This window comes from Cucumis melo, chromosome 3 (assembly GCF_025177605.1).
Source record: "Cucumis melo cultivar AY chromosome 3, USDA_Cmelo_AY_1.0, whole genome shotgun sequence".
Lineage (NCBI taxonomy): Eukaryota > Viridiplantae > Streptophyta > Magnoliopsida > Cucurbitales > Cucurbitaceae > Cucumis > Cucumis melo.
In genome coordinates, this window is record NC_066859.1 from 1,262,710 (window position 1) to 1,405,884 (window position 143,175).

General features: G+C 32.7%; 13 protein-coding genes, 1 non-coding gene and 1 pseudogene across 47 annotated transcripts in view; 7 read left to right on the top strand and 8 right to left on the bottom strand.

The window, feature by feature from the left end:
* The window catches only part of LOC103485446 (putative glutamine amidotransferase GAT1_2.1), a 2,109-nt gene extending 1,389 nt beyond the window's left edge, over positions 1-720 (bottom strand). The window contains exons 1-2 of the mRNA XM_008443042.3: positions 407-720; positions 1-296 (exon numbers count right to left, since the gene is read on the bottom strand). The exon at positions 1-296 is cut by the window's left edge and continues 435 nt beyond it. Coding sequence (XP_008441264.1) covers positions 1-296; positions 407-497 — 387 coding nt within the window. The 5' untranslated portion in view covers positions 498-720. The remainder of the gene's footprint in view (positions 297-406) is intronic.
* A 37,913-nt stretch (positions 721-38,633) lies between these two features.
* Positions 38,634-42,260, bottom strand: LOC103485453 (uncharacterized). Its single transcript, XM_051082672.1, has 8 exons — positions 42,135-42,260; positions 41,991-42,050; positions 41,902-41,932; positions 41,720-41,816; positions 40,972-41,014; positions 40,341-40,497; positions 40,116-40,246; positions 38,634-38,858 (listed from the first exon to the last, which is right to left on the bottom strand). The coding sequence occupies exons 1-8, from the start codon at positions 42,258-42,260 to the stop codon at positions 38,634-38,636; spliced, it is 870 nt and encodes a 289-aa protein (XP_050938629.1).
* Positions 42,261-52,537: 10,277 nt separating this feature from the next.
* Positions 52,538-54,514, bottom strand: LOC103485451 (serine/threonine-protein kinase SAPK1-like; annotated as a pseudogene).
* Positions 53,394-65,259, bottom strand: LOC103485450 (uncharacterized). 16 transcript variants are annotated; one of them, XR_007819412.1, is made up of 14 exons: positions 59,166-59,499; positions 58,145-58,235; positions 57,853-57,998; positions 57,713-57,769; positions 57,434-57,526; positions 56,484-56,562; positions 56,259-56,383; positions 55,270-55,751; positions 54,761-54,799; positions 54,371-54,472; positions 54,196-54,249; positions 53,997-54,088; positions 53,793-53,885; positions 53,394-53,644 (listed from the first exon to the last, which is right to left on the bottom strand). XR_007819412.1 is itself a non-coding variant. In XM_008443047.3 (8 exons), the coding sequence occupies exons 3-8, from the start codon at positions 57,976-57,978 to the stop codon at positions 55,371-55,373; spliced, it is 861 nt and encodes a 286-aa protein (XP_008441269.2). In that variant the 5' UTR covers positions 57,979-57,998; positions 58,145-58,235; positions 64,945-65,259; the 3' UTR covers positions 55,054-55,370. The 16 variants fall into 16 exon arrangements, 11 of the variants coding, with proteins under 11 accessions (XP_008441269.2, XP_050937956.1, XP_050937958.1 ...); XR_007819410.1 differs by having other exon boundaries at positions 54,371-54,581; XR_007819413.1 differs by lacking the exon at positions 54,761-54,799.
* Positions 65,260-65,533: 274 nt separating this feature from the next.
* On the bottom strand, positions 65,534-70,979 carry LOC103485448 (L-Ala-D/L-amino acid epimerase-like). The gene is made up of 7 exons (XM_008443044.3): positions 70,404-70,979; positions 68,788-68,898; positions 68,469-68,685; positions 68,065-68,395; positions 67,897-67,958; positions 67,718-67,790; positions 65,534-66,124 (listed from the first exon to the last, which is right to left on the bottom strand). The coding sequence occupies exons 1-7, from the start codon at positions 70,896-70,898 to the stop codon at positions 66,103-66,105; spliced, it is 1,311 nt and encodes a 436-aa protein (XP_008441266.1). The 5' UTR covers positions 70,899-70,979; the 3' UTR covers positions 65,534-66,102.
* A 1,882-nt stretch (positions 70,980-72,861) lies between these two features.
* Positions 72,862-82,852, bottom strand: LOC103485447 (uncharacterized). Its single transcript, XM_051082002.1, has 20 exons — positions 82,654-82,852; positions 81,517-81,669; positions 80,993-81,168; positions 79,962-80,069; positions 78,102-78,272; positions 77,459-78,022; positions 77,183-77,257; positions 76,977-77,105; positions 76,797-76,871; positions 76,498-76,707; positions 76,116-76,268; positions 75,815-76,029; positions 75,562-75,679; positions 75,310-75,442; positions 74,591-74,792; positions 74,399-74,504; positions 74,176-74,316; positions 73,958-74,083; positions 73,708-73,822; positions 72,862-73,601 (listed from the first exon to the last, which is right to left on the bottom strand). Exons 1-20 carry the CDS (start codon positions 82,850-82,852, stop codon positions 73,216-73,218), a joined length of 3,555 nt encoding a protein of 1,184 aa, XP_050937959.1. The 3' UTR covers positions 72,862-73,215.
* Positions 82,853-82,894: 42 nt separating this feature from the next.
* LOC103485454 (DNA-directed RNA polymerases II, IV and V subunit 12) lies at positions 82,895-85,274 on the top strand. Of its 4 annotated transcripts, none has more exons than XM_051082003.1 (4): positions 82,895-83,044; positions 83,608-83,669; positions 83,902-83,994; positions 85,048-85,274. In XM_051082003.1, exons 1-4 carry the CDS (start codon positions 82,926-82,928, stop codon positions 85,068-85,070), a joined length of 297 nt encoding a protein of 98 aa, XP_050937960.1. In that variant the 5' UTR covers positions 82,895-82,925; the 3' UTR covers positions 85,071-85,274. The 4 variants fall into 4 exon arrangements, with proteins under 4 accessions (XP_050937960.1, XP_016899390.1, XP_050937961.1 ...); XM_017043901.2 differs by lacking the exon at positions 82,895-83,044 and adding an exon at positions 83,297-83,460; XM_051082004.1 differs by lacking the exon at positions 82,895-83,044 and adding an exon at positions 83,336-83,464.
* A 10,895-nt stretch (positions 85,275-96,169) lies between these two features.
* LOC103485459 (protein PLASTID MOVEMENT IMPAIRED 2) lies at positions 96,170-99,336 on the top strand. The gene is made up of 3 exons (XM_008443069.3): positions 96,170-96,369; positions 96,625-96,898; positions 97,351-99,336. The coding sequence occupies exons 2-3, from the start codon at positions 96,773-96,775 to the stop codon at positions 99,121-99,123; spliced, it is 1,899 nt and encodes a 632-aa protein (XP_008441291.2). The 5' UTR covers positions 96,170-96,369; positions 96,625-96,772; the 3' UTR covers positions 99,124-99,336.
* Positions 99,337-100,200: 864 nt separating this feature from the next.
* LOC103485458 (receptor protein kinase-like protein ZAR1) lies at positions 100,201-103,196 on the top strand. The gene is made up of 2 exons (XM_008443067.3): positions 100,201-101,812; positions 101,940-103,196. The coding sequence occupies exons 1-2, from the start codon at positions 100,201-100,203 to the stop codon at positions 102,587-102,589; spliced, it is 2,262 nt and encodes a 753-aa protein (XP_008441289.1). The 3' UTR covers positions 102,590-103,196.
* On the top strand, positions 102,628-108,493 carry LOC103485457 (uncharacterized). Of its 7 annotated transcripts, none has more exons than XM_051082008.1 (6): positions 102,768-102,862; positions 102,940-102,994; positions 106,529-106,673; positions 106,756-106,947; positions 107,795-107,930; positions 108,006-108,493. In XM_051082008.1, the coding sequence occupies exons 4-6, from the start codon at positions 106,787-106,789 to the stop codon at positions 108,060-108,062; spliced, it is 354 nt and encodes a 117-aa protein (XP_050937965.1). In that variant the 5' UTR covers positions 102,768-102,862; positions 102,940-102,994; positions 106,529-106,673; positions 106,756-106,786; the 3' UTR covers positions 108,063-108,493. The 7 variants fall into 7 exon arrangements, with proteins under 7 accessions (XP_008441276.2, XP_008441275.2, XP_050937965.1 ...); XM_051082009.1 differs by having other exon boundaries at positions 106,767-106,947; XM_051082006.1 differs by having other exon boundaries at positions 106,529-106,669.
* Positions 107,729-110,075, bottom strand: LOC103485456 (uncharacterized). 2 transcript variants are annotated; one of them, XM_017043930.2, is made up of 7 exons: positions 109,806-110,075; positions 109,485-109,648; positions 109,292-109,394; positions 108,946-109,062; positions 108,681-108,851; positions 108,326-108,449; positions 107,729-108,253 (listed from the first exon to the last, which is right to left on the bottom strand). In XM_017043930.2, exons 1-7 carry the CDS (start codon positions 110,073-110,075, stop codon positions 108,117-108,119), a joined length of 1,086 nt encoding a protein of 361 aa, XP_016899419.2. In that variant the 3' UTR covers positions 107,729-108,116. The 2 variants fall into 2 exon arrangements, 1 of the variants encoding a protein (XP_016899419.2); XR_007819414.1 differs by having other exon boundaries at positions 108,235-108,253; positions 108,760-108,851.
* Positions 110,076-110,348: 273 nt separating this feature from the next.
* Positions 110,349-112,578, top strand: LOC103485455 (uncharacterized). The gene is made up of 2 exons (XM_008443051.3): positions 110,349-111,130; positions 111,563-112,578. The coding sequence occupies exons 1-2, from the start codon at positions 110,427-110,429 to the stop codon at positions 112,350-112,352; spliced, it is 1,494 nt and encodes a 497-aa protein (XP_008441273.2). The 5' UTR covers positions 110,349-110,426; the 3' UTR covers positions 112,353-112,578.
* Positions 112,579-116,094: 3,516 nt separating this feature from the next.
* LOC103485460 (putative lipid phosphate phosphatase 3, chloroplastic) lies at positions 116,095-120,152 on the top strand. 8 transcript variants are annotated; one of them, XM_008443078.3, is made up of 9 exons: positions 116,095-116,382; positions 117,064-117,188; positions 118,433-118,657; positions 118,764-118,851; positions 118,936-119,045; positions 119,143-119,233; positions 119,354-119,542; positions 119,627-119,686; positions 119,821-120,152. In XM_008443078.3, exons 3-9 carry the CDS (start codon positions 118,442-118,444, stop codon positions 120,030-120,032), a joined length of 966 nt encoding a protein of 321 aa, XP_008441300.1. In that variant the 5' UTR covers positions 116,095-116,382; positions 117,064-117,188; positions 118,433-118,441; the 3' UTR covers positions 120,033-120,152. The 8 variants fall into 8 exon arrangements, with proteins under 8 accessions (XP_008441300.1, XP_008441294.1, XP_008441296.1 ...); XM_008443072.3 differs by having other exon boundaries at positions 117,084-117,188; XM_008443071.3 differs by having other exon boundaries at positions 116,367-116,552; positions 117,084-117,188.
* Positions 120,153-131,891: 11,739 nt separating this feature from the next.
* Positions 131,892-135,629, top strand: LOC103485461 (zinc finger CCCH domain-containing protein 14). 2 transcript variants are annotated; one of them, XM_008443080.3, is made up of 3 exons: positions 131,892-131,970; positions 132,848-133,517; positions 135,001-135,629. In XM_008443080.3, the coding sequence occupies exons 2-3, from the start codon at positions 132,870-132,872 to the stop codon at positions 135,292-135,294; spliced, it is 942 nt and encodes a 313-aa protein (XP_008441302.1). In that variant the 5' UTR covers positions 131,892-131,970; positions 132,848-132,869; the 3' UTR covers positions 135,295-135,629. The 2 variants fall into 2 exon arrangements, with proteins under 2 accessions (XP_008441302.1, XP_050937969.1); XM_051082012.1 differs by lacking the exon at positions 131,892-131,970 and having other exon boundaries at positions 132,625-133,517.
* A 2,660-nt stretch (positions 135,630-138,289) lies between these two features.
* MIR156E (microRNA MIR156e) lies at positions 138,290-138,390 on the bottom strand. The gene is given in 1 exon segment (NR_120772.1): positions 138,290-138,390. It is a non-coding gene; the product is annotated as a microRNA MIR156e (primary transcript).
* Positions 138,391-143,175: the final 4,785 nt, after the last annotated feature.

Below are 143,175 nucleotides of genomic sequence, written 5' to 3' on the forward strand. Positions count from 1 at the left end.
CCCTAGATATGGAATGTTTCTCTCCAAGCAGAGTTTTGCCAATCGAAACTCGATTGTATCTTTTTCTTTATCAATGGCGGTATCGCTTGTATGTAAGCGCCTGATTTCCTCAAGCTCCTCTTGAGATAGACCGGATGTATCGGTTTCGTAAAGAGAGGGATCAATATCCTCGCCTTCGCAGAGGAGAACTCCATGGATCGGTTCGAAACTGTCTAAAAGCATATGAACACCGGCGACTCTTGGAACTATAACCGGTACCGCGCCATAGGCAACGATGAGATCAAGATGATACTCCCCTGGTGGAGAAAAAAAAAAGAAAAAAAAAAGAAAAATCAAGATGAAGGAATGGATAGGAGGGATGGATTGGTTGATTGATGAATGCATGAGAATGAATTAAAAAAGATACCAACGAAATCGACGAATTTGTTCTTGCGAACGCAACGGCGAGAGACGACGAGAACGCGGGGGAGAATAACGGAGAGATCAGAGGCGGCCATGAAAAGGGAAAACTGTGGAGAAAAACGGCGTCGTGCTTTGTGAGTGTTTATTAAAAATACATATAGTAGTAATAATATTTGTGTTGAGAGAAAATGGTGGTGAGGGAAAGTGGGTTTATATAGAGGAAGATTTTGGATGATAGTTTAGGGGGAAAGGAAGGAAGGAAGAAGAAGAAGAGAAATTAGATTGGGATCCCATTAAAGATTTGGATTATGATGAATTAATTAGTTTAATTACAGAGAGGAAAATATAATAAAAAGAAATCTAAAAAGGGAAAATGGATAGGGCCGTAGTCGTTGCGCCGCGTAGGTTTTCAAAGTTCCCCAGGTTTGTGGTTTGGTTGGCACGCGCGGCTGCCGCTGCCTCTGCCTCTTGTCTTTTTCTTTTTTTCTTTTTTTTTTTCTTAAAACGTTTTTACTGTTCTGTATTTTGTATTTATCATTCTACTTTCTCCCTTCTTTTCTTTTTTCTTTTATTTAATTTTACTCTCTTTATATATATATATATATATATATATATATATATATTATTTTATTGTTCTTAAACATCTGATTTTCGTTTCATTAAATTTAAGTTAAAATTTACCAGAAAGTAACAGCCCAAAAACTCAATATGGAAAAATATAATATTAAAAATGATAAATAAATTACAAGAAATTTAGATATTAGAAAATTCTCAAAAAAAAAACACCATTATCTTCTGTTTAATTAAAAAGTCCTCTCATATGAGGGTTTTAATGTAATCTATCAAATAATTACATAACCCTCAAATAATGATGTCTTCAAGACACATGTTAGGGATGTTTGATGGTTAAGGGACGATGGTTATAGACATCAAACGTACCGATGGACATCTACACATTAATAGTATTTATAATAATCTTTGCATTCATTCAATTTCTGTACTTTAATTTTGTTATAGCTTCATTACTCTACTAATTTAGTATTTATACTAATTAATGATATAAATAAATTAGATACTTCATACAATATCAACTCCATGACAATTTATGTCTAATTATTTTTATGAGGTGTTTTATGTTCAGAGGCTGAGACCAAATTAATTATTATGAAACTAGATTTATAGGTTCAATGGTTACAAAATTAAAATGAGACAAAATTATGAAAGTTTAAGAATCTATAATAACCTTTAACTTTAATTAATTTAGTTTATATTTGTTTTCAAAGTTGTTATTATTAATTAGTAAGTAAGATTTTGAATATTAAGAAATTTGGAAATAAAAAGTGATTATTTTGTTTTGGAGTCTTTTTTTGACTAATTATGTGGTTGAAAAGTGAGGAAGAGAAGTATCATTTTATGAATTTGTTGAATCTTTGGAAAGAGATCTTTGGAGTAAATGGTGTGTGGTTTTTCTTTTGTGTGATATTTATAAAATGTATTTAGTTTCTTCTTTTTTTTTTTTTTTAAGAGTCATAATTAAAATTGAATGTTTCCACTACAAATAATTTTGAATTAATAAAAATAAATTAGGAAAGTGAAGGCATAATAATATAATAATGAATTATTAAAGGGAAGAAGTGAGGGAGGTGAAGAGTAAGGAAGGGGATACATGAGAATACGAGAAGTGGTTTTTTAAGTGCAAGTAAAGTTTTTAGTTCTTACTTTTTCTCCACCGTCACACCGTCTAGTGAAGTTCTTATCTCACTCCATTAATTTTCAAAGCAAAACATATGATTCCTCCTCTAAACCCTAATTCAACAAATAATAACACACTCTCTCTCCTTCTATTCTTTTCCTATTTCTTATTTCAAAATTAGTAAATGTGCTATTGTCAATAACTTTGTATTTATTTTAAAATATAGGGTGGTTATGAGGTAGAGTTTTTTTCATAAATACCTATATAAAAGAAGAAGAAGTAGAAGTTATTTGATTAAATGTTTGAAAAGAAAAAATAATGAAAAAAAATAAAGTTAATCGATAAATTCGAAGCTTTAACAATATTTATTATTGAAGTTGAGTTGGTGAACCAAATACGTCTAAATATATATGTTTGATGCTTCTAAGAGTGAAGACTATTTCCTAAAAATCAAAGAGATTAGTCCTTTCAAGATGATTTGTATCTTCCCTAAATTTTTGTCTAAGACCATTTAATATATAGAATTGTTCTATTTTAAGCCATGCTTAAGTTTTGGAGTTTCCTACAAGTTGGGCAATAAAAATGGGGATGCACACATTGTTGATAATAGGTTAAGTGAAGATATTAATCTCTTTGTCTTTTTCATCTTTTTTAACCATACTTTCTATATCCTTTATCATCGTGATTATTCATTATTTATGTGTTTCCTAAATTTGAACTTTACATAACTTGCCAACTTTTAACTTGGTTTACCCTGCGCTACATATTCTCTACTAAATATGGGTGAAAAACATGCCAAGATTATAATTTTATTTTTACGTGTAATAGTAATAGACTATTTATTTGCTAAAATCTTATGAATGTTTTCTAATCAAGTAGTGTCTAATGAGATATATTTCACTTAATTCATATCATTACAATTTGGCAGCTATTTATTTTTAGAAAAAAGAACAATAATATTTTGTTGTTTTTATTTATTTATTTATTTATTTTTTTTGGAAAGTTCACTTTTTGTGGTAAAAGAATATAATGAATAATTAGCGAGAAAGAAAAAGAAATTAAATAAATAATAGTGGAATATAATGTTGTTGAATTAGGAGACACATGTGTTATCGTTTCTTTAAGAATGGATACTTGAAATGGAAACCAATAATTCATTAATTATCTAAAAAGGCATTCAAAATGAGAGATCTAAAGTTTATAAAAGAAAAACTGCTTCATATTTAATGAAAGTGAAAGGAAGCCAAAGTTGAGATGGGTTTTGACTAATTATATATCAGCTGGGAATGGGGTGGCCACTGGCCATGAGCTGCTGTACCCAATTGCACCTTAATTATATATTCAATATGTTGTGTAATTAAACATAGCTATAGCTACCTCTAGTTGATACATGTGCATGAATCTTGTTTTCAATTTCTCTTCTCTTTTCTTTCTTTTCTTTAAATTTCAAAACTACTTCTATTCTTTTACGAGAGTTGATGTTTTAGGATGTTGGACGACAATTTCGATCTAATAATTGAGTCATATCGTGATTTCTTAAACTGAATAGAGATTCTAATTATGTAGTTATTATCAAATATTTATTCAAAGAATACTAACTGTATCAAAATCGATATTGGTAGTGTATATTAGTAGTATATATATCGAGCGTATCAAATATATATTAATGATAAAGTGAGTTGTGTTTGTCTTTTTTATCTGTTTTGCAAAAGTAAATAAGTTTGTACTTACTTTGTTCTGATATCGTAACAAGTTTTTCCTACTTGACACATGTGTGATTTGTTATTAAAAAAAAAATCGGTGATTGATTTGAAACCGGACGAAATACCATCAAAGTCTTTTTTTAAGGTTGACTTACAAATAGTTTGGGGATAAGTTTGATTTTTAAAAATCATAACAGGTTGATCTATATTTTTAGAAAAATCATAGTACGTTGATATATATTTTTAATGGAAAACCATTGTTATAACCTATAAAATATTTTGTTTCTTCTTGAATGAGTTTCAGTTTCGTATAGTTGGGTTTTTCGTCTCTATAATTGTATATAAAAAAATAGTAATTATTTTTTTTATCAAAATAAATTAGAAACTTAATTAGTGTATACGTTTTGGATTTATTACAGATTTATTATTTTCTTAATTTACTTTTATTAATAAAAACTACTTTCAATAAGCTTTAAAATTATTATTTCAAAATGGCTTACTTTCCAAAGTTAGACACGTGAAAAGTTCAATCAAATACGGCTAAATCTCCAACTATTAGTTCTATAAAAAAAATTAATACTATTAATTAAGATCATATATTAAGGTTTTGAATTTTTTAGGGATAAATACCAATTTATATCCTAAATTGAAGATGTATCAATTTAAGTCCTCTATTTAAATACACAATTTATATCTTAAGTTCTATCGATTAAACCCCTAAGCTTTTATAAAATTATCAATTTCTTATTAAAAAATTTCTCTAACCTTTTCTCATGTATTTATACTTTAATGGTCTATTTTGTAAAATCAACAGCAGAAGACAAGTCTATTATATTTAAAAATTAACGCATGGATGATTTTTAAAGTAATCATAATTAGAATCTAAATCGAATGAATTATGAAAAATTAGAAGTTTAATTTACTAAAATTATAAATTAAGTTATACACGAAATTGTTCAAACAAAACCTAAAGAAATTACCTTGATACACTAACAAACGTTTAAGACTTAAATTGATACTGTAATTAGTTTAAAGTTTTAATTAATACAACTTCTGAGAGTATAATTAAATTAATATACTTACCTTTTTATTTAGGTTATAATAATATTACTTTACTCTTTCTATTTTAATTTTCGTTTTAGCTTGCTTAATATACTTTCAAATGTTTAATTTAATTTAATTTTTTACTTTTAATATATCTTAAAATTCATCCAGGAAATTAAAAAAATAGTGTCATGCATTTTTTTAATAAATTGTTATTATATTAGTATTGTAATCTTATAGGGAAATTATTATTATTATTATTATTATTATTATTATTATTATTATTATTATTATTATTTGATTTTAATAAAAATTTAGGACTTACCCCCTTCTTATAAAGGAAATTTAGGAATATTAAGTTTTCCTAGGATAATTATTTGATTTTTTATTTTTAATTTTCTAAAAACTTAAGTTTATAATTAAACACTCTTTAAAGTTCTTGTTAAAATCAAGTTAAGTTCTGGAGGAAAAAAACTAGTTTTTGTTTTCTTAAATTTGACTAATAATTTAATTATTTTACTAATAAACATGAAAAAAAAAAAATTAAAGAAATAACCATTATATGTATAGTAAAACATCATATTTATTTATGGAAATTGAAATAGACTACTATTTGTTTCTAGTTTATCATAACACATGTAGACATAAATAATAATGTATGATGGTATATTATGATACAAATCATAAATATATACAATACAAATAAATATAGATAATTGTCTGTCGTAGTTTATTAATGTTTCGGTTGATGATCACATATATTTTGTAAGGTAGATAAATGCATGTGATTATGTATATGAAAAAAACGCCAACGGGAAGGCGTCCATATAAAATTGTAAGATTAAAAAATATGATTACTTCATTAGGTGGCCTCTACTCATTACTCAAGTCCCTATCCCTAATCCAAAATTTGGTCAACTATGTGTGTCATGTCTCTTTCTTTCTATATCTATATTCTATCTTATCGACCTAATTTTTTCTTTACAAAAAACATGAAAAATAAAAGTTTTTCTTTCTTTCTTTGTTGTTATAACATAAATTTTTTTTTTTATTGAATGTTTGATTTTAAAGAAAGAATTGCATATCATCTCATTTACCACCTAACTTTAGTTGAGAACTAATTCTCTTTATTCATGTGCATCGAAATCGTAAGAAAGGAAAATAAGACAGCTTTATATTTACATGAAAATATTTACAAATATAGTAAAATATATGTGATAAACTACGATAAATCAAGATAGACTATTATCTATATTTATCATGGTATAAAATATGGTGTGATCATTGGTTGGTCGGAGTCGAATATTTTACAAAATCAATCCCGAACCGACCATAGTCGGTTTAGTAAGTATTCAAAATGATCTTACCATCGATGAGTGAGGGTTGGTCGATTTTTGTTGGGTTGGGTCAGTTTAAAACTTAGAAATACTTTTTGAAAATTTTCGACTTGAAACTTTTTGAAATTGACTCCGACCGACCCCTCTTGTTTTTTGACTGACTAACTTTAGTTTGATCAGTTGGCTTGATTTTTGGTCCATCATGCTCATCCCCAATACAGATAGACATAAACAGTACTCTATAGAAAAATTATTAAAATAATAAAGTTTCTAAAAATATTTACAAATATAGAAATAGTAGTCATAATTTATCTGTAATAGATAACGATAATATCTTGGTCTATTATAATACTGTCAAATATATTCTATCTTGATCTATCGCAATCATCAACCATAGGTGAAATTTTGTTATATATTTTATAAATATTTTAGTTTATTTATATGTATTTGAAACAATAGTCCTATAAAATATATTAAAAAAATAGAAAAATAAAGCAGTTTCAAATATTAAATGAATTTATGGACATGCAATGCGACTTAGTTGTAATTTAGAATTAATATATTGGATGAAGTTATTATTAACATTATCCAAGAAAGGAAGGTCTAAAATTACGAAATGCACAACTTTAGAAAATTAATGTTACATATAATATTTGACTTCATTTTGTGGAATATCCCTATCTCCATTTGGAATTAATATCTCTATCCCCATTTGGAATATACGCTCATTATCCCATAATATATATATGGTCAACAAACTATATATACATACATAGTCATCTTATCTGTACAATAAATAAATAGAAAATTTAAAAAAAAAATACATAAATAAATAATGATATCTCGAGCTAGCTATATTTAACCTATCATTGTACATCCTACAAAATTGTCCAACCATAGTTTACCACGTAACATATTATTTTTACCTCTTTCTAAAGTTTTTTATTTTTATTTGTGTATACCTGAAAAGACAATAAGATAAATGAGAATAAATAGATTAGATTGATGTATCTTGAAATATATCTAAATATTGTTGGTTAAATTATTAAGTATAGTAATTAGCTTGATTCTCTTTCATCTAATAAGATATATATATCCAAACACACGCGTAGGTACGCGCGCGCACACACACTTTTAGGCATATGTGCTAAATTAATAAATTAATTAGTACTTCTAGTTAACTAATTTATTATCACATGCACAGGCATGTGAGCAAAAACAATATTTACGGTCCGTGTAATAAAGTCATAAAGTTAGTCATTTTTTAAATATTCCAGGTTTGTCCTTCCATCTTTCTTCTCTTCCTCGCAATTCGTCTTTCTACTGCGATTTCTTTCATCATCTTTCTTGTTTTCCTCTTCTTTTTTTCTGCGATTTCTTTCCATCATTTTTCTTATTTTTCAATTCCTTTTTTACGTCGTTTAATCTTTCCATTGCATTTCTTTTTTTTCTTTTTTTTTTTCGCTGCGATTTATTTCCATCATCTTTCTACTTTTCCTCTTTTTTTTTTCGCTGCGATTTATTTCCATCATCTTTCTTCTTTTCCTCTTCTTTTTTTTATGTTGTTTAAATTTGGGTAACCAAATCTAAAAATCATATACAAAAATAGAAAAATATAAAAGATTGTGTATAAAGAATCTTAAAAAAAAATCATTTAGATTGAAGTAGTCAAATGTAAACGACCATGTAAAAAAAAGTAAACAATCGTGTATAAAAAATCATTGTGTAGTCAAATCTAAACAATCTACCAAAAGAATTAAAAAAATTATTTAGCCAAATTTAAACGATCGTGTAAACAAATCTAAACGATTGTGTAAAAAAATAAACGATCGTGTACCAAATTTTTTTAGAAAAAACCGTTTAGATTCGGGTCCAAATTTAAACGATCATGTAACCAAATTAAACAATCGTGTAATAAAATTAAATGATAGAATTGAAACAATAAATTGTAGTCATATCTAAAACGATCATGTACCAAACAATAGCCAAATCTAAACGATCTGTAGCAAGTATATTACGTTATTGACAACGTTGGTTGACGAGACATTTTTGGTATTTTACACGGTGGGCCTGTGAGCTTTTCCATTTTCGAAATTGTTCTATATAATGTAAATATTTTACCGTTTTGTTATATTTTTTAAAAGACCCCTATTATCAATACGCAATTATATATTCACTATATATATATATATATATTAGTGATAGACTAATATATTTGCAACATGATTTGTATATCATTAATAGACTTTGACAAATTTTATTATATTTGCATTTTTTTAAAATAATGTTGTTATATATGTTAATATTTTGAATCTTATTACTATATTTGTAATTATCTCTTATTTTTAACTGCATTTGTTAAAAATTACTTCTCTTCCACAAACTTTTATGAAAGTAATAATTTAGTCCATGGACTTTGGTTTGCTACGATGTAGTCCATGGCAATTTGATATGTTTTTTTACATAAATAAACCGATAAACTAATTAGAGTTTTAATATTTTTATAAAAATACAAAGTCTACATCATAAAATAATAAAAAGTGAGACATCTAATGGACTAAACTCTGAAGTATAAAAACTAAATTATTACGTGTTAAAGTTCAATAACTAAATTGTTACAAAATTGAAAATACAAAAACTAAATCATTACAAATTAAAGTTGAAGGATTAAAATTGTTACTTTGTTTTATATTATAATGGACAAATATTTAACAATTTATATCGATGAGGCCGATCAAATACCATAATGCAATAATCACTTTCATATGTTATTTAATTTATAACAAAGATATAATCAATATCATACATCGTCTAATTTATAGGATATAGTTGGAATATTATTTGATGTCAATATATTCTCTATGAATTTTTGTAGAGTACTTCTACTCTCTAAGTTAATAAGAAAAGCTCAAAATTAGAAAGACTTCTTTAACCAAACAATATAACAATAAATTGAAATTTTCCCACATGAACGAAGGAATTTGATTCATATCTTTTAACATTATAATGTACATCATAAATTTTCTAATATTTTATCCAATTTCCATTGCATTGGAATGGATATAGCTTAAAAGGGTTTATGTTCATATAATTCCAACAAATTAAAGTTTGTCCTCTACTCCTTCAAGAGTTGGCAATTTGCAAGAGTGAGATTGCATCATCAATTAATTGTTTGGAGAAATGGAGAAAACCATATTAAGAGCTGACAAAGGTTGCTTGATTCAAGGTAACCCACCAGCATCTGCCAGAATATCAGCCATATAATTAGTAAACAGTTCCAAACAAAGTTTGATTCTTATCATCAAATCATTTTAAAAAATTCTCATGACACCAAAAATCCTATCACCAAATTAGTTGTAAAGTCATCTAGTCACCTACACAGCTTCAAGAAATTTAGAAATTGACCTATACTACTTTTTTTCACTGTCACAGACTCACAACTTGGAGGGACTAGATAAAAATTAAATATGGTAGTATGTCAAAAGTGTAATTTACCCTCGTAAAAGTTTAAATATTTAATTGACACCTATGAATTTTTTGATATTTCTGTAAGCTAAACCATTTGAATAGTGCTTTTATGATTAACGACATGTCTAGCTTTCACAAACATAATAAAATCTAGCCAACCTTTTGCTTACGTCAAAGCACATTTGTAACGTACCACGGTAGGGATAACTATGTCTATAGTAACCTTAACATAATGGTCATCTCTATCGAGATCTTCATTTTTCTCACATCGCATGAGAGATGGCCACGACTATTGTAACCCTAACAAGATGGTCTGGTCATCTCTCCGGTGATTTTCATTTTTCTCGCAGTTTCTTGTGTTTTTCCCATGAAAATAGAGTGAGAAAAATAAATATTGTGTTATATATATATGTCCATCACATTAGAACTACAATAGAAATGATCATATCTCTAATACACTATGTTATAAAATACAGGAGTGAGCTCTGATATAAACAGAAGACTATATTTCATATGTTTGTAGGGGGCAGGTCATGAATAATAAAGACACCCGTAAAAGAGTCATCTGTGCATTGTTCTTGTCAAAGTTTATGAGAACATTTATCTCTTAAAGTTGCTCGTTAAGAAGTAATCACACAAAATTGTATTTCCTCTATAACAAGCTGTTAGCAAAGGAGAATGGTAGAGGTTTATTTTAGGCAACCAACCAGCATCCATGGTCTGTGATCATTTAAGTCTCACAAATCATTCCTCATGGTCATATTAACATTTGGGTTAAATCATTAGTTGATTGCAATTCAGTTTAAGGACTAAGTAAAATATAGAAGAAAATAAATGGGATCTTCAAGTACGTAGCTAGGTAAGAGACAATTTAGAGATGCTTTATGAGGTTTAATCAAACCATAAGGATTAATACAAAACTTTAAAAGTCAAATGAACTAAATTGAAAGGACTAAATTGATTTAAAACATATAAACTATGCTGAAACTATGGAACCGATTTGGTAATTTAATGTTATTCAGCAATGATATTATCAAACGAGAATACTGATGTCAATTCGGACTGTGATCGAATAGAGTAAAATTGCAACTAAAGGAGATTGAGAACAATAATAATGAAGAAGAAGAAGGGAGAGGATAGAACACAAGGACTTTACATGGAAAACCCCTAAACAAGTTAGGGTAAAAACCACGGGCAAGGATAGAAGAATTCACTATATAAAATAGGAGTTACAAAAACTTTCTTTCTAATTGAGGGATACAAAGCTCTCTAAGAAGAAATTCTCTCTATTTTATATTTCACTCAACTTGTTGGAGATTTTGGGATGGATTGGCAACCATGGGTTCTTACCTATTTATAGCCAAAAGATACTTGGCCATCAAGCAAATCCAATAGCTCTAATTTGTCCTTGATATATGTGTATGATCTAATGGCTCCAAATATTTTAGAGAGATGTGAAAGATCCAATGGCTATAAATTATTCTTGGAGAAAGTGTGAGATCCAATGGTCCAAAAATTTGTCTTCAAGAAACTTCTTGATAATTCAAGATAATTCAAGATAATTATTCAACAATCTTCCACTTGGAGATTTGATTGATGATCAATCACATTTCCACACCATTCTTTCTTCCTTGCCGTCTTCATGTTGCTTATGTTTCAACTAGGCCATTTGAGGATCGACACCAGATAAACTTGTCAGTGTTGACTACCTTGGTTAAGTAATCTGCTAGGTTTTCTTTTGTATGAATTTTATGCATATCTATTATTCCTTCTTCTACTTTCTCACGAACGAAGTGGTACTGCACTCGAATATGTTTGGTCTTGGCATGAAAAGCTGGATTTCTTGCAAGATACAAGGCACTCTGATTGTCACAAAACAAAGAGATTTTCTTATGTTCATGTCTGAGCTCTTCCAATAGCATTTTTAACCATACTACTTCTTTACTAGTTTGTGTAGCAGCAACGTATTCTACTTCTGTTGTTGACATTGCCACAATCGACTGTAGTTTAGAAACCCAGCTTACAGCACTGCTAGCAAGAGTAAACACATATCCAGTGGTAGATTTGCTTTTATCAAGATCTCCCGCATAATCGGAGTCAACATATCCTCTGATAGTAAAGTTTGTTTCTCCAAAATACAATGCAACATCTATGGATCCTTTGATGTATCTAAGGATCCTTTTAACAATATTCCAAAGCTCTCAACCAGGATTCACCATATACCGACTAACTACTCCCACTGCATGTGTACAATGTCTGGTCTGGTACATATCATGGCGAACATTAAGCTTTCCACTGTCGATGTATACGGTACTCGAGACATCTCCATCCTCTCTGCTTCACTGCTAGGGCTTTATATTGGAGGATATCTAAAAATTAACAGGAAGATGGGTAGAAATTGGCTTACAATCTTGCATGTTGAAGCGTCGCAAGACTTTCTTCAAGTAATTTTTCTGAGATAGCCAAATCTTCCTATTATTTCTGTCTCGGTGAATTTGCATCCCTAGAATCTTGTTTGCTGGTCCCAAGTCCTTCATTTCAAATTCCCTAGCCAAATGAGCCTTCAATTCTTCAATACGATCTTTGTTAAGGCTTTCTACCAACATGTCATCTACGTACAACAGTAAGACAATGAAGTCTTTTTCTCCAAACCTCTTAAAATATGCACAAGGGTCTGCATTTAGCCTGTTGTATCCAAGGCTCACAATGAAGGAATCAAATCTCTTGTACCAACACCTCGGCGTCTTTTTGAGACCGTACAGAGACTTGTTTAACCTGCAAACCAAGTTCTCTTTTCCTTTTACTTCAAAGCCTTCTGGTTGGAGCATATATATTTCTTCTTCAAGATCTCCATGGAGAAATGCAGTTTTTACATCTTACTGCTCCAAGTGTAAGTCAAATGTAGCACATATTGCTAAAACTATTCTAATAGTAGTAAGTCGAACTACTGGAGAAAATATCTCATTGAAGTCAATACCTTCTTTCTGAGCATATCTCTTTACCACCAATCTTGCACGGTATCGCTCTACTTGGTTATCATTATTGCACTTTATCTTATAAACCCACTTGTTTCCAATGGGCTTTCTCCCTTGTGGTAGTGTTACGAGTTCCCAAGTCTTGTTCTTATGAAGAGCCTCTATTTCTTCCTACATTGTTGTCATCCACTGAGCAGCACCTGAACTGGTCATTGCCTCTTTTAGAGTTAATGGCTCTCTATCCTCGGTTAGAAGATAGTATGCAACATTACTTTCCATAATATACTCAGATTACTAATTTGGTGGTCTTGTTGTTCGACCAGATCAACGAATTTCTAGTACTTGTTGCTCAACTGGTTCTTGGATCTCGTGCATTGGCTCAACTTCAAAAGAGTCATCTACAGATTCTTTCTCCACATGTACTGTTGCAGTCTCTAAGCTTTCATCTACGGTGCTATCATCTGCTACTTGTTTCTTATCTTCCATAAAGATTACATCCCTGCTGATGATGACCTTATGGGCAGTGGGATCCCACAGGCGATACCCCTTCACCCCATTAGCATATCCCAAGAATAGACATCTTCTGGATTTTGGATCCAACTTTGTAGTTTCTTGCGTATTGTACATTACATATACTCTACTTCCAAATATATGGAGGTCTAAATAATCAGCTGGCTTGCCAGTCCACATCTGCATTGGTGTCTTTAACTCAATTGCAGTTGATGGAGAATGATTCACTATATAACAGGCGGTATTAACAGCTTCTGCCCAGAAAGCTTTCTTTAAGCCTGCAGCTCCCAACATTGCTCTTGTTCTTTCTAGCAAGGTTCTGTTCATCCACTCTGCCACTCCATTTTGTTGAGGAGTGTAAGTAATAGTGAATTGTCTTTTAATGTCTTCCTGATTACAAAATTCTGCAAACTCATTACTTATAAATTCTCCTCCATTATCTATTCGTAATGATGCGCTTTGAATACTTTGAAGATGGAACATACATCTACCTTCTTCTTAATAGAATACACCCAACACCTTCTGGAGTAATCATCTATAAAGGACACAAAGTACCTTGCTACTCCTAGAGATGTAACCGGTGATTGCCATACATCAGAATGAACCAGTTCTAGAATCACTTTACTTCTAGAACTTGATGTATTGAACTTCAATCTGTGCTGCTTACTTGTAACACAATGCTCACAAAAGGGTAGAGACACCTTAGTGAGCCCTGGGAGTATATTTTTCTCTACAAGAACTTTTAATCCTTGTTCAGACATGTGGCCTAATTTGCAATGCCACATCATCGAGAGATTTTCACCTGAACTACTTGAAGCAACAGATGCTTCTCATTTCTGCAAAGTTTCTCCCTCTAACATGTACAAGTTTGCATCCACCTTTCTTCCTTTCATAAGTACTAGTACACCTTGGATTACCTTCATAAGTCTTTTCTCAACTACAACTTTGCAATCAAGATCATCAAGTTGACCTAATGAGATCAAGTTCTTTTTCAGGCCTTCTACATGTCGCACTTGTTGAATCGTGAAAACAGTATTATCATGGAGCTTCACCTTGATAGTTTCAATGCCGACAATCTTCAAGGCATGATCATTACAACTGAACACAGATCCTCCAGAGATAGGTTCGTAATTATGGAACCATTCTCGATGAGAGGTCATGTGATAAGTGGCTCCTGAGTCGAAGAACCATCCATCAGCCATTCTTTTTCCGCCTTCCATAGTTGTCACTGCTTCGCAAGACTAGGCATCACCTTCATTTATGGTGCTTGCTACATTTCCTTCAGGATTAAAATCTTTCTTGTTTATATTCCAACAATTATTCTTCAGATGTCCCTTCTTTCCACAATTGTAGCACTTTATGTTCTTCTTACTTTGTGACTTTGACCTTCCTTGATTTTTTCTCCCACTTGAGTTGCATTCCAATGGTCTACCTTTTGTCACTGTCAGGGCTTCTGCTTGTTGTGAACTTACCAACTTATCTTCTTTGTTTTTGCGTCGGTTTTCCTCCTCTAGGACAGCAGCAACAACATCATTAAAGCTTAGATAGTCAGTTAGAATATTATTTGTCAGATTGATGACAAGTTGATCATACGAATCAGGAAGATTTTGAAGTAGAAGTTCTGCACGTTCATTTGGCTCTATTTTATAACCCAATAATGTGAGTTAAGAAAATAAAGTATTCAATGTATTCCTATGCTCTGTCATTGATGTGGATTCATATATCCGAAGAGTGTACAACTTCCTCTTAAGGAAAATCTTGTTGTGAAGTGATTTGGCCTCATACAGTTTAGTGAGATGGTCCCAAATCTCCTTTGTAGTTTTCTTCTCCTCGATGCTTGACAACACATTATCAGCTAATGCTAGATGAATGTTTGCCATAGCATTTCCATCCATCTCGTTCCACTTGTTGTCATCTGTAATCTTCGCTGGCCTCTTATCGATGGCTTCAAGGCAATTATCTTTTCTCAAGACAGCCTTCATCTTCAACTTCCATAACGAGAAATTAGTTTCGTTGAACTTCTCAATCTCGAACTTTGCCGCCATTACTTCTATCATGAACTATAAACAATCCTCAATTGTGCCGTTTAATAAAGGTGAAAAATATCTTACTTATTTTCTGATATGGAGGATCCACCTATTAGTGGCAACCACAGAGCATACGATAAGTAGATATTAACACCTAAAATTAAACTTGGCTCTGATACCACTTGATGTCAATTCGGACTGTGATCGAATAGAGTAAGATTACAACTAAAGGAGATTGAGAACAATAATAATGAAGAAGAAGAAGAAGGGAGAGGATAGAACTCAAGGATTTTACGTGGAAAACCCCTAAACAAGTTAGGGTAAAATCCACGGGCAAGGATAGAAGAATTCACTATATAAAATATGAGTTACAAAAACTTTATTTCTTATTGAGGGTTACAAAGCTCTCTAAGAAGAAACTCCCTCTATTTTATATTTCACTCAACTTGTTGGAGATTTTGGGATGGATTGGCAACCATGGGTTCTTACCTATTTATAGCCAAAAGATACTTGGCCATCAAGCAAATCCAATAGCTCTAATTTGTCCTTGATATATGTGTATGATCTAATGGCTCCAAATATTCTAGAGAGTTGTGAAAGATCCAATGACTATAAATTATTCTTGGAGAAAGTGTGAGATCTAATGGTCTAAAAATTTGTCTTCAAGAAACTTCTTGATAATTCAAGATAATTCAAGATAATTATTCAAAAAATACTAATATAAAGAAGAAAAACATCGATCATTTTTCAACTGAAATGTAGAAAGGTATTAGGGTATTAGGTTAATAGATGTGTCAAAAGGGGAAAGTAGATTATATGTCATTACTTGGCAAAAAAGCCCTTTGTTTCCGATATCTCAATGTACTTTTCCTCTTCAATGAATCAAAAGTAAGGTGGCTGTGTGTTTTGAAGAACTTGATCATGACAATTTATGTGGGAGTGTCTAATTTGGAAGAGGTTTTCCATTTGATCCAATTGGATAAAGTCCCTATGTATATATCTTGCTTGGGTTTCTTGTTGCACTTCGGTCTTTAATGCAAAATTCGTCCAAGTCCTGAAAATAGTAGTTAAAGAAATGAGGCAACAACTGAACAGATTGTTAAAAGAAACAAAAACTGCAAAACAGAAACTAGATTATTGAAAGGCTGAGTCGCGGAACACGCTCTCTTTAAAATGTTTCACAACTCTGCTCTGAATCGTGCAAACAGAATTATGCCTTGTCGTCTCTAGGATAAAACAACCATTTTTTCGTCAATTAGTTTTGCACAGAAATTAATTGGAACGAAAAACACTCAAAGATCGACACAGCTCGAGAAACTTTTGAGAATGAGATTGTAAGAATATTGTTTGTTGTGTGTTTTGAGAATGAGAATGAGGGACTCTATATAGTGTGGGCGGATTCCAACTGTCAAAATTTTCATTAAAAGAAAAAAATTAATTTAACGTTTAACAATTAATAAAAACGTGTCATAAAAAAAATATTACCTAACCTCACCCGTCCGACGGCGGCGCCCCTGTGGATATGTAGGCATATTCTCATTTGCCTATCTCCTCCCTCATTCCAAAACTTGGGTGCCCTAAGGGCCCAAACCCATTGGTAAAGCAATAGGTAAGCATCCACATTCTAATTTTCTCGATGTGAGAATGCTTCGGAGAATAAAATAATAATATATTTTTTCTTTTTATAAATTTTTCATACAATAATCCCCTACTTGAAAATTTTTTACTATCAGTCCCCCACTTAAAAAATTTTAAAAACATTTTCATCGAGTAGAGTCTGTCTCTATAATGTTGTGCTTAAGTAAAGGTGTCTGATGACTTAAACCTTTACGTAGTGACAATAGTTTAGAGTATTGTAAAGTAACTCGTAACTTTGAACTTTACTTCTAACACTATCGCACACACAACATTATTTGAGTGAAGTTCTAAAATAGCCCGTGTTTTATGGCCTTGCACGTATATCCCAGTTTAGTGAATGCTCTGGAAATCTGCCTAGAATTCCATAGGAAGCAAGTTCACTTTCACATTCATGAAGATGAATCTATCAAGAGTACTCATGTAGCTAGGTACTCTACTTGATATCAAGTACAGATTTCATTAAGAGCAAAGTTCAACCTAATCATACGCTTCAGGATGTCATGCTAATCACTAAATCATAAGAATGAGACTTTTAAATATTTAACATGATTCTCGTCATATTACTTGTGATTAGTTATTACCCATTGAACTTGTTTCTTGGGATCTCCAGTCTTTCAAGTTGGGTTTATCTTACAGTAATTCAAGTTTTAATAGGCTTGAGTCTCATTCTTTCTGAGGTTTTAAAAACCTTTTCTCTAGCGTGTCTTTTTGTCAAAGGATCAGCCAGGTTATCGTCAGACCATACATAATCCACTATTATTGCACCAGTAGTGAGTAATTCTTTAATGGTATTGTGCGTACGATGTATCTATCATCTCTTACCGTTATAATAACGATTTTAAACTTTTGCGATAGCAGTAGTACTATAACAATGGATTAGTATAGCTGGTATCAATCTTTCCCATGTGGGAATCTTTGAGAGCAAGCTTCAAAGCTAACTTGCTTCTTCACTAGCAGTAGCTAGTGCTATCATCTCTGACTCCATCGTTGACTGGGTTAAGATCGTCTATTTTTTGAATTTTCAAGCAACAGCTCCTCCTGCTATATTAAAAATATAGCCATTTGTAGCCTTTGAGTCATCTGAGAGGGAGTTCCAATCAGCATCACTGTAACCTTCAAGTACAATGGGAAACTTATTATTATGTAATCCTAGGTATTTGGTTTTCTTAAGGTATCTCATTACTCTTTTTATTGCATTCAGTGTTCTAGACTGGGTTTGCTGGTAAACCTACATAGTAATCCTACAATGTAAGCTATATCTGGTCTAGTGCAATCAGTAGCATTCCTCAAACTACCTATGATACTAGTGTACTCGGGTTGGTTAACACTATCACAGTGTTCTTGAATAATTTCACACTAGAGTCATAAGGTGTACAAGCTGGTTTACTTTCAAAGTAGTTGTACTTCTTTAGAATCTTTTCTATGTAATGAGATTGATCTAAGGAAATTTCATTATTAGTTCTTGTAATTATGATGCCTAAGATTACATCAGCTTCACCTAGGTCTTTCATGTCAAAATTTGCACTCAACATAGATTTTACATCATTTATGACGTGCAAGTTTGATCCAAAGATTAACATGTTATCTACGTATGGGTATATGATGATACATAACCTACCTTCACTCTTATAGTAGATACATTTGTCACTTTTATTTACTTTGAATCCTTTTGACATGAGTAAATTATCAAAATTTTCGTGCCATTGCTTGGGAGCTTGTTTTAGGCCATAGAGGGATTTGTCTAATTTACAAACTTTGGATTCTTGGCCGTGAACTATGAAGCCTTCAAGTTGTTCCATGTAAATCTCTTCTTCTAAATCACCATTTAGAAAAGCAGTTTTAACATCCATCTGATGGATTAAGAGATTGTTCAGTGCAGCTATGGATATCAACACTCTAATAAAGGTGATTCTAGTGACCGGAAAAAAGTATCAAAGAAATCTATGTTTTTCCTCTGCCTAAATCATTTTGCTACTAAGCTAACCTTATACTTATGTACTGATCTATCAGGTTTGAGTTTCTTTCTTAAAACCCATTTGCAACCTATAGCTTTACAACCGGGGGTAAGTCAACTAGGTGCCAAGTTCTATTTGATTCAAGAAAGTCCATTTCATCATTGATAGTTTATTGCCATAAATTGGCATCTACTAAGGATAATGCTTCTGTTAGATCTTTTGGATCTTCTATGTTGTACATTTCGAAGTCTTCTCCAAAGTCTTTTACTGTTCTAGCTCTCTTGCTTCTTCTAGGTTTAGGATCTATTTCCTTGTTTTGGGTTTGAATCCTAATTGAAGGTAGACTACTGGAACTTGAGCCCTCACTAGTTTGACTACTTAGGGCCCTACTATTTTTAGATTTAAAAGGAAATCTGCCCTAAAAAAAATCTACATCATTCGATTCTATGATTACTTTATTTTCAAAGTCATAGAACCTATAGGCTTTACTGTTTTCAGTGTATTCTATGAAGACACATTCATAGGCTCTACTTGCTACTTTTTTTCTTTTTGGATCAGGTATTCTAACATAAGCTACACAACCCCAAGTTCTAAGATAAGACAAGTTTGGTGTTTTATGTTTAAGGACTTCGTATGGTGAAATTTTATTGTTTGATTTAGAAATCCTATTAAGAATATAGTTAACAGTTTTAATTATTATACCCCACCAAAATGGTGCTGCTCCTGATTCAAGTAAGATAACAGATACTAATTCAGTTAGAGTTCTATTCTCTATTTCTGCTTTTCCATTCATTTCAGAAGAATAAGGTGTAGTAGTTTCGTGTATTATTCCTTTTGAGTTCTAAAACTCATTGAAAGCAACTGAATCAGATTTAGTTCATCTATCACTACGAAATCTTTTAATTCTTTTGTTAAACCGATTCTCTATTTCAATTACAAAAAACTTTGAACATGTCAAAGACATCACTTTTATTTTTAAGCAAATAGATAAAAGTGTAATCAGAATAGTCATCTATAAAGGTAATTTCATACCTTTTACTGTTTTTGGTTAAAGTTCCATCAAATTCACATAAGTCAAAATGTATTAATTCTGAAGGCTCTATTACTCTAGTTACAGACTTATGTGAGGTTTTAGTTATCTTAGCTTAACTACAACATGCATATTTCTCAAAATCATGGAGAGATAGTTTAGGTATAAGATTTAACCTACTCGTGTTGCTAATTAAACTTTTATTAACATGACAAAACCTAGCATGCTAAATTTAATATAACTATAAGGAAATGTTAAAATATCTCTATGATTAAAAATTCATCAATTTAATTTTTGTCTATATTTTTATATTGCGAGTGATATCAACCAACACCAATTTTATTAGTTAATTTCAACCAAATTATGGTACATAGAAGTAAAATTCAAACTTAGACAGTTAATTACTATAATATTAAAGGAAATTAGAACTTAGACAATAATGAGTAACATAATGTAAATAAAAAAGTATATATTTTAATTTCGAAAAATCTATACAATTAATCCTAATCCTAATCAAGGTAATGGAATTTAGTTTAGGACATTTGTGAAATATTTTTAGGGTTTAGGGTTTAGGGTTTGTCTAAATATACCATAGTGCTTTCTCTAAATCTTTCTTTTTAAAACTACCATCCCTGTCAATTATCCTACAATTTATCGTTAGAAAATGCACAACGCCCTAAACTAAAGCAAAAAATAAAAACTGAACCCTAGTCTTCATTGTCCTTTTCCCCACACTGGGTCTGCTTCGTTCATCTCTCCCAATCATCTTCTTCTATCCGAGGATCGACCAGCACTCTAGCGTGCCACTAACGCCACTATGAGTCTTCTTCGTAATTTAAAGCAAAGATCAGAAAAATGATCAGATCAAGTATAACTTATTTGAATAATTATGTATATATGAATATATGTAGATATGTATATATATATGTGAATATATGTATATAGATATGAATATATGTATATATGTATGTATATATGTATGTATGTATATATATATGTATGAATGTATGTATATATGTATATATGTATGAATGTATGTATATATGTATATATGTATATCTGTATATATGTATATCTGAATATATATGTGAGTATATATATATAATATTTTATTTTCGAAACTCCTCACAATATTGACTTTGTATTTGTACCACTAAAAACAAAAGGTTGATTATTTTAATCCATTTATATATATATATATATATAAAATTAATTAAACATAAGTTTAAATTTCTCCACCATTCTCCATCTTTTCTTGAAACATCACCTCATAGTTCCTATATTCATAGTCCACATCTATTTGGGTGGTTCTTTCCAAGTTCTAATCCTACCAAAGCTCATCCTTTACTTATAAATAATAAGTTGTCGATAAAATTGTTTCTTTATTCATGTTGTGAACAATACAAACCATGGGCTCTTTAATCAAAGATACATACTTTATGCATCTCACTACTACAAATATAGGTTTTAACGACACAAGTTTTGCGTCATAAAGACTTTCAACGACACAATTTTTGCGTCATTGAAGCCACTGTCAAGAAAGGTTATTTAACGACACTTTGAAAAACGTTTCATTAAATATGCTTAGATGACACCAAAATTGTGTCATTAATACCTTTACCTTGATGCAATAAGTATGTCATCGTTATCTATAACTCGACACCAATATATCGTTATCAATACCCTTATATTGACGCAAATCATGTGTCACCGTTATCTATACCTTGACACTAATATATTTTCATTAATACTCTTAGATTGACGTTTTAAATGTGTCACCATTATATATTACTCGACACAAATTTATTGTCATTAATAACCTTATATTGACGCTTTAAATATGTCACCATTATCTATACCTTGACACAAATATATTGTCATTAATACCCTTACATTACACTTTAAATGTGTCACCGTAATTTGTCACTCGACACAAATATATTGTCATTGATACTATTACATTGACAATTTAAATGTGTCACCGTTATCTATCACTCAACACCAATATATTGTCATTAATACTCTTATAACGACGCTTTAAGTGTGTCACCTTTCAATATAACTCGACACTAATATATTGTCGTTGTAAATATTTCGTTACACAAAATTGTTGTCAAGAAAATGTGCTTTAACGACGCTGTTTCTGTTTAATAAAGGCTTATATGTCGACACATGTTTGGTGTCGTTATTCTTCATTTTCGCAACACATATTTTTCTGTCATATATTTCTTCTTTCAAAAAAATTAAATACTAAATTTCAGCATTACCCACATATGTTTGGAAAGATATTTATATTTGATAATAAAAAATATAACTTACATTATCGGTAATGATTTTACAATAATCCAAAAGATAAATTTACTGTAATATTACATGTATGTGTGACCCAATCTAATCAAACTGACGCATAAATGAGAACTTGATCGATACCATGGTCCATGGATTCTTCAACTACCTGCAAATTTAAAAAAAAATGAACCTTAGCCAACATTCATTACGAAAAATGCATAAGCATAAGCATAAACATTAAGTACATGCCAAGCAAAAATCACCTTCTTAATAAGCAGACCAATAAACTTTTCAAAATAAGCGTTCAAAGTTCATACAACCAAGATTTTTAATAAAAGACACATAAGGAATGCAAAAGATTAAAAAAAAAAACACCGACTACATAAGCATAGGCATAAGCATAGTATATAAATGTTGCAAATGTAAGTTTCGATTCAATCTTTACAGACCAAGCAATGTTCTAGTTTGCATCAAATTGAAACTTAACATAAACTTACCCTTAGCCCCCCTCCTCCAAAGTAAATACAAAACAACATGATTCCTATAACATATGTCTAAGCGGATTGAAAAAATAGCTTTTCAATGACTACCATAACTGCAGAATAGTTAACACAACAAAGTATCAAGTTCTTAAGTACGTTTCAACATGATTCCTAAAACATATGTCTAAGCAGATTGCACAGAATAGATTTTCAATGGTTACCACTGCAGGATAGTCAAAGCAACATTCCTAAATACATGTTAACATGATTCCTAAAATAAAATAGTTAAGTTACATTACAAAACATAAAGCACGCTTACCTCTTTCTTTTACTAAATCTCCACCCCCATATCTTGATTACCCTCCATAGAGGCTTCTTCTTTCTTGCAAGTTCGGAAGCCTTAATAATGAATAGCAAACTACGTAATTTATACAATTATTGTTTCATATGCAATATATTAACTCATTATTTGATTCCTAACGGAGTTCATGATAAATTAAGTTAACATCATTTTCAAAGTTATTCCAAGAACAAAAGTTACAACCAATGTTATGAGAAAACAACTGTTATAAGAAAACAACAAACAATGTAACAAATAACGAACACTTTAAAATTTTACATACTCCAAAAATTCAAATAATATATAAAATCCAGTTGCAAAATAAGTAAGTTTCAAAACTTTCTTACCATGAAGATTGGGAAGTGTTGCTATCAAAGATCTCTTGTAGTTTCTCTTCTATCAAATTCAACCCAAAAAATCGAGTAGACAATATATTGATCTAAATAATCCTTGTTTTTTCATGGGAACCATAAAATAAGAAAACATCATCATTGACATTCAACACATAAGCAAATCTTTAATGGCTTAAATTGAGAAGTCCTAGTTTTGTATCTTATTCTCTTATAGTTTTTAATTTAGTCTATCACTATTCGTAAATGTTAAAATTAGATGATAATGAAACTTACATAGCATGATACTTCATAGTTTGGTAGAAGTTCGAAAAAACAAAAAAAGTCATCTAAGTAAGGAAAAATGAATTTTTTTTACTAATTGAAAAATGTAATATACTTTTGCAAGTCAATAACCATAAAATCCATAAATGAAAATTATTCATTTCCGTCTCAAATTTTATATCCACATGGAAAAAAACAAATGAATTTTTCATACATTTTGCAATTATAGAAATTGAAAAATAAATAAATAAATAAATAAATAATAATAATAATAATAATAATAATAATAGCAAAACAATGTGAAATATGACAAATATAGATTGGGAAATAATACAGGTTTGCAAATGATTTGACAAATAATACAGCAACCAATATAGTTGACAAATAATACAGAGAAATACTATATTGAAAATAATATATAGATTAAGAATAAATATATTGGAAATAATATAAAATAATATATTGGAAATAATATAAAATAATATATTGAAAATAATATAAAACAATATATTGGAAATAATATATTAGAAATAATATAAAATAATATATTGAAAATAATATAAAATAGTATATTGAAAATAATATAAAATAGTATGTCGAAAATAATATAAAATAGTATATCGAAAATAATATAAAATAGTTTATCGAAAATAATATAAAATAGTTTATCGAAAATAACATAAAATAATATATCAGATATAATATACAAGTTGAGAAATAATACACGTGAAATAAATATCAAACCTAACAAAGTATTTTACAAGTCTAATCAATTTATAAACAGTAAACCTAACAATACAAACTATTCTGTGTTTTACAAGTCAAAATTAAATCAATTGCCTTAAACATAACAAATTTGAATCAGTTGGCCTAAATCTACTAAATTTGAGGCAACCATAAATTCAATCGACCTAAACCTAACAAAATTAAAAGCTTAAATGACCTAAATCTAACAAATTCGAAGCACATTGAAATTAATTGATCTAAACAACAATAAATTCAATTGACCTAAATTTGAACTAACAATAAAAGCAAACTAAGCCTAACAAAATTAAAGTCACCTTAAAATTAATTAACGAAATTACAACAAAAACAAATTTGAAAAACTACATCTTTATAATTGATCACACTCTCAAAAGGGAAGGGAAAGGGAGGAAATTAAAAAAAAAAAAAACACTTGAAGACCAATTTGACATAATAGTTAGGGAAGAGAAAAGGAGGAAATTAAAAAAAAAAGTTATCTTTGACAGAATAGTTTCCTAACCTTTTTTTTCGATCCTTCCAATTCATCTCAAACATACCCTCTAAAAAAATCCTCATTTGTTTTTATAGTGGAGAAGTGGAGTGAGAGAGAAAATTGGGTTAGTTGAGGGAAAATAGGGAGGAGAGTAGAGAAGGTGGGAGTGGAGAGAAAATTGGATGAGTCACACAAAAATAGAGAAGAGACTAATATTCATTTTTTTAAAAGAAAAAGTTAAATTCAAATTCAAATTCAACTTTCAAAATAAAATAAAAATAAAGTAAAATAAAGTAAATAAATAAAATAAAATAATAAATAAAATAAAATAATAAATAAAGGACAAAATGTTGTATCTACAACTTCTTAGAATATTACCCCTCCATTGGATCAAAAAATATTTCTTGTAGACAAAGATAATCAATTGAATTTTGTACTTTAATTTTCTAAACAAAATGTATCTTGCATACTAATTAAACAATCAAGTGCAAATTAAAAGATTGTTTCATAGAGATCACATGGAATTGAATTCGTTCTTCAACAAAAATTAAAGAATCAACATGCTAAATTAGAAGAAAAATGGAAGAAACTCTCAAATAAATTGATACCCATGATCCTTTTACCTCTTAGAAGATTACCCCTCTATTGTAATAAAAGATTTATGGAATATTTTTTAGAGAAAAAATGACAGAATGAGATGGGAGAGTTCTGAAAAAATGATATTTAAAGAGAATTTCGGTGAAAATTGGAGTTGGATTTATGAATGGATCAAATATAACTGAAAATTGATTAAGATTTACAAAAAAATGAGTTATATATAGAAAAGAAATGAAAATAACCGCTTCATGGGTTTCGAACTGATAACTTTAGGGCCAAGCGCGCACTCAATTTGACGGAAAGAGAAGATTTTCAGAAAGTTGTTATATATTTACAAGATTGCCATTGAAAATATGTGAGGAAAAATGATTTGCAGGCTATGAGATTCGAACACAGAACATCAAAGGCACCTACGTGGGGAGAAGACGACACGTGGCATGCGTAGATTGGCTGAAGAGTGGAGAAGGTGGACGCGTGAAGTCTTTCGAAAATGGGGAATAAAGGAATACGCTCGGCTGGGATTCAAACTCACGACCTTGAATGTCAATGATTTGTTGATAATTAATGACACTTTAAATGTGTCATGAAAAATTAAATTGTGTCAATAAATAATTTTCAACGACACAATTGTACCTCATCCTATCTTTTTTATTTTCAACAACACAATACCTTGATTAGTAGTGTCATTAAAACCCATTTTTCTAGTAGCCGGGAGAGAAGAGAAATCGGAGCAGCCAAGATTCTTCGACGGTAGTCTCTTAGATTGGTGGGATGGCAGTCCCTTAGATAATGTTTGCTTGTTCGACGGTGTGAGATTAGTGGGTTTGACGACAGTATCTTAGATTTGGAGATGAGTTACATTGTTTCCCGTTTTTTGGTAGGGAGAGAGAGAAGAGGTTGAGAAAATTGTAAAACTCTTTATGAATGTCGTGCGAAGAGGGAATTGAAAAGTTTTTAATTTTTGGTTTTTTTATTTCAAAATTTATTTAATGACACAAAGAATTTGTCGTTAATTAATGACACTTGAAATGTGTCAAGAAAAATTAAATTATGACAATAGAATTGTGTCAAGGAATAATGTGTCACTTCTATTTTCAATGACACATTTTACTCCTACCCTACCCATTTTTTATTTTTAACGACACAATGTTTTGATTGTAGTGTCATTAAAACCCAAATTTTTACTAGAGATCTGTTTAGCCACAATAAAGACAAGATCAAATGCCAATATATAATTAAAATGTCTAAAACACTAGTAATTTTACAAGATCACTACCTTTCAATCATCTATATCATTTAGACTCTAATTCCATTGCAGATTTTTGATATAAGATTCTACCATGCAAATGAACAACAGTAAGAGATCTAAGAGCTTTTTCATTCATCTTCATCAGCTTCAGCAACCACAATCTCTGAGTTCAACTTGTTCAGCAACTCCTCGCTGACATTTTTACCCACGGATATCATCTCGAAGATTATGCTTGGATCAACCCCGACGCCCCCACCTTTTCCATGAGCAGGATGGTAACCTCTCCCTATTAAGCACGAACATTTCAGTTTGACTCGAATGTCCTTGTCATAACACAAACATGGACACTTGTTAGTATAATATATATGCTAAACATATTATTAGGGCTCCAATTCTACTAAAATATTCGAGAAGGGATAAATAGAGTAGTACGAGTAAAAGTTAGTTATGGTGGGGACTACTAGGATGTATGGAAGTAACGAGTAGTCAACCTATGTATTGAATAAGATGATGATAGTGAGAGTAGAGTTTTGGTAATTAGCAAGTAATCTTGAGAAAGGGGAGATTAAGCTCTTCTCAAAGGGAATTGTAGCCTTGGCAACTCTTTCATATTAATACTAATATTAGTAAGGAATACCTTACACATACATAGAACACTTGTCGGATAGAATGGACTAAAAAGACATATATATGACAATTATAATAAACTGAGTGTGAAATATATCAAACAAAGTTTTTCAAGCATATAAATGCATTAACTCATTTATTTGAATTTTCTTTTGGCATAAAAGTTATGCAGTTCTTTTAAAGATGCATACTTTTAATAATAAAAAAAATATAAGAGACAGCAACACTAGACTAACCAACCTTTCCATGATGGGGCTGGTAACCTCTCCCTACCAGATGAAAATCCGAAAACCACCACACAAAAAATTCCCCATATGTTTCACTACCTATATAACACACTCGTTAGTCGCTCCCCTCGGTGCATATCAATACATCCCACTAGCCAACTCTCAATAGGAAATTTCCCGTTTTATCCCTCTGATATGCAAATGGCCTAGCAAAGATTTCAAAATTGAATGAGACAAATATAGGCTTAAAGCTTGACTTTCCTCAATAAAAAATGTGTTTATTGGACATTATGATCAAAGAAGCAAAGGTTATATGGTCATGCTGCCTTGTAAAGTTTAAATGATACATAAGAGAAGTGTAGACAAAAGTGAATAATGAAGTACAAAATCTGTTTATTAAAGTTAACAAATGATACTGAAGAGAAGTGTAGACAAAAGCCAATAGTGAAAATAAACCTTAATGGTAGCACCAAAGACGTCTAGAAGATTGCCCTCTGAGCTTAAGACCAACCCCTCGATATAGAGATCCTAACAAAGCTTCCCTTCCACAACTATCGAAGATGAAAGGTTAATCCCAGCCCCTAAGGCAACAACAGCACACTTGTCATCAAGTGAAAAAGTTACCGATCCAAACAAGGGAAGTAAATATGATTGATATATTTATCTAATTACGAGTCAAACCTGAAGCACTCTTTCCACCTAAGAGATACCACTCAAGAGCAACTAAGTGTTCCATTGACAACTAACCCTATATTCAATTGAAACCCAAATATTACAAGCACCATAAAAAGTACATATGAAAAAGAAAAAAGATTACAACTTGAAACGATGGATACCAGATTACAACTTGAAACGATGTATGAAAACCTAGAGAGATGATTGAAATCTAACAAAGGATTACACCTGACATAAGACTTCTCAATCCACCTAAAAAACCTATTGTTTCTTTCACCTCAATGAAACCATAAAATAACACAAAAACAAGTCAAACAAAACAATCGACCCTTTCAGGAAAAGGGCAGGAGTGAAGAAGCTCCTCCACCATGCACTATTCACATGGTAGTAATTCATCTCGTAAATTACACCATATTTATAACTATTTTTAAGTCCAAACAAGAGTAAGGATTTGAACCCAAGACCTCTTGGTTCTCAAGTACATCCAAGTATTAGTTGAACTAAGTTCTTAATAGGCCATATTTATAACAATTTCTATTAGAATATCATTTTAGTACCTAAAATATTGATTCCATTTTTATAGTAGCCACTAGTTATTTTCCATTATCCCATCTGTTCGTTCAAATTTGATTAAATGATATTACATTCAACATGGTTCTTTGAAAGAAAGAAATCGATTCTCAATTTAATCTTTTTTTTTTCTTCTTGAAATGAAGACCAAAGCTCAAGGTACAATAAATAAGTAAAGCAACAAAAGGCAAAAAATAGACAATATGAATACAACTTCTTCCAAAAGGAAACAAAAGAAACAAAATCAGCCGAAACAAACAAAAGAAGGAAAATAGAAAACCTAAAGTCCATAGAGACCGCATGGGGCAAAAGATCCACAAAGTCTGCAAAGGACAAAAAGGAGAACACAACAAAAGCTTTGGAGAGGAAGCACTATGGAGAGATGAAGGCTAAGTAGTGGAAGAACGGCTTGAAATCATGTAACCCAATTTAGCAATGTCTTCTACAGTCTTTTACTTCAACCAAAATGGTGAGCAACAAGTTTAGCCGTGAAAGACTTAGTAAACCAAACAGCCACAAATTGTTCAACAAGTAATGGGGTTACTACAATGCCACTACGATGTACGATTACCCAGATGAAGTAGTACACTTTAACATTATGCTTCTTCACACTACTGCTCCTCCATTTAGAGTGAATATTCATTTCAATGTAGACCTTCTAGCATTTTTGGAAATCAGAATCAATGTATCCGATAAGGATCAGATCCTTAGTTCTATACTCGAGCATTTAGTCTTTTAAATTTCTAAACTATTTTAGAATATACTTAACGAAAATTCAACTCTTTTGGAATTCTGCATTTTATATCTAGACAACATTTTGTGTATATACGATGCTTGAGACTGGCTAGCATTTTTTTCTTCTAATTCTAAACAATTTGGATCTTTAGAACACATTGTGCATTTCCAAAACTCTTGTTTGAAACTGCATAGCTAGTCATTTCTATATGTCAGATAGATAATCTACATCATTCATTGTCTTTTCTTAAGTCAATGGATCCTCTTAAACCATCATCAAGTATGACGATTTGGTTTCGTTAAAACCAGATAACGGTCAAGTTGATGAACAACCCTTCCACTACTTTGAGGAACTCTTAACTCTTGAGAAGGATGTGACTAACTAGATTCCCTAGTTTTATCAACTACTTTAGTGGATGAACTAGTTTTATCTATATAATGTCTTTGAAAATCCTAATACTAATTTACTACTGGGTTTGATGATTCATTACAAAGTGAACCATATCCAACAAGGCTTAGTTTTTTCTTTCTGATATACTGTTCTACTTAGGCATACTAGATGCAAAGAGTTGTGAGTGAATTTTATGTTCTATCAAATAGTCTTGGAATCTTAAGTCCACATACTCTTCACCTCGATCTGATCGAAATGTCTTTATAGCATTACCTAATTGTATCTTAACTTTAGTCTTAAATTCTCTAAACTTTTAGGAGAATTGAACTTGTGATGCAATAGGTAAACATGACCAAATCCTTGAATAATCATCAATAACCTCTTTGAACTTTGACATTCATTGGTCCATAGAGGTTCAAATGTATGAGATCTGATCGTATTTTGGTACTGAGACCTTTTCTAGTAAAAGATCTCTTGGTCATTATTCCTTTTAAGATAAAACTCACAATAAGATAAAGAGTTATTTTCTAACTAATTTAGAAGTCTACTCTTAACCACTCTCCCAATTATATTGAGATTTATGTGATCAAATCTTAAGTACTATAAAGGTGTTAGAAAAAACCTTTTTATCTTTTATATTAAATATTTCAGTATTAAAGACAAATTTTGCTTCATTTGGTCTTAACTTATATAAGTTGTTTATAAGTATAATTGAACAAAATGGAATACTTTTTCTAGAAAAATCAACACTTCATTGATTTCAAAATATATTCTATACATTTGTTTTGAAATACATGAAATAGATATTAAATTCCTCAACTTTTGAGAGGCATACAAAATATTTTTAAGTATGAATATCTATTTAAACAACTTCAGATCTCTCACTTCTTTAGTTGAGACAACCTCTTTTGTTCCAATCTTTGAGGATGATCTCGTCTTCACAAGCTTTTCAAGAACTAGTATTCTGAAATAAGAAGTAAATATGATTAGTAGTTTCCTTAATCTAGTATTCAGTTTGAAGTATCATATTCTACTAAGCATCTTTCAACAGCAAGTAAATCATATTTACCTTGTGCTTTCTTCTCAGCTTTCTTTTCAGCAAGGCACTTTGGACAATTCCTCAACCAATGTCCATTCTCGTTGCAGTGGTAACATTTACCTTTAGTAACTTTTTTTCCTTTACTGTTCTTGAGAGTCTCCCCCTTTCTCTTCTTCTTCATATGTGAAGGTCCAACTCTAGTCTTAGAGAATGATCCTCCCACTAACTCTTTCTCTGTGGTAGCAATATTTGCTTCCACTTCCTTCCCCTTACCCATGCTAAGGTTATGGAATCACTGGAGCTCATTAAGAAGAGTGGTCAAGGTGAACTCTATTTTATTTAAAGATGCATTCGCCTGAAATGGTACAAAACTCTTCGAAAGAGATTGTAAAATAAAGTTAACCTGATTTACCTCATTAATCGGACCGCCATTTACTTCAACAATATTGAAGTGCATCATCATGTCAATGACATGTTCTTTAACAGAGGTCCCTTCCTTCATTTGTTTGGTGTAAATATATTTAATTACTTCGTGTCGGAGGGACCATGAAGGCTGACCAAACATTTCCCTTGATGAATCCATAATCTCTTTAGCCGTGGCTAAGGATTCATGTTTTTCTGCCAAAACATCAGACATGCTGGCAATAATATAGACAAGCCTTTTCATTGGCCTTGAGGACATTTTCGTTAGTATTTTCATTGATCATATGCTTCTCGAACATTTCGGTTAGTATTTGAGGTAGGGGCTTGAGGACATTCCTCAGTTAAGACAAACCTTAAATCATCTAAGTCGACTAGTATTGTATTTAGGTTTCATTTCCAAGTCGCATAATTATCAAGTTAAGTTTCTTAGAAGCTAAGAGTTATACTATTGAGTTCTTCATGCTGAAAAAAAAACATACTCTATTTTAGTGAAAAACTATAATCCTTTAAGAACCAATTAATTTAGCAAATATTAATAATGTACCTATCATTATTATGTTTTTCAATGATATTTCAAAGGTTCAGAATAACCTCTACCAAAGGGTAGTCGATTACTCCTCCTTTGAACTAAGACGATCTTGACCAAATACTAACTCCTGAATATCTCATATTCGCTTAACACTTAGTTATCGCTAGTTCGGTCGAGAATATACTAACAACTTAGTAATTCTTGTAAATGTAACCCTCCATTTTTAGATCTCTAAGATAAGAATCATTATGCTCCCGAAAGTGGAAAGACAATATGAAAACTGATCTAAGAGACCTTATCCATGTATGGAGTTCGCGGTGTTTCGAATCCTATAATACAGTCTTTCGAAGGGAACGTTGCTCCAGGGCAAACAAGCAGACACATTATAGGAATCTCACGGTGCGACCAAATGGAAGAGACCGTGGAATGTGTTGTCACATGTCCCTCACCCACTTACTATGAACTAATTCTCCTATTCACCTTGATATTGATCCATGTAAACACTCTCCGAAGGGAGTCCGCTCCTATGCACGGCCCAAAGTCTTGCATAGACCTCACAGTGTGAACTCTTAAGGACACTAGAGCTAAAAGTACGTTACTTTTCTCTAGCTAAAGTGTTCTAAGACGGTTTTTTAAAGGGTACTCAGAAAGATAGGATCACATTTTGGCTAACTTAAACATATCCTAATGTCTAGGTGAAACATCCAGCATAACCATTATACTGGATTTTAACCTACAATGTATAGGTGATAAACCAATTTTATTACCTCACATCTCTCACGCATGCTCATAAAACTAGGTTAACTAGGCTCAAGAACTGATCACGATCTCCAGGTAGCAGGTGTTTCATAAACCGTCAACTAAAGAACTTCAAACCTTAGTCATCTTATCTGACTTGTTGACAAGATTGAATCGAGTAAGCCTCTTGTAACCAGTTTTACAAGATATCGACCTAATTCTATGAAATTTGGAATATATGTTTTTAACCTAGGTGAGTATGCAACTTATCTTTGTTATAGATTTTAAATGTCTAATTCATTTTATAACACTTATAAAAACTTAGACAAACCTATAACATTCATCTAACAATATATAACCATTATATAAAGAAATTAATTAATATGGATTTAATTTTTTTAACTTTCAATTAAATGATATTTAATTAAATTAAATAAATTACTAATTAATTAATTTATTTAGTTTTGTTAAATCATATTTAATTAAAAATTAATTTAATTAATTAAACAATTAATTAATCATATTAATTAATTAACATGAGTATACATTATAACCATTATAACATACTTTCAATGCATGAACATGTTAATCTATGGTGGGATTTTAAATCTATATGCATACTTTATGCACATACAATTTAAGCTTTAATTAAAACATACATCACATGCATGATTAATTAAACACCCTAAAATGGATTGGTTTTGGCTTCTAAATTAAGCTAACTACTAAAATATTACATAAATAATTTGATGAAGTATAAAAGTCGCTCCCGAACAACTTGAATCGACTAGAAATCCTTCGAAACAGCACTGAACCAGCCCAAAAATCCATGAACCGGCCCAAAACCCAACCATTGGGCTTCAACCAGCCCAAAACTACCAAGCAAGACCATCAGGCCCGCGGGTTAGGTGCACCAGGTCAAACTTGGGTTAGATGCGTGGGTCATCAGGCAAAATAGGGTGAGGGGCGATGCGGATAGGCACGTGGGTTGGGCCAAACGAGCTACACGCGAGAAGGCTCAGATGCTAAAATTGGGTCACGAACCGGGTTGAGTGTACGGGTTGCTGGGCTTTCCATGTGGGCCGCTCTGGGATCAAGCTGAAGTGGAGTGCACGACATGGACCTGGTCACAACAACATAGGTTTTCGGGTCTGAAGCTCTTAAATGGGTATGTCTTATATTTTTTTACTTTTCTCTCTCCCGGTGTGACAATTATAGCCTAATTCTCAACTCTAATGACTATTAAACAAAAATACAAACCCTTAAACAATTAATTAGGCCACAAACTGGGCTAATTACAATAATTAATCAAATAAAAAACTTAATTTAAGTGTCAAAACCACTAATCCATTTTAGTTCATATCACGCAACACAACTTATCAAATAAATTAAAACACCCACCATATGCAATTGAATAAGATCATGCACGGCTCTGATACCACATGATAAAGATTAAATGAGCAGGGCGGAAGAAAGACAAAAAGATTACTCTAATTGCAATTAATTAACAAAAGGTCATAAACCGAAAAAAGATTAAATATAGGGTTTTTTTAAGAAAAACTTACATTCGAAGCTCCAATTAATGCTTGAACCACCACTAGAATTGACCTACCATCCTTCGAACTCAGAACAAGGTTATGGGACCCGTTGATGAAGAAAACCGGGAGAGAGAAAGATGGAAAATATATGGAAAATGGTTGGGTTTTATTTTTATTTTTTTTTTAATCTTTTATTTTAGAAAATATAGCAGCCCAATTTTTTTTTAGGAAAAATTTCCAACATTTTCCTTAAGGCCTCAAGATCCCAATTTATAGAGAATTACATGCAAAGTTGCATGTGCATGCAAACACATGGGTCACCAACACATAACCCACTAACCATTAGCGGGCTTCATGTCTTCATAGTTTACTAACACCTAGCCCACTATAGTTAGTCGGTTTATCCAACAAAATGTTGAATTTTCCCACTAACTTTGGTCAAAGGGTAAAATTTTCATTTGGTCAAAGTCAAACTTCAATATTTCAAACCAAAAAGTCAACATTTTGACTTTTTACAATTTTGTCTGTCTTGACTAATTTTGACTTTTTTAGCAAAAATCCGCATTTATTTTCTCAAGATTCAAATCACATTTGAATATATTACCAGTCAAAGTTAGACTTTTTAAAGTCAGAAGTAAACATTTTGACTTTTTACAACTTTGAGTATTTTCATTTTTTTCGAGCTTCTGAGTATGAATCCGCATTCATATCTTTAATATTTAAATCTCATTTAAGCATAAAGCTCTATTAGTAATCTAAAAACCTACGACTATATCACATATACTTGTTGGTTTCTCTCTCCTCTCCAGAATCGAATAAATCAACTCATTCCATCATACTGTTCTAAGTTTATTCCATATGAGCTAGCAGGGGAACCAAATGGATCTATAGATCATGAGCTCCAATGATCCGATATTAACTGGTTACACTCTTTTATACCGAGCTAATAAACATTCATTAACTAACAGATCATTTCACTAAAGTCTCGTAGTTGCACTCCTCTCACTATAGATATATTTGTATCCATTTGATATAACTATGATTAGTAAGTTAATCTTTCACAGGTTGCTCGTAAGCTTGGTTGAGTCGCAAAATACCGTTTTACTCCCAAGCCTACATCTTTCTCCTTAAGTCCCATTGATCCACTATTGAACAATTGGTTTTAAGGTTCAACCTATAAACTGAATCCCTCTTGGGCCAAAGAGAGGGTGAGGCCCCTTTTTTCAAGACTTGGATTCAATCCTTAAGGGAACAACCTATCTACTAACCCTAAAGCAAGTAAGAGTGATTTTCATCTTGCACCCTATGTCCTTAGCCATCCACTCAGTCTTACCCTTGAAATGGGAGGCTTATTGGGCCAGAGTCATTGAGCTGCCCTCACCTATGTAGATCTAAGGTAATACCGTTTGAATAGAAGTTCATAGTTAGCTCAGGAATAAAGATTAAGTTACCTACGTTATCATAATCGGAATAGTCAGTTTATATAGTCAACGATGTTATAACTTAAAAGTGATTATTTCATGTTCCAGTCTTATGCAAACTTTTTACATAGGATGCCCCCACTCCCATGTCCCTACATTAACAATTTCGGATCACTTCATTTGTACTAACTACAGAGCGGACCGTATCCATAGTGTTTTCGGAATAAGGCGTCCAACCTTATTCATTTACTATAGACCGTTTGGGCTATGTACTCGAACTTGATACAAGTTTATGTCTCTACATAAAGTTCGAGTCTACACTAGATGGCCTCGGGACCTTAGTTTATTGGATTCAAGATTATAGTATTCTATTTTCATTAATAAGTCTTCAATGTCCACTTTATTGAATAGAATATAATTTTAAACTACAAACTATGAGTTTTAGAACATAAATTCCAAAAAAACATTCCATCAACCCGAACCGCATACTTCATAATAGAGACAAGGTAAATGGGTATTTCACTTGTATGCAGAGGAGTAAATCTACAAGCTTTAATTCTCCCCCTCTCATTTTAATATTAAAAAAATGAAATTTGAAGGAATTATTTTGACAAGTCAATCGTAGACTAAGAAAGAAGCCATGTAATTGTTAAGGACCTTTCGGTTACAATTAGGCTTTCTAAGTTTCTTCTTTAAGTTATAGAGCTAAGTTTTACTTTAGGCTTCCGTTGCACAATGCTGGAACTCGATCTATTAAGCGTGGGATCTTGATTTCAAATGCACCTTAATGAGATTGAAATTGATGAATGGACTGTGATGTCCTCTAATTTGCTCACCCCCAAAAACCCCTCAGGTTGAACACACTTGGAGGTGGAAACTGGATAAATTCGATCGATTTTCATCGAAATCAATCATCCATCACTTTTCTCCTTGTTGTAACAATAACAACGCTGCCCTACACAAGAATTTTGAAGGAAATCCATTTCTTCCCATGGGAAATCAATCATGATAGTATTAATACCAAAGCTCTTCTTCTTAAACAGGCTCCTTTGATGCTCACAACTCCTAATTGGTGTCCGATGCCATCTTAGTGGTGAGAGTATTATGCATCTTTTGGTTCTTTGTCAATATAGTCCTTTTAGAAGAAAAATATTTCGGTTCTTTGTTTTTTTCAGTCCTTTTTTCCTTCTTTTTAAAATTAGTTGCTTAGTTTTGTGAGTTTCTATTTTAAATGTTGTTTTAAATTGTACGTGGTATTAATTAGGTTCATTCTTGTACATGTAAAAAGGTGAGCTTCCATGTAATGTTTGTATCACATTTCAATACCTATTTTTCTTATAAGAACTTTCAATACCATATTTTGAAAAACGTGAAACCCAAAACAATACCATATTTTGAGTACCACGTTTTTTGCATCACCAATTTTTTCTACTACAATTTGAAGTTTATTTATCTATTAGTTTCTATTTACACATTTTTCATTTCATTCTCTGTTTAACAAAGATTGAGATTTTGATTATTGCTTCCGCAATATTTTTCTATCAATTTCATTTTCTCAATAACTATGTAGTAAATATCAAACCTAGTTGTTGATTCCCAACCTTTCATTTTTCACTTCTTATTACCTTATATTTCTCAACTAAAATGAAATGAAACTATAATTGCTTCCAAGAAAACACAATTTTTTAAACCAAACCATTCATAGGAAATTGTACAATACACGGATGAACAAAATGTATTACCAAAAAAAAACAAATTACCCCACCTCAAACGCCGACTCTACAGTTAAACTACAATCAATAGAGATTGAGACCTTCCATTTGTCAGGTTGCATTGGATTAGGCCTTTGCACCTCAACACATCTAAGTAGTCATCATCATATCAAATAAACGTTTAAAGTTTCCAAATGGAAAAAACGAAACAAAAAAAAAAAAGAGTTACAATCTTTTGTAGGAGAATCAGAAACATAACACTCTGTTAAAATGTCGTGAATAGCATAATTCAAAAAGAAAGCTCAAACATTTCATACCTTCATTGTAGCAATAACTTCAGTACCACCCATTCGGACCCTTGTCGAACCATTTGCCTACCCATAAGAGCATTATGAAATTAAACCACAAAAAGGCAAAGAACCAAAGAAAGCATAATTACTACCCTGTTTATATTATACCTGAGAGATCACATCGATTTCAATAGAGATGGGTCGATAAGTTAGCCTCCCTTAACCATCAGTGCGAAGATCCTAAGCAATATCAGCTTGTATGAAAAGCTTCTCTTCAGTTGAAAGGCCCACCATTCCTACTTTTAAAAAAGAATCTGGTGAAGCACACAAAACTGGTTTTGACAGTGTTTTCACAATTTTGGGTTGGTCGGAATGGGATTGAGGTTTTTTGCATCAGTATGTACGTATGTATGTATGATGTATGTATGTAGGTAGGTAGGTAGGTAGGTATGTAGGTATGTAGGTATGAAGGTATGTATGTATGTATGTAGGTATGAAGGTATGTATGTATGTATGTATGTAGGTATGTACGTACGTATGTAGGTATGTACTACGTATGTAGGTATGTACGTACGTATGTAGGTATATATGTATGTATAGATGTATGTATGTATGTATGTATGTATGTACGTACGTACGTATGTATATATGTATAAATAAATACTAAAACATAAGTTTAAATTTCTCCTTCATCCTTTCTTAAAACATCACCTCATAGGTCCTATATTCATAGTCCACATCCATTTTGGTGGTTCTTTCCAAGTTTTGATCCTTCTAAAGTTCATTCTTTGTTTATAAATAATAAGTTGTCAATAAAATTGGTTCCTTCTTCATGTAGTGAATAATACAAACCACGGGCTCTTTAATCAAAGATACATACATTATGCATATGTTTAGACATAATTAACACAGGATCAAATGCCAAGACATAATCAAAATGCCTAAAACCCTATCAATTTTACAAGATCACTACCTTTCAATCATCTATACCATCTAGACTAGAATTCCATTGCAAATTATCGATCTAAGATTCTACCATGCAAATGAACAATGGTAAGAGATCTAAGAGCTTTTTCCTTCCTCTTCATCAGCTTCAGCAGCCACAATCTCTGAGTCCAACTTGTTCAGCTACTCATCGCTGACATGTTTGCCCACAGATATCATATCGAGGATTATGCTTATATCAACCTCGACACCCCCACGTTTAGTCAACCCATAAATGTGACCATGCCTGTTGATGGATATAGAGATTGTAGAACTCATTTGAGATTCTTCTTCCAAAGTAGCATCAATGATGTAGTGCTTACCCACTTTGGTCAACGTAAAAATGGCTGAAACCCCAGATGTGTTGGACTGTAGAAATTCTTCATCACTTACATCAACTTCAGGTTGTTCGTTCCCTGATGCTTCTTAAGCAATATGGACTTTTTTGGGATACATGTATTGCTCAAAGTAGCCTTGAAAAGAACAATTTGAAGTTTTATAAGTTTCTTTCATAAGTATTAAAAACTTTAAGTAAAGTATCATAATCAGTTTTAAATTAATTCCTATATTTCTTCAAGAAAAATAGAAAGAAAAAAAAAATAACAAAGATAACATATACATCAACACTAGACTACCAGCATTTTCCATGAGCAGGATGGTAACCTCTCCCTAATAAGCACGAACATTTTAGTTTGACTAGCATGTCCTTGTCATAACACAGACATGGACACTTGTTAGTATAATGTATGTGCTAAACATATTATTCGGGCTCCAATTCTACTAAAATATTCGAGAAGGGGTAAATAGAGTAGTACGAGTAAAAGTTAGTTATGGTGGGGACTACTAGGTGTATGGAAGTAAGGAGTGGTCAATCTATATATTGAATAACCAGATGATAGTTAGAGCAGGGTTTTGGTAATTAGCAAGTAGTCTTGAGAAAGGGGAGGTTAAGCTCTTCTGAAAGGGAATTGTAACCTTCAGGCAACTATTTCATATTAATACTAATAATAGTAAGGAATACCTTACACATACATGGAACACTTGTCGGGTAGAATGGACTAAAAAGACACATATATGACAATTATAATAAACTGAGTGTAAAATATATCAAACCAAGTCTTTTAACCATATAAATGCATCAACTCATTTATTTGAATTTTTTTGCATAAAAATTCTGTAGTTTTCTAAAGACGTATATTTTTAATAATAAACAAATATAAGAGACAGCAACGCTCGACTAACCAACCTTTCCATGATGGGGCTAATAACCTCTCTCTACTAGATAAAAATTCGAAAACCACCACAAAAAAATTCCCCATATGTTTTACTCCCTATATAACATACTCGTTAGTCGTTCTCCTCAATGCATATCAATATATCCCACTAGCAAACTCTCAATAGGAAATTTCTCGTTTTACCCCTCTGATATGCAAATGGCCTAGCAAAGATTTCAAAATTGAATGAGATAAATATAGGTTTACAGCTTGACTTTCCTCAATCAAAAATGTGTTTATTGGACATTAATTAGTTTGGTCAAAGAAGCGAAAGTTATATGGTCATGTTGCCTTGTAAAGTGTAAATGATACAGAAGAGAACTGTAGACAAAAGCCAACAATGAAAATATACCTTAATGGCAGCACCAAGAGCGTTTAGAAGATTGCCCTCTGAGCTTAAGACCAACCCCTCGATATGGAGATCCCAGCAAAGCTTCCTTTCCACAACTATCAAAGTTGAAAGGTCAATCCCAGCCCCTAAGGCTACAACAGCACACATGTCATAAAGTGAAAAAGTTACTGATATAAACAAGGAAAGCAAATATGATTGATATATTTATCTAATTACGAGTCAAACCTGAACCACTCTTTCCACCTAAGAGACACCATCCACCTAAAAAGCCTATTGTTTCTTTCACCTCAATGAAACCATAAAATAGCACAAAAACAAGCCAAACACAAGAATCGACCCTTTCAGGAAATGGGCAGGAGTGAAGAAGCTTCTCCACCATGCACTATTCTCATGGTAATAGTTCATCTCGTAAATTACACCATGTTTATAACTATTTCTAAGTCCAAACAAGAGTGGGGATTTGAACCCAAGACCTCTTGGTTCTCAGGTACATACAAGTATTAGTTGAACTAAGCTTTTAATAGGTCATATTTATAACAATATCTGTTGGAATATTATTTTAGTATCTAAATATTGATTCGATTTTTATAGTAGCCATTGGGTATTTTCCATTATCTCATCTATTCGTTCAAATTTAATTAAATGATATTACATTCAACATAGTTATTTGAAAGAAAGAAATTAGTTCTCAAGTTAATCTTTTTTTTTTCCTTCTTGAAATGGAGACCGAGGCTCAAGGTACAATAAATAAGTAAAGCAACAAAAAGCAAAAATAGACAATATGAATACAACTTCTTCCAAAAAGGAAATGAAAGAAACAAAACCAGCCAGAACAAACAAGAGAAAAATAAAAAACCCGAAGTCCATAGAGACCGTAAGGGGCAAAAGATCCACAAAGTCTACAAAAGACAAAAAGAAGAACACAACAAAAGCTTTGGAAAGGAAGCACCATGGAGAGATGAAGGCTCAACACTGGAAGAACAACTTGAAAGCATGTAACCCAATTTAGTAATGTCGTCTAATGTCTCTTACTTCAACCAAAAGGGTGAGCAACAAGTACAAAATTCCATCAACCCGATGTAATACCACAAACTTCATCAATAGAGACAAGGTGAAGGGGTATTTCACTTGTATGCAGAGGAGTAAATCTACAAGCTTTAATTCCCACCTTTCATTTTAATATTAAAAAATGAAATTTGAAGGAATTATTTTGACAAGTCAATGATTTGAAGGAATGATTTTGACAAGTCAATCATAGACTAAAAAAACAGCTACACAATTGTTAAGGACCTTTCGGTTACAATTAGGCTTTCTAAGTTTTTTCTTTAAGTTATAGAGCTAAGATTTCCTTTTCGCTTTTGTTGCACAATACTGGAACTCGAACTATTAAGTATGGGATCTTGATTTTAAATGCACCTTAATAAGGTTGAAATTGATGAATGGACCATCATGTCCTCTAATCTGCTCACCCCCAAAAACCCCTCAGGTTGAACACACTTGATAGTGGAAATTGGATAAATCCGATCAATTTTCATCGAAATCAATCATCCATCACTTTGCTCATTTTTGTAACAACAAAAACACTTCCCTACACAAGAACTTACCCCACCTCAAACGCCAGCTCTGCAGTCGGACTACAATCAACAGAGATTGAGACCTTCCCTTTGTCATGTTGTATAGGATTAGGCCTTCCAAGTTTAGCTTGCATTTCAACACATCTAAGTAGTCATCATCATACCAAATAAACGTTTAAAGTTTCCCAATGAAAAAAAAAAAAAAGAGTTACAATCTTTTGCAGGAGAATTAGAAGCATGACCCTGTTAAAATGTAGTAAATAGCATAATTCAAAAAGAAAGAAGCTCCAACATTTCATACCTTCACTGTAGCAATTATAACTTCAATACCTCCGATTCGAACCCTTGTCGAACCATTTGCCTACACATAAGGGAATTCTGAAATTAAACCACAAAAAGTCAAAGAACCAAAGAAAACATAATTACTACCTTGTGTATATTATACCTGAGAGATCACATCAGTTTCAATAGAGATGGGTCGATAAGTTAGCCTCCCTCGACCATCAGTACCAAGATCCTGAGAAATACCAACTTGTATGAAAAGCTTCTCTTCAGTTGAAAGGCCTACCATTCCTACTTTTCAGGAAGAATCTGGTGAAGCACACAAAACTAGCAGGAAATTATATCGAGAAGAAGGTTTTGACAATGTTTTCACAATTTTGGGTTGGTCAGAACGGGATTGGGGTTTTTGCATCAATAGAGATTAAAGACTAAGAAGAAAGAGAAAAAGAAGGTCAATGTTACTTACTGGACGACTTGAATGTAGGTAATAGCAAAAAATGGCAGTTGGTCTATTGTGAACTTTAGGGGGCTTCGCTTGAGGGAGGCCTGCAACAATCATCACTAAAGTGAATTCGAGATGGTCTACGTTTGAGGACTGTGAGAATAACAAAAACTCTACATGGGAGTTTTTTATTATGTATACAAATCTTAAATCACCAATTCACCCAAAAGCTTTAGCTAGTGGGGTAAAGACGAATTTAATAAACATTCTCCCATTTGTGGGCTTGAATTATGAAGAAATGCCCAAACAAGTTGAATCCGATATTAAATGGGGAGGAAATAACATTGTACGAACTTGAACACAAGAACGTCCTAGATCCCTAGCTCTAATACAATCTTAAATCACCAATTCACCCAAAAGCTTAAACTAATGGGTAAAGGCAAGTTTAATATAATATCTAACGTTAGATATAAAGGAATAAGAAAAATGAACTTTTTAAAAAAACAGTTTTGCAATTTTTTATAGTTATTATAAAAATATACAACTTCCCAGGCCATTAAGACCATCAGTGCACTCAAAACTTTAGCAACATTGTCCATGACTTATAGCACCTGATCACCAAACATATCATACAGATTGGTATGTATAACTCACTACCGCTCATGAGGTACTACTAGTAGTCACAGGGACATATCACATTGATTCGTTTCAAACTAAATTTGTTTCAATTTCCTTATTAAAATCACTCAATCATTAAAAATATGTAAATGTATTTCAAACTTGATTTTTTGCATCTTTAGAAGCATTATTGTAATAAAAGGAGAAGGAAATAAAGGCTTACAAACATAAACAAGAAATCGGAGGCCAAGGGAATATCTATATTTGATTATAGTCTAGCAAAAACTAATGACTGTCGTAAAAAGTTTTTTCATTCCAAAGAGTTTATGGATCTAAAAATACCTACCAGCTTGGAAAAGCCATGAATCTGAATCCTCCCCCTTGTACACTGGTATCTCCACCTTCTTAAATTTACTTTGACTCGTTTCTTCTTTCTCCAGCTTTTCCTTGGTTGTCGAATTCAACGCTACATCTAATCGTTGTGAAATTCCTTCCCTTCAATTTCAATTGCAAAATTGTTCCCGTGTCGTTGAAGATTCTCCTTCACATTTTGACACTAATTCAATAGTTACTTTTGCAAACATCTTCTGATTCTTCTCGAACTATCGTTGTTGTTCCTCAACTAATTATGTAAGCTCTTATTCATTTTTCCTTTTATTTTACATAAATATTTATTAAGTTTGGGAAAAAAAAGAAATTTGGAATATATTTTATCCTTTAAAGGCTGAATTATTTTGATAAGATAATTTAAAATCAATTTATAATAGTGAAAATGATTAAATATTTAATAAATGTTGAAAAGAATGACCTTAGGGGCAAAAATGGAAATTACGTATGAAGTGAGTGACATGGTAATTTCTTCTTTTCTTTTAATTAAAATAAATAAAACAAAGAAGAATTCTAAAATTCTTCTTCTTGTTGTTGAGCTCGTCGACCGACCCCCCACCTGTCGAATTTTCTCTACCGCCAACCTCTCGCTTACACCATCATGGATCGAGCATTGGATCCTTGATTTGGGGTAAGATCTAATTTATTTAGTTGGATTTCTTGAAGTTTTCCAAATACCCATTAACCTTGGACTTAAATATAATAATAATCATGATGTTTAGGTGTTGGATTTGGATTCTTGGGATAATTTAGCCGCTGACCAATTGCGAGGAGACACGAAATTGGATATTGGGCACAAATTAGGATAAGATTCTAAGCTTTATGGAGTGGTCTTGAGTGTTTTGGGTTCATAGATGGAAAGTTTAGTCTAATCTAAGGTGATTTAAGAATTTAAGGACTTTAGAAACATAAAATAGCACGAGTTTTCATAATGAAGTGTTTTGGAGATTGTTGTGTCGTCTTGCTATTTAAAAATAATTGAGAGACCTTAAACTTTTTTCAGGCCAAATTGAAGTGGAGAAAGCTTATAGTCTCAGGGGATCGAGTCATTGACAATGAGTGGTATATTTTTAAGTTTTCCATATATATACATACTATTGAAAGTAAAGACAAAGAGCACACACCGATTTACGTGGAAACCCGAGTATAAGAAGAAAAACCATAATATTTTGTTATTATTTTCTAATGAATTACAAAGGCACAATGAGGGAGATTAAATGGAATACTCAAGGTCAAAAGAAAAAGGAAAAAATATATTTTTGGTTAACTTTCCATAATTAATTTTTTCATAAACTGACACTCCCCCTCAAGTTGGGACGTAAATATAAGTGAGACCCAACTTGCTAACACGAAAGTCAAAGTTTGGTCTGAGAAGCCCCTTGGTGAGAACATCAGCAACCTGTTGGCTCGAAGGGATGTATGAAATGCATATGCTCCCATTGTCAAGTCTTTCTTTGATGAAATGTCGATCAATCTTAACATGTTTGGTTCTATCATGTTGAACTGGGTTGTTAGCAATACTAATAGCGGCTTTACTATCACAAAAAAGCTTCAATGGAGTCTCACATTCCTGATGAAGATCAGACAAGACTTTTTGAAGCCAAATTTCCTCACATATTTCCAAACTAATGACTCGGTATTTGGCCTCAACACTGCTTCTAACCAAAACACTGAAACGCAATTCAATACAAAGATTGCAATCCTTCAGAGTGATAATCGCCGTTAGTTTCAATATTTTTTACCCTCTAAAGGAATTGTTCACCAAAATTCCTATGCTTACACTCCCCAACAAAATAGGGTGGCCAAACGAAAAAATAATCACCTTTTGGAAGTTGCTCATGCCCTTATCGTGCCTTTATCCTCGACATATCTTCAAAGAAAGCAACCATATGGTTAAGGATGAGGAAGGACTTCTATTTCCCAACATAAAATAACATTGTATCATCAGCAAATTGCAGGTGCCATAAGATACCTTCATTCCTACCAATCTTAATAGGCTCAATGGTATTTCCTTCCACATCTTCGCAATTTGAGCTAAGACATCCATGCAAAATAGGGGACATGGGATCCCCATGTCTTAAACTCTTGGAAGCTTGAATCGACCCTTTTGAAGATCCATTGATGAGAATAGAGTACTTCACATTTCTAACGCACCCCCACATCCACATTCTCCATTTATAACTGAAACCTTTCTTCAACAACACTCTCTATTCCGAAAATCTCAATCCACATGGTCATACACTTTCTCAAAGTCAAGTTTCAGCAAAACACCCTCCTTATTCTTCGACCTATACTCCTCAATGGCTTCATTAGCCATAAGAGCTTGATTCAGATCTGCCTTCCCATAAACAAAGCACCTTGAACTTCAAAAAATTGTTGACGAAAGCACTTTCCTTAACTGATTAGCAAGAGCTTTAGCCAAAATCTTATAAACTCTAGTAATGAGATTGACAGGCCGAAACTCCTTCATCCTGTTTGCGTTTTCCTTTTTATGAATCAAACAGACGAAGGTTTCCACCAACGAGTTGTTCAGGATCCCTCTTTGAAAGAATTCCTTAACCCCCCCCCCCCCCCACCCACCCACCCCTTTGATAAGATTCTAATTCTCTTGAAAGAAAACCATAGAGAACTCATCAACGCTAGAAGATTTGTTACCGTCACAACTAAAAACAATTTTCTTAATCTCTTCTAAAGTAAATAAAACCACCAATTCTAGATCATCAAACCCCTTAATTTTAGCCAATACCTCTTGTTTTTTAATTGATGTCACAAAGACCTCTTTGTTCCACTTTCTTAACTTTCGTTACAACGCCCTCAACTTACCCATAAAATTTAAACCCTCCCGATTCCCTTCCACAAACTCCTATGACCAACTAGAAACCTAAGAATTAAACGAAGCGTGTTGCTACCACATATTCTTAAAATGAATGGGGACAAGGCCCCTAATTTTAAAAACCCGACGTCAAAATGATAGGTCAACGACCCGAAGTGACTCTTGAACCTACCACTGACGAACAATTGAATCCAGCTCAAAGAAAACAAAACTTTGTCTATCCTACTTCTTGCTCTTCTATTGGCCCAGGTGAATAAACCATTCAAAAGAGAAGGATTGATCCAATTCCCACTTTCAATAAACTCGTTAAACATTGAACAATTGCTTCTCCTTAGAGGAGCTCTCTTTGCTTGAGACCGAATCATATTAGAGTCCCCCACACCATGCACCATTCCGAACTACAAAAATCAAAAAGATCCCCCAACTCACAAATCACAAAACATAAATGTATTATTCAGTAGCATATGTGAAAAATCAAAATAGAAGGAACATTATCGAAATATATGCTACGAAATGAAAAAAGAAAGAACAAATTTTTTTAAAGAAAAAAATATATGCTACGAAACAGAATAAGAAATAATATACGAAAAAAAAAAAGACTAACTGTATCACAAGAAGCAAATCGGAAGGGAAGAAAGAACAAATTTTTTTTTTTTTTTGGTAATAAAAGTCAGAGAAGAATGCCGACGAGGGAATTGATGATCGTGAGAAATTAACTTTTGGTTGGACATGATATTGAAAATTTTTATTTTGTAGATAGTTAAAAATATTATTACCATATAAGATAATAATTATACCATATTTAAATCATTCTAAAGGTAATAAATATTATATTAATAAATACAAATATATATGTATTAATAATTAAGGAAAGTTACAGTTGATATAATAAATATGGTTATTGATAATTAAGAAAAATATTGTTATAATGAAATTTGGATAATAAGGTAAATTCGCTCATTCTTTTGTCAAAACGTTAGCTTATTTAGGACTTTTATGAAATATATTAGAAAGAAATGTCCATCCTATAATATCATATAACAATTTATGCTATTTTAGTTAAAAACCCCTTTTAAAAAATATATAACTCCAATTTCTTTTTAGGGGATTTATAATGGATATCTCTCTCGGCATAAAATATAAAGGATATAGCAACCTTATAAACTATTTGCAAAAATAGCAAATCTTTTATTTCTTTTTAATATATTCCTAAAATACCCCTATTTAGGTCAAAAATATATGGCTTGATTTTCTCTCCTCCACGATCTTGATATATATATCATTTTTTTCATTCTCTCAAATCTGATCAATTTTTTCTGACTTTCACAATTCGTCCTCTCTCTTTTCTTTTTCTAATTTTATCTTCGCTTTCAACTTCGTTCCATTCTCGCCTCCAACGACCAATCGTCGTCCTGCGTTCAACAATTTTTAGCCTTCAAAGATTTTCGACGAGTAGCAATTTTCTACAATTTTCCGTTTGCGTCTACTTCGGTAGGTCAATGTTATGGTTTTGATATTAATTTTTTAGTATGTAATCAAATTTTCTTTAAAAATGTGAGATTTGTTTCCCAGTTTTTTCATCCAATTTATGTTCATCATCTCAATTAGATATTTGTTTTCAGATGTGATTCTTCCCTAAATTTTTCATTCGACGTCATCCAATTTTTACAATTTGATCTAGTTTCATCTTTGTAGGTTGATTTGGTTCAATTCAATTTGATGATTTACTAGTATTTTTATATAAAAAAATGTGTTTATTTACTTGTATTGGATTTCATCAGTTTGAGGCTTTGTAGAATTGAACATATTATGAATTTTTCTATCAATTTTACGTTTTAGGTTAAAAGAATACAAGTTATTGATGAATACAAGTTATCACTGTTAGTTAGACTAGGTAGTATGAGCATGGTGATATTAGTCTATCAGCGATAGATTTGTAACCTACATCTAATATTAGTCTATCAGTGATTAAACTTGTATCCTACATCTAATATTAGACTATCAATGATAGACTTGTATCCTACATTACTAATATTAATTCTAAGTTATCATTGATACTAGTCTATCAATGATAAACTTGTATCCTAGTCCATCACTGATATTAGTCAGTCAGTGACAGACTTTATCTTTTATTAATGCAATGAGTGTTACACACTAGGATGATAATGGTATATTTTTGTTTTTTGTTTTTTGTTTTTTTTTTTTTTTTTTTTTTTGCAGGAATTCAAAATTATGATTATTCAATGTTATGAGTGTAACACTACCTCTAGTTTGCAAGGGTCAAGCAAAAGGACCATGAAAACAAAAAAAAAAGATTGATTGATGAAAAGAAAAGTCACTCAAAATGTAGTTATTGTTGTCGTGCTGGTCACAACCGTAGAACGTGCACACTTCCATTATTTTTACAATTATGTGACATTATGTTGCCTTTTTTTTTTTCTTTTGTTAGAAGGAAATACTTTCTATTTGTTTGACTCAAACCTTTCAATAATAAGCCACTTTTTTTATCAATACATTTCAAGTCTATACATGTTACTTTATTATAAAGTAGTAATGTCATAATGGAGTTTAATTTAGTTGATAGTTCTATTGCTTATAGACTTTACTATGAAGTTTATCGTTGATAGTTTCTATCAATGATAGACTTCAACATGTATATTAACAAAACTTTTCCTTAATAAAATGCACTCATTAATAATAATTTGCAATTATTCAACATGTATAATTCTAATTTCTCAATGGGAACACAAAGGCACATAACTTACAATGGTTATTCCACCTGTGATCCAACATTTTTCTATATTAATATGTAAAATCAATTCTTTCACCGTTATGGTCTATCTGTCTATTATTAATAGATTTTAACATCAATTAAAAAGTCACAACTATTTAAGAATATAAAAGGCATAACTTGCAATGTTCAACTTGTGGTCCAACCTTTTCTATATCAATATAACAAAATCAAATAAAATGTGAAGTCTATCGTTGATCTTTTCTATCATGAAATATTCACAAAACTAATATACAACAATATCCATTTACTCGATGAGAGAGTTGCAATCAAACTAGGGACAAATCAATAGGTCTCTTGCAATTTTCTAGTCTTCTGCAATCACCAACATTCTCTTTGATCGGTTAAGTTGTATCTTCGGCCTAACATTTTTAACATTCTTCGCTATTTCCATAGTTTTCATCTTTTTTTCTTTTCTTGAACAACCTGAAATGATAATATTGAATGAAAGTTTATAAATATATATATCATAATGCAAGCAATCTAAATATCTTCCAAGTCTACTAGTGATAGAAACCTATCACCAATAGACCCTAAGCAACAACACATAAAAAATACATATTAAACTAAAGTATCTACTAGCATCCCATTGCAAGCAAGCTAAACATCCTGTAAGTCTAAGTGATAGAAATCAATCTCCGAAAGACCTTTAAGCAACATCACATAAAAAATGCACATTAAACAAAAGTATCTACTAAACATCCCTAAACATATTCCAAATCTATCAATGATAGAACATATCATTGATAGTTTTTAAGAAACATCGCAGAAATAAATGCACATAAACTATAAAACATTTACTAACACACCTTAGCGCAAACAAACTAAACATCCTCAAAATCTATCAGAAGTCTATCACTGATAGATTCTAAGTAATAACATATAGAAAAATGCACATTGAACTAAAGCATCTACTAACATCCTAATTTAAACATGTTAAACATCTTCCAAATCTATCGGTGATAGAAACATATGAAAACATATGATCGATAGAACCTAAGTAACCTCACATAAAAAATGCACATTAAACTAAAGCCTCTACTAACATCCAAAATCAACAAGTTAAGCATCCTTAAAATCTATCAAGATAGAAACAAGTTAAACATTCCAGCACAAACAAGTTAAACATCCTCCAAATCTATCAATTAGTGATAGAAACATATCACTCATAGACTTTAAGCAACATCACAAAAAAAAAAAACACATTAAACTAGACTTCTACTAACTTCCCAAGTCAAACAAGCTAAACATCTTCTAAATCTATCAAGGATTGAAACATATCATTGATAAACCATATCATTGATAGACCATATCACTAATAGAACATATCATCGATAGACTATATTACTGATAGACCATAAGCAATAACGGATAATAAATGCAGATTAAGCTAAAACATCCAATACCAAACCAACACAAACAAGTTAAACATCCTTTTTAAGTTGATAGAAACATATCACTGATAGAACCTAAACGACAACACATAAAAATTTACATTAAACTAAATTATCTAATAACATTCCAATGCAAACAAACTAAACATTCTTCAAGTCTACCAGTGATATTATATATCACTGATAGACCCTAAACCCCAAGTAACAACACATAAACTAAAAAACAAAGCAGAACCAAACATAAAATGAAGAAATCGATTTCAAACAAATAGAAAAAGAAAAAGAAATCTATTTCAAACAGGTTACGACTAAACGGAAAACAAAGATACCTTATGAAAACAACTTATTATTTCAAAAGAAAAACAAATAACTTACAATTGAAGTGGAGAATAACGAAAAGCAGAGAAGTCTGTAGATGATGAAGTCGAGAACGTGAAGCGAAGCGGAAAACGAAGGCACTGGCAAGAGAAAACCAAATCGGAATACGAAGAAAGGAGAAGAAAGTGGAAGATGGAAGGAAAACGTGAAGACCGAAGAAATCGAAATACGAATTGTGCGTGAAATGTATCTACTTACAGGGGCATTTTCGTCTTTTACTTGGGATTGTATTTAAAATTTGTCATATTTGCAATTTTTTTTATTTTTTGCTATATCCTTAATTAATTTAAACTCAAATGTTATATCCCCGGTCGCCCCTTCTTTTTAATATTTTTCTTGTTAATATAACTTTAGGGCCTGTTACGTCACACGAATGGGCTTTTAAATAATTGAGCCCAATCTTACTAAAATGGCCCAAACTTTTTTGGTAGTCGGTATGAATGAACGTTATTCAGCGACGTCTCCATTTAGAATAGAGATTTATTTCCTAAGGAAGAGGTAAAATCTTTTCCCTTTGCAATTGCAGATTTCCTCCATTCTTCATCTTTATTTCCTCTTTTATTTCCACCGTCCTTCATTTATTTCCTAAACGTTATTCATCTATATTTCCACCATTCTAAAATGAATTATTTGCATTTTATCTTTATTTCACCTTTGCTATTCTAGTTACACATTGTTTGGTAGTTAAAACTTAGTTACTATGATAGTTGTTAAATGTTAATTGCTAATAGTTTAGTTGTTTAGTTTGTTAGAATTTATGATTTAGGGTTTGGGTTTCGAGTTTTAGTGTTTTCAGGGTTTACGGTTTAGGATTTTAAGGCTTTTAGGACTTTCAGGTTTTCAGGGTTTCAGGTTTTCAGGGTTTAGGGCTTACGGCTTACAACTTAGGGGTTTAGGGCTTAGGGTTTGGGTTTTAGGGGCTATGGGTTTAGGGTTTAGGGTTTCGATTTTCGAGTTTTTGGGTTCGAATTTTGGGTTTCGGGGTTTAGGGTTTAGATGGTATATTATGATATTTCTAAACTTATTATTCATTTTTCACTAATTACGATGTAAATATAAAAATATTAAAAAAACTGTTCTAATTTTATAAAGATATGTTAAAATTATAATCTTTTCGTGTATGATTTTCACGTGCATCGCACGCATTGTTTACTAATATACATACATACATACATACATACATACATATATATGTATGTGTATATATATGTATATATATGTATGTATATATATATGTATATATATGTATGTATATATATATGTATATATATGTATGTATATAGATATGTATATATATATATATATGTATATATATATGTATATATATGTATGTATATAGATATGTATATATATATATATATACATATCTATATATATATATATATAATATATACATACATACATATATATATATATATAGTAGAATAGTAGATTATACATAGATACTCTACACATGCATATATATGTAGAATGGTGGATTTATATGGACATTAAACAATCATTATATGAAATCTTCATAAAGTTGGAATTAGAAAGTGAACCTCTATTTCTTAAAACATTAAAACTCCTACTTATTCAAATTAACTCGTCATAATTCTTGTTGGGTTGGATCAAATCCATTGCCAATCTTCAAGTTGGCAAGTTTTGCAACTCAAATAATTGAGTTCAATTCAGCCAACCATCTCCATCCAACTCAGCAAAAAAGACTTTGATTTTCCAATGATTGAATAATTTATACATTTTAAAATCAGATGGTATTTCTTTTCATCAACAAAAAATGGACCATCTTATTGTTGATAGAATGAACATGTTTGGGGAGTCAAAGCATGATCCCCCACAATGTTCCATGGCTTCTATTTTCTCTGTACAATGTGATTTTGACATCATATGTGCTTTATTTCCATACAACTCTTTTGTGTAATCAGACCAAAAACCAACCCATTCTCAAACAGCAGTTACATAGTCACCACTAACATCAACTTCGGTATCTATATCAGCTTCCAGATCGTCGAGTCCCAATCCTCCGGCCAATGCTTGGTCCCCGACTTTAGATGCTTCTCCTGGCATCATTGCTTCCTGAGCAATCTGCATGATTTCCTCGACGCTCTGCGACACTTGGTTGTGTTCTTGTTGTTTGAAGTTGGTTTTCTCAATCTCAATTAGCTCCTTTGGCAAGTTCTTGAAAATCCATGGCAGCTGTTTTATCTCTTGGATGGTGATCCTCTTCAAGCAAAGAAATGAACAAGATTGACGACCATATATATAAGTAGACTAAACAGAATTCGAACAAAGTTCAATAAATTAGATTAATATGATCCCATTTCAAGTTCAGCCAGTCCTAAATCAACATGGTATCCCAAGTTTTTCGCTCTACTAGTCTATAATATGATTGGTATCCTCTTCCATGGGCCTTGAAAATATGTATTGATTGCAACAAAACTCTCAAGTTCAAAGAATGATGAATAAATGAGATTTGAGATACAAATTGCAATACAAAAATCTGGAAAGAACTGTGTTACCTTTGCAGGGTTGGCGACCAATATGCGAGAAAGAAGATTGCGACATTCCACGGACACACGTACATAATCGGGTATTGAGTATTGAACACTTAATATTCTCTGTATTCAAGATTAGGGAGACAGACATTGGGTTTTCCCTTTCTCAAATGAACATTCCTGAAGTTTATTATGACGAAACAAACTATAATGTATTTTTTGAGAGATACTGCTATTGTCTTTTGAAAGTTTCTCGGATCTTCGGGATCCTCAAATGGGTATGCTTCAACCAACATCACATACAATGTCACTCCACATGACCAAGCATCTGCAATCTACAAGCAGTAACACCAAATCATCATTCTTACGATTTCTACACCAAAAGAACAGCTGCATCCTGCAGAAGAGTACACCAATGCCACATACAATGGAATGTTTTCTACACCAAAAGAATATTTACAAAGAAAATTTGAACTTAGATACCTTGGCATCATACTCCTTTCACGATAGAACCTCCAGTGAAATATATGCTGGTGTCCCAACGGTCGATTTTGGTTGCGAGTGTAATAAAGCAGACTGTAATGAATCAAAAAAGCAAAAAAAGCTGAAGATAATGATCCAAAAAAGTATAATAGTTGACAGAGTAAACAGATAATAGATTCTGATTGTATTGGACAGTAGATTAACCTTTGAGTAACCGAAGTCACATATCTTAAGTTGTGGAGTAGGACTTCAGCCAAGAGTGTGTTTTCCAATTTCAGATCCCTATAACAAATTTGCTGCAATGGATAGAAAATGATTAGACCGAGGCAACCATGCAATGAAGAGAAACAACAAAAGAGTAACATATGCTTTAGACAATGAAAAAGAAAATTGAGTGTTATACCATGGAATGGCAGTAGCTGACACCGGATATTAGCTGTTGGAAGAAAAATCTTGCCTGATGTGCAAAGAGGTTCCAAGAAACCGGCCAAAAGGTGACTTGAGAAATGGATTATGATGGAAAATGAAATAGAAAAGATGAACAAATATACAAAAGCAAGAAAGGATAACACTTCAACCTCGTCTTCGCTAAATCGACCAGCACTGCATATTCTTCCAAAAAATTCCCCACCAGCTGCATATTCCATGACAATGTCTAAATGAGCTGGGGTTAAGAAGACCTGCAGACAAACATCACCCATTGGGTGTTCCATCCATGTGGATCTTTACAAAGTCAAAGATAAAAACATTACACCTGAATGCTAAAACTTCCACGAATTATGTGTCGACCTGCACAAACATAAACCTGGATACTATAGAATAATGCAATGGTGCAAGGACTCTAAAAACAAAAATTCACTTCCTATCTAAGTGCATCAATAGTTTCAAGAAGAAATCAAACCCATACTAGACTAAAGCAAGAAAAGAAATATGAACTTATGATCAATAACATGATACAAGTTCATTACCTTACCAATGCATTCAACGGCTCCGGTTCAAAAAACACACTACAAGATACCTCAAACATTTAGTACAAGTTCCTTAAAAGGGAAAAAGAGATTATGGAGGCATTATAAGGAAATAATACCACAAACAAGAGTAGAAAGAAAGAAGCAACACAAAAGAATCATAAAAAAAAAAAACCAATCTTATTAAGTTAAAAACTGGGTAGCATGTCACATAGCCAATAGCCAACAGCCAGTTATAATTTGAAAACGGGGGCATGTGCAACAAGTAAAAAACTGGCAGAGAAAGGAGAGCAGAAGCAAAGACTAAATTATTATTTCTTGAAGGTTTAAGGACAAAAAGTGTTATTTAACTCTCTTTTTTTTCTTTCTTTTCTCTCTTACACAAGTGACGACAGAAATCTTCAGTGTGTAGCTTTTAAAATTATCAGGATCTACAATAAGAAAGAGAAGAGCCAAATAACGACAAAATCAAAATGTCTAAAACACTAGTAATTTTACAAGATCACTACCTTTCAATCATCTATATCATCTAGACTAGAATTCCATTGCAGATTATCGATCTAAGATTCTACCATGCAAATGAACAATAGTAAGAGATCTAAGAGCTTTTTCATTCCTCTTCATCAACTTCAGCAGCCACAATCTCCGAGTCCAACTTATTCAGCAACTCCTCGCTGACATTTTTGCCCACGGATATCATATCGAGGATTATGCTTGGATCAACCCCGACGCCCCCACGTTTAGTCAACCCACAAATGTGACCATGCCTGTTGATGGATATGGAGACTGCAGAACTCATTTGAGATTCTTCTTCCAAAGTAGCATCAATGATGTAGTGCTTACCCACTTTTGTCAACGTAACAATGGCTGGAACCCCAGATGTCTCAAACTGTATAAATTCTTCATCACTCACGTCAACTTCAGGTTGTTCGTTGCCTGATGCTTCTGCAGCAATATGGACTTTTGGGATGCCTGTATTGCTCAAAGCAGCCTTGGGAAGAACAATTTGAAATTTTATAAGTTTCTTTCATAAGGATTAAAAGATTTAAGTATCATAATCAGTTTAAAATTAATCCCTATATTTCTTCAAGAAAAATAGAAAGAAAAAAAACAGATACATCAACACTAAACTACAAGCCTTTTCCATGAGCAGGATGGTAACCTCTCCCTAATAAGCACGATTTTAGTTTGACTCGCATGTCCTTGTCATAACACAGACATGGACACTTGTTAGTATAATATATATGCTAAACAAAGATTTCAAAATTGAATGAGACAAATATAGGCTTAAAGCTTGACTTTCCTCGATCAAAAATGTGTTTATTGGACATTATGGTCAAAGAAGCGAAGGTTTTATGGTCATGCTGCCTTGTAAAGTGTTAATGATGCAGAAGAGAAGTGTAGACAAAAGTGGATAATGAAGTACAAAATCTGTTTATTAAAGTTAACAAATGATACTGAAGAGAAGTGTAGACAAAAACCAACAATGAAAATATACCTTAATGGCAGCACCAAGGGCATCTAAAAGATTGCCCTCTGAACTTAAGACCAACCCCTCAATATAGAGATCCCAGCAAAGCTTCCCTTCCACAACTATCAAAGATGATAGGTCAATCCCAGCCCCTAAGGCAACAACAGCACACATGTCATCACGTGAAAAAGTTACTGATCCAAACAAGGGAAGCAAATATGATTGATATATTTATCAAATTAAAAGTCAAACCTGAACCACTCTTTCCACCTAAGAGACACCGCTCAAGAGCAACAGAGAGTTCCATTGACAACTCTTCACCACCCCTACCCTATATTCAATGAAAACCCAAATATTACAAGCATAGCAAAAAGTACATATGAAAAAGACAAAAGATAACAACTTGAAACGATGGATACCAGATTGATGGAGAGCTACCCCTTTCATTGAGAACAAATGAAAGAAATGGAATCCTAGAGAGGCTCTATGTATGAAAACCTAGAGAGATGATTTAAATCTAAAAAAGGATTACACCTGACATAAGAATTCCCAGTCCACCTAAAAAGCCTATTGTTTATTTCACCTCAATGAAACCATAAAATAACACAAAAACAAGCCAAACACAACAATCGATCCTTTCAGGAAAAGGGCAGGAGTGAAGAAGCTCCTTCACCATGCACTATTCTCATGGTAGTAATTCATCTAGTAAATTACACCATGTTTATAACTATTCCTAAGTCCAAACAAGAGTGGGGATTTGAACCCAAAACCTCTTAATTCTCAGGTACATACAAGTGTTAGTTGAACTAAGCTCTTAATAGGCCATATTTATAACAATTTCTATTAGAATATCATTTTAGTACCTAAATATTGATTCAATTTTTGTAGTAGCCACTAGTTTTTTTCCATTATCCGATCTGTTCATTCAAATTTGATTAAATGATATTACATTCAACATGGTTCTTTGAAAGAAAGAAATTGGTTCTCAATTTAATCTCTTTTTTTTTCCATTGAAAGAAAGAAGTTGTTGATGCCCAACCTTCCATTTTTCACTTATTATTACCTCCTATTCCCCAACTAAAATGAAATGAAACTACAATTGCTTCCAAGAAAACACAATTTTTTAAACCAAACCATTCACGAGCAATTGTACAATACACGGATGAACAAAATGTATTTAAATAAAATTCAAATTACCACACCTCAAATGCCGGCTCTGCAATCGGACTACAATCAACAGAGATTGAGACCTTCCCTTTGTTAGATTGCATTGGATTAGGTCTTCCAAGTTCAGCCTGCACTTCAACACATCTAATTAGCCATCATCATACCAAATAAACGTTTTAAAGTTTCCCAATGGAAAAAATGAAACAAAAAAAAAAAGAGTTACAATCTTTTGTAGGAGAATCAGGAGCATGACACTCTGTTAAAATGTAGTGAATAGCATAATTCAAAAAGAAAGAAGCTCAAACATTTCATACTTTCACTGTAGCAATAACTTCAGTACCACCCATTCGGACCCTTGCCGAACCATTTGCCTACACATAAGAGCATTATGAAATTAAACCACAAAAGTCAAAGAACCAAAGAAAACATAATTACTATCATGTTTAGATTATACCTGAGAGATCACATCAGTTTCAATAGAGATGGGTCGATAAGTTAGCCTCCCTCGACCATCAGTGCGAAGATCTTGAGCAATACCAGCTTGTATGAAAAGCTTCTCTCCAGTTGAAAGCCCCACCATTCCTACTTTTCAGGAAGAATCTGGTGAAGCACACAAAACTGGCTGGAAATTAAATCGAAAAGAGGTTTTGACAATGTCTTCACAATTTTGGGTTGGTAAAAATGGGATTGGGGTTTTTGCATCAATAGAGATTAAAGACTAAGAAGAAAGAGAAAGAGAAGGTAACTGTTACTTAGTGGACGACTTGAATGCAGGTGTTAGCAACAAATGGCAGTTGGTCTGCTATGAACTTTGGGTGTGCTTTGCCGGAGGGAGGCCTGCAACAATCATCACTTAAGTGAATTTGAGATAGTCTATGTTTGAGGGCCGTGAGAAAGACAAAAACTCTACATGGGAGTTTTTTACTATATATACAGATCTTAAATCACCAATTCACCCAAAAGTTTTAGCTAGTGGGGTAAAGACACTCCCATTTGTGGGCTCGAATTACGAAGAAATGCCCAAACAAGTGGAATTCGATATTAAATGGAGAGGAAATAACATTGTATGAGCTTAAACACAGGAAGGTCCTGGACCCCTTGCTCTTATACAATCTTAAATCAAGAGTTCACCCCAAAAGCTTAAGCTAACGAGTAAAGGCAAATTTAATATAATATCTAACGACAGATATAAAGGAATAAGAAAAAGGGGCTTTTTAAAAAAACGGTTTTGCAATTTTTTATAGTTATTATAAAAATATACAACTTCCCAAGCTACTTAGACCACCAATACACTCAAAACTTTAGCAACCCATGACTTATAACACCGGGTCACCAAACATATCATGCAGATTGGTATATATAACTCACTACAGCTCATGAGGTACAACTAGCAGTCACAGGGACATATCACACTGATTCCTTTAAAATTCAGATAACCCACACAATCAACCATTTTTCTAAAAGAATATAACAGCTAAAGTCAGATTAACCCACACAATCAACCAACAATATAAACAGTTAAGGCAACCGCAATCAAAAAAAATTGTTTTCAGTCACCATTGCAATTATTTTCAGCAACATTGTCACTATTTCTAGTGACCAACAAAAGATCAAATTGGTAATTCATATAGATATGTAATTTCCAGCAAGCACTCCATGGCAACCAACAAGAATTTATATAAATATGTTTCAAAGTACAGCCAAGAATTTATATAAATATGTTTCAAAGTACAGCCAAGAATTTATATCAGTTCAAATACGAAAAACCTGTTACAATGGCAGTCGAAATCGAAATCGGAAGCCAAAACGAGAAGAGGGACGAAGTGTATCGCTGACGGACGAGGAGATCGAAAGCCAAAACGAGAAGACGAACTGAGTAGAGTCGTAGCCGAACTGACGACGGTGAAGACGAAGATGAGACGGGTGACGAAGGAGAAGACGAAGATGAGACGGGTGACGAAGGAGAAGACGAAGAGTGGAAGAGAAGGGTAGAAAAGGAGAAGATGAAGGAAAAGATGAAGATTGAAGCCTGATACGAAGGAGAAGACGAGGGTAGCGATTAGCGAACTGTGAACGGCGCAATTTGAGTTTGAAGAGTGAAAACTTAAAAATCTTTTATCTTTTATTAAAAAAATAATATAATATAAAATATATATATATATATATTATATTAATTCGGATTGGGTTTGGTTCGGTTGACCCGAATTTTTCAACCTCAACCCAACCCGAAAATTTTACGGTAATTATTAGGATAATTATAATAGGTAGCAATTTTTAGAATAATTATTAAGTATATAGCAATATTTTAAAAAAATTACAAATATAGAAAAATCTATCAGTGATAAACTTTTATCGTTGATAGACTCTTATGCTTTATCAATGATAGACCAACATTTGCTATATGATCTATGAGTGATAGACTCCTATCATTGATAGATTTTGACAAATTTTGCTATATTTCCAATTTTTTTAAAATGTTACTATATACTTAATTATTTTAAATATAATTGCTACATTTGCAACTATCCCTAATTATAATTGATAGCAATTTTTAGAATAATTATTAAGTATGTAGCAATATTTTAAAAAAATTGCAAATATAGCAAAATCTATCGTTGATAGACTTGTATCGTTGATAGGTTTATCAGTAATAGACCAACATTTATTACATGATCTATCTAGACTCCTATCATTGATAGATTTTGACAAATTCTGTTATATTTACAATTTTTTAAAAATGTTGTTATGTACTTAATTATTTTGAATATAATTGCTATATTTGTAATTATCCCAAAATTTTAAAATTTTTCAACCCAACTCAACCTACATTTTAAACTAACACAAACCTTCATACCGAGTTCTCGGGTTGATTGGATTATTCTTACACCCCTCTTCGTTGTGTCAGATTTTCACTTCTTTGACTTCAGGCCTAACACCTCACTAGAATCATCTTCTTCGTATATTTGTGCTTCTTAATTGGTAAATTTCTCTTGTGCTTTTGGTCTTTCTTTTTCTATTGAATAATAAATAAAAACGTGTAATTTGTTCGATAGTAATTTCAGTAATTTTGTTCTGTAAATTTTAAAATCAAAATAAAACAAGAACTTGATTTCAAAAATTTTAACGAAAAGATTCATTGAAAATGAGAAATAAAAAACAAAAACTTGTTAAATTCTTTCCTTTCTAAATCCGAAAACAAGAAACAGGGAAATTAGCGTTAGGTTGCCGCACTCCCAGCTTTTCCTTGGATGTGGAAATCAAGTTGGACTCAACAAGGGATTTAGCTAATTTTGGTTGTAGCTAATTTATTTTCTGTTTTATTTGAACTTAAAAAGTCTATTAAACTTCCCATTTGGATTGGGTTGAATGAAGAGAGTGTGTTGCTTATCGTATCTTTTCAGAAGATATGTGTATCTAAAATTATGCATAAAAAGAAAAGACACATGCAGACTCACGTAATTCAAGAGTTTGAGACATTTCATATTTGCTCTGTTTGTATCTTTCTATTTACTTGTATACTGTAATTTATTTTCTTGTCATTTTAGAGGTAGTGTCAAATATTGAGCATAATTAAATATCAAGTCCCTTCGAAAGGAGAAAATGCTTTGGCTATCATTGATTTTCGGTCAATGGAACAATCAACTGTTCCATATAATGCTCCTCAAGGGTTTAGGCCAAATACAAACATCGAACATCAAGTTATTGTCAGGTCATCAGATTATCATATATACAACGAAGTTTAATTTAGAAGGAAACGCGATATTTTCAATCCCCAAGAACTTTATGGTTTTGAGTGGGCATAAAAATGTAACTCTAGATCTTCATTGGACTATGGATGGATCTCAGATGGTTAGTGCGAACCTTGATAAAGGGTTGAGAGCATGGATGTCAAGATTGGAAATCAAAGTTTGATGTTTATACTAAAGGGCAGTTTAGAGCATTTAACATTGAAGTTAACTATTTAATAAACGTTAAGAACATTCTTAAAAAATGAAAAAGAAAAAAAAACGTTGGGAGCATTAAAGGACAATTGAAAATGAAAAGAATAATACTTTCATCCCAACAAAGCCTTACTTATCAAGATGCTTCAGTGACATCTCTTCTTGCTAAAATCAAAGGTTCGGTGACTTTAGGTTCATTAACTCGAAATTTGAAGTTTAGACTTTAGAGCGATGCTCAATATGGAAGATCCTCAATGATATCCTTTTTATGGGGGATGGATTAATGTTAAAAATCTTTCTCTTGATCTTCGGGTAGTTAATCGTCGTTGTGTGATTGGGATCAAAAGTAGAGGCTTATTTAACGTGCTGCCAAAACAACTAACCTTTCTACTTCCCTTGAACGAGTTGGGGGATCTTTTTAATTTTTGTGTTCAAAATGGTGCATGGTGTGGGGAACTCTAATATGATTCGGTCTCAAGCAAAGAGAGCTCCTCTAAGGAGAAGCAATTGTTCGATGAAGATGTTTAATGAGTTTATTGAAGGTGGGAATTGGATTAATCCTTCTCTTTTGAATGGTTTGTTCACCTAGGCCAATAGGAGAGAAAGAAGTAGGATAGACAGAGTTTTGTTATCTTCGAGCTGGATTCAGTTGTTCGTCAGTGGTAGGTTCAAGAGTCACTTCGGGTCACTGGCCTATCATTTTGACGTCGGGGTTTCAAAATTGGGGGCCTTGTCCGCGTTCATTTTAAGAATATGTGGTAGCAACACACTTCGTTTAATTCTTAGGTTTCTAGTTAGTGATAGGAGTTTGTGGAGGGGAATTGGGAGGGTTTAAATTTTATAGGTAAGTTGAGGACGTTGTAACGAAAATTAAGAAACTGGAACAAAGAGGTGTTTATGACATCAATTCAGAAACAAGAGGTATTGGCTAAAATTAGGGGGTTTGATGATCAGGAATTGGAGGGCCTTTGGATGATTTAGTGAAGGTGGAGGAACTTCTTTAAGGTTCTTTTTGCGAAGGTGGTTAGGAAGGAAACGTGCAGTTGGAGGAAAAAGTGAAGGCAGTGTAGGTCAAAGATGGAGATCGCAATTCCTTGTTTTTCCACCTTGTGGCGAGTGGTCATTAAAGTAGGAATAAAATTGGCCCCTTGTTCAATTTCCATCTCATCAAGAGAGGATGAGGAGTTGGTGGTTTTGTTTACTTTAGAAGAGATTAAAAAAATTATTTTTAGTTGTGATGGTAACAAATCTCCTAACGTAGATGAGTTCTCTATGGTTTTCTTTTAAGAGAATTGGAATCTTATCAAAGGGGTTGGGGGGGGGGGGGGGGTTAAGGAATTCTTTCAAAGAGAGATTCTGAACAGCTCGTTGGTGGAAACCTTCGTCTGTTCGATTCATAAAAAGGAAAATGCAAATAGGGTGAAGGAGTTTCAACCTGTCAAGCTCTTATGGCTAATGAAGCCATTGAGGAGTATAGGTCGAAGAATAAGGAGGGTGTTTTGCTCGAACTTGACTTTGAGAAAGTGTAAGACCATGTAGATTGGGATTTTCTTAATAGAGAGTGTTGTTGAAGAAAGGTTTCAGTTATAAATGGAGAATGTGGATGTGGGGGTGCGTTAGAAATGTGAAGTACTCCATTCTTATCAATGGATCTCCAAAAGGGTCAGATTCAAGCTTCCAAGGGTTTAAGACATGGGGATCCCATGTCCCCTTTTCTGCATGGATGTCTTAGCTCAAAATGCGAAGATGTGGAAGGAAATACCATTGAGCCTATTAAGATTGGTAGAAATGAAGCTATCTTATAGCACCTGCAATTTGCTGATGATACAATGTTATTTTATTTTGGAAAAGAGATGTCCCTCCTCATCCTCAACCATATGGTTGCTTTCTTTGAAGATATGTCGAGGATAAGGACACGATAAGGGCATGAGAAGTGGACAAGATAAGAGCATGAGAAACTTCCAAAAGGTGACGATTTTTTCGTTCGACAACCCCATTTTGTTGAAGGGTGTAAGCACAAGAACTTTGGTGAACAATTGCATTAGAGGGTAAAAACTCTTGAAACTCACGGTGATTATCACTCTGTAGGATTGCAATCTTTGTATTGAATTGCGTTTCAGTCTTGTGGCTAGAAGCAGCGCTGAGGCCAAATACCGAGCCATGAGTTTGGGAATATGTGAGGAAATTTAGCTCCAGAAAGTCCTGTCTGATCTTCATCAGGAATGTGAGACTCCATTGAAGTTTTTTTTGTGATAATAAAGCGGTTATTAGTATTGCTAACAACCCAGTTCAACATGATGGAACCAAACATGTTGAGATTGATAGGCATTTCATCAAGGAAAGACTTGACAATGGGAGCATATGCATTCCGTACATCCTTTCGAGTCAACAGGTTGATGATGTTCTTACCATTAGCAAGTTGGGCCTCACTTATATTTACGTCCCAACTTGAGGGGAGTGTTAGTTTAGGAAAAAATTAATTATAGAAAGTTAACCAAAAATATTTTTTTTCCTTTTTTTCTTTTGCCCTTATGTATTCTATTTAATCTCTCTCATTGTGCCTTTGTAATTCATTAGAAAATAATAACAACAAAATATCATGATTTTTCTCCCAGTACTCGGGTTTCCACGTAAATCGGTGTGCTCTTTGTCTCTACTTTTAATAGTATGTATATATATGGAAAACTTAAAAATATACCACTCACTGTCAATGACTTGATCCCCTAAGGCTATATGCTTTCTCCACTTCAATTTGGCCTAAAACAAAGTTTAAGGTCTCTCAATTATTTTTAAATAGCAAGACGACAAAACAATCTCTAAAACACTTCATTATGACAACTCGTGCTATTTTATGTTTCTAAAGTCCTTAAATTCTCAAATCGCCTTAGATTAGACTAAACTTTCCGCCTATGAACCCTTAAACTTCATATTTTAAACCTTCACTACTTTAAGCACCCAAACTTAATGAAAACTTAGTGGGTCCTTTAATTCAATACGCTCTTATACGAAATATCGATAATTTTAGAGATTTAGATCCATTATATCCACATGAGTCAATCAACCTAAAACAAGACTTCATAAGATCACCTAAATTGTTTCATTTTCAAACTTTGTAGAAATAACACCCGAATAACCTCCAAAGTTAATGGAAAGCCCATTTTTTACCTCTAACATTCGAGTCTTAGACTCGAGTGTCATGGGTAATTTAATTTTAATGCTTAAACTTAACGGGTATTCAATATTCTAAGAAAATGCAATAAAATTACTCTAAACCTTACCAAGAACTTAGCATAGCCTTAACTCTAATAGACAATCCTCTAACGACCTTCAACTTTCAAATCCTAATAACCTCCAAAAATCATCGATTCTTCAACATGAGCACTTAAATTAAATGGGTACTCAAGACTACTCCATAAAGCTTAGAATCTTATCCAAATTTGTGCCCAACACTTAATTTCGTGTCTCCTCGCGACTGGACAGCAACTAAATTATCCCAAGAATCCAAATCCAACACCTAAACATCATGATTATTGTTATATTTAAGTCCGAGGTTAATGGGTATTTGGAAAACTTCAAGAAATCCAACTAAATAAATTAGATCTTACCCCAAATCAGGGATCCAATGCTCGATCCACGATGTGAACAGTCAGGTAATGGTCGAAGAGGGTGGCTGTTGCTAGGGTTTGATCATCGATAAGTGGTGATTGGTTGAAGCAGCAGTGGACGACACAGTTCAGATGGCGAGTTGGCAAAACCTAATGTGAAGACGAGATCGACCACATTTTGACCAATAGCTGATGAGGACGACAATGTTGGTTTGTGCAGCGGCGCCTAGTCGAATCCAGTGGTGGAGAGATAGAGAGACGACGGTGTGAGGGAGAGGTTGGCGTGCTCAACAACAAGGAGAAAAATTTAGAATTCTTCTTTGTTTTATTTATGTTACTTAAAAGAAAAGAAGAAAGTATCATGTCACTCACTTCATACGTAATTTCCATTTTTGCCCCTTGGATCATTCTTTTCAACATTTATTAAATATTTAATCATCCACTATTATAAATTGATTTTAAATTATTTTATCAAAATAATTCAGTCTTTAAAGGATAAAATATATTCCAAATTTGTTTTTTTCACAAACTTAAAAATATTTATGTAAATAAAAGGAAAAAATAATAAGAGCTTACAGAATTAGTTGAGGAACAACGACGATAGTTCGAGAAGAATCAGAAGATGTTTGCAAAAAGAACTATTGAATTGGTGTCAAAACGTGAAGGAGAATCTTCATCGACACGAGAACAACTTTGCAATTGAAATTAAAGGGAAGGAATTTCACAACGATTAGATGTATCATTGAAGTCGACAGCCAAGGAAAAGCTGGAGGAAGAAGAAACGAGTCAAAGTAAATTTAAGAAGGTGGAGATGTCAGTGTACAAGGGGGAGGATTCAAATTCATGGCTTTTCCAAGCTGGTAGGTATTTTCAGATCTATAAACTCTTTGAAATGAAAAAACTTAATGGGGCAGTTGTTAGTTTGTGCTAGACTGTAATCAAATATAGATATTCCCCCAGCCCTCTGTTTCTTGTTTATGTTTGTAAGCCTTTATTCCCTTTTCCTTTTATTACACTAATGCTTCTAAAGTTGCAAAAAATCAAGCTAGAAATACATTTACATATTTTCGATGATTGAGTGATTTTAATAAGGAAATTGGAACAAATTTAGTTTAAAACGAATCAGCCATTAATAATTTCATGGTCAATTATCAATGTTTAGTTGGGTCTTTGACTTGCGCTGCAAAACAAACACATAAGAAATCAAATTAATTAACCAAAAAAAAAAAAACAATATGTTAGAAAGAATAAACAATTAAGTTTTCCTTAAATTTTTCGTATGAGTTTTCATTCTAAAATTCAACTTCATCATCCCTTCAAATTCTAACATCAAAACTATTAAAGTTAGAAACGCAAATTTTACAAAACTCACTAATTTCAATAGTAAGGGTTAAATTTTTCCCCCAAGTAAAATTGACCACAAAAAAAATTTAATTATTGTCTTGACAAAAAAAACAAACATTCCTCAGGAGATTCAAGAAAATACCAGCAAACTTTTTCATGCAATCATCTTTGCATGTATCATGACACGAAGTATTTGCACCACCTTTTGTCATGCATGCTTTTTCGCATGTTTCTATACATGATCTGATTTGAGGCACTAATTTGGATACTTGGTTATAAACATCCATATATTTGGCCTCAAGTTCAGAGCTTATGTTAGCGGCCGTGTCTGCCGTAGAGAATTGTAGTGATCCCACCACAACAATGCACATAAAGAAAATAATCGTAATGTTTTTCTTGGTTTTAGTTTTCAGTAAGTCTTTTTTTTTTCGTTATCGCTTTATGGTGTGAGGAAATGGGAACACCATTTTATAGCAATTTTAGTTGTTAAAGTTAGATCATTGAGCGAAAAGTAGATTCTCTCTCTATATATATTTATAACAAGTGGTGCATGTTTGTTTGTTCTCTAAATACAAGTTTTTGTTCCTTTACACGTGAATAGAGGAAGAAAGGGTCTTAATACCAAATAAAATGGTTGTGTTAGACTAAATATAATGTCTCAAATTAGAGGAAAATAAAAAATGCAAACATATATAACGTGGTGTACACCCCTTTGGTTGGTTTACTAAGGTCTCCTTGGTTAACAATTTGGTCTTCACCCTTTTATTTTTTAAAATTAAACATACAAATCTCACTTCCATTCATTCGTTTCATATGATAACCATTTGTTGGCTATATTTTAAGAGTATTTTTAAAACCAAACAATTATTTGAAATTAAAAAAAAATGGTTTTTTAAAACTTGTTTTTGTTTTTAGAATTTGAGTAAGATTTCAATTCTGGTACTTAAAAGTAATACATGCTATTTTAAGAATATAAGAGGAAATAAGTTTAATTTTAAAAAACTAAAAAAAAAAATGAAATGGTTAACAAATGGGATTTTAGTTTTTTGTTTTTATTTTTGAAAATTAAGTTTATTTCCTCTCAATTTTTTGCCATAGTTTGAATCTTTTTTTAGTAAAAGAGTTGAATTCTTAACCCAATTCTAAAAATAAAAATAAGTTTTTAAAAACTACTTTTCTTAGTTTTCAAATTTTGGTTTGGTTTTCTTTAAAAATGGGTAAAAAAGTAAATAAAAAACGAAGTTTAGAGGTAGAAGGAGCAGTTTTAGGCATAATTTCATAAGATGTAAGTGGTTACCAAAGGGGCTTAAGAAGAAGCATACTTAGTTTAACAATCCACCATATTCAAATGGATTTAAACAAGGCAGTGACCGCCAATAAGACTGAAATAGATGATATAGAAAGAAAACATTACAACATATTATCTCACCAGGGAAGAAGATTCCAATTCAAGAAGCCTCCTTGTCCTCTAGCATTATTGAACTTGTAAACAGCACCAGAAGCTAGTTGAGGACAAAACAACATCACAAAATCGAGCTTAGACTTAGGGAGCCATTGTTGTAAAACAAGAGAGTTCATTTCGGTTATCAAAGGTTTTATAATGTTTACCTTCATAACCTCCAACAACAGGGTCTTCTGCTAATAAAAGTGGTGTATCAAGAACAATGTACCTGCAATTTGGATAACAAACTTCATCGAAACCATGAAATACTAAACGTTGTTACTCTTTGCAATGGCTTAAACCAAATGGTGATGAAAAAAGTCGTGAAAAAGTACTTGAAGCAACCAACTCCAGCAGCCAAATGGCCTGCAAAGCCGGTTCCGAGTCTCGTCTCGGCCATGCTGTCAACCATAAGAATCAAGCCTGATTTTCTTGCTAGATTTATTATTTCAAGAGCTCCAAGGACTCCAAATTTGGGCAACTTGATGTTTATGGCATCCACAAGATTTTCGTCGATTATCTTACAAACATCTGTCAAGCTCCGACAACTCTCATCCACAGCAACAGGTATCCCATGCATTCTAGCGACGTTACTGACTTCTTGAAGACCTTTCCAGTCATCTCTGTCTACAGGTTGCTCAAAAACAAGAGGCACTATTCCCACATCTGCCATTAGAATAGCCATTTAAGACACTTTTTACATACTGTTGGATCGTTTTGTATCTTGGCAAATTATTACCCTTCAATTTCTCAAGAAACTTAATTGCTTCGTCGGGTGTGTATCCTTCATTTGCATCAAACATGAACGAGCAGCAGGGCTGAGCTGCATGAATGGCCTCAATAGCTGCAATTTCTGCAGCAAAGTTTTTCCCAACAACAAGCTTAAGAGTTTCAAATCCTTGATTGCAAAACTTTGAAGCCAAGATTGAGGCCTCCTCTGGGGAAAGAATTGGGACCTGCAGAATCAAATTTTACAAAGAAGAGTGGAATATGAAATTTCTTATTGAAGAATCAAGCAAAAACAATACATTATAGCACAAAAGTTTATTGAACTCAACTGTTATTCCGGTTGTTAATGTACTTGTCACGCCACCAAATAATCTCCAGAGTGGAACATTGATGCTATTTGCAACTGCATCAATCAGTGCCATCTCTACCCCAGCCCTGATCTTTAGAATACAGAAACCGTCAAAGAGTTGCTCTTAATACCATAGTAACTTGAGTCAATATTTAAAGCTAAGGGCAATTTATCACCAAACTAAAAGTAAAGTCTATTACTGACTGTATTAGCACTTGAAGTTGAAACATTGCAAGGAATCTTGATTTCCAAATGCTTTTGTCCGCATTGAAGACAAGATCAATATAAAGTTTAAGGAGTCCTTGAAGCAAATGCACATGTATAGTGATAGCCAAGTGACAACAATGGAAAGATACTTTTCACTTCAAACTCAAGTGAGTATAACTTTGCTTTTGTTTCTATCAAAGATCACATTTTATTGGAGATATCCTTGGTTATGTCCTAGAATGTTTTATATTTCTAAGGAAAATTGGATATTTTAGTTCCTGCTCCTATGGTAACAATTTCACATTTTCAATTATTACCTATTGGTGAATGTTAAATTTGGTCAATGATAAAGCATACATGACATGGTACTTTTTAAGTTGTAGACGTTTATAAGATGAATCGAGTAATAGGAGGGGAAAAGCCAAAAAAAATCTGTATGAATGAGTGGACCTAATACTTTTTTAAATTTCTACCAAATAACTTAGAATCATAACATAAAAGTTTATTACCAAACAATTTTAACATTGATGATTGGAAAGGGCATAATTGAAATTCGTTAACTGCATGATACATTAAATTGAAACTTTTTCAATTATGGAATGAAAAAACACTAAAAATAATTGGCCAATTTCTTAACTAATATGGGCTACATTCATATCTCATTACAAAAAAAACTCATTTGTACAAAGACCCCGTCAAAGTTCAAAGCATCATGCTTTGTCAAAAGGGTCAAATTTTGAACTACCATGACCATGGGTTGGCCTACTGGTGATTGAAGCTAAAATGTAACTATATAACACATGGGGTTGGGATCCAGATTTTAACTACGTCACATACACACTTTAAATTGGCTAGCATGTTCATGTCGGATGTTTGTTGGTCACATATCGGACACTTGTTAGTACAACACAAATGTGTTTGACATCCACGTAACATTTGTTGAGTAGACTAAAAAAACAAATATATGACAATAATAAAAAATAATTGATTGCGAAACATATCAAATTAAGCTTTCCTTCAGCATGTAAATGTATCAAATTCATTTACTTTGTTTTTTAAAATGTACATTTTAATTAACATGTACTTGTGATTGTATCCATGTAGTGTCGTACCTATGTCTTGTGTCGGTATTTGTGATTCTGAATCAACTATGTTATACTCATAATCTTTGAAGTGTTATATAGTTAGTTTCAAGAGAAAGATAATGAAATAATGTGTTAACTTAGCTCAAAAGTAAAATAGGATCTACAAATAAGTAAATGCAATTTGCAGTGAAACTCATTTGTAAAAGAAGGCTATTGTTGTGAAATAATGATGAGATCAAAGCCAATAATATTCCCACAAATAAGTAAATTCACAAGGAAAGGTTTGAGCAAAACTTTGACTCACCGGAGCGAACTCTCGAGGGGAAAGGAGGCCAGTAACATCATTAAACACCGAACTCAGAGTGGCCGGCGGAGTACGACGGAGGAAGTTGCAAACCTCCTGAGCCTTAGCAAGAGCCATTTCAAGACTAACGTCAGTAACAGAAGGAAGCACTTGAACTTCCCCCCAACCAACACAACCATTACTAAGTTCAACTCTCATAGCAACATTGTCCAGAGTTTCAAGCTTGGAGTTCCCAAAATGCAATGGGGAATTAAGCCCAATACTCAATGGCCTACCCTCAGCCCGCTGTACATTGACCCAAAAAGTATCCGCCACATTTTGGAAGCCAAAACTTAGCCTTTGGGAAGAAGGGGTAGGTGGATCTGCAATTAGCTCGACATTGGTGGCATGGATGGAAAGGATTCGGAGCTTGGAAGAAGTGGTTCTGGGAATGCGGAGGTGGAGACCAAAGGAAGAAGAAGGGAGAAGAGCGGCTGAAAGAAGTGAAGAAGCCATGGATTGTGAGAGTGGCCAATGATTATTGATAGAGTCAGGATTTTTGTGGTGTGGGAAGTTGGAGGGAGCAGATTTAGTGACATTTTTAGTATTGGATTTGCAAACCAACCAATGTGTCGTTCGGTCTAATGATGAGAGGATCCCATTGTCGCTTTCGCCTAATATTAAACACGTGAATTCAACGTTTTGTAAACAAGTAAATTTGTACCATTATCCTCTTTATACTATTTTAAGGACAATCAAAATCTTAAACGATTCGTTCATATCTTTCTTCCTCTTTTTCTGTCCGGTTCAACTACAAATTTTACAAAGAAACTGTTTCTTTCCTCTTTTAATTTTCTTCCTTGTCCTCCCAACTTGACTATGAGTTTTACAATGACAACCAAACCAACGTAAACTATCCATTTATATCTCATGATTGTTGTAATTGTGAAAGTCAAACTTGTAAACTTTCATAAACTAACCCATTTTAGAGTTTTAGGTAAAATTATCTTTGAAATTTGTTATTGCATTTATTATAATAGTCCATTTTGTAAAATGATATTTCTATAAGTTTACATTTTATAGTGTAATTGACACAAATTGTAAGTTGTACCTAGTATGTGTCAATTTGTTAGAATAAAATTTTGAGAAGAGTGTGAATTGATATAAATAATTAATATCTTTAACCTTAGCCCCAAAAAAATATTTTAAATGTCTGTTTTTAATTCAATTGCTATTACTTTAAAACTATTTATTATCTTATTGAAAAAAAATATCTACTTTAATTTGTTTTTCGCTTTATATTCGTTTTGGTTAGAAGAACTATGATTAGGATGTAATCAAGTTGTTAGAAATCTAAAAAGAATTGGGATATATGAAAAATCGAAAGCAAAGCAAAAATGATGATGAAATCTTGATAAGAATTTTGAATTGAAAACTATCTGAGCAGGATGAATTTAATATAACAAATTAAACCTAAAAAACTTAATTTAAACATGCGTTTACAATCCACTGAACAAAAATGCAAGTTGACTTTTGGTCTCGAAAGCCAAATGCCGAGATTGATTCTCATTATATTACTTTTTATTAATTTTCATCTTCAAACAAACATCGATGGATAAGAAATTTAAGATATCCAGTTGGTAATATTCGTTTTATAAAATCACAAGGAAACATAAAAATGTAACTGAAACAACAATGGATTTCTTTTTTTCTTGAGAAAAGCTTGATGATGTTGAAAACATTTAAATTTGGAAGGAAAAAACCTATTCATTTTCACCTTTAAAATAGAAAAAGATAAGCTTGTAATATGAAGTAGAGAAATAGCAAAACTAGTCCTAAGAATAATGATTGTGCTATTTACATACGCTATATTTATCTTTTCATCAACCAAAACTCTATTAATTAATTCTTTTTTATACTATATAGCATATAAACCATACGATTTTGTTTAAGTACAAAAAGGATGAAAATTTTGAACTCGAGACTTTTTAGTCTTTAGGTATATATAAGTTACAATAGAGCTAAACTATCGATAGCTATAAACAAAAGGATTTCATTTGCAACCAAGTCTAAATGGGCAAAATCGAGAACAAACCCATGGCCATGTTACCAAGTCAACTTAATTACCGAATAAAAAAAGAAAAATAGATAATTATAACGAGTAACAATTTTAGGAAGAATAATTAAGTATACAACAAACATTTATTTAAAAAAATTGTAAATATAGCAAAATCTACTATTGCTGATAGACTTTTGTGGTTTATCGGTTATAGACTTCTATCATTGATAAGCTTTTGACAAATTATGCTATATTTGTAATATTTTTTTAAAACATTGCTATATATGTTAAGAATTTGAATTTAATTGTTACATTTGTAACTATCTAAACAAGGGCATTGAAAACCGACATTATAAATAATTTGTCAGCATTAAAGTAACAAAAGTGTAGCAAGTTGACATACGAAGGGAAAAGAGGTGATTACAAGACAATAGAAAGAACCTCAATTATACAAAGAGTGACAATAGAAAGAACCTCAATTATACAAAGAGTATTTTCGTTTTACAAATACGTAATGTAAGGAAACATTAGCTATTAGGATATTATACTTCCTTTTCTTTTTCTTTCACTATTGGAAGTAAGATACAAAAGTGAGATAAGGTAAAAAAAAAAAAAATTATAATTTAATGAAAGAATGTAACCTTATTAGACATGGTATTCTCATTTTATGTAATTAGACCAAAAAAAAAGAGAACAGGTTTTAGCTAGACTATACTGAGAAAGGAAAAGAATAACACATGCCTGAATGGATGCTCTTGCAAGAAGTCTCCAATATCATAGACTCTGAGAATCGTCCTGACTTTTTACTTTGCCACGGAGCATGTCGGTGAAACTTCCTCGCATGATTCGTCTGAACCTAGTGTCCTCAGCTGGTGGCGGCGGTGTCGGATTTGGTGGCTCAACTGGTTCGCTTGGAATTGGCTCCAGACTTTCTTTCTTTCCCAATATCCCACCATCAACACCAAAGAAATTGGTAACCGAGGACGCAATTCCGAGATGTGCACCCATCACCTTACTGATGGTTTCAAATGTTCCTCCTGATCTCTCCTTCATTATGATTTCAAGAGCTTCCTTGTGTGCTGGATCCAGAGCATCTAAATCCCTTAAAAGGTTTTGTATGGTAGGAAGGAACAACTCTCGTATGCTGGTTGGCGATAGGTCTGAGACAAGCATCATATAACAATTGTATGTGACTATATTGTGGAAGTTTTCACTACTAAAGAAGGCATGTTTGAACACCCAATGTGATCACAAAATGAAACAAACCTGTAGCATCCAAAGCACGGATCGCCTCACAAAATGCATCAGCTCTCTCATGGCGACGCATCAATGCACTTGACGTAGGTGGTGCGGCTGAGAGTTGAAAGATCTTGGATAGAAGATGTAACATGTTAAAGTAACAAGTAGACTACATGATCTGAATATATACGATAATGTCCATAAAGTAATATGCCATCTTATTAGTCAACTAAAACAGTCCTACATGCTCGTAGTAATTAGAACGACGGCCAAGGATATAATCTCTAAGTCTTTCTGTTGTAAGAGGTACAGCCACCACCAATGCACGGATCACAGCTATAGTAGCCTCATGAGATCCGTCTTCGAGAAAAGCATCCATTTGAACCCTTATCTTCTCCACTATCTAAGAGAGTTAAAAGAGTCAAATCAGCCACACCTCTTAGTGCTCTAGAAGTCTAACATTATAGTGAAGTTTAGCTAAGCAAAGCTACATACAATGTCATTCTTGAAATGTTGTGCAACAGCTCCAAAAGCATCTATGCTTGCGTACTTCACATTCAAGTTCGGGTCTGATCCCAAAGTAATGAGAGCAGGCAAAATGTGAGTAGACGCAACTTTTGAATCAGTGTAAGGTACCTAGAAATAAATTATATTTGATATAGCTTTCAATATGGAGTGGAAATTAAACAGATGGTAATTACGGAACAGTTAAGCTTACAATAACTTTTAGCAGATTGGCGGCACTGATCTTCATGCTTATGTGAGAGCTGACAACCATCTCCCATAGAATATTAAAAATCATTCCATGGTGCTGTTCGAATGTGCTGTACAATGGAAAGAAACCTCAGTAGAGAACACTACAAAATATATATATATATATATATATACATGTATTTAGTTAGATACACACCAAAAGAACCGGACTGCATCTACAATTTCAGTATATCGATTCACTGAATGACTCTCCTCCTTAGTCCCTTCAACTAATAGTTTCCTCAAAAAATGCACCAACTCTTCCTCCTTACTAGGAGCACCCAAAACACCAGCTAGAAGAAGTGGCAAAACACAAATTGTGGCAAGTCTTTCGCCCAAAATGGTTTTCGGTTTAAGACCTTCAACAAATAAACCATCACCATAATAAGACAATACAAGAAATAATTTGCATAAATTATGCCAAATAAGCAATACTATTGGGGGAACTTTTTTGAATTTTAAGTCAATATTGACCTTAAAAATTGAGCTTTAAGCTTAAAAAGGGTGACATCAATCAATACCTCCTTAAAACAAAATTCAAACCAATAAATCATAGGGAATTCAATCAACAAAATACCCAAAATCCAATTATAAAAATGTCCAAATTGGAAATTCAAATTATGGAAAATATTAATTTCACCACCGATTAAATTTCAATTTAATTTTGATAAAATTAAGGAAAATTATTTTAAATGACAAAATTTCTAAAAATATCAACAAAATATAGCAAAATATCACAATCTACCTTGTGATAGACCACGAAAGACAATGAAAATAGCCCTAAAATTAAACCTTGAGGGTCAAACTTAATTCAGTCAACAAAGTACCCAAGTAATATTTTTTGCCAGCAATAACATGATGTATTTGATTATTTACCTTTAATTCTTGAATGGATAGTTGAAGGGAAAAACCCCAAATCTGCACTTTCCCCAACTGCTACCAAGAATACAGGCAGCATTATGTGTGTCAAATAAGGATTGCCAAAACATTCAGATACGGCCAAAAGAAACTGCATAGTCCCAAAAAAAAAAAAAAAAAAAAAAAAATGGAAAAGAAGATTAGAGAAAGAGGGTGACGCACCAAAAACAAAACTGAAGTTAAAGAATGGCGTAGAGAATGATGAAGCACCTTGGTAATTCGATTTCTCAAGTTGTCTTCTTTCTGAGGTAAAAAACAGGCCAGCTGTATTAAATCAGGAAGGCAGTCTACATGAATCCATTCAAATGCTGGCCATTCAATGCAACCCCTAAACCAGTAGCACACAAGAGTCAAACTGATGTGAACTTCATTTGCAAAATATTAGTGGTAAATTGACAAAGGGTCATATTCCAGATGTGTAGAAAGTGATGAAAAACTGTAACGAGAAAATAGAAGAATTTACCCTGCATACAATTCAAGCACAGAAGTAGAGATCATGGTTCCAGTTGCTTGCGTTACAGAAGAAAATGGGCAAGTTTCTATTGCTTTTTGGTGTACAAACGGAAGCAACTCTGACAGCATTTTTAGTAAGACATCAACATTCCAGCGTTCACGCTCACCTAAAGCACGAAGATGAGACTCCACTGACCCTTCAACACCCGAAAGAGGTGGGCACCGCTTCAAGTCAAAGTTGAGCAGATAAATTAGTGACAACGGATAAAGTTCCCAACACAGACAGTGGAGATGATGAGATAAAAGCACACCTGAGCAGAGCTCAAAATATGAGACATTAATACTCTTAAGACGTGGTCTAATTTGTTTCCCCACTTTATAACTGCAGGAACCAGTTCCTTCATTGAAGTTTCCACAACCACACCAGCCGGATCACATATCAGCTGGAACATCATCTCCTCTACCTGTTGAAAAACAAAATTAAGTATTATACGTCTATAGAAAAAAAAACACTTGTATCCTAATACTTTCTTTTTTCCCCTCTTATGAGTCATCCTATCTATGGCAAGGGGAAACAGCTCCACTCCCCAGACCTTGTGTTATCAACCTGTTCTAGAGCTTACATTGTAGCAAATTCTCTCAAGTCAGAATTCTTCTCCATGATTGCCTCGTAGCATATTTAGTGAGGCTGACCTTGTAATATTTGTCAGTGTTTGGAAAGAGAGGAAGCAGAATAGCAAGATTATGAACAGCAGCCTCCCGCACAACAGTTGCAGCATCTTCAATCAGTTGTTGTACAATAGACAGAATAAGTGAATCACGAATCTCCGGCCGAACAAATTCTGCTAGCTCTCCACATGATTGAGCAACAAGTAGTCTACGTTCCTCATACATGTGATTTATCTGATATTAAATAGAAAATATAAATATTCCTTCAAAATGTTCACAAAAGGTGCAAATAATCTGTCCACGAAGTAGACTGCAAAACTCACTTGTTCCCAGCACTGAGGGAGTAACTCTGTTTCTGTTCTCATCTCTCCAACACTCTTAGCAAGGGTTACACATGCCTAAATAGTAGACAAAAGCTTTGGTGTGAATACAATAAAATAGAAACCTCCAAAACACAGAGTTGAAGACATTAAAAAGGGAGAAAACACACAAAAAACACCCACATCCATGATGATACGTCTCTGCTGTTCATCTGGACGTTTGATTAAATTAAACAGTGTATGAGTTAAGGAATCTCTGGTGCCACTATCTGGATGACGTTCAATTGCACACATTATAAGGGGAAGAAGCTCCTGAAAGTCAAAACAAACATTAAATCATATATGGAAATAAGACATCTTTAATATATCATAGAGAGACTGAAAAGAACCTCACGATGATTGATCAAAACATAAGGAACTATCTTCGGCAACGCATCTGCAAGTATCTGAATGGTCCCCAAACCCTGTCGAACAATTATCATAGGTCATATATCTAAGTTTGAAAGATTGACATGGAGAGAGAGTAAATGAACGTGAAAGATTTTTGGACAGGCATTAGAAATGCAACTGGACCCAAGTAGAAGAAAACATATGCACCTCAATCCTATGTTGGCACCATAAAAGCCTGACTCAAATGTGAACTGGGTAAGGAACTGATGGTTTACCTTTCCAAAAACAGCTTCATCATCACATGGGTTGTCTGCTTTCACAGGTAGCACATTGTCTTCTGTAAGTTGCTGACCACTTGGTTTGGAGAGGCTTTCTTTATTTTCCATACAATTATCATTATTTGTTGAAACTACTGAAAGTTCATGTAAAACTTCCTCTGATTTGCTCATGCTGATACCAGAAGTTTGCGTACCTAGTGACCGAGAATCTCCATTATCTACAACCGCATTCCTTGCATCTGAGACATGGGCCAAAATGTCTTCATGTATCTCAACAACTTTGTCTTCTGCCTTCTCAGACACTTCCTTAGTAACAATTGGTTCAACATGATCCGAAGCATTCACATATTTTGCTTTTAAAGTCTCAATTTCATTTTGCAGTAACTTTATTTCCTCCTTGTATGTTTCAGAGGACTGCAGTTGGCCAGGATCCACGTCATTAGTAACTGAGTACAAATTAGAACGAGAACCCTCAATGTGCATTTTTAGTGCAGTGATTTCAGCTCTACAGTCATTGAGTTCCTTTCTCTGGTGCTCCCAGGATTTCTTTAAATCTTGTACCTAAAGATAAGTACATGTCATTTTATGAATTAGGAGAAAAAATAGGCTGCATCTCCAAAGTGTATTGAGGGGAATATACCAGGCTTTCTTTGTCTTTAATTTCCTTCTGCATAGTTTCTAAAGACTTTGTTAATGCTCCTATCTGACCATCTGCCAAATCTTTGTTTCTTAGCAAGCTTTCCTTTTCATGATTTAATTTCTTGTTTGCTTCTAGCAAAGATTCATTCAGTCGAATCATTGCAATTTTTTCCTGTAAAGCAGATACATGATAATGATACAAGCCGCAATTCAGAAAACAGTTCTTTCTTTTCGTTTCCTTTCTTTTCTTTTCTTTTTTCTAAAATGAAACAGACCTCACGAATACTAATTGGGGGGGAAGGAAACCCATCTGACATGGGAAGTACAAAAAACATATATGTATAAAAAAAAAGCTCCAGCTCCTGCTAATCGTACAAAGAGGATAAATATTAAAAAGTTGAAGGCAGTGGACCCAACAAGAGGCACTTAAATATGCCCGACTCTAGGTGTTGGCTTCAAGAAGGAGCAGCAACAAATTGATGTTCCTATTCAGTGCCAATATGTTCATGATGCCATTATGTTCTCCTTCAATAACAGTAGTATTCTTGAAATTGGTTCTCTCTCTTTAAAAATTTTCAACAAACAGGTTTTATTTCATAGGATTCAACAAGCATTGGTTCAAATTCAAACTATCAATTTATCCAAGACAATTAAATGAACCATCAATGTATACAAGGGGGAAATATGCATAGAGACTGTTGGTGGAAAATTGTCTAGGAGGCTTGCCCAAGGGAAGGCACAAAGAGTGGAGGAGGAGATTTTGGGTATCCGTTATAGATAGGATTAAACTAGCTGGGAAAGAATTTTCTACTGTCAAAAGGAGGTAGATTAACTTAGGCGCATGCAATTTTATCTCAAACTCATAATTACCACTTTCTTCTTATCACAAGCTGAGGTTGCTGACAATATGACAAGGGCCTTGAAGAATTTCATCTAGAAAAAGTGTGTGAAGACAAAGGGTGCCATCTTGTCAATTAGAAATGGACCTATCTCCCTCCCCTTGGAGATATTGGTGTCATAAATTTGAGAAGCCTAATTGGACCCCCTTGATAGTAAAGATCGGTAGGAGGGTTGAGGCACAAATAAAGTTCGAGTTTCCCAGAAGTTGGGCAGCTAGGCACATTGACTAGTAAACCAGCCCACTGCAAGTTGATAGTCAGTACACTTGAATGGAATTTTCGTCCCACAAAACTTATTCTCTGGAAAGAATCCTAAGAATGTAAAAAGAATTTTATGGTCCATTGAAAAAACTCTTCAACATTCCCATCTGACGAACCTTCTGTTTATATTTTAACCACCGTAATTTGAAACTGAAGAGGATACTGTTTCTCTCTCAAAATTTTGGATCTCCTGTTGTGTCCCCTAGAGATATCACTAATTGGCTGCCAAAGATCCTTTATGGTTGGTAGGTAACAAACAATGCAACATGTTAAAGTTATGCAACTAAAGCTTGCTTATGGTCTTTTCTTAGAAATATGAAATAGATTTTAAGTCACTAACAAAAAGTTTTGATTCCTCTTTGTGACAGTATGCTATTCACTTCTACTAACTATAGAGCCATCCATCAGCCTTTTTGCAATTTTACTAGCTTATTGATCAACCAAAATTGGGGTTGCTTTATATAGTAACCTTGTAGAAGAGTCAGGCCTGCTACATCCTTAGCCATTAGATTTCAAGGTTTCTTTGGTTGGAATGAAATACTCGAGTACAATGGAATATCAATATTTATTGGTAGCATCTAACTTGAGTCTTTAACCGTTGCTTTGATGGAGAAACGCGAAAAGTAAAACGGGTTTTTAATATTTGTAAGAACCGTCTTTAAATTAACTTGAGAGCAACTTGCACTTGTAACAGGAACTACCTCTGCAGCTTCTGTGGTGGAGGATAGATATTGATAATAGTAGTGACGCAAAGCATCTGATACACATGCAGGTGAGTTAGGCCAAACATCAAGGTCTTGATCTGTAACCTGCACAGGAAAAGCTTAATCATTAATGTACAATCTAAAACAGTTATGGATATCAATGAACAATCTGAAGCACATAATATGCGAGCGAACACAAGCCACTCAAGGCAGACTCTACTTTTTTCTGTCTTGAAAAAAAATCAAAATAGGACTTTTTATTTATTACAAAAAAAAAAAAAAAAAAAAAACAAAACAAAACAAGAGAAGATTGAGTATGAATGCCGAAAAAATAGCCATTTAAAGAATTCATTGTAAAAATGACAACAAAGTGATGAGCTATAACTATGCACAGATACATATATGTTAAATCACCCATCAACCCAAGAGTTTAAGTTGATGGGTTCCAGTAAATTTAATTATATAAATACTTTAACACTCACTCACTTGTGGGTTTGCAAATTTGTAGGGACAAAAAAAGTAGAACTCAATCTTAATTGAGAATAAAATGTATTACAAGGGTTCAACCACAGAACCTAGAGCTCTAATATCATTATTAAATCTCATTCAAGTCAAAAGCTTAAGTTGATGGAGTAGTGTAAATTTAATTTTATCAATACTTTAATAGTGTGTGTGTGTGTGTATTGTGAAAAAAAAAACAAAAAAGAAAAAATAACATAATTGCGAATTGTTCAAATGAAACTATTAAAAGAAACTTTTGTATAATCCTAATAGAAAGACAAACATTGCTTGCTCTGTACTTAAACCAGTAGTCTCTAACATTGAACAACTTGAATCAATAGAAGTCATGTTCTCAAACATCATAACATATCCATTGAAGTTATTAGGATTATCATTTTAACAGATGAGAACCAAAGAAAGTTTCTTGGCACACCTCTTTTAGGAAAATGATGGATACGACAACTAAAGAAAGTCTACAGATGATAGGACAACAAAACAAAAAATCCATTATCTTGCATGGTGTATACCTCTTCATAAAATGTCATTGCAGTAAGTCGATAACCTGCTAGAAGCAGATATTCCTTCACAGCGCAATTAAGATCTTGACGTTCATTGTCTTTAAGTGGACCCAAATCAGAGGAGGCATTCCCCTTTTCTAGATGAACCTCTTGCCGACCTCTAATGGTAGAGTCAGCCTTTGAATCTATTAAAATCAACGCAGAGAAATAACTTTGGGAATGGGATAATAGCCAATAAGAGTTGACCAAACAAATAATCAATACTACTATCGTTATCCAGACGCTGCACACAGATAATTTAAATCGTAAAGCAAGGATTTGAGGCGTCAACAAGAGTATCAAACACCCCAGATGATAAAAAGGGCATTGTCATTACCCTGAAAACCTAATTCCTTTTGACGTTGCAATTGTAGAAAGCAAATCAAGTGAGGTCATCAATGGTTGCTACCTAGAACTTTCTTCCCTTATTTCCAAACCCATTAATCTTTCAGGGAGCAGTTCTTCAAAATCAGAAATGCTGAAAAGATACTTACCACTCAACTCAACTGAATGGGCCTCATTCTTTTTCTGCAATTCAATCTTCAATTTTGAAATGTCTTCTTGAGCTAACCGCAGCTCATACTCACTGATAGCTAACTTTTCTTCTATTGCTTCTTTCTCCTCCAACAAACTTTGAGGGTCTGCAACTGCACCAAATAGGAAAGAGAAAGCAAAGGGATATTAATTTCAGAAACAAAACTAAATGTCAGTATCATGATTGATACACATTGAAAAAGCAGGTGAATAAAAATACAACGGTAGACTATGAACCCAAAAGCCGCAGGGATTGCAGAAAGATTCCCTAGTTGGGATTAATGAAAAAGAACTAAAATTACCAATAATAATAATTAAATTGAGCTCCAAAGTAGCTTTAGATTCAATGGTTTCTCAAATTTAAAACTCTTCTTTATGGTGACCCTTAAATATTACAACATTTATTTCCAACTACACAACCCAAAACAAAAACTTATCTGCACAATCCGATGGGAGAAATGTTTTGATCTACGATGATTTCTCCATTGGAATATGAGTTTAACTCAACTCTAAGCTGTCCAAGATCATAATCGAATTACTATTTGTTTCATCTTATTCTCTGCCTCTGTCTGTCTTGCTATTTTTCGCCAACTTCTAAGTTCTATCACATTATCCCACATCCATGGGTATTGAACTAGTTATCTCAACCCTAGTATCTATCCACTACCTTACTTAACAAAAGACAGTCGAAATCTCTGCATCAACCTATAGCATAATACATGATTCATTTCCTCCATTTATTAAACAAAAAAAAAAAGAGAGAACATTACAATGTCAAGTCTAAGGGTAATATACAATCTCTAAAAACATTGATATTCGAGCCAAAAGCTGGAAGATCTCGGTGACAATTTGTATTCGGTTAAACAAATAATAAGAAAACAAAAGTTTTTCATCAATGCACACTATGGAATTGCCATTGAGCACAATAGAAAAAATTGGAGCTCTAAACTTAAGATGCTTGAAAAAAAATGGAAAGTAGTAGAAATCAATCAACTAGTACCCATATTCGCATAATTTGTGAATAGAAGAAACAGAACAGAAGTAAATACATAAAAGAAAGATCGGAAATAAAGAGGAAAAAGAAAGACGGAAGGAACCTCGAAGAGAATTGAAGCGAGTGATTTGATCAGGAGGAAAGTGAGCAGGATCGGAGAAGAAGTCTTTGAGACGAATGGCCTGGGCATCACGGCCATCGTCAAGAAGCTCGTGGAGGAGCTCAAATGCTGTCAAGACATAGTTCTCCTCAAGCAAAAAGTTAACCACGCAATTGCACAAGGAAGACCTTTCGACGTCCATGGAAGTTGGGTTGGCAGAACAGAAATGGTTCACATACTACATCTCATCTTGAGCTCAAGGAGAACCATTGTTGATGCTTAAACTTCACGTTCATTACGTATGGGGAATTCAATTGAAGGAGAGAGAGGAAAAAGAAGCAGCAGCGAGCTCTGCTAGATCTCACCCTCTACACTTTGATTTTTCAGCAAATCGGTAATTTTTGGATCTTCGTGTTCCCCAAAGAAATTAACTTATAATTGTTAACTCTTCCCCCAAATGCACCCTAAATTTGTTCTTCATATAGTTATTGTTGGTATTTCTTAGTAAAGTTTTTGTGAAAACACATTCACATATTGTATGAAAATTGTTACTTATTTAATCAATTTTAGTACAAATTAATTTCATGAAATTAAATTAATTTATTTTTTCTAAATTATTTGACTAAAATTAATATGAGAACGAAAAAGTTATTTTAACTTTAAAATTTAAAAAAAAAAAAAAAAAGGGAAAAACCCTACTACGCGCTCTCCTCCCTTTTACTTTTGTTTGGTTTTTCCGTCGCCGATCATTATAGTCAAGCCCTACGCGACTTCGATTTCTTTCTCTGCTCTCGCATCACCCTCGCAGCGGTAGGTTCCCGCCGATTGTTTCTTCTCTCTTATCCTTCCGCCGTCGCAGTCGCCGGTCGTCGGCACATCCTCACCACCACTTTTCCTTATTCTCATTATTCCGTTGATGGTTGTTTCTTACTTGTGTGAGCAATAATTGGTTTGCAGGAAGATTTTTGAAGTTTCACTCATGGATCCTCAACCCGAACCAGTCAGCTACATCTGTGGAGGTATAACTGTTGTGTGTTTACTGATTTCGGGATTGGATATCTCCCGCTGATTATTTAGGTTCTTTCGTTATGTTATCGGATGCATCTTTTAACATGTGTTAAGTTACTTTGATTAATTAAGACTGTGGGAATTTAGAAGTTTTTTTGGTTTGAGTCTACATTTAGAATACTTGCTTTAAATATACTCCTTTTCGACTATGTTTGGGAATTGAGAGATGTAAAATTTGTGTAGATTGTGGAATGGAGAACACTCTGAAGCAGGGTGATGTTATACAGTGCCGGGAGTGTGGTTATCGTATTCTCTACAAGAAGCGCACCCGTCGCAGTAAGATATTTCTTCTGATTTTGTTTGTTGTTATTATTATTTTGAACATGAATATGTCGTCTGTAAATATGAATTTTCTGTTAAAGATGTTTGGAATTTTGAATCTCATCCAATAAGTTACGATTGATTATAAATTTTATATGGAACAAGAAACATAGATGAGCTATTTGGTATGAGTAGACATTGAAGAAGTGTAACACATGTGGGTCAAACTCTGCGACTGGTGGCTTTGGCTGATTTTGCATCTAGGCATGGCTGGGAGGTTTTAAAATGGTTATAATCATTTTATCATCTTCGAAGATCACTCCAAAACATGTTTTGCTCAACCAAAATCAATTTGACTGTATGAAAGTCACATTTAAAAGAATTAAATCGAAAGGTAAATTGATTTTGAACTATAAAGACTTGTTTTGGAGTGCTCTTGAGCACACCAGAAGTGACTTTAACTCTATCAAAATCGTCTTCTTGTGTTGAGAACTCTATATCCACTTCACTACTTCACATGAGTTGATGATCGGCTACGTTTTTGCTACTTTTTTTCTGTTTTAAAATCATTTGATCACTCTATAACATCCATGCTCAATGCTGTTTTCTTCCCGGTCAAATCTTATTTACCTTCTTTGTAGTTCATTTGAAGATTCGAGTATTGGGTAATCTAAAACAACTATTTTATTGACTTAGTTTGTTTTGAAGTTTAGAGCTTGCACATATATCCAACTGTTGATTGGCAGGATGGTTGTAGTTTGGGCAATATACTGTCATAACATGATGTAATTCAGCAGAATTTATTATACTTGACCTATGGCGATAATTGACTGGAAAATTTGTTTCTTGGGGTATCCTTGTGATCTTTTATGACTTGGAATGCTCTCTTACTACAAGTCTTGTGATCAAATTTAGATTCTCTTTATGGATGTTAGAGTCTATTCTTGTAGTTTAGTTTTTTCAATGTTTTTGTTGTATGGGTCAATTTGCATTACTTTCTGTGTCCTTGATATTTATTTGTTTCTTTCCAAATTTGAACTCTAATCCAATTCTTGCCTATTACTGCAGTTGTTCAGTACGAGGCCCGCTGAAATGCTTATTCTTGCGATGGACTTCTAGTATCATGCATATTTTGTAAGTTTCTTTTAGGAAAACAAAAACGATACTCGATATGGACTAAGGACTTGCTGTAGTACAAAACATGTTGATAACGCTGCTTAAATATTTTTCATTATCCTCTTGTGCTAACTCCATATCCAACTGATAATATGATATGAATGGTTTATCTCTTGATAGACTGGATGGTTCAGTTTTGCATTTCCATATCTGCATTTGATTCATATTCCTACTGATCTTGTACTTGTCTTTCTCTGGGCCTCTGGATTTTGCCATGAAAAATGATAAACAGATACAGAAAATCAGTCCCTTTCTTCCTGTTCTATCTGGAATCCCTCCCTCTTAGCACAGTGTGGAGTAGGTTTCTCTTTTCTTATTATTAAATTTCTTTTTCATAGTGAAAAACATACGAAAAAAATTATTTAATTTGGTTCAAGAGTTTAAACACCTCCTAAATACAAGGATGTCTTTAGATTTTTAATTGAAAATTTTATGATATATTGATGATTGTTTAATTTTAAGCATATATTTCTTTAAATTTTTAGAACCTTTTAATATGGTGCAATCTAGAGCAATCAATTATTTTTCTTTAAATTCAATAAGCTTTATCCTTTTCCTTTTTATTTTAAAACTTTCACCAAATAATAATAAACTTAAATTTATAATAAATGTACTTTTTTTTTCATAAATTGTTTTTTTTTTTTTTACTTTTGAATTATTTAGAGACATCAATCATATTCCGAAGTTATCGTTCTAATTGTCAAAATCATCATTTCCACACCTTTCGACAAAATAGTAAACAAAAAGCATGAGCCCGAGTTTGTTTGCTATTGTATATAGTTAATACTTAAAATCCAAATTTCAATATTGTATCAAGTATCTAAAATTTATGGAATTTTATTAAATGTGTTAAATTTTCCAAGTGGGCATAGTTTTGTTATAATTTAAATTTATTGTTTGATACTGAAATTTGGTATCAACTTTGAGTTTGTAATTTTTTGGAAGATAATCAAATAAATGTCGTGCAAAATAAAGAAACTTACACCGATGTGGTATTTTGCCACTACGAACACAAATCAGTAATTGTTTAGAAAGTATAAAAGTTAGAGTTTTATTTTAGCATACCTCGAAGTATTTTATGAGTTCCATGATTATATAGGAATAAGTTTCATAACAATTATTTGCTAATTAATTACCTTCTTGAGTAATTAATCAAATTGTCACTAACCATTGTGAATCGTCAAATTTAATTTACTAAAGTACAACACTTCTTCGAGCTCTATGAACATTCCTATGAGTTTAAATAAAATAGTTTGTTATTTTATATTATGTTTCAATGTTGCATAACTCAATCCAATAAACAAAATATAGGGTCATTTAAATGAAAATTTGAACGGTATAGTTGACATATGGTGGATTCCATTCAAGTAATAACCTTAAGGAATCAATATTAAATTAGAAAGAAATATCATTGGAGAGGTTTGAACACATGACTTCCTTAGATCAACTACTCTAGGTCCGTTTGGTAATGTTTCTATTCTCTATTTCTTGTTTCTTTCTTGTTCCCTCTTCCCTGTTTCTTCATTTTTAGAACAAGAAATAAGAACGTGTTTGATTACTGTTTATTGTTTCTTGATTTTCTTCTAGATTTATTTTTTATTTTTCACATCTACTTCAATAAAATATTAAACAAAAATATAGGTCATCCATCAAACATAAAGAATAAAATTATCAAAAGTTTATTCATTTAATGCGAAGAAGTAGCGATGCACGAATAAAAATAATAACATAAACATAAAATTGTATCTATTCTTCAAATGTTGCCAAATTTGATTAGCAATATAATCTCTCACTCGGGTCACTTCTCTTAGATGATGTCGACTCACTTCTTAATCCATCAATATCAACAATCTCGTTAATATTTTGTGACTTCTAGAATGTAATATTAATTTTAAAGTAAGTTATTATGTCTTCAATATTCAGAATCGAAAGAAATAAAACAAAATTTAACCTTTAACTCTGCTATCACAACGAAAATCCAGATCCGCACAAAGAGAAAAATGAAAACTATGGATTCGGCGAAGAGGAAGAGTCAGACGAAAACTATAGATCCAACAAAGAGGAATAATCAAGCTAAAACTATGGATCCGACGAAGAGGAACAATCCAATGAAGAGGAAGAGTCCGAGATGTAGAGGAAGACGATGAGAGGCGAAGAGGAAGACGGTGTGCAGAGGAAGACGGTGAGTGAAAGAGGAAGAAGATGATTATTAGGGGAAGACGATGGAGATAAGAGGAAAATGAAACCAAAAAAATAATTAAGAAAAAAGAAAATGAAACAAATAAAAATAATTGAGAAAAAAGGAAAAGGAAACTAATAAAATTAATTGAAAAAAAGGAAAATGAACCAATAAAAATAATTGTGAAAAAGGAAAAGAAACCAATAAAAATAATTGAGAAACAGTAAAATGAAACAAATAAAAATATTTAAGAAAAAGGAAAAGAAAACAAATAAAACTAATTGAGAAAAATGAAGAGGAAACCAATAAAAATAATTGAGAAAAATGAAGAGGAAACCAATAAAAATAATTGAGAAAAAGGAAAAGAAAACCAATAAAAATAAATTGAGAAAAAAAGAAAAGAAACAAATAAAAATAAATTGAGAAAAAGGAAACTAATAGAAATAATTGAGAAACGAAACAGAAGAAACTACTTTTTTTTTTTTTGTTCCCAATAATTTCTTATAAAATGACAAACGTATCTATTTCTTTTTTTTTTTTTTAGAATGAGAAACAATGAACGTTACCATACACCTCGGAAAAAATTAAAACAGAAACAGGAAACAACAACGTTATCAAACGGGCCTTCTGAGGCCATATTAAATCATCAACCATCCTAAAAGATTAAATTAGTGGGTAATGGTAAACTTAGTTGTATGAAAGATTTAGAGAAAAGACCTAATTTGACTATGAAATTTCACAAATATCCAAAACTAAGATTTATTTTTCTTAATTAGGAATTCACATATTTGTAGGACGATTTTAACCTTATGATTAACATTAATTATATAGATAATTCGAAATTAAGAAGTATATTTTGCCTTATTTACATTATATTTATCATTATTGTGCAAATTATATTTTACTTAACTATGATCTTAATTAACGTAAAATCTTAATTATTAATGAAAAAACGGTACCTTATATAATTTATTTTAAATTATCATCAAATAATATATCTTTGAATATTGAAATAATTTTCAAAATTCTCTTTCTTAATTATTCATCAGACGCATAATTCTTACATTCTCATCTCCGTTATCAATAGTCATTCTTTTCTGTTACATACGTCACCTGCAATTTATCCAATTTCTCCACCAATTCCGGTACATTTTCCGTCGAAAAGTTAACGAATTTTTTCACCGATTCCAACCAGTTTCATTTTTCATCTACTTATATTTCGTCCATCATCGATTTCAATTCCGTTATTCACAGAATCTCAATTTATTTTGTTTTTTCGTTCTCCTTATGCATCCAGTTAATTGTCTTCCTTAATTCATTATATTTTTCTGTACTTCATTAAATTGTAGTAGTCCTAGAACTTTAACGTTATATTCTGAAATATTTGTTTTAGACATATACCACTTCATATATACAACAATGCATATATTTATTACATATAGTCCCCAAGGAATATCAATTGTCAGTTATGTGAAATAGTTTATATATACCCCTTCATATATACAATGATGCATATAAATTAAGTACAGTAACCGATTAATATGATATGTGTTTTCTGTTATTTTTTAAATATATATCCCTTCATATATACAATAATGTACATAAATTGACATACAATAATTGACGAATATGATCTGTGTGTTATGTTTTTCTTTAGATATATACCCCTTATTATTTACCATAATACATATATATGAACATCCAATAACCGTAGAATATCATATGTTTTTTCAAGTAAGCTCAATTCTGTCACCGAAAATCGGAACATTCTTTCAATTTCGGTACATCCAGTTTCCTTATTCACGTAATCTTATTTCCTCCATCACCGATTTTGATTTCATTCTTCACTAATTCTTAGTTTATTTCGTTTTTTTGTTATTCTCATACTTTTGGTTAGTTGTCTTCCTCAATTCTTCATATTTTTCCTTACTCCATTACATAGTATATTTCCTAGAACGTTTTAAACTTCGATTCTGTAATATTGCATTTAAATATATACCACTTGATATATACAATTTATAAATATATGTTGACATACAATTTTCAAAAAATATGATATATCGGTTATGTTATTTAGTGTACATATACTCTTTCATATATACAATAATACATATTAATTGACGTACATTTACCGAAAAATAGGATATATTAAATTGATTTATGAATAGTATATATGAAATAATACATTGATTTTATGAATGAAATTGTTTTCAATTTGTTAAATTGAGTAAGAAAAAAATACAGAACATGAGAAAAAAATTTGTGTATGTACCATTGAATATATTCAGTAGTATATATGTAACAAATCACAAAACATAAATGTATTATTTAATAGCATATGTGAAAAATCAAAATAGGAGGAACATTACCGGAATATATGCTACGAAACAGAAGAAAGAACAAAATTTTGAAGGAAAAAAATACATGCTACGAAACGTAAGAAGAAAAAACAATTTTTTTAAGGAAAAAAATATATGCTACGAAATAGAAGAATAAATAATATACAAAAAAAAGTAACTGTATCACAAGAAGCAAATCAGAAGGAAAGAAGAAAGAACAAATTTTTTTGGTAATAGAAATCGAGGAAGAATGTCGGCGCCAGAATTGATGATCGTGAGAAATTAACTTTTGGTTGAGCATGAAATTGAAAATATTTATTTTTGTAGGATAATTAAAAATATTATTACCATATAAGATAATAATTTATATCATATTTAAATCATTCCAAAGTTAATAAATATTAACTAATAAATACAAATATATATGTATTAATAATTAAAGAAGTTACAATTGATATAATACATATGATTGTTGATAATTAAGGCAAATATTGTTCAAGATTAATGAAATTTGGATAATAATGTAAACTCGCCCATTCTTTTTTGGAAAATGTTAGCCCATTTAGGATTTTTATGTAATATATTAGAAAGAAAGACCCATTGTGTAATATCATATAGCAATTTAGGCTATTTTAGTTGAAATCCCTAATTGTATAACATTAACACTCACATCACTTGTGGACTTGCAATATGAGAAAAACTTAACAAATAGAAATCAATATTAAACGAAGAGGAAGTAACTTTGCGAGGGCTGCAACACTTGATCTCACTGGACCACCTACTCTGATACCATCTTAAATTACCAATCAACTCATCAACTTTAAGTTGTTGGGTCAATTGATGATTTAAGGGCACATAAAACACAAATAGGTATCCGATCCAATAAAATAAAATAGGGATTCAGTCAAGATTGGTAAACCCAAGGAGGCACCATATTGAGGGGTATGTTGAGATGTTGAAGACATCACATTGGAAAAATCAAAGAGAACCACACTTGTAGATAAACTACTTCTCTCCTAACCAATTGGTTTTGAGATGAAACCTCGTATTATCAAATATGGTATAAGAACCCATAAAGCCTAAACATGTATTTGGTTCAATATAAAGAAACTATGATTTGATCAAGATTGGTGAGCCCAAAAGAGGCACCATCTTGAGAAGTTATGTTGAGAACCTCACATTGAAAAAACCAAGGGGACTCACACTTTTTATATGATAGATGAGTTACTCTTCTCATAGTTAATTAGTTTTTAGATGGAACCTCATACTATCAAATATCATATACAATGTGTATAAAACTGACAACAAATATTTAAATTCTCTTTAACTTCGTTGATTGAAAAGATTAATATTTCTTAAGATGATCATATATATAATTTCATCTTATCTCGAGTGAATTATGAATTTCTGCCTATAAGGGCTTGTTTTTTTTTTTTTTTTATTGTTGTGAGAGTTACTTGAGTTGTTGGCTCAATAAGCCTACCATTTTGAGGACTTGGTGGGAGTTGGGACCATAATCATGCAAGATGAAATTTACTTCTTTCCATTTACGAAACCAAATTAGTACTTCTCTTAAGTGCTGATTTTGGGACTTGAGGTGTTAGAATTTATGCATAAAACCTCGTAATTTATTAGTTTATTAATTTAGTTATTAATTATGCAGTATTAATTTATTCATTAATCAAGAAAAAAATCCAAGATCATATTATATATAGTTATGAATAGTATACATGCAGTTGACATGTAGGATTAGGTTAAGAAACAACTTAAAGGTTTGTATTATATGGATAAGGTTAAGTGCCTTATTTTGGTGACATTATGGTAATGACCCACCTTATAATAGTTCTAAAAGGTTTGATCCAAATAATTAGTTATTTACACTATAAGAAATTTTGAATCTCCCAATGCCGATTTAGACTATCAGGAGATATAGTATCTCCTGAAGCAATAACCGGAGCATTGAGAGATCAAGTATCTCTCGACGCTACACGGTGTACGTCGAAAGATAAAGGCAAACTTTCGATGCCTTAACAAAGATGTCGAGAAATAGTGGGGAACTCCCGATGCCACCAACAGTGCGTCGGGAGCTCCCCATATCTCCCTACGTTTCTTGTATCGTGTCGGAAGATATGGAAGACAATAAATATCAAGAAGGTTCTTCCGACAAAGAGGGTTTAGGCATGGGGAGTTAGTAGGATTTCTGTGACAGCGTTAGTACGTTGTCGCGAGTTTAAGGAACTCCCGATGCGTATTGAGGTGCGTCAGAAGTTCCCTTATAAAAACTCTCCTCAAATCTGTATTTTCCATATCTGAGAAGGAAAAACGAGAGAAGCGAAGGAGTCATCGAGCACCCTTGCCCTCATCTGTGTTTCCCATTGCTGCATGTCCCATCACCGATCATTCCACTGTCGTCTGTGCCACACCGCCCCCTATCCTCCCTTAGCCCCCTCGCTTGCCTTTGTGTATTTCAATATATAATTTCTTTTCTCATCAATATGTACATGATTTCTAGAATGCATATGGAATGGAATGAAATGCATTTGTACGAGGAATGTTGTTGTTGTTGATGATGATGATGATGATGATGATGAATCTAAGTAATGGAATGCATATGTATGATGAATGCCTATCTTTATTGAACAAAAAAAAAAATTAAACTACATGTTCCAATGTATTATGTGATGTTAGTAACATAGAAAATTTGACTCTGTTGGTTAAAATGTTAGTAACATAGGAGGAAATTTGACTAATTTAGTTATATTAGTAACATAAGAAATTTGGCTTAGTTGGTTATATTAGTAACATAGGAAATTTGGCTTGATTGGCTACAAACCTATAGGCTATAATGGTGTTTATAAATTTATTTTATTTATTTTTTGTATAAAGTCATGGTCCTATAAACGACCTATGGGTTGTAATGGTGTTTAAAATGTTTTCATTTGTTCAATTTTGGTTTTTGTGTATACAGTTGCTATGACCTCATTCTCGAGCAGTTTCTATGAGTCAGATGATGTGTTTGAGGAGTTGGACATATCCCCTTACACGGAACCTTTTGTGGGTGACACTTTAGGTTAGTCTCATTACTTAGATGACACTTTAGGTGAATTTCATAAGTTGACATGAGTTCGTACCAATACTACTTTTTTTAATAGATGACTCTAAACCCACTCATAAGACACATGGCCACTCCCGAAATATGGAGCTGGAGAAATACGTCCACAAACATGGAAAAGTCCAATCTCCATCACATGAAAAACTTCAGTTCAGTAACAGTATTGATGTTGCCGTCATAGATGCATTTCTAGTCTGGTGCCTTAGGTTTGCAGATGTTCCACCAGAATATATTGAGATTGTGTTAAGGGTCGCTTTATAGGTAAGTTTATTAGTTCACATTCAAACCTACAGAAAACCTAATCCATTTGTTCTTTCCTTAATTTATAGCACTATTTCATGTTTGATTTCAAGATCATGCACTTAATAGATTCGTTGAGCATCAAATGTTAACATCTTTTAAAGAATACAGAGCAGACTTGCACAAACATTTTAAGAAATGTGGCAACCCTGAGCAAACACGTGCCAAACTACCTACCAGATTGAAGAATAATTTGAAAGATTGGAACTTCTTGTGTGACCATTATCTAAGTCAATAATTTCAGGTGATTTATATCTTTTGATGTAATATCGTCATTGTGTAATAAGTACTTAAGTAGGAGCAATCATGTATCATTTACATCTTCTAATGTTACTTCATGTAACATTTTTGTTGTTTGCATGGAACAATCAAGGACTAACAAGGTGAAAAGAGGAAAACAATCATACAAACACAGTAGCGGGTCCTAGTTGTTCCTACAGAGACAATCTAAGCTTAGTGAAGAATAAGGTGAACTAGTGGGACATTTGGAGCTATTCAAAGAAATGCACACCAATAGGAATGACCAGTTCATGAATCAAGCAGCTGAGGATGAACATGTAGATTATCAGGCATTTGTGGTTTATTTTTTAGTTTAATTGAGTGCATAACTTACCTATTGTTTATTAGAGGATCAATAGTATTTAAAGATGTAGATTCAATTACATGGATAAAATAGACATTTGACCCAGTTATAGTTACGAACAACTTGTGAACAGTCGATTTACATAGACTGATTTTATCCATGAACGCAACATATCTTGTAGTGCATAAATGTACAACTATAGGTTTATAGTGATTTGTATCATAATTAATGAATGTTGATTAATTAATTATGGAATGGTCCATTTTACCATTTCTCAAAAATTCAGTATCGCAAGTGAGGTTTGTTGACAGACACATGGTAGGGAAGACATTTTGGAGATATCCCATACATACTGAGGAGATCACAATTTGGAGAAGAATTTCAAGATTGATCTACAAAGGTAATTCTTCTCTACCAATCAATGCTTAGTCTATTTTATACAGCATGTGATGTTTGTATTATTTATGTACAATGTTGTGGTGTATGGTTTAAAAACTAGGTTTGCATAATCCATAGCTCTGGAGTTTTTGCATTAATATATATCAATTTTCTTCTGTTTGATTGTTTCAAGGGTTTGTTGTTTTGAACAAATTGAGTTTTGCCAGTTTGTGTCATTTCTTTTCTTGTGGAAAAGGGCCTAAAGCAGAGGTGAAAATCGAAAATTTAAGTGAAGATCGAAAAAGTTTTTGAACATGATATATTAAAGAAACCAAATATGTTGAGATTGATTACCAAATGTATAGTTGAAAATAAAATTACCAATATATTTCTCAAACTTGTTTTAATATGATTTCATCTTTGATAGGATATATTTACAAAAGCCTCCGACTCTTTTAAGAAAGTTGTGTGCTTTTTATGTCTACATTTTATCTTGAGGGAACATATATCACGCGTACAAACTAATTTTAGTTTGTAGGAAATTTGTACAGAGGGTCTCTAAATGGAGTCCTAAATGAAATTTGGTTCAACTTTCAAATTCAAATTTAAATGATCTTATAATGATGTCAACTAGTTGTAAATTTACCAAATTGATCTCATCCACACACGAGGCCTATTCGCTAACAATTTCTTCCTCGTTTCTCTTTCTCGTGTGTGTATAAAGACTTGGAAAAATATTAAAAATCTTAAGGCTTCATTAAAAAAAGAAAAACATTTTGATATCTTAATTCCCTTGTGCCAACCTTTTTCTTTAAAAAAAAAAAATAATAATGATAAAGTTCTTTTCCCTCCTCTTATTTTTAAACTACTTGTAATATAGAATAACTTTAGATTTCTTTTAACCTAAACTTAACAAATGGAATTGAAATTTTAGATTTGGTTTGATAACAATTTTGCTTTTTGAAAAGGAAGTCTGTTCTTTCTCAATTTCTTATTACAAATTGCAATATACAAAGTATAAGAATTGATTCTCAGTCAAACTTCATAAAAAAAAACTAACTTTTTTTTCCTTTAGTTTTCAAAACATGGTAAAATGTAGATTAAAAAAAGCAATAAAATCATTTAAAAGAATATTTATATATTTAATTTTTAAAAATTAAAAATAGGTAAAAAAATCATATAGATTCAAAAAGAAATTATTTTAAATGAAAAAACTTATGAAAATATATACAAGTATAACACAATATTAAAATTTATTTGTGACAACTCAAGATAGACTACTATTTACATCTATCATGATAATGGATACAAATAGAAATAAATAGTAAATTATATTGATGTATTAATTAAATAGTAGATAAACCATGATATTTTGCTAGTTTTGTAAATGTTTTTGGTTGATTTAAATGGATGTTACAATAAATAAATAGGAGCGGAATTGAAAGTTTAGATGGCGTATTTCTTTTTTTTTTTTTTTTTTAATTTAAGGAAAATAAAATGATTGGGTAATGGAGGATTGTGTGGCGATGGGGAGCAGGACGTGGCGTCCCATGAAACGTAGATTATTATGTGGGACCCTAGATGACTTGTCTCCAAATAATCCAACCAACACAATTTATTTTGCATTTATGTAATAATAATAATTATTCATGCTCAACGACAAACATTTCTTTCTCCTAATCTTTGTCTTTTCTCTCACTCTATTTTCCTTTTTTCTTTTTTTTTTTTCTTCTTCTAATTTTCATCTTATGCAAATAATTCATTTTAAATAATAATGATAATAATAAGACATTTGTGTTGCAAAATGTTTGGGACTTCCTTTTCTTTACCACTTCTAACTCAAATGATATACATGTTTATATATAATCCAAATTCATTTTATCACTTTCAAACTTATCCCATTATTTTTTACTTCAAAAGAATTTGACAGAAATAATGTTTTGGTTAATTTTTTTATATTTGAAAAAAAAAATATATTTTTTAATTTAAAGAAAAAAAAGGGAGACTACATATGAAACAAGAATTTATTTTTAAATTTAAAGAAAAACTTACCCCTATGTTATTCTTTTTCGAAAAGTAAAAAGATAATATATATTCTTTGTACGAAAAAAAAGAAAGAAAGAAAGAAAGAAAGAAAGAAAGAGAAAAAGGGAATTAAAAAGAAATAGTGAGGATTTTCAATGCATTTCCGTCGTTGCTGGGCTCTCTGTTATCTGTTGCATTGTGATTGTGGTTCATCTTTGCTATGCCCTTCTTCACTTAAACCCATTCCCCAATCTCTCCACAACCACAATCCCCCATGCCTTTCCCTCCCGATTTTCAGGTATAATCCATTTCTATTATCATCGCCTTTTCATATTCCCATTTTTAGCTTTAATGGAGTGACCACGAAGCATATGGAATCTAGCTTTTTACTTTACTTTAATCTCTACCTTCTTCAAGTGTTTGGTTCTGAATCTGCCAGGATTTCATGATTTTGTTTCTAGTTTCACTCCAAGGAATGAGCTCAATTTGGAAATCAAGCTTTTTTGTCACTGGTCTATTGGTGATTTCTTTTCTTTTCCATTTTTTTTTACAGAAGTATTGTAATTAAAGAGGGAGGTCGGTATCCTCTGATTGAGTCGGAGGTTGATAGTACAAGTTCTCTGTGTCAAAGGACGCTCATGTTGGGTCAACCAATGATTTAAGAGAACCTTTCCTTCTGGTGGATGAATGAATAGGTGAAGATGGAGAGGAGAGAGTTTGACAGCAAAATTAGAGGTGGATTAGTCAGAGCAGCTATTAATCAATATGGAGATGGTAAAGAGAATGGTATTTCATGGAAGAAATCACTCACCCAAGATTCCTCAGAGGTATGAATGGTTTTATTAAGAGATTTAAGGTAGTTTCAAATGGGCATTACTTTACTTTCATGTCTTTTTGACCTGCCTTTTTGAGAAGCATTTAACTAATTTTCTTCCTATAATAAGTGCTTCTATGAGGATTTTTCCTAAAAGTGCTTCCATACTCGCTAAATATGCTTTTAGATTAAAAAGATATTAAATGCTTCCACTTGACCAACCATCTGAAAAGTTTTTAGAATTTAAAAAAGAGTAATATACTTGGGTTCCAACATGCATCCATATTCATCCATCTTACTTTCATTATATATATAAAAAAGTGAATTAAAATATTTTGAAAAAGTGAACATTTTTTCATGTGTCAAATTATGATTGGACTTTTTAGAATGCAAAGTAACTGTAACATCATGAAAAGGTTTATTGGAAAATTGAAAGTAGTTAAATATCATGTGATCCAATTGCAGTATTCCTTAAAGGCAAGAGAGCTCCAAAAGGCAAAGACAGACGTTGACCATTATAAAAAGACTAGAAATGCAGCAGATTCCTTTAGTGCCCAAACTCAACTTGAACTTCTCAATGCCAAGAACACAGTGAAAAAGCTCTCCTCACTTTTTGACAAATCAAATGCCACCGCTCGGGCGCATAAGCAGGAAATCGAAACGTTGAAGAAGTCAGCTTCTGTCCAGGGCCTGCAGTTGGCCGTGTCAAGCAGTGAAAATCACCAGTATGCAGAATTGATGCGGGAACTGGAATCTGCAAAACTAGAATTAAGCAAACTCAAACTTGATATGGGTTCTGTTTTTCATGAGAAATTGCTGGCAGAGAAGGAAAAAGAAGAAGCCATTTCGAAATTTCAATCCCTGTCAAACTCTATTGAAGAGCTAAGAAAGGAGATTGATGAAATAAATGAAGAACAAGTATTAGTTGAGTTAGCTCAGATAGAGGCTTTGAAGGAGTTTCAAGAGATAGAGGCCCAGAGAAGCATAGAAGCCAAAGAATTCTTATGTGCCATTGAAAACAAGAGGAAGATTATTGATGAACTTGTTCAAGAGGTTGAAGGCTTAAAAGAGCTAGAAAAGCAATTGAGTCTCACAACATCAGATGTGAATGTGTTACAGAGGGAACTAAAGTTGGTGAAGGAATTAGAAATCAAATCTCAGAGAAAAGTTAAGATGATAGAATTGGAAAAAAATTCTCAGGTAGAAGAAGATGAGCTTTTGTTGCAGTCTATCACAGAAGAACTCAAGACAGCAAAGAAGGATTTGGCCTTAATACGAGATGAAGGCTTTCAGTTCATGACATCAATGGATGCTGTACGAAGGGAACTAAAACATGTCAAGGAAGAGGTTGCTAGTTTGAAAAAACCTAATGGAAAAACAGATTCAATTGTTCAAAAACTGAACTCTAAACTGCTTAGAGCAAAAGCAAAATTGGAGGCTGTATCTTCTGCTGAAGAGAAAGTCAAAGCAATTGCTTCTAATCTGTCTTTAAGCATAGAACAAATGAAGAAAGAAACGGAAGCTGCAAAGAAAGAAAAAGAGCTTATTGATGAAGAAATTAAAAACACTAAAGCAGAAATCCAAAAGATCGAATCTGAAATCGACTTAAACGAGATATGCTTACAAGATGCCTTGCAAGAGCTTGAAAAAGTGAAGTCTTCTGAGGCTTTTGTACTTGAAAATTTGAAGTCACTAACAGAAAGTACAATGAGATCTAGAGCTTCTGCAACTAAGAATAGCTCCTTTGTCACCATCTCTCGTTTCGAATACGAGTACTTAGCTGGTCATGCGGTTGCTGCCCAAGAAGTTGCTAAGAAAAAAGTTGCAGCAGCTCAGGCTTGGATTGAAGCCATTAAAGCAAGTGAAGTTGAAACAACAAAGACAATTGAATTGGCCGAACTTGAAATCGAAGAGATGAGAATGGAAGAAGAGAAACAAGCATACAGGGCAAACAGATCACTATCTGCAAAAAGAATGGTGGAGGGAGAGTTACAGAACTGGAGACAAAATCGTGAGAAGAATGTAGAAGATGAAAATGGGGAAGCAACAAATCGTCCAAAAACTATTAGGAGAAATGGAAGTATGACTCCAAGGCGATTAAAGTTCAGAATATCAGCCTCACCATCGCCTCATATGATGAATGGAAGAACCGACTCCTTTTCCATGCAGAAGAGAACGAAGGTTGTGAAAAATCTTGCCAAATTCTTCAATGGCAAGAAAGCTAAAATGAATCCTTGAATTGGGTGAAAGATTATTCCTACTGATTGTGATTGTTTCCGTCAGAATCTCCATGGCCTCATATTTTGCAATCAATGGGAGTGAGGAGTGAGGAGTTCAAATAAGGATTCTCTTTTCCCTTTATAATTTGATGTGTATAGAAACAGAATTCATTCAACTTTGGATTTTGCTTATTGGAGTAAACTAAATTCCAAAATCCAGATTATACCAAAATCTGCCTTGAATAATTGTCTTTATGCTGCTTCTTGGCTATGTATGCTCTAACTCACTAACTGCAGTTTTCATGAACTCTCCTATTATGAATTATCGTATACAGAAGTCAGGTTATTGTCTTCTTGACCAGATAAGTTCTTCATGTAAGAGTTATATAAAGTTGATGTAATATCTTCTTCTCCATGGCCCCTCTTCATTTTCTATTTTAAACATAACTTGCATTAATGGTGTCGGTTAGACCTAAAATCAATTAAAAAGGAAAGGAAGGAAAAAAAAAAAAAAGCTAGACCATGAAAACATATTGAAAGAAAAATCAGGAGTAACTTTAAAAACAAATTATTTAAATAAGTTTTCAGACTAATTACAAGTTTAATAAGTTTATTTATAACTTTACAAGGACTACGTTTGAGCATAATCGCTGTGTTTTACTTGTATATCACATTAAATTGGTTCCTTTTTTTTTATTTTATTTTAGTGTTTGGATGTTCATTTGCAGTTTATCGTAATAAGATTTTATTGATGGATTCATCGTAGTGGTCTTAATTACAAATTGCTTTTGATCATGCTTACTTAGGTATTTTACAAAAATAATTACGATTATTTTTTGCTTTGTCTTAAATGGAATCTATTTTCAAAATGAAATCTAATTGACAGATTGCGTTCTCTCAAATAGACATGGCCTGAGTTAAAGAGGCGTTGAGAGATCCAATACAATTATATTCTGTGTTTGATTCCATTACGAAAGAGAGAAGGAAATAAGAAACAAACAAAGAACGACCAACAAATACATGTAATAGTAACATATCTTGACTTTACGCATATCCGTCCACACCAATCCCGCCGTACTTCTCTTCATTCAGAACTATGCACGATTTCCACGAATGGTGGAATCAAAACAAAACAACATTTGTCAATTTCTTACAACATTTTCCACTACAAACAAAATCTAACCCAAAGTTTTCCAGCCAAATTCCATCAACAATCAGCCCAGCAAGAATCTCCTCCAATTACGCCGAAACCAGTCCCAAATGGACCACCTTAAAATTCAAAAATCCCAGCAGCCTTCTTTCTTGTTTTCTTTCCCAAGTATCAAACTTACTGGTTACGATTAGGAACCTTCTGGCTCTCCATTTTGATGCTTATTTCAAGAGAAACACTCTTTCAGATTGTAACAAAACTCTAAACAATATGGATCTACTGGAGATTTGGTTAGTTTTCATTGTGAGCAACCATTTCTCATTTGTCTCTTCTCTGAACGAAGAGGGATTAGCTCTGCTGTCATTCAAAAGCTCAACTTTTGATTCTCAAGGGTTCCTCCAAAACTGGAATTTGTCTGATGCAACACCGTGTTCGTGGAATGGAATCACTTGTTCAGAACAAAGAGTTGTCTCTCTCAGTATTGTAGACAAGAAACTCTCTGGTACTCTCCATCCTGCACTCGGAAAACTTGGGTCACTCCACCATTTGAGCCTTCAGAACAACAATCTTTTCGGAAGCTTCCCAACTGAACTCTACAACCTGGTAGAGTTACAAAGCTTGGACCTCTCACAAAATCTCTTTAATGGTTCTATTCCAGATGGGTTTGGTTCCCATTTGACATCTCTTCAGAATCTCAATCTTTCCTTCAATGTGCTCCACGGTTTGATCCCTGCTGACTTTGGCAACTTGTCCAACTTGCAAGGTACTCTTGATTTGTCTCACAATGTCTTTACCGGCCCAATCCCGGTGAGCCTAAGCAGCCTCCCTACAACCCTTTATATTGATCTCAGTTACAATAATCTCAGCGGCTCAATTCCACCACAAGAAGCTTTGCAGAACCTTGGACCAACAGCTTATGTAGGGAATGCCTTTCTCTGTGGACTTCCCCTTAATGTTTCATGTTCATTCGTAATACCACCGCCAAATCACAACCCATGGTTCCATTGCCCATCACATGGAAAAGGTGGAAAAGCTTGTTCCATAATCACAGGCTCGGCTAGTATCATAGTTGGTTTCTGCTTGATTATCCTAGTAGTATTTTGGTGCAAGAGAGCTTATCCGGCTAAAGGTAGTGAAAATCTAAATGGCTCCTGTAACTTTCGGCAGGCATTGATGTTTAAAACAGAGTTTTCTTGCTTCGCAAAACATGAAGTTGAGCCCCTACCAGAGAACATGGATAACTATAACTTTGTACTACTTGATCGGCAAGTCGACTTTGATCTTGAGCAACTTTTGAAATCCTCGGCTTATCTTCTAGGCAAGAACGGGAATGGGATTGTGTATAAAGTGTTTCTAGAGAGAGGATTAAAGCTAGCAGTAAGAAGGTTGGAAGATGGAGCTTATGAAAGATTTAAAGAGTTTCAAACTGAAGTTGAAGCAATAGGGAAAGTGAGGCATCCCAATATTGTAGCTCTTTTAGCTTATTGCTGGTCTGATGAAGAGAAACTGCTCATTCATGAGTATATACCTCAGGGAGACCTAGCCATTGCAATTCATGGTAAATATTCAAAACCCTTTTACACAAATGGATCAATTTCACACCAAACAGGATTAATCGTCCAAATTGAGAGTGTTTTCACTAATAATGCTTCTATTTCTAATGATATTTTCCAATATTCAACCAGGAAAAGCAGAAATTTCCTACTTCAAACCACTTTCATGGAGTGATCGTGTGAAAATCATGAAAGGAATAGCAAAGGGATTGACATACCTTCACGAATTCAGCCCAAGAAAATACGTCCACGGCGATCTGAAACCAACCAACATTCTCCTAGGCAACAACATGGAACCCTACATCGCAGATTTTGGACTCGGACGACTAGCAAATGCCGCCGGAGATTTCACCGGCCCACCATCGGAAAAAACCTCCACGGCAACGCCGCGGCGGTCTCCATTCCGATCAAATTCCATGTGCTCCTCTCTGTCGATAGGGTCGTATTATCAAGCCCCGGAAGCGTTGAAGGCGGGAAAACCATCGCAGAAGTGGGATGTTTACTCGTTGGGGGTGATATTACTAGAAATTATCACGGGAAAGTATCCGGTGATTCAATGGGGTTCGTCAGAGATGGAGCTGGTAGAATGGGTGGAGCTTGGAATGGATGAAGGGAAAAGGGTATTGTGTATGATGGATCCGTCAATGTGTGGGGAAGTGGAGAAGGAAGAAGCTGCGGCGGCCATTGAAATAGCTGTTGCTTGCACTCGGAAGAACCCTGAAAAGAGACCTTGTATGAGAATTGTCTCTGAATGTTTGGAAAAATTGGGAACTTCATCGTAATTGAACCCTAAGCAAAATGTGAAGATGAAGAACATCTCATGCATGACCGCCGTAGAACTTGGGTGAAAAACACCGACCCGAACCGATTTTATTCGGGTCTGTTCGGGTTTAAAATTACCGATTACGTTAAAATTATTTCTTCGCCTGCGACTCTGCTTCATTTCCTCGTCTTCGACTCTTCTTCACCTCTTCGTCTGCAGACTCGGCATCATTTCTTCGTCTTCATCACTTCGCCACTCCATCGTCTTCATCACTTGAGTTTCTGGGAGTTGGGTGTGTTTACCTATTGTTTTTGCCTTCCTTTTCGGCCTTTTCTGTGTTTACCTAACTATATCGGCCTTCGATTACAGCTTCCTCAAGCTTTCTCAAGCTTCCTCGTAACCTTCAAGATCTTCAGATTCTCAGGTATTGTTGGGTTTTTTTTTTCTGTCTGTTTTTTGTTATTGCCTATTGGATGTTCATATAGGAACTTGGATGTTGGGTTTTTTTTTTTTTTTTTTTTTTAATTTTTTTATTGGCTATATAATCGGTAGACTGTGTTGTTTTCTCAATTTTTCATCTGGTTCTCATAAATAATAATAATAAGAAGAAGATCAGACTCCAAAAACTTCATTAATCTTCACCCAATTAATCGGTAGACTGGGGGCAGGTTTTCTGGAGAGCTATTGATTTCATTACCCAATGGCCTAATGAGCTTATAACAGCCACTTAATAAATCATAGAGGGTTAATTGATCAAATTAACCTCAAAAGTTGAGGAGTGATTTATTTTGGACTTTTGGCCAAGAAAACCAGAGTGTTTTATCAGATTTAGAGAGGGGTTTGGACTCTTATGAGAAGGTCTAGAAATACTAAACTTTAATGTTCTTCCACGTGGGGTTTTTGTGGTCTAGAAATACTAAACTTTAATGTTCTTCCATGTGGGGTTTTTGTGCCCGAAACTTCAGTACTACTTGTTTGGGAGCTTCCTTCATTTGCCAACTAAAGCTTAACTGCAATGGTTAGGGAACTAGAAGCATTTCCTTAGGTTTATAGTTCTTATCACCTCATTTGTGGTAAAGAGAGAGATCAGAGAGAGATGACTGATTGTTGTGCATTTACATAACATCAATATTATCTTATGCTACAATGTAATTTTGTATGTCAGCATTATTCTAAAATGAAATTTGAGTATCATTTTAGGATTTGATGGGTCTTTACAAATGACTAAAGAGAGGGTGAATGTGGAAATTTTCAAAAACTAATAAAAATTTCATCTTTTGACAATATATATACATAAATTCAATGTGATTGTGAAGAAATTTCTTGATCTATGTTGTAAATTGTAACGTACCTTGGCCAATAATAATTGTACTATGTTTATTACTTTGATTATATAAAATGAAAGCAAATTATATGTTATGTGGATAATTTGGGTTTGTGTATGGATTACAATTAAGAGGTTTATTAATTTGACTATCCTCACTCTGTTTGCATTCACATAAATCAATCTTTTTAAGTGTATTTTGTTTTTAGTTTTTAGTGAAGTGTATTTTGGTTTATGTTTTTAGTGAAGTGTATTTTGGTTTATGTCAAATCTAAAGACTTTATCTATAGAGAAGTCTTAATTATATCCATATATACACGCATTTTATTAATAAATTAAGTTTACCCGACGGTGTCCAATAGTATGAAACATTCCATCCTTCCTCCTCCTTGTCATTATGAATTATGGAGTCAATTAGATCTTGACTGGTTTGTGTAATTGCTTATAATTCAAGTGTTTGTATGAGAACGTGTAGTTATTGTTTATGAGAAATCATTAAATCTGACTTGTTCTTTGAATAAGCCAAAATTTCTTTTTTCGACTATGACAGTATAGTTAAATGAATCAAATAAGTCAAATTTGAGTATTTTTTTTCTATGTGTTTTGTTTGATGATTATTAGGATGACTTCATTCTCGGTAGAGGAGACTTCAAATCAGAGTTGTTCTAGTCCAGTGTTAGGAAAAAGAAAACCAGTTAAACCACCATCATCGGTATGGGAACATTTTATAAAAGTAGAAGGATGTGATCCTAAATATCCTAGGGCTGCTTGTAAACATTGTGGGACTTCATATGCTTGTGATTCCAAAAGAAATGGTACCACTAATTTAAAAAACATTTAGAGAAATGTAAGATGTATTTAAATCCATTGGAAGATAATGTTGAAGGAGAGGGAGATTCTGAAAGTAGTTTGATGGCTGCATCATTCACTCAAGAAAATTGTAGAAAAATGCTTGCTAGGATGGTTATCTTGGATGAATTGCCATTTAAGTTCGTAGAAAGTGAAGGGTTTCACCAATTTTGTCGGGCATTAAATCCAAAGTTTGTGATTCCATCAAGAGTAACCGTTGCAAAAGATTGTTTTCAAATGTATACGAGGGAGAAAAAAAAGTTAAAAAATGCATTAACTCTAAGTGGCCAAAGAGTTTGTTTAACAACGGATACATGGACTTCTGTGCAAAAGTCATATAAAACAAGTATATAAATAATTTGAGATTGGATATTTAAAGTTTAGAAGTTGCGAGATGTTTGCAAGATACAAAAAGTAGCTAAAATCTTCATAGAACATGTGTAAAATCACCATAAATCACATAAAACAAGTATATAATTGATCTAGGATTAGACATTTGAACTTGTAAGATGTTTGCGAGATACAAAATCACTAGTTATAACCATAAAAAAAAAAAACATGCGTAAAATCCCTCTAAATCATATAAAATAGGAATATATAATTAATTTGAGATTGGACATTTGAAACTTGAAAGTTGTATGATGTTTTGTGAGATATTTGCAATGTCCGTAAGATTCAAAAAACAGTAGCTAAAAACTTGTTAAAACATGTGCAAAACTTTCCTAGATCACCTAAATAGGAATAGAATCAATTTATCATTAGTTTTACAACATGTTTTAGCAAGTTTCTATCTTGCAGTAAATAATTATTTCATGTGAATTATGGTGATTCTAGACATGTTTTAGAGAGTTTTTAGTTATCGTTTTTGTAGGGTGCAAACATCTTTAATCTACAATCAATTTATACACGCTTGAGGTGTTTTGAAAAGAAGGTAGAGCAATGATATATAGAAAAGTTTTAGTTAAAATTTTAAAAAGAACAACTTGTAACCGAGAATCCTTTTTTCCCATCTTCTTGTATGTGTTTGTCGTCAGCCAACTCCACTTCACGCTAACCTCATTTGGTTGGGTACGTAATCACCATCAACCGTCGGTTAGGTAATCATCGTTGCCGGGCACACTACTGTGAATGAAATCGCCGTCACTTGGGTAGTCATTATTGGCAAGAATCAGGATTGGGGAGATGGGTTTTTACGCAGATAGCTATGGAGAATTTAGGGTCTGTTTCACTATAGTGCAAAATAGACATTTCATAGGCTCATTTGCCTTAAATGTCATTATTATGAAAACTCATTCCATAACTCTTTATTTATTTATTTCTTCCTTCAAATTTCTCCTAAATTTTCATTCTTGTCTTTGTGGATCTTTTTGAATCTTTAGACATTTTTCAATTCAATTCCTCGTTTTCTTTTCACTCGATTGTCGTCTTTGGAGGTTTACTGCAAGACATTTTTTTAAGCCTTGCACTCTCTCATAAGCCCAGAGGCTTCTTCTCATGGTATACAATATTCGTGTTCTCCCTTTGCTTTGTGACATCTTGTAATCAGCCCTCATTTTCGGGGTTTCCACTGCTTTTTTACTTGTTATAATTCCTTGGAGGAATGTTGTTGAATCTCTTTGTTGTTTTAACCTTTTCGGCGGCAACGCCTTTCAGATTAATGGGTTTCTTGTAATCAGATTTCCCAGTTGCTAAATGCAAAGGAAGTTGGAATTGCTTAAATTTTGTGAATGATTGGCCTGTCTGTTACACTTGATTTTGAATTAAATGTGTTGTTTTTGTTTGTAGAGGCGGGTTATCTATCTATGAACACTGTGGGGCTTTCTGTATGAGTTCTCGTGTTGATTTGATTTGGAAATGAAATTTGTTCTTTGAAAAGGAAAGACTTCTCTAGAATTGTTCATAAGCAGAGCCACTGTTTGAATAAATGTCTGTAAGAATTATAGGGCGTTTACATCCATACAGTTGTTAGTTTTCTTTATTCCCACTCCAAATAAAAGCGTAAATCTTTCAAGGTGTGATGCAGTGAAACCTTGGAAGAGAGAGATGGCAGCAGCTTCATTTAGGTGGATACTTCAATTACACAAGGACGTCCCTAAAGCGGCAAGATTCTACTCTGAAGGCTTGGACTTCACTGTTAATGTCTGCACTCTCCGTTGGGCGGAGCTTCAATCTGGGCCTCTCAAGTTGGCTCTCATGCAATCCAAGTAATTCCGCAATTTTTACTTCTCTTCGAATTGATTAATCCACGCAGTAGATTTGTTAGACCGAAAATGAATGTGCCATGATTAGGTACCTTGTTTGTGTTTGATGTTTTGCCTGTGAGAAATTTAAAATGAAATCGGTCAAATAGAGGTGTATTTGGCCAATGGGTGACGAGCTTCGGGTATAAATGGTTCATTTTCATATTTATTGATTCCTGACGATGTTATATTTTGTGAAGCAAATTCACTTGACTCCTTTGCTAATGCTCACCTGAAGTATTAAAACAGAATTTGACACCTCTATTAGAAGTCTTTTTTTTTTTTGGATAAGATACTATTCCATCGATTGAATGAAATATCCAAAGATATCAAAGGTACAAAAGGGCTCAATTCTGAATTCACAGGGTATACAAAAAATGTTTCTCGTTTGCAATAAGAAAAGGTTTATGTTGGTTTAAAAGATATATGGTGTTTACTGTTAGGGACAAATGAGCTATGGAGATACATGAAAGGGTTTATCTGAATTAATTTAAAACAAAAACAATCTACATTGTTTACTTGGTATGTATGTGGATTGCTGGATATTTCATGAAAATTCTGGTGTTTGTCAAAAAGATTTCTCCTGAAGCACTTTTTGTTAAATCGTTTCCCTTTTGGGGTAGCCGTGAATACGAGGGATTTGAATGTTTAAGTTGTGGCATGGACTTGTTTTGTCCTTAATATAAATTATCAAAGCAAGCAACTTGAGCTGTTTAGTATTGAAGCAAATTTGTTGTTCTCCTAGTTCGACTTTGAAATTTGAGGTTTTTAATTTCACATATTTAGAAGCATTGCTAACCTGGGGTCACAGTGACCATATTGTCCAGCAAAAGGGTTATTCTTCACTGCTATCGTTCACGGTGACAGATATTAACAGCACAGTGACCAAATTAATGGCAATGGGAGCTGAACTAGATGGTTCCATTAAGTATGAAATACACGGAAAGGTACAAACTCCCCACCCCCTTCCTCTTGGATCATAAATGATTAAGTGATTTTAAAGTGTCAAATGCTGACTTCAGGTTGCGTCCATGCGATGTATTGATGGCCATATGTTGGGCCTTTATGAACCAGCATAAGAGCTCGGAATCAACTTTCATGACTACTTGCAACATACGGTGGCAGCAGTGTGCTTATGGTTTCTTTAACTCCACCAAAGGCATGGAGAAGACATGGGATATCACATTTTTCTTTGGATTTCCTTGAATAATTGATAGAGTTTGTTCGTCCAGGTCAATTAGGGCAGTACACAGTGTGTAAAGCATAGGGCCTGAAAACATTAAGAAAATTCTCAAATGTAGAATTGAAAGGACGGACATATTTAATTCATCTTAATATTTACCTGTCATATAGATAGGATATTTCTTGTTATCCATATCTCCTAGAACCGACAGGAAATCATTTTTTGATTCTTTTGGCAGGTCATCTGCTCGTTTCTGCCTGCTTATGGAGTTTGGATCTTGTACCTGTGTTTCAAAAAAATTAAATTTGACTTCAAAACCTTATCATATATGATCACCTGGCATACTTAATTTCTAGCATCTCATGTGTAGTTCAAATTTCAATGTTATGGAGAAAGTTCTGAGTAGAAACTTTATCACTAAAGTATGCAAGCAACATATTTTCGTTGAGAAGGCCAAACATATTTAGTTGGATGCTGTTATTGCTTTATAAATGGTTTTTCCTGACATTGTTACCTGGTTAATCTGAAGATGTGTATACATATTTGCATGGAATAATGGTGTAGCCCCAACCTCGTTAACTGAAAATCTATACCTTGATGCTGTTTCTACGTTCACAATTCTTCTTGTCTGGACATCAATCAGATTATAACTGTGCCCAACAGATACTTCGGCCGAGCGAATTCTCTGTAAAGAGTATCCAACCCCACGCGTCATATTTTCAAAATTGCTCTGGTACACTAGAACATTTATGCTAGAAGACATTATTGCGGAGTCTTACAAATATTGCATTTTCAAGACTTGTAGACTCAAGGAGGTCCCGGGAGATAAAGTTTCGTCCAATGGCCCCGGCAGCAATCTCATCATTGGTTGGAGGCACTGAATTCAAGGTAAATGCCTAAAAGAGTAAAAAAAAAAAAATGTTATGTTTTAGCGTTCAATATCAAAATAGTTGGACAACAATGGAAAAGATGTTATGTATCACTCTTCAATATTTCAAAATCTATGATGGAGACCTGGAATGCTTGTTGTACAACTGGCCAGGCCAATTGTTGCCTATGTAAGATCTATATGTGCTTAATTACTTCACAATGAATTAGTGAATGATAACGATATGAGAACTTTACCAGTCCATGATCATTAAAACCAAAAGCGCCGCTCGGAAGCTCTCCAGCGTAAGTGTAAGCAAGAAAGGAGAGCCCATTTTGCAATATTCCTTTAACTAAATAGCTATAAAAGTGAAGAAAAAAGTGAACTTGGTTAGTAGTCCTTTTTGAGCTATTTTATAAAGTGCAGTGAAGTTCAAGTTTGTGAACTTACGTGTGGCCAACCAGAGCATGGTTGGCATCTTCATTATGTGCTGCAATGGCCATGTTTTCACTAACAAGAAGAAGATCAGAACAATCATCTGAGCAATCAACTGATGAAGGTACTCCCTTCTGAAGAAATGGAAGAATCTCCTTCCTGAAGTTGATTAGGATAATCTGCATATTGATTTTCATCGAAGACATCATAGACAGAACAGAAGACTAGGTATTATTTCCACACATCTCTCTCTTTTTATTCCATTTTCTAAAGCTAGCAATAGCAACTCATCTATCAAGTCAATGCTAAAAATTCTCTCTACATTTGTATGATTACCTCAAGAATAGGAACACCACTTCCTTCTGCAATTCCAACAAGTTCATCCCAATATATTGGAAACCTTGTCTTGTTATTATTGCAGAGAGCTTCAATAAGAGGTTGTGATTGTGGGGATTGAGCGAAAGGAAGGAGCTCATTGCGAAGAACAAGGTCGGTGTGCAATCTGCTCTTTATTGTATCTGTGAATCTCTTTCCAATCAAGAACCCCATCTGGTATGCAGATTCACATGGACCAACTTCAAACATCTCCAGCTTTTTGTCTTCCATATCCCAACTTTTGTTATTTTTTCTCAGCTTTTTCTTCTTATGGTGTTTTGGTGCAATTGAGGCGTGACTTATCTTCTTCTCTATCTACGTGCCTGCTTTATGGTAAATGGTTGGTTTTAAGAAAATTGGATAGAAAAATATTTTTTAACCTATTCTAAATATTGAGAAAATGAAAAACAATAAAAAACACAATATAGATATATAAAATAAATAAAGCAAAAAAACGAAGTCAAGGTTCCTTTCCTTTTGGGTCCCCATCCCCTGTTTGAGTATCTTCCCGTACACTCCCTTTGCTCTGTTCTGCTCTCCTCTCGCCAACGCACCTCAAACCTCCCGATCTCACATACCCATATGGACCCACCACCGCCACCATCCCCCATCGCCTCCCCTACCGCAAAGCTCCGTTTGATGTGCAGTTACGGCGGCCACATAACCCGTCGCCCCCGCACCAAGTCCCTTTCCTATTTAGGCGGCGAAACACGCATAATATCCGTCGACCCAACCACCGTCAACACTCTCTCCTCCTTCATTTCCCACCTCCTCACTATCCTCCCCATCAAACCCCCCTTTTCCCTCAAATATCACCTCCCTCAATCCGCCCTCGACTCTCTTATCTCCCTCTCCTCCGACGTCGACCTCCATTTCATGTTCTCTGAGCATCTCCGTCTCTCCTCTTCCTCTTCCTCTTCTTCTCGCATTAGGCTCTTCCTCTTTTTCCCCGAACCCGAGAAACCCCATAATGTTATTCATCATCCCAAGACTGAGGCCTGGTTCTCCGATGCGCTTAAGAGTGCGAAGATTTTGCAGAAGGGGCGCGATTGCTTGGTGGGTTTTGATGGGGAAGGGTTGGTTGGAGAAAATGAAGTCAAGGGTATTGTTGATTTGGGTAATGGGGGTTTTTCTTTGCCGGAATCCATGGTTTTGGAGACTAGTTCTTCTTTTGGATCATCGTCTTCTTCGGCTTCTTTGGCTAATGTGTCTCCTCCCATTAAACTTCAAAGTGAGGATTATGGACTCAGTTCGGTGGCTTCGGATTGCGTCGCAACCCTCGCGAGGTAACTTTGACTTTTAAATCTGCTTTGTTTCAATTTAGTCATAAGCTTTGTTCTTGATGTTTTAGTATTCGCTCTAGTTTACTTAAGCCTCTCTAAACATCCTTTCCTATTTTTTGGATTGTGTATACGAGAATGTTAAACTGGTTAATTGTATTAAGGTTTGAGTGAAACCAAGTAGGAAGAAAATGAAGATTAAACTGTTTAATTATCATTGCTTTCTGGGAAGGAAAGCAAAGAAGGATATGATTTTCCTGCTGTGTCTTTTTCTGTTTGGATTATCATAGTTTTTCCAGTAAATTGGTAGATATGAAATTTAAAGCTTAATTTTCTCAAAAACCATGCAGATTAGTTTCAAGATCATATTTATCCCTATTTTTCTTGAGCTCCGATAAGAAGTCTTCTAATAGGCAAAAGGATTTGTAATCTTTACAGTGATATTGCCCCTACCAATTCATGTTCTTCAGTTGAGAATGGGGTCACGTCTGTTCCTGTGATATCAGAGAGTAATTTTCACAACCTCGCTGCCGGAGTTCGTTCCCGAAACCCTCACGACTTTTCAGGCTATGCCCAACCGAACCTTTTTCAGCACCAGGAATTGCAGTTTGTTCAACCAAGCATACCGGTAGAGAGCTGCCTTCCAGTTGTGTATCAAATGCCTTCTTACTATCCAGTCCAGCAGCCTCAGTTTGTGCATTACCAGCCGATGCCGAACCATGTGTATCCTGTGTACTATTTGCCCGTTGGACAGACACAAGTTTCAGCCCCTTCCAATCTACCCGTGCAAGCCCCTGTTGGACAGACACAAGTTTCAGCCCCTTCCAATATACCAATGCAATGGGGCTTGCACGATACTGCGACTGCAAACTCAACTCATAGTTTGGTTCTGCCCGATGCATCACCTGTTGTTCCTCTTCCTCAGGTAGCTTACAAGGAGATGATGCCCGAGCCACACTCACAGAATCTTGGAGCAATGCCATCTCTTGCAAATCCAATTTCTGCTGACGAAGTTCAGCAGCATCCAGTAATCATTCCTAATGATGTTGCAGCTGATGCATTGGATGAAGTTGGACGTACTTGTGACGAATGCAATGACGATGATCCTACGAGGACCTTAATATACAAATCTCAGCCTCTGCCACCACTGCAAAGTAAACCAAAAGTCTCAACGAACCTTCTGTCGGAAGCAATGGCACAGCTGCAGATGATAAAAATCAACCAGTAAAAGATTTTGATGACCCAGTTTTGTGGGATTCTTTTTCTTTCATGATTGGAGTTCCTGATGAGGATTGTGTTATAGGTGTAAAGACTGAATGGTTGTTATTCTTGTTCTTTTTCTTCTCTGTCTATGTTGTATTTCTTTCTTTGGTCATCGGAAGAATCATCTAATGTATGTTAAGCACAAGTGTCCTTTTTTTATATGGAAATTGGGTTAGAAATGTTATAAACAATCCATTCAACTTAGGAGCTTAAGATTGAAATCAATCCGTTTAAATATCCAACATTTACACTCTTTCGTTAGGTCTTTGTTTGGATAAACATTGTGTGATGTCAATATTTTTTTATTAATTAATTTATTAGAGGTTCACAAACAATTAACTTGGGCTATTAATGAGGTTATTTTCAACTATTATAAAATATACTAAAATATTTATAGTATATAGCAAAATATATATATTTTGTTATATTTTAAAATATTTTTAAAAGTTTAATTATTTAAAATGATATTTTTATTGTATTTTGTAGTGCATTTAAATTATATTGACTCACTAGTTTTTTTTTTTCTTTTTTTAAGGAAATGCATTTAATAAACTAAACACCAATAGAAAAGTTGAGGAGAATGAATGTAGGATATAATATTGAAGCCCAACCACATCTTTAGAGCAATAAGAGTTGGCGACAATCATTACAGACAATGGTTGGAGGAGCCAAATGGTGAGCCATATACCATTAGCGGAATGGGCATACCAGTTAAAAGATGCAATCTGATAAGAAGCAGTTAAAGCCCTGATCACCTCGACAACTCAGACAAGCCAAGACTCTTAGGCAGAATAGCATTAATGAGTTCACTCAGGATGCATTCCAATTGAGCTTCCAGAACCTGGGGAGACGTCGACACCCACAACTCCATATTCACCTACAACTTTCACCCCAAAACTGGAGCTTCAAGTGAGCAAACACCCACAAACTCAGAATATGTAAAATAAACACAGAATATGTAATGGTTCCTCTTTTGGTGATATTGCCGAGAGTAGGGAGGGAGTAAGTAACAATCTTCCACATCGATAACTTGACTTTGGGAGGCACCCTTGGACTCCACACTTACCTCCAAAAAGGTTTGTCAATAAAAAAAAAAATAAAAAAATTAATGATTGAGTCGCACAATGCCTTCCTTCTGTAAATAGCCAAAGTATAAACACACACTTGACAGAGAACCAACCTTTTAGGTCGAGGCTTCCAACTAATCTCATCCCTTCTCCCACTCCCCCTGCGAGGAATGTTAAGAATCAAAGTTGCATCAATGGGGAGAAAAATACTATTAACCAAATCTCTATTCCAATTCCCATCATTGTTTAAGATGTCCAACAAACGCATTGATTCCAGTGAATCATCCATACAAATAGGTTTCCTTAGCCCCTCGTTTGGCAGCCATGGGTAATGAAAAACTTGAATACTACTTCTATCATCCACCTTTCATCAGAAAAAGCTCCCTCCCCCTTACAAGTAAGAGAGGGACTACTGTCTAATAGTAATGAATCTTGAATTCTGTACGGTATGAACTCAAAAATTATTCAATAAATTTTTTAGTTTTCAATTTGAATTTTCTCGGGTATGAAATTAAAAACGTTCCATAAAATTTTCGAGCTTTTGATTTTTAATATATTTTAAAAACCAATTGCTCTATTTCATACAAAATTGAATTCCAGGTTGAATAAAACTTTACATATTTGTCTCAAACAATTATTATACTAAAAGAATTAAACATTTTTTCATAAAGCTTACCAACAAAATAGTCACCCACAAACAAAATTCAAGATTAAATTTATAGTTTAAATCTCTGGTTTAACAAAGGCAAAAAAGAAGAAACATTCAAAAAAATAATTAAAAGAAAAAGCCAAAAAAGCATAAAAATGATTGATAAGAGTGAAAATAAATAAATAAATAAATAAATAAATAATATAATATTTATTTTCCACTAGAGTAGAGATGCCCCTTTTTTTTCGTGGGGTGAGATTCAATATTAAATTGCCCAAATTTGGGTGTAAAGACAAAAAGGAAAACACCTTGGGAAGTGAGAATTTTGGGAATTTTAAGGCAAATCATTTGCCCAAAATAATAGGAGATCACATGTGTCCTAAATTGGATGAACCATGGGACTTACTTGTCTCACTTCAATCTCCCTTTGGTTATTTTGTAGGCTGCCTTTAGTTTCCATTTCCTCTATTTGGTCCCCTTCTATTCTTCTTCCAACTTAACTTTACCTATCAATATTCAACCTCAAATTTCTTAAAAAGAAAAACTATGAAACTAAACTTATTTTTATTCTTTCATTTCTATTCTTTTTGTATGAAAATTATTTTTGTGCATTTTAAGTTGTATCTATCTTAATTTATAATATGGTAACCTTTTATACTTTCTTAAAATATTTTTTGAATTTTTCTAGTATATACGGTCGAAATAAACTGTAAAAAGATGAGTTGTTGCTGATTTTGTACGAAGAACATTTTTTTTTAATGAGAAAGTACATAAAACTACTATTTATCACAGTATTTGATTTCCATTAATTATTAAACAAAATCTATAAATTTATTTTAGAAATGAACACATTAACCAAAATGGGTTTAACATAGTACTAATAATTGACCCGACCTTCTATCCTAGAAATGAAAAGTTCATTTCCCATTCTCGACAATAATTTTACTAAACAAAATGGAGCCCATTATGTAACGATATACTAAATGCGACCTTAAATGATCGTTCGCATGGGCGCTAAAAATGTGTTCGTATGAAAATTTTATTTAACAATGACACGAACTAGTGAAAAACCGACCCCAAACCAACTAGAGCGATTTAGTAAAGTGCTAAAACCGACCCAACATTTTGAAAATTCTCAATTTGAAGCTTTACGAATTTGACACCAACCGACCTCTTTCATTTTTTGATCGACCGACTTTGGTTAACTAATAACCAATCAAGGGATTTGTGGTTCGAATCCCCTTACTCATTGTGTTAAAAAAATAATGAGTAAGCTAGAAACATGAAATTAATATTTGATTAATTAATAGATAAATATAGCAAAATAAACCAAAATATTTTAGATAGCAAATATCATAGTTATCTACTATTTGATAGATCAAAATAGACACAAATAATAGTCTATTGTAGTTTATTGTGATTTATCATGAATAGATGATAATATTTTAATATTTTTATAACTATTTTTAAAAAAAAATTCATTTAAAATAATTCTCCTTAACTAGCATCACATTTACCTAAATATTGATCAAAATAGTAACAACTAATATACATATAAATATTTTTCTTCAATCATATTTTATTTGAAAAACACCATTTTAATTTGTAGAATCAAACGAATTATATGTGAAATTAGTATAAAGATGTATGTAAACTAAGTAGAACCCTAAAAAATGATATAAAAATCAGTTTTGGGTTGCTAGATTTGCCACCCAACCTAACTACAATTTAGTGCCAAACTTACCCAATTTCAAGTTATATTGTTATTTATATCCAATTTATATTCATTACTTAGATAATCTTCATCTTTCAAGTTAGCAAACGAAAAGAATATTAGTTATTATATTAAATTTATCTTTGTTTTTTAATTTAAGTCTCGAAGTTCAAGCTAGAGTAATGCTAAAAGGGGAGAAAAAAAAGGACTAACCTCATGAAAAGTTTGCCACATGGTAGTTGTCTTTGTAATAATTTGGGGAATGGTTAATGTCCCATCAAAGAGAACAGTTTTATTACAGGGAGGAGACATTGGCCTGGAAAGGCCAAAAAAATATATCCTCTCTCACACCAGATCCAACCCCTGCACCTATCAAATTTGAAGAACTTTTGACACCAACCACTTTTTACTGCCAAGTTTTCATTTTTTTCTTTGTGGGTCTTTCTGAATATCTTTGCATATTCAATTCCAAGTTCACTTTTCACCCCATTGTCGTTTTTCGAGGAGCCAGCGGGTATTTTTCAAGCCTTCCACTCTCTGATAAGCTCAGACCCTTCTTCGCATGGTATGCAATATTCATATTTTTTTTTCTTCCCTTTGTTTTGTGACGTCTTGTAATCAGCCCTCATTTTGGGGGTTTCCCCTGCGTTTTACGTTGTTGTTATAATGCCTTGGAGGAATGTTGTTGGATCTCTTTGTTGTTTTAACATTTTTGGTGGTGGCAACGCCTTTCAGGTTTGTGGGTTTTCTTGTAATTGGATTTCCCAGTTGCTAAATTCAAAGGAAATTTGAATTGCTTGAACTTTGTTGTGAATGATGGGCCTGTCTGTCTGTTGCCGTTACTATTAAATTATATGTGTTGTTTTTTTTTTTGTTGAAGCGGGTTATGGATCTATCGAAATTGCAGAGCTTTTCCATATTGGTTTGATTTGATTTGGAAATGAAACGTTTTCTTCTTTTGACTTAGTTTTTTTCTTTTGATAATCTTTCCTTCAAAATTGTTCAGAAGCAGAGCAACTGTTTGAATAAATGCCCATAAGAATTGTTGGGGCTGCAGAGACTTATATTTATTATCCCATTCATTTGGTGGAAGCCTTCATGGTTAAGGTTTTCTTTTGTAGGGTAATTATACGAACAAATATAATTGTTTGGAGACTTGTTAAGATCTCTTTTTAGGGACTTTTGCAAGATAACTTTGAGTTGAAGTAGGTTTTCTGGAGTTTTTAACAATACTTTTCCCCTGAAGGTTTTGTTGGGGTTATTTAGGTTGTATCACAAACGAGACCACAGCTTTCCTCCTCCATAACTCTTGATTGCTTTCCATCCGTTAATTTCCCATTGATAGATCACCAGAATCAAGAGAATCAAAAGGTATCATTTTCTACGCTTTGTTTTTCTCGAGGATTGTAAAGTCTGATTCTAAGCTTCTTTTTTCTTTTGTTTTTTTTTTTTTTTGCATTAAGTATACTTTTTCCTATTTTTGTATTAGAGAATCAGATTTGATTAATACTAATTCAAGAATTTTTTTCCATTATAGAAGGACTTCCTTATTCTCTCTTCACCCTTCTTTACGGCTCTTCTTATTAATGAAAAGTCTGTTGTAGAATTTTCTTTTTAGATAACTTAGGACTGTAGATGGGGTACACCTTATTGAATTTTAAATCAAATTTCCTAGTTGATCACTTTCATGGTGTCGGTTGGGCAAGCAGGTGACTTGGGCATTCCTAGATAAAATTCCACAGATATTCATCCAAATTCATCTTGATTGTGACAATAACCCCTAGGGTGGGGATGCCTTGTGCTATGCAATGTTCATCAATAGTTTGTTGAATTTTTGAGTTTTGAGATCAGCTCTGTTACAACAGTTCCATCTTTTCTTGTACTATTTTCAGCCCTGCTCTCCACTTGATGAAGGATGATCCTAATAGTTCTACAATACATTACTTCTAAATCTTTTGGATGAATTAGTTCATGGGTCAACGAAAATTATATTTGCATAAAACTCTTCATTGATTCCACTTCTCTTGTGTTCTACAACTTTATTTAACTATTTGATTTTTATACCCTAGCTTAAGACAACAGCCAGGTCAACCAACAAACTGGTTCTTTGGAAATTCATTCTATAGGGACTATCTACTTTGAGCGCTCTGGATGCATTTGAATCTTTATCCCTCTTTCATTTATAAATAATCTAACTTATTTCTCTTATACCTAGCTTTGTAGTTTTAATGTAACTATTTCTATTAGCATGTTTGTAATCAAATTTGCGCACCTCGTTGATGGATGTTTGCATGTGTGTGCATATAAAATTCTTTGAATTATCTTAATTTGAAATATACAATGCATCTTTCTTTGATTTTCTTAGCCTTTGTTGAGAGCCTAGAGTAAACTCTTCTTTTTCGATGTATTTGTTCTTTTCTGTTTTTGGACAAGGTGCAATATATCTTTTTCTAACATTTGTACAATTAGTCCTGCTGAGGAAAAGAGAATTCTGGTATTTTCTCATAGTTCTTTTCTTCTATTAACATGGTTTACAATGCAATTTACTGCCATCATATTACTGCAAGGTGAAGGTGGAGCCTGATTTATTTCACTTTTGGCTTATGCTTGTGCAGAACAGCAGAATGAGGGAAGTGCAGGTTGGTTCACACACTTTAAGATCCCATGGCGTTGCTGTTGCGAGGATACACTTGCACGATTGGTTTATATTTCTTCTTCTTGTGCTTATTGAGGTCATCCTATATTTGACCCATCCATTTTATCGCTATGTCGGAAAGGACATGATGAGTGATCTCAAATATCCTTTCAAAGATAATACTGTTCCTGTCTGGGCTGTACCCGTAGGTTTGCTTGTGTTTTTCTTGTCTATGAAAACTTTTATATATAGGCTGGAATGGAAACTTATGCGAATTTTATTTTTCTTTTTTGTGATGTGTGGATGATTAGCTGTATGCAATGCTGTTACCAATAGCAGTTTTTCTATTCGTGTATTGGCGTAGAAGGGATATTTACGATCTTCATCATGCCATACTAGGTGAGATACTTGACCATAATTTCCTTTCTCCCCATTGGTGATACTTGTATGCAACTAGCTGAAGTAAACTGGAATATCCTGCAGGTCTCTTTTACTCTGTCTTAATAACAGCAGTCATTACCGATGCAATAAAAAATGCAGTGGGGCGGCCTCGACCGAACTTCTTTTGGCGTTGTTTTCCTGATGGGAAAGATGTATGTTGCTTGAAGCGATATTTGGCAGTTTTTTTTTGTCTGTTTTGATACATATCTTGCTTGACTTCTAGTTACATATTGGTTTCTTATTTCTCAGGTGTATGATAAATTAGGGAATGTTATATGTCATGGTGATGCGGATGTTATCAAGGAAGGGCATAAGAGCTTTCCGAGTGGGCATACTTCATGTAGTTACAAAATTTTATTCTTTCCCTTCTAAGTTGGTACAATAGTAGTTTGATTTCAATACTGGGATATGGTATTTTAACCTTCCTGATTTCCTTTTGTGAACTTTTGTCCTGATGCAGGGTCTTTCGCTGGTCTCGGCTTCCTGTCATTGTACTTATCAGGAAAAATAAAAGTATTCGATCAGCGAGGTCACATTGCAAAACTCTGCATTGTTTTTCTTCCCCTGCTTTTTGCAGCTCTCGTTGGCGTTTCTCGAGTGGATGATTACTGGCACCATTGGCAGGATGTGTTCGCTGGAGGTCTGCTCGGTATGTGCATTCTCCTTCATCATCTTGTCATTATTGCAACTTGTACATAAAAATAAATGATTGTAAAGAGCTCTACTATTGCAGGGCTTGTAATATCTACCTTCTGCTACTTGCAATTCTTTCCACCTCCATACCACTCTCAAGGTATATAGTTTTGATCCCAAAACCATGACTCATTCTTTCTCTACTGAAGATTTAACTAGGCGTGTTGTCATTACTAGTTGCGTGCTCATTTGCTGTAATTAAATCATGGGTGTTTTCTCGATTCTGGCTTCTAGGATGGGGACCATATGCATATTTTAGAGTGTTGGAGACACTTGCCAATCCTCCCCCGCCGTCGAATGCCATAATTGTTGTGCAGAATGAACAGGACGTCGAAAGGCAGGCTGAGAACGGGGCAGATGACCAAAGCAACGATAGATTTTTAGGATTGTCAATTGACTCCAATTCTCGTTCAACAATGCAGGAGACTGAAACTGAGAGGAAATAAGTGGTTGCATATAATGTTTGTTTAGAGGCTTGAAAGTACTTTGCTGCACCTTCCATGGCACAGCATTGGTTGTATTTGTGTGGTTGGAAGCTAATAATTATATATCATACAACTTTTGTACAGCAGGTTTTTCTTTGGTTTTTTTTTTATATAATATGGGCCATTGTTACCTTGTAAACAACTCTTTTCGGCTCTAGTTTTTTACCAAAGCTGATGCTAAAAACCAACTTGTTTCTTTTTTATAATCGTATGATACCTACTATTTAATTGGACAAATTGAATTGTTGATCAGTTTTTTGAATTTAAGTTGTATGTAAGCACATGGATATATGAATGTGTAGTTGGTGCATACAAATTAAATGGAGAAATAAGAAGTCCAAAAAGATGTTGAAAGATACAAAAAATTGTGAAAAGAGAAGAAAATACATAAAATTAAAGGGCAAGGTAAGGGGTAAGAAAAGGAAATTTCAAAATTGAATGAGGGAAGGCTGCTTATGTTTAGGATCAGAATTGAGATGAGAGAAATAAGAATCAAGAGATTCAAAGGAGAAGCCATATCCAAAGCCTTGCCCAATTCCAAGCCCTAACCCAACGCCGCAGCCGGCACCCAGGCCAAATACGAGGTGAAGGTGATTCCAGGGCGAGGCACCGCCGTGGCCGATCCCTCCGACGAGTCCGAAGCCGAATCCAAGGCCGCAGCCAACTCCTGCTCCTCCCCCGGCTTCCAAGACTAAGGCTAAGGCTGGTAGTTCCTTTGTGTTGCGGCGGTCGTGGTCGAAACTGAAAATGGTGGTGTGGAAGTTGTTCCATGGGGAACTGGAGGAGTCTGATTTCATAGTGAGATGATGAAAAAGAGAGAGATCTGTAAATTGTAATGTTGGTTTGAATTTGGAACTCTACTTTTGTTCTTCTTCACATATTTCTTATCCCATCAATCCTATCTCACTTCCCCTTTATTCCTTCCATTTGGAGATCTTCCAAATTTGAACTCCAACCATTTATCAAATTTTCGTTTTTAAAAATGTCTAAAACTAAAAGATTAGGAGGCTTTTGGCACACACATGTTTGAAATCAAATGCTTCAAAATTAAACGTCTTATTTTACGATATTCTCATGTAGTTGAAAACTACCAAAGTGTTGTATTTGTTTTGAATTTTTGGGTTTAGTCAATTGTTTAATTTTTTTTATGCAAATTTCTAATTTAATTTCTGGACTCTGTTGAATTTCAAGACAACAATGTAAAATGATCTAATAAGTTTTAAAATAAACGTAACTAAAAGAGTCGTGCAAAAACGAAAGTTAAGTAGAGTTACATTTAGGTATAGTCATGTTGTCTTCCTATGATACATATGCAATTTATTTTTAACCACTTTTATCAAAATGGGTTTTTGTTTAAATAATTTTTTCTTAAGTCAAATCCAAATAAGTCCTAAGTCTTCCCGTTAAATTGACCAATGAAAAATGTTATTAAATTAAAAACAAACCATGATATATGTGATAAATATTTATAATTTCCACTATATTATCTATATATTAATATTGATTTATACTTAGATCACAATATTAATTTTAAACAAAAAAAAAAGGAAGAGAGATAATTAAAAAAAAAAAAAGATGATCTGATAATAATAATTATTAAAATTTTAGAAAAAAAGAAAATAGAAAATGAAAACAATGTGTATTTTAAAAAATAGGGGCGACAAGAAGAATAGCAAAATCTAAAGTTTACTTTGGATAAATGACAAATTTATTTTTAAATTGTCAAAATAGCAAAACAGTTAATTTCCACGTAATAAATGTGATAACTATGCCTTAAATGCCCCTACATACTTTACAATATAGACTCCTAAATACAATAGTAAGAAAAACCACAAATACCCTGTAATTAATACATACTATGCACTCCCTTCAATTTTCTAATTTTTCCTCCCAAAAAAATAAACCATCTTCTGTAAAGCTTTCCGGCGTATTTTTTCTTCCGTTTTTTAAAGGCTTTCCGACGCATTTCCACCGTCGCTTTTCTACCGTAGCTTTCTCTTTCGTTTTTCCACCGTCGCTTTCTCTTTCGACACTTTTCCACCATCGATTTCTCTTCCGTCGCTTTTCCACCGTTTGCACGTCCTTCCTTTTTTAATCGGTTTGCACCACCCAAAGTATCGGTGAGTTGTTTCGTTTCACACTTCTGTTCCTTATTCAACCTTTGGATTTTTCCTCTGTTTTCTGCATGTATCGGTAAAAAATACCGAGTTCTCAAAATTTTCTTCAAATTTTCTCCGGTTCTAACATTCTTTAAATTTTCAAATGGCTTTCCACCCGCTCCGTCGCTTTCCACCTTCTTCTTTTAGTACAAATTTTCGTTTCCTTTAATTTCGGTTGATTGTCTTCCGCTGATTCTTCTATTTTTGTTTTCCTTAATTCCGGTTGGTTGGCAAAATTAGAGATAGATCATATTTTATTTGGTATGATTTTAGAGAGGGTTGGGATTTGATTCTAAACTTAGTATTTCCATTATATTTGTCATAATTAAATCACATTTTATTTGGCATGATTTTAGGGAGGGTTAAGATTTGATTCTAAACTTAGTATTTCCATTATATTTGCCATAATTTTAGGGAATGGTTGGAATTTGAATTTGAATTTTACTTGAGATTTGAAATTTGAATCTTTTAAATGATTTTTCGTTACTTTTTTAATATTTTTGTTAATAGTTAATTATTGCATCATCTTTATCATTATTTTAAGAAGTATTCATTGCATTAAAATTATAGGACGTTAATAGTTAAAGTTTGAATATATAATTATTGAAGGTAAAAATCGAAATAATTAGGGGATATTGAAACCAATTGAATATGTTTAGGGATCTTTGAAAGAATATAATAATTTTTTGATTTAATTAATAATTATCATAAGTGGGTGTGTTCACAAATACACTGTAATCGAATATGTGATATTTTATTTGATTTTTCTATCTCCTTAAATATACTGTATTTGAATCTGGACAGTTCTCTTCCGTTGAGTTTTATTTGATCATTGTCGGGGAATTTCGATATAAGTAACATAATCCAAGACACATCCTTATCATCAACAATCCGAATGAGTTTCGAATTGTTGCAATCTTTCCTGTAAACGGTTAATCTAGAGACAGAAACTTCTGAATTTGGAAAAAGTCTACGTTGGATACAATTTGCAAATTCTTGAAAGTGAGGATGAAACTGGAACATATACATCAAGGAGGCGATAGTCAATATACCGGCAGGACTCAATTCATCTACCATCGAATACGGTCTTCACTCGTTGTAAAGCCATGGAAAAAATTCAAAGGAAACACGTTTATCGAATAAAGTATTCACTACTAGATTGTATATAGGAGGGATGAATATTAAATTAAATTATTGTTTCATATATTATACGGGTACCTTTTTCATTTATAGGGATCACGTTTTAATTTGATGTAATGGTCGGATATTACGAAAATATGGTAGACAAGGGCAAAGAAATAAAATGTATATAGCATAATCTTATGAATATAATGTTGGGAAGACAATATTAGTTATTTTTCTAAAGTAGTTTAGAATATAAAGATGTTAAAATTTCAAAAATAATATGCTTTGCTCCGTTCTTCGTTGAAATTTATGTTTTAATGGCCATGAACGTTTCGGTGAAATTTCAAAAAGATTGTCTTTTGGTGAATCTTGTGTTTTGGTTTGGATTAATTCCGGTTTGTTGGCAACATTAAAAATAGATAACAATTTTAGGGATATTCCCAATTTTAGGGATAATTTCGGTTTGTGTTTTGGCATGATTTTAGGGATAGTTGGGATTTGAATCTAAACTTATGTATTCCCATTATATTTGCCATAATTTTAGGGAATGGTTGGAATTTAAATTTGAATTTTAGAGATTTGAATTTTGAATGTTTTAAATGCTTTTCCGTTAGTTTTTTTTTAATGTTTTTGTATATGGTTAATTATTGCATCATGTTTATCATTATTTTAGGAAGGAAGAATTCATTGCATTAAAATTTTAGAACCTATTCATTGCGTTAATAGCTATTGAAGGAAAAAATCGATAGCTAAAGTTTGAATATATAATTATTGAAGGGAAAAATAGGAATAATTAGGGGATATTGAAATCAATTGAATATGGTTAGGGATCTTTGAAATAATATAATAATTATTTGATTTGGTTAATAATTATCATAAGTGGATGTGTTTACAGATACACTGTAATCGACTATGTGATGTTTTGTTTGATTTCCCGGGTTCCTTAAATATATTGTATTTGATTATGGACAGTTTTCATCTGTTGAGGAGCATTTTCGGTCGAAAAAAGTTAAAAATTATTTCAGGCAGTTAGTTTTGCCATAAATAAAAATAAAATAACAGTTTGCTATTTTGACAATTTTCATTCTTACGTTTGCCATTTCCACAGATTTCCCTAAAAAATATTGTTGTTATTAAATCCAAGACATATTTGGAATGACTTATAAAAAAAGTTTTCAAAAATTCATTTTTATTAATTTTTTAAGATTCACGATGGTTGCTGGAGTTGGTGGCCAAAAGTTCACCGACGGAGTTATAAAAAATGATGCCTAGTGGTCAGTCGACAATAGTCACCAGAGGTGGTGTTCGAAGTTGGCCGACCAAATTTCTAGATTGAATTAGAAAAAAAAGTAATCCATGGACTTGAATAGTGTTTACTATTCAAAACCATGAAAAAGAGTGTAGGAAGACTTGGAGAAGACGATCGTTGATCAATGGTGAAGACGGTCAACGATCACAAATGTTTAAGACGATTGGTTGGTCGCCGGCCATCATGTCAATTTGTTGCCAAGGGGCCGTTTAGATTGAGAGAATAAGGATGAGAATAAAATAATTAATTTTAATGATATATAAAATAAAAAATAAAAAATGTATTAAAAGAGAAAAGATGGTGAAAAAGAAGAAAGCCAATCATTTTGAATGGGTATAGTTAATGGACATAAATGATGCATGGGTGATGGAAATAGCTACCTAAACTACAAAATTTTGTACCAAACAAGGGTATGGTTATGTCATACTCATTCCCACTTTTATTTCTATCTCAATTCTCTCAATCCAAACGGCCCCTAAGTGTTTATTCATATTGTTAGAATATTACCTAACATTAACATTCTGCGCAAGGTAATAAAAAAAAAACCAAATAAATGTAACCCATGTATAAAATAGGAGTGTTTGGGGACACACATCTTCTCACTCTAAATACTATTATATTTAGTACTCCAAAATTCTCATATATGTTACCGTATTTACTGTTTGCTACAATTTTTACTATTTTACATTTATTTATTTTATTCTTTATTATAATATTTACTATTTTCTTCTTAAACTAAAGTAATTTACATTTCAAACACATACTATTATATTCCAAATTAAAACGATTTATAATAATAAACATTTTCTTACCCCAACGGCCTAAGAAATTGCAAATGAATATTTACACAATGAATCACATCATAGAAAAAAAAATGTAAGAGAGAAAAGTACCTCAATAAATCACAAAATATTCCCTTGAGGGAACAAAGCACTAAAATATTGTATATTGATAAAATTGCAATAATCAATTATGTTTTATTTTTATGCGGTAGAAAGATGCATCATAGGCTGCATCCAAGTTTTTTCCTTAATTAAACTACATCCACCATGAGTTGATGAGAAAGTGAAGCAGAATGGCGATAATCAATGGGCCAAAATAATAAATGAACAAAATCTTGAAAGTAACTTGACTTCTAAGTATTCTTCGATAGAACATCCATTTATCATCTAATCTTTAATTGCAAATTAAAACCTTAGATTATTTTAGAGCGATTACCTTATTTGGTATGTTAGTCATTCAAATATATAAGTCACCTTAACATTTTGTTAAAGATTTAAAGAATGAGTAACCAAAATAGGTGCTTTAAACTTATGGTAGCCTTTAGTTGAAATTTAGTTTTTGTTTATTTCTTAGTAGTTTTGTTTGTTGGAACCGTTAGTCAGCTTGTAAAGATTGAAGTAATTTGTGATTTATTTCTTATGACTATCCTGCACTTATGGTCACTACAAGAAATCAATGTTTTCTCGACGCAAAAAACGACGTTGGAAGAAATAACATCGAGACAAACACCTTTTTTCGATGCCACATTTCACACGTCGGGCAAAGAAAACATATTATTTTATTATTACCTTTTTTCGACGCCATGATAGGGTCATTGGAAAATAAGAACCCAATTTCGACGTCCGGGTGTAGGGCGTCAAGAATAGTTAGCAATTAAATAAAGTATATAACTTCTCTCGATGCCTCATGCACGATGTTGGTAACGGACACCCATGTTCCCGACGGCACTCGTCATGCGTCGGAAATGGCCGTAAAAAATCTTCAAACATTAATTATGTCAGATAACAATTTTTGATGCCTCATGCATGACATCGAAAATGGTTTTAACTATTCCTGACACCATTAGTGACTCGTTGGGGATGGCGTCGGGAACATGGGGATCTTTTGATGTTTTCATGCTGCATCGAGAGTTCCCATATATAAAAGATGTTTAAGTTCTATGAAACATAGAATCGAAACGAAAGAGGAGAAATAGAGATCGTTGTCGTCCCTGCCGTTTCCCTCGCCGCCGTGAGCTTACTACCGTGCCTCTCCCGCCGTCTGCCACTACTCATCCCTATTTGAGGTAAGTTAATCCTAAGCCTTTAAATGTTAGTTTAGGTTAGGTTAGTTTCAATAGTTTAGTTTTTTGTTTTTTGAAATTAGTTTTAGGATTTAAACGATGAATTAGTTTTAGGATATTGTTTAGGAATAGATTTTGGTTTTTGAAGTTGAAATTTTGAGTGTGGGTTGAAGGGGGAGGAGGATTATTTGAGAAATTCATTTGAAGAATTAAAAATTTGAACGTATAGGTTGAATTTGAAGAGAAGGGAGAGAGGTTTAATTGGATATTTGAAGGGGGTGGATTGAAAATTAGAGGGGAAGGGGGGGGATTGAATTGAAAATTTGAAGGGGTGGGGAGGGGGGTTTCAATTGAAAATTTGAGGGGGTTAGGGTTGAAAATTTGAGGGGGAGAGGGGGGGGGGGGGGGTGAGGGCTATTATTGTTTTAAAAATTGTGTAATTTGTGTTAAGATTCATTTTGGCTATCCTGCAGTTATGATAGCCTTTAATTCAATTCTAGTTGTTTATTTCTTAGTAGTTTTGAATAATTTTGTTGTTGATTTGGGATGACTTTTCCAAAGTTATGGTAGCTTTATTTGTTTTGAATTTGTTTGTATTTCTGAGGGTTTGAAGGAGTGGCAGTAGGATAGCCTGTAAGGTAGCGTTGTTGGAAGGGGTGGGTAGGATGCGAAGATTAAAGTTCCTTGTGGTTAATTAGGTTGTGTGGCTATCTTGCAGTTATGGTAGCTTTTGTAGTTTGAAGTTAGTTTTAGTGAACATTTTTAGTTTTAGTGAACATTTTTGGGAGATTATATATTTAGGGGAGTAAGTTTAAGATGTGAGAGGAGAAGAATATGTTTCTAATCAAACCTATTTATGTTTTAGGGACTTAAACGATAGACAAGGGTTAGAGGAAACTTAGGAATACGTTTTCATTGAGTATAGAGAGGGAGTGACCCAATTTTTAAAGGTTGTCAAGTTTCACGTTGATGCCTATGGACGAATAAGGTGTCTATGCAAGAGATGTATGAACTCAAATTGAAACTCACTAGAGGGGTGTAGAACGACATCTACTGACTATTGAAATATCCCCCTACTACACAAAATGAGCGTATAATGGAGAGTCAATTAGCTTTAGAGGTACAAAAAACTTTGATGAAGGAGCTAATAGTACGTAACCCTTTTGACGGAAGAACTAGTATTAACCTTTTTGATGAAAAAGATGATATGTTTGGTATGCTAAATGTTTACAAGCCCCGATTGAACAGAAAGAGGAAACGGAGGAAGGTCGTTTGGAGGATGAAATGCTGAAGAATATTGGGATAGATATAGATGAAGATACAACAAATATATTTCAGGACTTATTGAATGAAGCATGTAATGAGTTGTACCCCTGTTGTTCTGAATTTTCCTCCTTTAATTTTTTTGGTTTAGTTGATGCATGTCAAGGTTCTAAATGGTTGAAGTAACAAGTCCTTCGACATGTTGTTAGAAATTTTAAGAGCAACATTTTCAATTATGGTCATTGCAAGGCCCAACCTTATGTTCGTAGTCTATGGGTCCGCAAGACCAAGGCCAAGGCCAACGCCTGCAAGACGGCCAGTGCAAGCAGTTCCACAACCTCTTGTTCGCAGTCCATGGTAGAGCTCCAATTATGGGCTAAGCATGATCAAGCTATGCAATGAATTGAATATTTCAGGAAATAAATCTTATAGGAAAATATTACATGAAAATATTTAAAAAAAATGAAAAATGACATATTTAAAAAATTTCCCGACGCAGTACATACGTCGGAAATATGGTGCAAACGTCACGTCGGGGATAGTTATTACTGAAGCATGGATGAAGTTGGATATACAAACATCGAGAATAGTTATTCTCGATGCATAGCTAATGTCGAAACTATGGACGTAGGGGATGCCTTGTCGGTGATAACGATAACGTTGGAAGAAAAGTATTCCTGAAGCCTTGTTAGTGAAGCGTCAGAAATCGGTCTCCCAATGCATTTCTTCTAACGGTCTTCTCGATATTTGTTTCTATGTCAGAAATTCAGTTTTCGACGTTATTAACACTTACGCCGATGTTTTTATGCGTTGGGAGTCGATCCACTTCTTGTAGTGGGTAGCCTATTTAGTGCAAACTTGGCTTTGAATTTGTTAGTAGTTTTGGTGGTTCGAAGTGTTGTGTAGCTTGTAAAGTATGTTGGAAGGGGTAGGTAGGTTGTAAATATTGAAGTTATTTGTGGTTAGTTTGTTTTGGCTATCCTACAGTTATGGTAGTCTTTATAGTTTAAATTTAGCTTTAGTAAAAAAAAAAATAAAAGATTGAGCATAACTTATTCATTGGAGTAAGTTTAGGTTCTCAATCACTCTCTGGAGACGAGATATGCGAGAGATCGTTTTTGGTAGACGAATAGGCTACTCAAAAGGTCTTGGTTGGGAACCCAAGCCTAAGTCTCGTAAGAGTTGTGCTAGTAGTTCTTCGACCTCATTTTCACAATCTAGCAAGGTCGAAGAAGCTAAAGTCCTGATTAAGCAACAAATATTTGAGCTTGAAAGAAGCTAAACACATGATTGAAAAATAGAGAAGGACGTTAGAGCTGCACACATAACATAATGGAAGAAATGAAGAAGATGATAGAAGAAATGAGTCGGGCACAAAACAGACTGTGAGCACTTGCGGTACGTATTTTTCAACTTTTAAGTTATTTTCTTTGCGTTATTCAATGATATATATATCTAAATTTACCTTTGTGTCATTGTAGGTATGAACTTGTGGGAATATGGCGTCTGTGACCATAAAGAGATCTATATGCTCTTTTTTTAATAAGTAATTTCTTTAGAACATTCGAACTTGTTAGACAATGTAACATTTAATTCTGATTTGGTATTTTATATAATTATTTAGTAATTTGTTGCTTATTTTTATTTTTTACAATTTTAGTCAATTTAAATCGAATTGGAATCGAAAAGAATACTGCACGATTGAAAAAAAAAGAAAAATTCAATAAATACAAAAATATATTCATAATATCTCCCAACGCACTCAAAGCATCAGAATAGATGCCATTCCCCCAATGTGTTATTGAAAACGTTGGAGGACATTTTCTCGATGTAACGTCAGGAGAATACTTTTCCTGATGCCTAAACGGGATGTCGGTGGTGGTTTACTGCCGATGTATATACGTCACGTTGAGAATGAGACTGTGCCAACGTTTTATCATCGTCAGGCAATTCGACGTCGGGAGAAGGAATTTCTCAACGTCGTGCTGGTTGCATGTCGAGAATGGATTTCTCGACGCGTTTCGGTAGACATTCTTTCCGACGTGAGATTGTACGTCAGAATAGCCTTCTTTGAAGCCATTTATAATAGTCGCCGATGCATGATGGCATTGGGAGATCCCTAACTTGTTGTAGTGTTTTTAAAAGTTGGAACTAAAACAGACGATTTTAAAAGTTTAGGGATCAAAATAAAATTAAAAATAAAATTCAGTTAAAGAACCAAAATAGGATTCAATTTTTTTAAAACTAAATTAAGATTATTCTCTCATGTTTTCTTATAATATTTTGGTACAAAAGTTAATTTTTAATCAAAGTAAAAAAAGTAGTTGAAATATAACTATTAGATTCAAAATATTAACATAGATAGCAACAATTTTTTAAAATTGCAAATACAACAAAACCTGTCAAAATCTAGCATCCATAGATCATATTAAAAATATTGGATAAAAATTTATTAGTGATAGAAGTCTATCGTTGGTAGACTTTGATATAATTAAATTTTTTTAAAAATATTGTTATACACTTAATTATTATTCCCAAAATTCTATCTATTACAATTACCCTAAAAAACAACAAAATTTTTAAGAACTACCTTTTTAGTTTTCAAATTTTAATTTGAAATTTGAAAATATGAATAAAAAGTGGGTAACAAAGTAAAAAGTTTATAGACAATGGAAGTGTTTGTAGGATTAATATTAAAAAACTAAAAACTACATAATTACTCAACAAACCTTAAATTATTTAATTGTAACATTATAAAATTTACAAAAAGCTAAAATCTATTTTGTTTCATGACCACATTTTGTTATTAATTGGTCATTGGAAAAAAGAAACAGAACAATTCTAATTTCAATACTTTCTTAAATTTTAATCCATCCATCGGGGGCCAGGGGAATTGAACAAGTTAATAAAACTTGGAATTAATTAGAACGTTTACACTTGAGTCTAGAATTATAGGATGAAATTTTATGATAAATGTATAAAGTAAAGAAAAAAAAAAGATGGAAATAAAGTTTATTGATTAATTTGCAAACACCCATCGTAGGTATGGTTGAAGTCGAGTTACTAATTAAGTAGACCAAACACTCTCCAAAAGTTAACTATCACCGAAACTAAAATTAAATAATAGAATCTATATTCAAATTGTCAACATATCTTAAGTAGACCTATTGAGTGATAACACATAGATCATTTTTTTTAAAACAATCATAAAAGTGAGGATCAAATTTCTAACTTTTTACAAATAAATAAATAAATATCATGTTAATTATTATTGAGCTAAACTCAGGTTCCAATATCAAATCAGAATTAAAAAAAGAAAAAAAAAAGGAGAGAGGTTGGTTTATATAAATCAAAAGCATAGATATTAGAAGTTAGAAGGAACATGCACCAACATATGAGGGCCATCCAAGTTAGTTAAAGTTGTGACAAATAAGCAAACCATATAGTAGTTTTCTCCTCCAACTTTAAAAATCTATTGTATGATTGATTATCACTACACATCCAACTTCCTCCTTTTTCTAAATCCCCATTTATAGATTTAGATATTGAAACCAACACCACAATCATTCATCATTTGCTTAATTAAAAAAGATCCATAAATAATAATAATAATAATAATAATAATAATAATAATAATAATAATAATAATAAATATAAATTATATACACATTGTAATTACCAATCTTCTCATTAACAACTCCCATCTTCTCCAACTTCTCACATGCTTCAACGCCACGCCAAATTTTAAGAAAAAAGAAATCCCCTTTTCCCTAACAACTTCCCCTTAACAAACTTCATATAAATACATACATATACACACACACACATACACACGTGTGTGTGTGTATGGTTAGCTATAAAAGTGTGGCCTTTCTTGTGTTAGGGTTTATGTAACGACTGCCATTCGGCTTCAAATTTGTAAAGAAAAAGAAATGGGAATGGGGGTTTGAAATTTGAAGAACAAGTTGTTTAAATTAGGTATAAATTTTCTAATTTTGCTTTTGTTTTTTTCCTTTCTATTTACGTTTCTACGAGGGTAATGCGTTGGAAAGAAGGGTGTTTTTGTAATGCTAAAATGATTTGTTTTGTGCTTTTTCTTTCCAAAGCATACATAATCATTATATATAAGTTTATGATATGTTTGATTAATTTGATTATATGTTTTAATGTATAGTTTCTTTTAATAATTCATGTTATGAATTAATTGAAGTTCACATTGCTGATCTGGTTAGTAATTTTTTTTTTTAACTAATGAATTTCAGTTTGAGTTTTCTTTTTTGGTATATTGGAGTTTAGGGAAAAATGAGAGAGTAGTGGTTCCATATGTACGTCTTATTCTTTGACATTTTATTTTGCTTCAATTTACAAATTTTTGATATTTAGTTGATGAAAATTAAGCATAATTTCTCTACCTACATTCTTATATAATGGTTTGTATTGTTTTTAAGTAAAAAAAGAAAAAATAAATGATAAAAAAATGATAAATTTAACAAAATATTTACCAAATATAGAAAAAAAAAACATTCAAATATTGTTCATATCGTTAATAAGACAAATTTAAAAGAGTTTAATATAAATTTTGATATTTAATTAGTTGATGAAAATTAAGCATAATTCTTCTAGCTATATTCTTATAATGGTTTATATTGTTGCCGATTTTAGCAATTTAATCGAGGTTGCTACTATTTCTTATTTCTAACAATATTAAATTAAATTGAGGAAGTTTAAATTGAAGCTAAAAGAGTTTATAAAAATGGAAATTTTATTTAGTGATTATAGAAACCAAAATTGAATTAAGAATTGAATGATTGATTAATTAATTTTAATCTTTTAATTTGTGGGAGTATTAATTCAGTGTTGAAGAAAGCAGAGTTGCAATGGAAGAGGAAATGTGTCCGCCATTGTTGCCGTCTAGTCTTTCTTCAACAACTGAATTGTCAGTGGCGGAATTTGAGGATTTCAGTCAGCATTTCGCTTCAATGTATCATTCAATTTTCCCTCCATTGTTATCATCTTCCTCTCTTCCAAATTCTCTTTCATTTACTCCGTCGCCCTCCTCCGCCGACGATGACCACAACAACCACTGCACCACCGCCACCGCCACTTCCACCACTGACGACCTTCTTGTTCAGGCCCGTCTTATTCTCGAAAACCGTCACCTCCGTCACCGCCACGATCTCTGCCTCCGCCGCCTCCGTCAAGTCTCTGACGACGCTGATTATCTACGGCAGGAGAATGCCCAGCTCCGATTGGCGAATGCCGAGCTTGTGAAGGTTATTTCGTCCAAGACGGCCATTGACGATCTTGTTTCAATTCCGAATTCTCATCTCCGGTCTCTGATTGGAGGCGGCCAAAGTGGGGATGAAATTGGTTATAATGATATAATTAGTCCGACGAGTGTGATTGGAAAATATAATGATCAGTTCGACGGAAGGAATAATCTCCACCGGATCTCTCTTCCAAAGAGCATTTCCATCCGCTCTGCCGCCGCCGCCGCCTCCTCCGCTCCACCCAACATCAAATTGGTAGGCATATTGATTATTATTACATTTTCATTTTTTCTATTGTGTTTTCCATTGTGAGCGTATTGAATTAGCGCTGAATAATCATTTTGATTTCAATTTTTGGTTTTTGAAAATCTCTTTTTAGTTTTTACTTTTTAGAATTTTAGAAACCAAAAAATTATGGACTATTTTGAAATATTTCAAAATATAAATTAAAATATTTACCTTTTTTAGGAAAATTAAAACATTTACTAAATACAACTAAATTTATCGATCCAAACAGATATATTTGTAAATTTTATTTTAAAAATCATATAACTTTTTTTAGTTTTCTGATTTTAGAAATCAAAAAACATATTTGGTAATGGATTTTGATTTTTTTGTTTCTAAAATTTGAAACATGTTTGGATGATTTCTTAAATATGTACTTTTATATAAAAATAGAATCCAACTCTTTTTACTATATTTGTAGGGACGCTTGCAAAAACAGCAAAAAAAATTATTATAATAGGATCTATGTTACTATATTTTTTAAATTGTAAAAGTAGCAAATTTAAAAGCGGATAACATAGTCTCTCGATCGTCTTCCGATAGCTGTCTGATATTTGTCATATTCACAATATACAAAAAAAAATGTGTTATAGGCTATTTAATTTTTTTTCTCATCTGATGCAATTTTCCATATTTTTATTTAGTAGACATAACTATTAATTGGAAAATTATTTAAAATGGAAAAAATTCTGAAAATATTTACAAAATATTACAAGTTGGCCACGATAAACACAAACACATAGTCCACCTTGGTTTGACATTGATATTATGATATTTTGTAAATATTTTGGTTCATTTTATTATATTTGAAAATAGTTAATTATATATTGAAATTAGGATTTTGTTTTTTTGTTTTTGAAAAATTTGCGTATTGATAAAAAGATAAAAGAATATTTAAGTGTATAAACTGATTACAAATAAAATGGGTAATAAAAAAACAATAAAAGTAAACCCTAAAATTTGAACACAAAATAAATTAATTTTCTTGTTTCTAAAATTTCTTTACAATCTTAGAACTATTTTTAAAAGTGAAAAAACAAAAAATCCAATTGAATACCAAATAAACTAAACATAATATAATATATGGAAATATAACATTCTAACACATCTCTAAATTCTCAAGTACAACTAATGCATTATATGTATAAAACAAATTGTTTAAATCCTAAAAACCCATTAAAATATTTAAATTAATAAATAAGTATATCAAACTTTTTTTAAAAAATATTATTCCAAGAGCTACTAGTTGTAATTACAAGCTTAGTAGAACGTTCAATCAAACCTATATCTAACAAAGTAACAAGTGGTTTAATTTTTGAAACGGTGCATCTATATAAGAGATATATAACTAAAAACTTTGAATTTTGTACGTGAAATTAAAATTTCCAAAGACAAAAGTTTAAAGAATTATTAGAATTAAAGATGAGTTAAAAGTTAGATTTGGTTATGGCAGCGTGGGGCGTGCACTCCGGTGAGCGATGGTGGGAGTAGAAAGAGAGAAGAGGAGGCAACGGAATTTGAGGTGTACAATCAAGGTACAACCAAGACAGAGCTCTGCAATAAATGGCAAGAGATCGGCGACTGCCCTTATGGCAATCATTGTCGATTTGCTCATGGACTGGAAGAGCTCCGACCCGTCATGAGACACCCACGTTACAAGACACAAATGTGTAGGATGGTACTCGCTGGTCAAAAGTGTCCTTACGGTCATCGGTGCCATTTTCGCCATTCTCTTAGTGAACAATAAAAGATGACCGACGACCAAAACAAACAGACAATAACACAGACAGAAAACAACTGGAAACAATAAGCAATAAAGATGAAACAAAGATATTAGAAGAAATAAAAGGAAAAAGAAGAAGAAGTTATTTGGCTTTTGTGTAGTGTATATAATAATGGCCTTATATATACATATATATTTGTTGTTGTTGTTATTATTATCATTATTATTATTTTGATTTATTTGTGGAATGATTTAAAAGATTTATTTTCCCTCCAGCTGGAAAATGAATATTATTGTATATGATAATTCTAAGTGTTGAATATTTACTGTTATAGCAGAAATAAAAATGAGTTATTATATATATGTAAAAGCTTTTATTTGTTATGAAGGCCAACTTTTTGAAATGTTACTAAATTTAATTTATTTTTGTTTATGATAATGAATTGATAAATGTAAGTTTGTATATATAAGTTCTAACAATTATAATTAAAAAGGCATTCAAAAAATCAAAATAAATAGATTTATAAGTGTGGACCAATTAGTTTGTTCAATGATTTCATATCTAACACTCTCTTTCTAATTTTTCTTTTTTAAAGAAATCTTTTCTTTAGAGAAAAATTGTGGTTCTCTAAAGAAATAATCAGCTTGGTATTAAGTAAAAATTTCAGTATTTTTTTTTAAAACACAAAGGAGGTTGTGCTAGTGTTTGTTTGCTTAAATTATATATGTAAAATACAATTTCATCTTTGAAGGTATTTCTAAATTACATTATGAAAATTTTTATTTTTTTACCTTCTAATTTTAATAGAATTAATTGACACAATAAAATTTGTAAAACTTGAAAAGCAAACATAACATCATCACAAATAAAAATCACATACTGTATATATATATATATATAAACGAGTAAAAGTCACATACTGTATATATATGTATATATAAACGTGTGTATATATGTGTGTATATAAACGTGTGTATATATACGTGTGTACGTATCTAGATATGACGACCTGATCCTTACATAACATAATGAAGCCAGTACCATATTGTAGACTACATTATTTATCTAACATGAGACGTGTTTTGATCAAAGATCTTTTGAAAAGAAATATAAGAACTTCTTAATATTCCATAGTAAAAACTTTACAAGCGTTTCTTTTACAAAACACCAGGATCCATCCAGAAAACACTAGCATAGCAAATACATGTGACCAAAGCAAAGAGTTTGATGGTTGGCCATTTGAGTGGTTTCCAGTCATGCTTCCTTCACTGTATCCTCACTTGCAAAGTCTGTAGAATAGGGTGTAAGTACATAATATATACCCGGTAAGTAGCTCTCGCATAAGGTAGTGCCTTCAAATGCACAATCGCATACAACATGCAATGAAAACAAATGGTTTGGGATCCAAAACTTGTACTTGTCTTAACATGAGGTAGTTGCAACGGAAGTCCTAATAAGAAAATTTGAACTTGAGTGAAACTAACTCATCTGATATTTAGCCTGTCATGCAGTTAATTAGTCGCACCCAACAACAACCATAACATAACTATAAGGGGACTAGCTAGGGAGGTAAAACCATACATACTCCATTCTAGAGTCCTAATATAAACATAATTACATAAGAGGGTTGGATCTAGAGGAGTGCATGCAATCAATATACACAGACCCTTCTAGTCCTGGAAGCATATAACTACCTATGCTTACTTATAAAACTTGATCATAATCATGAACATACATATGATGTATGGGGTCCCCTATCAAAAAACATGTTTGAGAGTATGTCATGTAACATACCAAAGATACAATCATAATAATATAAATGCAACATTTTAAAGGTACATTACCATAAGCCATGTAATAAAAGAATGAGATAAGCAGCTTTACCTCGATCGTGATCCTATTTTTTCCCTAATTATTCTATATTCCAAAAAAACACTTATGATTTACCAATAGAAGGCCTTGATATTCTCCAGCTTCCCTTGCAATCTTACAATGATGAAAAACCTATTGATAAGACCATAAAGACCTAAGTTTGTATTCATACAGAACCTAAGTATCTTTTAAAATGAAAAGAAATTGTGCAAATTTGAGAGAAAACAAGACAATATGTTCAAAAGTAAAATGGCAAAACAATTGATCATCAGTAACAAACTAAAATAAACATTATTGTATCCATGGATCAATAGATAGCAATATTGGGGAAAAAGATTGATAAAGATTTTTGTAGTTTTCATGTAAAACTGCTGACAAGGTATTGATTACTTTGTGAAGAACTAATGCTTTTCGATGTGATTAAATCATTTAGAGAAAACAAAGAGAGTGATTAAAGTGATATGAAATTTAATGTTTGTTATTTTTTGAGTGAAAAAAATGAAGCCTAAAAATAGCAAATTAGTCTAATACTCATGTATAAAAATTACCTAGCTCTTTGCTAAGGTAGCACTAAAGCTGGTTTCTTTCTCTAAAAAATACTAATATATAAAAATTCAAATTAATACAGACAACTGAATAAAATAATAGAAGAATTAGATGATAAGATAACTCAAAACTAAAATATAATCGAGAACATATAAAACTTAATTTTAATCAGTTCACAGATCTAATAAACCAATCACACAAAAGAAATAATAATGAGTTCATCCATTAAAAAACACACAAGCCTTAAAAAGAAAGATTCGAAAGTTAGAAAGAAAAAATGAACAACAAGGAAGTAAAAAATTTGGTTTGGTAATTAATTATTTTGTTATTTAGAAACTAAGTCTAATATTTTACAAACTCTTACCATCCTTTACTTTTTTCGAAGTAACAGAGTTGAATTCTTAATCAACTTTTAAAAACAAAGATATTGACTTGAAAAGTACCGGTAAAAAGGTAGATAACAAAACTGTGTTTATAGGCTAAATTTACCAAAAAACCAAAATCTAATAACCAAAGTATAAGTTTCTAAATAGAATTTAAATTATCTCAAAAAAAAAATTTCTAAAGCTAAATAGTTATCAAACAAATATTAAAAGGAAATGAAAAGGTGGTGACAGAAGTATAGAGAGCACAAAAGATTGAGATGCACCAAATATGCATTTCATCGTCTGTGCCCTCTATCTTCTGTCAACAACGTAGGTATCACCATATTGGCGTTCTTTTCTTAATTCCCGTTCCAATCACAAACAACTCAAAAAAAAAAAAAAAAAAAAGACCCTAAATGAGATAGAGAAAGATTAAGAAAATGGTTTAGTTTGAAAGAGATATATATGTGAAGAAATGGTATGAATGGGATGGTTAGCCAAAGTTGAACAATGTCTCAATTTATAGGGAAGTTTATGGGGTTTGGGGTCCTCCATTTGTAGCCGTAAAACCCTTTTGAAATTGAATGAATAAAGTATGCAATACCCACTTTTTAAATATCATCAATATTCTCCTCACACACTTTCCCCCCTCTTTTATGCCTTTTTCTAGCTACTTCTTTTGCTTAATTCACACAAATTTCATCGTATTGGACCAATTAATCTTGAATAGGAAAGTTTCCGTTAAACTTACGATTCTTTTTCTTTTATTTCTGTCTTCTTTTGACGTATAGTCTCTCTCACTTTTGTTCGTTTTAACTTAACCTTTACTTTTGCAGACGTATCGATTCGATACTACTTCATTTTTTGTTTGATTGATTAATGAACGATATTCGAACCTTTTGATTGTAACGTGATATTAAATTTGTGACGTTTCAATATTTACTTTTGCAGATATATATATAATATTAGTTCAATATTTCATTCAGTTTTGTGAAAACATAGACACGTTTTCAGATGTATGATTTTAACTTTTTCTTCGATAGATGGATTGGTTTTGATGTTATCAATTAAATATATGCATATTAAAATGAACACATTTTTTAACGGGGGGGAATACTTTAAAATTGGTGAAAGTGGTAAAGGGAGAATGGTGGATGGGGTTTAGGATGAGGGGAATGGGTAGGCCAAGTTGACAAGAAGTATGGAGAAGGGAACAGAAAATTGAAAAATCCCCCACCACCAAAACTCTAAAAGATTTATCCCATTCTTCTTATCATTTTGGCCCTATAGCTCTCGTCTTTTTGACATTCACAACTAAAAAAATTAGGTGGGGATTGTTTGGACCTATATTCCTTCCATTTGTCACTTCCCCATTGTGCTTCCCCTCCATTTCTTTTCTGTCATTGATGTATATTGAAACTTTTCCCATAATCTACCAAAGTATCATATATATATATATATATATATATATAACAAATTTAAATATATAGTTTCATCTCATTTATACAAATTACTATGTGTGAATTCATTGTGGAACATTGCTTCTAGGACATGTCTTTTATCTATGACATAATTATTTTAATTCAAATTAACATTTACCAAAATTAATTCCCACTTAAATCAATGAAATGAGCTTAATTGAAAAAGGTAAGCTAGTTTTAAAAGCTACATATAAATTAATATTCTAGTTTCAAACTATAGTTACAATTACTATGGAAAACCCTAATTTAGTAGAGACAAATCTAGAATAATGTTTGGATTTTCAAATTATACTTCACCTTTTTTATACAATCAATTACTCTATCACCATTTTTTTTTTTATTTTTAAGTTAATTAAGCTTCTAATGTTTCAAGTTTTCATCAATTTGGAGTTTTAATTTTTAAGTTTAAAAGCCACGAACGACTTTTGAATTTATATCTACATATTTTTATTCATGAATTTTAGAAAATATCAAATTGATCTTTAAACTTTCAAATTTTGTGTTCAATAATACAAGTCATTGAAATTTTCAATTTCATTTTCAGAGGAGGCGTTTGAGGTTTTAAATTATTTATTATAGTATGTATGATATAATAGTTTGTATTTGAGTGCAAACTGTTTTGGTATGGTTAATAATGTATTATGTTTGGATGTAAACTATTATAATTTAATTATAATGATCAATATTTGATATACAAATTATTTTAGTCTGGTTAAAAAATAGTAAACACACAGTAATAAAGAGATATTTTAAATAGTATATTAAGATAGTTAATTGTGAATTATAATAGTTCTATTGAAAACCCAACACTATTACAATTGAAGGTTGAAACACTATACTAGATTATAATATTGGATTTTTTTTGATCTTACAACTCTATACCCTAAACACAAAATTCTTAACTTCAATAGCCAAATACTCACACCGGAAGTTAAAAGATTATAGTATAGTATATAGGACACATTCCATACATAGTAAAGGTAAAATATAGAGAGTTACCTTACAAGCGATGATGATTTGATATATGAATTTAGGGTAAGAAAAGAAAGAGATAGTTGATTGGAAAAGACCATTCCATTAGTGGCAAGTGATGTGACCCCAAGTGGGTAGGGTAGGGTAGTGTAGGGTGCCCTTATATTTATCCCCTTTCATTGGATGCAAAACAACCTATATATCCTTCAAACATAAAAAACAACTATTCCCAATTTAGGTATGGAAAAACCCCATATCGTCACCCTGTGCCTGCCTCCTTTTATTCTCCATATCTATATGTATACTAATTATACTAAATTTCTCCCTTTCCCACTATACTTTTGTGATCTCACCTAAACCCAACACCAATCACAATCTCACTTAAATTACCATTTTGATTACTCTACTTGAGACTTAGTCTTAGTTCTGTACTTTCAAACATCTAATTAATTTACATTCTATTAGCATTTTAATTTTAAATTTCACAAACGTATTTGTATTAGAGATTTAACCAGTTTAGTAACAATATGCTGCTATGTTTATGGAGAATGAAGAAACAATTTTATTAAACAAGAAAAATATCCTATCTTATAAATTGGTAAATAGATTTAATGATTATAAGGTTTATATATATACTCTGCACTTCTTTAAAACATTGAACCATAATTGGAAATAACATATAATTCACGTAGAAATTTAGGTTTCAAGAGATCATATGCTTAGGCATTTAGAGCACCAATTGCCAAATTCAAGACTCCTAAACATCGATGGGAAAATATTTTATTTATGGTTGCTAATGGTACGTGCTAATTCACCTCTCATTTCTTTTAGTTATAATATTTGTATGTACTGACTTTGAATTCTTATCCTAACTCTTCTTTGAGATAATTTTTTTTTGCGTGCATCACTTATAGATTTGAGGTATGATGAGAGCTGTGTGTTAAGGATATGTTAACACCTTGTTGAGATATCTAGACGCACTATTGATTCTTCCTTCGGTCCCTTTAAAAAAATATATATAGTTTTTAATGCAAATTAATTTTACCCATTTCGATCAAATTCAACTTTAAGGGAGACTATTATATATATATATATATATATATATATATATATATATATATATATATATATATTGAATTACATAAGCTAAAATTAAACAAACTTCAAATTAACAAGGATTTAATATCTAACAAACCTCAAACTCCTAAGTTATATGAATACTTCAACGTAGTTTTCAATGGATCGACCTTTGGCACTTAGAGTAAGGTTTTCACCACATATTATAACATACAACTAGCTATCATTTTAATCACAAGTTCAATAAAGCTCAAATCACACATTAAAGTAATTTCTTGGATGCAATTGTTTGGTGTAATGAGAAGAATGGATAGATGAAAAGCATCATTCCTTAGTGCTGATTGAGTGTTTATTCTTTTCCTTTTTAATACATAAATATATATATATTTGTTAAAGTAGAGATCAGTAGCCCCCATTTCATCTCCTCCATGGATTTTTAAGTTCTTTTTGGTTGCAATTTCTATAGTATTTTATATGAAAAAAGGATCTGTCCTTTCCTCTCCCTTTGTCACCACCATGAATAGAAACAAAGGGGCAAGAGTACAAACATGAGAATGAAAACATCATCTCATATATTCATATCAAACATATTATCACAAACTACTTAATTGGCTTCCACTCAATAAAAGAATGTGATTCTCAATCTTTTCTCTTTTGTTGACCAATTTTTTTTTTAAAATCAATTATTTAATTAACTTTGATATTACGAATATGCAACCAAAGTTTTGTATCAATGGAAAGGAAAAGATCGATCCAACGTATTCAAACTATATAATATAGTGTGGTGTGCGGTTGCATTTTTTGCAAAGACGAACATCAACTTTTGGTGATCTATATTTGGATGACCCTAATGAAATGTATATGGTTTTGTTAGAATATTGGTAAGATGGAAATTTAGATGTCTGGCTTCCAACAAGGGAGAAATATTAGACATATGCGTAAGGGTTGCAATTGCTATCCATTGATTTGGAACTCTAGCTAGGGAGCTACGAAGGATTTGATTAACACCACATTAAAATAAATACAATACTATCTTCCCTTTAAAGCTTCTTCAAGGTTCTATCAACTAAAATATTATTTTTTAAATTTAGAATTGATATTTATAACGAGGAAGTTATTGAATAAAACATATGCACTTTCTCAATTTACTTTCTCTAATAAAAACAACAAATACTAGCAAAATTTTTCTAGTCTTGGCCTTTAACCATATATCTTTTAACCTCAAAGAATGTTTAGAAAGATATATTCACGATCCTATAAAGGATATTGAAAAATTTCTTTTATTTGGTCTCTAGAAGATGATTTCTTACCCTTGTGCTCACAATATCATGCAAGTAAAGTGGTTCACAAATATAGGAATTAAATAATAATATAGGTAAGTCTTCAAACGTCCAAAGAATACAAAGATATACTAGATAACATATAGGTTTCATCTTTGCAAGTAGATCGGAGCACTATAAACGTCAGAGCTAGCATATTTAACTGTTGGGATTTATGTCATAAAACTCGTAGTTTGTAATCATATTTTATTCAATAAAGTAGTTATTTAGAAATTGAATACTATAATCTTAAATCCAATAAAATAAGTTCT

Coding starts and splice junctions, on each gene's coding strand:
- LOC103485459 (XM_008443069.3), top strand. CDS start 96,773: ATGGAGAGGAGAGAGTTTGACAGCAAAATTAGAGGTGGATTAGTCAGA. Junction 96,899..97,350: donor TCACCCAAGATTCCTCAGAG/GTATGAATGGTT, acceptor ATCCAATTGCAG/TATTCCTTAAAGGCAAGAGA.
- LOC103485456 (XM_017043930.2), bottom strand. CDS start 110,075: ATGGAAGACAAAAAGCTGGAGATGTTTGAAGTTGGTCCATGTGAATCT. Junction 109,649..109,805: donor GTGGTGTTCCTATTCTTGAG/GTAATCATACAA, acceptor ATCAATATGCAG/ATTATCCTAATCAACTTCAG. Junction 109,395..109,484: donor CATGCTCTGGTTGGCCACAC/GTAAGTTCACAA, acceptor TCACTTTTATAG/CTATTTAGTTAAAGGAATAT.
- LOC103485457 (XM_008443053.3), top strand. CDS start 102,628: ATGCATGACCGCCGTAGAACTTGGGTGAAAAACACCGACCCGAACCGA. Junction 102,995..106,766: donor CAAGATCTTCAGATTCTCAG/GTATTGTTGGGT, acceptor GGTGTGATGCAG/TGAAACCTTGGAAGAGAGAG. Junction 107,931..108,005: donor AGTATGAAATACACGGAAAG/GTACAAACTCCC, acceptor TGCTGACTTCAG/GTTGCGTCCATGCGATGTAT.
- LOC103485455 (XM_008443051.3), top strand. CDS start 110,427: ATGGACCCACCACCGCCACCATCCCCCATCGCCTCCCCTACCGCAAAG. Junction 111,131..111,562: donor TGCGTCGCAACCCTCGCGAG/GTAACTTTGACT, acceptor TAATCTTTACAG/TGATATTGCCCCTACCAATT.
- LOC103485453 (XM_051082672.1), bottom strand. CDS start 42,260: ATGGTAGGCCTTTCAACTGAAGAGAAGCTTTTCATACAAGTTGGTATT. Junction 42,051..42,134: donor AAACTGATGTGATCTCTCAG/GTATAATATACA, acceptor CCTTATGTGTAG/GCAAATGGTTCGACAAGGGT. Junction 38,859..40,115: donor CTCTTGGTGCTGCCATTAAG/GTATATTTTCAT, acceptor GAATTTCTACAG/TCCAACACATCTGGGGTTTC.
- LOC103485448 (XM_008443044.3), bottom strand. CDS start 70,898: ATGGCTTCTTCACTTCTTTCAGCCGCTCTTCTCCCTTCTTCTTCCTTT. Junction 68,396..68,468: donor GTTTCTTGAGAAATTGAAGG/GTAATAATTTGC, acceptor TTCTAATGGCAG/ATGTGGGAATAGTGCCTCTT. Junction 67,791..67,896: donor TGTTGTTGGAGGTTATGAAG/GTAAACATTATA, acceptor GTCCTCAACTAG/CTTCTGGTGCTGTTTACAAG.
- LOC103485458 (XM_008443067.3), top strand. CDS start 100,201: ATGCACGATTTCCACGAATGGTGGAATCAAAACAAAACAACATTTGTC. Junction 101,813..101,939: donor CCTAGCCATTGCAATTCATG/GTAAATATTCAA, acceptor ATATTCAACCAG/GAAAAGCAGAAATTTCCTAC.
- LOC103485450 (XM_008443047.3), bottom strand. CDS start 57,978: ATGGTGGGGCTTTCAACTGGAGAGAAGCTTTTCATACAAGCTGGTATT. Junction 57,770..57,852: donor AAACTGATGTGATCTCTCAG/GTATAATCTAAA, acceptor TCTTATGTGTAG/GCAAATGGTTCGGCAAGGGT. Junction 56,384..56,483: donor AGGTGGAAAGAGTGGTTCAG/GTTTGACTTTTA, acceptor TTGTTGCCTTAG/GGGCTGGGATTGACCTATCA.
- LOC103485461 (XM_008443080.3), top strand. CDS start 132,870: ATGGAAGAGGAAATGTGTCCGCCATTGTTGCCGTCTAGTCTTTCTTCA. Junction 133,518..135,000: donor CTCCACCCAACATCAAATTG/GTAGGCATATTG, acceptor TGGTTATGGCAG/CGTGGGGCGTGCACTCCGGT.
- LOC103485454 (XM_051082003.1), top strand. CDS start 82,926: ATGCTTAAACTTCACGTTCATTACGTATGGGGAATTCAATTGAAGGAG. Junction 83,045..83,607: donor TTTGATTTTTCAGCAAATCG/GTAATTTTTGGA, acceptor ATTGGTTTGCAG/GAAGATTTTTGAAGTTTCAC. Junction 83,670..83,901: donor AGTCAGCTACATCTGTGGAG/GTATAACTGTTG, acceptor AAATTTGTGTAG/ATTGTGGAATGGAGAACACT.
- LOC103485460 (XM_008443071.3), top strand. CDS start 116,484: ATGCCTTGGAGGAATGTTGTTGGATCTCTTTGTTGTTTTAACATTTTT. Junction 118,852..118,935: donor TCTTCATCATGCCATACTAG/GTGAGATACTTG, acceptor AATATCCTGCAG/GTCTCTTTTACTCTGTCTTA. Junction 119,046..119,142: donor GTTTTCCTGATGGGAAAGAT/GTATGTTGCTTG, acceptor CTTATTTCTCAG/GTGTATGATAAATTAGGGAA.
- LOC103485447 (XM_051082002.1), bottom strand. CDS start 82,852: ATGGACGTCGAAAGGTCTTCCTTGTGCAATTGCGTGGTTAACTTTTTG. Junction 78,023..78,101: donor TTAAAGACAAAGAAAGCCTG/GTATATTCCCCT, acceptor ACTTATCTTTAG/GTACAAGATTTAAAGAAATC. Junction 77,106..77,182: donor TTTTGATCAATCATCGTGAG/GTTCTTTTCAGT, acceptor TTTGACTTTCAG/GAGCTTCTTCCCCTTATAAT.